This window comes from Boleophthalmus pectinirostris, unplaced genomic scaffold (genome assembly GCF_026225935.1).
Source record: "Boleophthalmus pectinirostris isolate CB_2022bp ecotype Guang Dong unplaced genomic scaffold, ASM2622593v1 HiC_scaffold_13, whole genome shotgun sequence".
In the NCBI taxonomy this organism is placed as follows: Eukaryota; Metazoa; Chordata; class Actinopteri; order Gobiiformes; family Gobiidae; genus Boleophthalmus; species Boleophthalmus pectinirostris.
In genome coordinates, this window is record NW_026571036.1 from 12,842,789 (window position 1) to 12,955,164 (window position 112,376).

Below are 112,376 nucleotides of genomic sequence, written 5' to 3' on the forward strand. Positions count from 1 at the left end.
GTGAAGATGCTGAACTTTTGTGGCGTATATGGACTAAACCAGGACTAAACCAGGAAGGATTAAACCAGGACTAAACCAGGAAGGATTAAACCAGGACTAAACCAGAACTGAACCAGGACTAAACCAGAACTAAACCAGAACTAAACCAGGACCAAACCAGGACTAAACCAGACTAAACCAGGACGAAACTAGGACTGAACCAGGTCTAAACCAGGACTAAACCAGGACTAATCTTGGACTAGAACTTTGAATCTAGGACCGCCCCTGAGAGAACCCTGCGCCTGTGGAACAGGGTGTCTGCAAGGCTTGATTGGGCATCAACTGAGATTAGCCCGGTGGAGAGTGGAGTTCTGCACCGGTCCTTTCGCTCGCAGTCACCTTGACGGTCTACGTGGGCGCATCTCCGGTGTTTCACCGCTGCTGATATCGTGTTGATTTTGTTGAATTTGTATGAAGAAAAACCCACCACTTCAGTCCAGGTTAAAAATGCATTGTAACGCACGATACTGATATTTGTACCGAGTAAAATATTAAAATTTTTCCCCCTGTAATGCCTTACATTACTGCGTTACAGTAATTTGTTACTTTTATAACATGTTACCCCCAACACTGCTTCCAATGAGATGGTTTATATCAGTGATGCATGTGAAAGAACTCAGTGGTCACGCGGTGTTTTTCAGTCCCCTGACTGGCTAATCCACCTGTGAATTATAGCCATCTGAACTAGGGGGGTGATGCTGACCAGAATCACATCTTTATAAAGTATTGAAGAAGTGTGTATTCCAGATCCCAGACAACCTAGAATATTATATTAATATAGAATATTAATAGAATATATAACCTAGAGATGTTGTCTTTTTTTTACTCTATGGAGACAAGCAATTGACTCCACCAAACCAAGTATTTTTTAGCCATGCAAAATCTTTTAACTGAGTAAATGAAAGATTGATTAGTTTGTACCAGGCTGTGGAATATTTCTGATTAACCAAGATTATTTTCATGGCACAAACAGGTGATGGAAGCTCAGAAAAGTTACATAGTGCCCCTTTAATGTACAGTCCCTGACAAAAGTCTTGTCGCTTATCCATTTTGTAGAAACAAAAGCTTATAACTTGACTTTAAATTAATCGATGGGTTTTAGAAATGTCTCATATGAAAGCTAAAACCCTCCCAAATTATGCTCAATAAACTAAAAAAAATTTGCTTCACTGAAAAAAGATTGATCATTTAATGAACACAGAAAGGTCAGATTTTGGCAAGAAAAAAGTCTTGTCGCCTTGTCATATGATGCGTCCAATCCTAGATTACAGCCTCACCTGTGGTCAGTTACTGATCAATCAGTTAGTGGGTGTGTATAAAAAGAACCCCAGCACACCAGACCTTCACATCAACTGCAACTTGACCTCTGACAACATGCCTAAGGTCCACCCTGAGACCAAAGCGTTAATTATCAAGAGGCTGAAGACCAGATCCACTGCTGAGGTGGTGACTCCTTCAAAGTGTCTCAGCGTCAAGTACAAAGAATAAGATAAAGATCTGAAATGACTGGAGATGTTTTTGACAAGCCCAGGTCCGGCAAACCCCGCAAGACAACTGCTCGGGAGGACCGTTTGTTGATTCGAAAATCCAAGACCAGCCCCTTTTCCACTGCAGCAGACTCCACCAGGCCTGGTCACCTCAAGTTCCTGTGTCAACCTGAACAGTTTGTAGAATTCTGTCTCCAAATGGCCTCCATGGTCGAATCAGTGCACAGAAACCAGCACTAAACAAAAGGCAATTAAAAAAACGTGTGGCATTTGCCAAGGCCCACAGCCTGCTAAAAGGATGGACACTGGAAAAGTGGCAGAAGGTGGATTTCTCAGATGAATCCTCAGTTGAATTACATCACAGCCGCCGCAAATATTGCAGGAGACCTACTGGAGCCCGCATGGATCCAAGATTCACCCAGAAAACAGTTAAGTTTGGTGGCGGAAAAATCATGGTCTGGGGTTACATCCAGTCTGGGAGTGTGCGAGACATTTGCAGGGTGGAAGGCAATATCAATAACCTAAAATATGAAGACGTATTAGCTACCTCTTACATTCCCAACCATAAAAGGGGTCAAATTTTGCAGCAGGATGGAGCTCCATCGCATACTTCTATCTCTACATCAAAGTTTCTCAAGGTGAAGAAGATCAAGGTGCTCCAGGACTGGCCGGTCCAGTCACCAGACATGAACATCATTGAGCATGTCTGGGGTAGAATGAAAGAGGAAGCATGGAAGGCAAAACCAAAGACTCTTGATGAACTCTGGGAGGCATGTAAGACGCTTTCTTTGCTATTCCTAATGACTTCATCAACAAATTGTATGAATCATTGTGGAACCACATGGATGCAGTCCTTCAAGCTCATGGAAGTCATACAAGATATTAAATATGGATCTCACAGCACCACGACTTAATTCACTGACGTTATGCAACATATTTTTGTATTTGAAGTAAATTATTCAATTTTCTGTAGGCGACAAAACTTTTGTCTTGCCAAAATCTGACCTTTCTGTGTTCATTAAATGATCAATCTTTCTTCAGTGAAGCAAATTTATTTTAGTTTATTGAGCATAATTTGGGAGGGTTTTAGCTTTCATATGAGACATTTCTAAAACCAATCGATTAATTTAAAGTCAGGTTATAAGCTTTTGTTTCTACAAAATGGATAAGCGACAAGACTTTTGTCAGGGACTGTAGGCCTGTATTTAGGTTTTATTTATTTACACCCAGCCCACCGCCTTTCTGTTTCACTCGAGTTCCCTGCTTTAAGGAGGCCTCAAAACTACCACTGGTTAACAGTTTAAGATCTTCACTGAATGACATTTCTGGCCTGTTTCTACTTTTTACTATTATTTTCTATTAGAAATGTACTCTTCCTACAATCTAGTGGCCCTGGTTCAGTCCTGATTCAGTCCTAGTTTAGTTCTGGTTCATTCTTAATTTTATTGTTTATTTTACTTGACCCTTATTTACCCAGGATAGTCCCACTGAGATTTAGAATATCTTTTTCTGGGGAGTCTTAACCCCACAGGGGACATGTTTTTAGTGGTTTTAGTGGAAACCGGAGAGAACATACACACGCAGAAAGGCCCCACTCCGCCCCAAAATCGAACCCAGGACCTTCTTGCTGTGAGGGAAGAGCGCTATACCCAATTTAGTCCTGATTCAGTCCTAGTTTAGCTCTTGTTTAGTCCTAGCTTAGTCCTGGTTCAGTTTTGGTCCAGTTTTGTTAAGTACTCTTCTTATGGCTATAATTATAGCCACAGCAGTATCCGTGGTTACTCTAGCTTCCTTTTATATCACATCCATTGTAACACTCGTGACGAGCCAAAGTGCAATGCAGTGCTCTAATAAATGCTCTTATTTGTGTTTTTGCACATATAAGACTAGACTCTTCAGAAGAGGCTGATCCACACAGCCAAACCCCGGGCACACCTGAGCGCTCACCTGCTTAAACCACTGGATTTTTAAGACCTTTGGGACATTTTGATGATGTGAGGTTTCTCTGTCTCTCTCTCTTTTTTTCCCCCTCAAACTACATCCAGAACGCTGCAGCTCGGGTCCTGACTCGAACTAGGAAGTACGAGCACATAAGACCTGTGCTCAGGTCTCTGCACTGCCCCCTGTGGCTCAAAGACTTTAAAGGAGCTCTGCTTGTGTACAAGTCTCTTCATGGCTGAGCACCAAAGTACATCTGTGACATGTTAGTGCCATATGAACCATCTCGCACTCTGAGGAGCTCAAGGAACCGGCCTCCTGATGGTGCCCAGAGTCAGGACTAAACACTGGGAGTCAGCGTTTCAGCTTCATGGAGCTAAAACCTGGAACAGTCTTCCTGAAGATGTGAGACAGGCCTCTTCTGTGACGCTGTTTAAATCCAGGCTCAAAACAGTTCTGTTTAGCCACATATACAACTGAAAGGTTTTCATTCCGCACTCTTCTCTCTAATTTATGTAATTAATGTCTCTCTCTCTCTTTTTTAATTTTAATCTTTAATTTTATAATGGTTATTTATATTTTGATTTGTTTTTATTGTGATTTTAATATATTTCTTATTCTGTAAAGCACTTTGAATTACTTTATGTACAAATTGTGCTATACAAATAAACTTGCCTTGCCTTGCCAAATGAATCATTATTTAAAGGTTAAAGTCATGTTAGAATGTTGTTACCTCCTCAAAAATATACCTGGAGTTGTGTTTTGTTGATAACTCTAATAACTCTAACACTAAATATGCAGGGTTTGTGTGTTAAACATGTGTGAATGAAACAAAACACAATTCCAAGTCGGTTTTTGAGGAGGAAATAACATACAGTATAACAAAGATCAAGAAGATAGTGTAACAAAGGCTCTTTAAATAAACAGAAACTCAACATATTTCATTCAAATAAAATATAGATTAGCTACAAGTTTCAGCAGTTTTCACTTTTTTGATAGGAATAAAATATAAAACACTAAAACTATATTGTAATATTAGATGGTAATTCCTAGCAAATGTAAATTTGTCCTCTAATCAACATCTTGTTTTCATGTGGTGCAGGCTTACAGAAATATATTTGCAAGACAAACTTTGGGCCCAGAGCAGCTATATGCAAAACAGATGAGCCGATACAAGAGAGTCTTTTTTATAATCCAGCTCTGTTCTCTGCTTAGTGAGTTTGTAAGGTTCTTTCACATGGTAACATTTGACTTATATTTAGGAACAAGGACATGCTTGAGGAAAACTGAGAAATGGCACTCAAAAGCTGTATGATTTGGATTATGTCCATATTTCTACTGTGGAGTTTGGGTAAGTGAATGTGTGCTTTTTTAAACTTTTGGTGAGTTGTATGAGCTGTGAAAATGACAGTATCAAGTTTTGTTTTTCGCTTTTTACTTGATTTTTACTACTGCATCAGACCTAAATCTTACATTCATGACCTTGTTTTATTACAAACTGGATAAGAGAGCAGTTTAGAGTTATGTTTTGTGTAGTGCCCCCTTTGCACTAAAGTGTTCAAATGAAGCTTTATACTTTCTTATAGACAGCTGGCTGACCTGAACAAAAATATTGGCCTCTGCTGGAGATTTAAGACCAATTTCCATTATGTTAAAAAGTGTAAATATTGACCCGATATACTGACCAAACAATATACTGGTCTGTCTCTAGGCTTAACCATAAATTATGGGCTAAACATGTGGTAACGTCCATTTCAATTTTATATTCTAGATATTTTCAAGTGAGATTTATTATTATTATTAACATTTATTAATAAACAAAACACAAAATCATGAGTTATAGTATAAATAACAGAAACACTTTTCAATCCTCTATTCTGTCTTGTTAGAGTTTCAGTAACATACAGCACAAACAGTCGAATGACATTTTCTGTTTTTAATCTACACTTCTGCATCATCTTCACTTTATGAAGAATGTTTGTGCTTTATTGTGACAGACTCAAAGAGCGATGAAGAGTTAATTAATTCATTTTCATGTAAAAAATAAAGCAGATGTTGAGATGTTGAGGAAGTAGCTTTTTAATAGAACAAGAAAACAACTCAGTCGTCCACAAACATGACTCACAAAGCTCACAGCTCTGGTATAAGTCATTTTATGTTTTTACTTTGATCAACTTTTAATGTTTTAACTATTATAGATTTTGATATAAGCTATAAGAGGTAGAAAAAGTTTCAAGTTTAAAGAGAATTCTGCTGTACTTGAAAAAAAAAAGCTACATTTTTTCATCTGTAAGGTGTGAAAGAGCAGAAAATGATGAACCATTTTGTTCACATCCACAGATCCACCCAGTGCCCATAGCGGTGGTACATAATTTTCTGTTTTTACTTTACCTGTTTTTACCAGTTTACATGTTTTTTTATGTATTGTATTTATTTTATATTTATTTTATTTATTTATTATTTATATATATTTTTTTAACGTTTAATTTATTTCAATGCCAATATCATGTTCAGGTATATCATAACAAAATACATTTCTTTTTTTATTCCAGGAAGTGGCAGCACTAATGGTATGTATCCAATTTTGCAAAACTTTTAACTGCAAGATTTTTGATATTTTAAACTAATTTTTGTTTTGTTGTTTGCCTAGTTTCTTTGCAATTAAAAAAATCAGCAAATGACCCTCCTCCATGCATTAATTTCATTAATTTCACATAATGCGCCATGCCAAATATTATCCCTCATAATTACTTCAGAAGTGACAAATACTGAACTTTACTTCAGCTCTGCTACTACAACTACTATTACTGCTAAAATTACTGCTACTATTGGGATGTCTGCAATGTGGATAATCTGCCAATCTGCCATTTAAAGTCTTTATTTTAGATATTTTCAAGTGAGATGATTTATTATTATTATTAACATTTATTAATAAACAAAAACACACAAAAATCTTAAGTTATAGCATAAATAACAGAAACACTTCACACATTTCAATCCTCTATTCTGTCTTGTTAGAGTTTCAGTAACATACAGCACAAACAGTCGAATGACATTTTCTGTTTTTAATCTACACTTCTGCATCATCTTCACTTTATGAAGAATGTTTGTGCTTTATTGTGACAGACTCAAAGAGCGATGAAGAGTTAATTAATTCATTTTCATGTAAAAATAAAGCAGATGTTGAGATGTTGAGGAAGTAGCTTTTTAATAGAACAAGAAACCAACTCAGTCGTCCACAAACATGACTCACAAAGCTCACAGCTCTGGTATAAGTCATTTTATGTTTTTACTTTGATCAACTTTTAATGTTTTAACTATTATAGATTTTGATATAAGCTATAAGAAGTAAAAAAAAGTTTCAAGTTTAAAGAGAATTTCTGCTGTATTTGAAAAAGAAATGCTACATTTTTTCATCTGTAAGGTGTGAAAGAGCAGAAAATGATGAACCATTTTGTTCACATCCACAGATCCACCCAGTGCCCATAGCGGTGGTACATAATTTTCTGTTTTTACTTTACCTGTTTTTACCAGTTTACATGTTTTTTTTTTGTGTTTTTATTTATTTTATTTTTATTTTATTTATTTATTTTATTTATATATTTTTTTAACGTTTAATTTATTTCAATGCCAATATCATGTTCAGGTATATCATAACAAAATACATTTCTTTTTTTATTCCAGAAAGTGGCAGCACTAATGGTATGTATCCAATTTTGAAAAACTTTTAACTGCAAGATTTTTGATATTTTAAACTAATTTTTGTTTTGTTGTTTGCCTAGTTTCTTTGCAATTAAAAAAATCAGCAAATGACCCTCCTCCATGCATTAATTTCATTAATTTCACATAATGCGCCATGCCAAATATTATCCCTCATAATTACTTCAGAAGTGACAAATACTGAACTTTACTTCAGCTCTGCTACTACAACTACTATTACTGCTAAAATTACTGCTACTATTGAGATGTCTGCAATGTGGATAATCTGCCAATCTGCCATTTAAAGTCTTTATTTTAGATATTTTCAAGTGAGATGATTCATTATTATTATTAAAATTTATTAATAAACAAAAACACACAAAAATCTTAAGTTATAGCATAAATAACAGAAACACTTCACACATTTCAATCCTCTATTCTGTCTTGTTAGAGTTTCAGTAACATACAGCACAAACAGTCGAATGACATTTTCTGTTTTTAATCTACACTTCTGCATCATCTTCACTTTATGAAGAATGTTTGTGCTTTATTGTGACAGACTCAAAGAGCGATGAAGAGTTAATTAATTCATTTTCATGTAAAAAATAAAGCAGATGTTGAGATGTTGAGGAAGTAGCTTTTTAATAGAACAAGAAACCAACTCAGTCGTCCACAAACATGACTCACAAAGCTCACAGCTCTGGTATAAGTCATTTTATGTTTTTACTTTGATCAACTTTTAATGTTTTAACTATTATAGATTTTGATATAAGCTATAAGAGGTAGAAAAGGTTTCAAGTTTAAAGAGAATTCTGCTGTATTTGAAAAAGAAATGCTACATTTTTTTTCATCTGTAATGTGTGAAAGAGCAGAAAATGATGAACCATTTTGTTCACATCCACAGATCCACCCAGTGCCCATAGCGGTGGTACGTAATTTTCTGTTTTTACTTTACCTGTTTTTACCAGTTTACATGTTTTAATTTTAATTTTAAATGTTTTTATTGTTTATATATATATATATATTTTTTATGTTTAATTTATTTCAATGCCAATATCATGTTTAGGAATATCATAACAAAATACATTATTCCAGAAAGTGGCAACATTGACAGTATGTATCTAATTTAGTGAAACTTTTAACCGCAAGATTTTTGGTATTTTAAACTAATTTTTGTTTTGTTGTTTGCCTAGTTTCTTTGCAATTAAAAAAATCAGCAAATGACCCTCCTCCATGCATTAATTTCATTAATTTCACATAATGCGCCATGCCAAATATTATCCCTCATAATTACTTCAGAAGTGACAAATACTGAACTTTACTTCAGCTCTGCTACTACAACTACTATTACTGCTAAAATTACTGCTACTATTGGGATGTCTGCAATGTGGATAATCTGCCAATCTGCCATTTAAAGTCTTTATTTTAGATATTTTCAAGTGAGATGATTCATTATTATTATTAAAATTTATTAATAAACAAAAACACACAAAAATCTTAAGTTATAGCATAAATAACAAAAAACACTTCACACATTTCAATCCTCTATTCTGTCTTGTTAGAGTTTCAGTAACATACAGCACAAACAGTCGAATGACATTTTCTGTTTTTAATCTACACTTCTGCATCATCTTCACTTTATGAAGAATGTTTGTGCTTTATTGTGACAGACTCAAAGAGCGATGAAGAGTTAATTAATTCATTTTCATGTAAAAAATAAAGCAGATGTTGAGATGTTGAGGAAGTAGCTTTTTAATAGAACAAGAAAACAACTCAGTCGTCCACAAACATGACTCACAAAGCTCACAACTCTGGTATAAGTCATTTCAAGTTTTTACTTTGATCAACTTTTAATGTTTTAACTATTATAGATTTTGGTATAAGCTATAAGAAGTAGAAAAAGTTTCAAGTTTAAAGAGAATTCTGCTGTATTTGAAAAAAAAAAAGCTACATTTTTTCATCTGTAACATGTGAAAGAGCAGAAAATGATGAACCATTTTGTTCACATCCACAGATCCACCCAGTGCCCATAGCGGTGGTACATTATTTTCTGTTTTTACTTTACCTGTTTTTACCAGTTTACATGTTTTTTTTGTTTTTTTTTTTTTATGTATTTATTTTATTTATTTTTATTTTATTTATATATTTTTTTAACGTTTAATTTATTTCAATGCCAATATCATGTTCAGGTATATCATAACAAAATACATTTCTTTTTTTATTCCAGGAAGTGGCAGCGCTGTGGGTATGTATCCAATTTTGCAAAACTTTTAACTGCAAGATTTTTGATATTTTAAACTAAAAATTTTTGTTTTGTTGTTTGCCTAGTTTCTTTGCAATTAAAAAAATCAGCAAATGACCCTCCTCCATGCATTAATTTCATTAATTTCACATAATGCGCCATGCCAAATATTATCCCTCATAATTACTTCAGAAGTGACAAATACTGAAATATACTTCAGCTCTACTACTGCTTCAAAAGTTACTTCTACTATTGAGATGTCTGCAATGTGGATACAAGAGTCGTTTTATTTACTTTATATAATCTGCCAATCCAAATTGTATTCTTTATAAGTATTTCTAAAGTAACAAAAAGTACAGCAAATACGTCAACACTACAATATTACCACTACAACTGTTATTTCTAAAACTACGACTACTGTTTCTACACGTATTCATTCCACAAAATGAGTCCATTATCCTCCAAACTACAAAAACATAATAATAAATACTTAATCTACTACTACTACTACTACCTACGAATACTATTACTTCTAAAGGGACAGTGGAGCTCCTTCTCAACAAAAAGTGAGAGATAGAGGACTACATTCATCTCACTTTTATGCACTGTTTCTCCTTATGATCTCTTGTATATATCTGAAATTTATTTGTATTACTATATTATTTTTACTTATACATGTACATTTATATAATTATGCTTATTTGACACCGGTCTCTTGCTATTTTTGCTACTTATTAGAATTTATTAATACTACCATTTATGTTTTTGCTCTTTGTAAGTGTAATATATTGTGATGTGTGAGCAGCTCTGTCCAAATAATTTCCTTATCTCTTATATTTGTATTTTAATGTTGCCGTTTTTCTCTCCAGGTAAAATTTTGGACGGAAACTGCACGAGCCTCAATGAAATGTATTTTGTCGTGGTGAATGTTACAAGCCTGTTCATCACAAACAACTCCACCTTAGCCTTTTGCAATGGCAGTGGTAAGTTCAGTTCATTTTTTATTTAGAATTTCTTGAACTTGGGCACTTTATTTCTCCCCGAGCTACAATTTTAGGCAGACACAAGACACAAGAAAATGAACAAAGACATAAAAATGAAAACAATATAGAAAAAAAAAAATAAAAAATAAAAAAATCACTGTAAAGCACTTCAGGTGTCATAAAAGATGCTATATAAATCCATTATTACCTGGTCCCTGAAGAATTGACCAGGTTTTGTATTCATCCTGTGTGTCTGTCTGTGTGTGTGTCTGTCCACCTGCGATAATTCCGCCATTTATGGACCGATTGTCACCAAATTTAGTACGTGGGTTAAGCTCCCATGTTCGATGCTGCAAAAAAAGTTTAGTGATGATCTGAGGTCATTTGAGGTCACACAGGTCAATTGAAAGGTCACGCCATTATAAAGGATAGGTAATTTCGACAAATTCGGCACCATCTGTGGGCTAAAATATTCACCCAATCATCACACAAGTTGGCACACACATAACCTGGGTACACTGGATGTTACAGGTTGAAACTGGTCAAGGTCACTTGAAGGTCAAGGTAACCAAGGTCAAATATGTGTTTTTGGTCATAACTCCGCAAAGGATCGAGCTAGAGCAACGGGAGTGGTCTCAAAATCTCAGAAAAAGTAAGCACGGACATTCTCATGTGTGACCAATATCACACAAATGTTCATGGGCACTGTACAGATACACACATTGCATTGTGGATATAACAATCATGTCATATGAGCTGGGCTCGTCATAAGATGCTTCTGTGGTGATGAACTGACCCCACGGATGCCTCATGGAGGACCAGGTTGCTCTCTTCGATTGTACTTGTTATTATTGTTTTGCATTTTTTGAGAACTCATTTGACAAGCCATGGCAGTAATTTGCACTTGTCTCTGTGGAAATGTCACTGCTCTGCCTTGAATGTTCCACATTATGACATTAAACACCTCTACCATCCAATTACAGCTCAAAAATACCTAAAAAACAGGCATACTGACAGTGAGCGGGGTCGCCTCTCCACAGGTCTGACCTGTAATTGTCAGGTAATTGTCAGGTTTAGCTCCAAGCTGTGAAAAATTCCAGACAAAGCAAAACATTTCCGTGGAGAAGAGCATTTGACAAACCCTCCATCAGAAAGTTTATGCAATGATTGAATATTTCTGTAATGTTTGTTGTAGTGAATAAGGTTATATAAATACATTTTAAATCATGTTATTAAAAATCACGTTATGTAAATCATGTATATAAAGTCCTAGCCACAGTGAATTCATGTTGAATTTGTTCATAAAAGTATTCTAAACTTTCAGGAGAAATTTCAACAATATCCGTCCGACATGAAACGTTCCCATGTAAACGTAAGTGCAGCAAAATAAAAATACACATACATAAACTGTACATAGTATATTGGTTCTGTGTCTTCATCTAATGTTAATCCGACAGTGAAATGGAGAATCCCTGAAGTTCATGCCAGTGGCTCTCTGCTTCTGTCAAAACAGCTCACCCGCAAACATTTGACTATCTACCATCTGAGAGGACAGAACTGCAGTAACCATGTCAATTTCTCTGGTAAGGTGTCAATATTTATGAACAATATGTATTCATTTATGTATGGGAAATATTTTGATGGAAAAAATGTGATACACCAAAACTACTGTCTTCACTGTAATCAATATTATTTTGTAGGGATGTAACAATAACCGAAATATCGTGACATCACATCGTCCAAAGTCTCACAATAATATCGTGGGCTGTCACAATATATCGGATTACAAGTTTCTTTGCTTAAGTGCATGGTTTTATAGTAGCAACAGCTTATAAACATAGGGAACTACATATCTCATGATTCATTTTAGTGCAGACAACATGAAGAAATATGTTTTTTACTTGAATTCTCAGGATTATGATGGTAATAATTCACACCAAAATCTTGTCAAGGTATTTTAAAATCAGAAAACTGTTCTATCTTTATATTAGCCTCTTCAAAATATCGCAATAAATAAACCGTGAGATGCATATTGTGATAATATCGTATTGTGAGATTTACATATTGTTACATCCCTATCATTTTGTCATCTATTTCTTCAGCCACTCAGTTAGTCAGTTCAAAAAATCCAAATCAATATATGAATTCTCGGATTTTTTGGTCAGGATCTGTATATAATAAATAATAAAAGGTATACGTATGCGCACATCACTGGTGCAAGGCTACTCCCTTGAACATAGAAAGTGAGACAAAGCCTGCATACTTACTTTCTAAATGGCAAAGCAGAAATTCAGATTGTCTCAGACACCATCTATCTCCTATTTACAACTCCACCCTCAAACCTAAATCAAAACAAACAAGAGAACAATAGCTGTAGCCAGGTCATGTCCAGAAGTGTGAAAGCTCCATTATGACCCTTAATGTTTCTGCTTATAAGACCCCACACTCAGTGCAGCTCAATAGGCCTAGATAACTAACAGAAACTGTAAACAAGTAGGTGTGTTAGTTTCAGAGTATTTTCACTGTAGTTAGCTCCTCTCTGCAGACAGATATAAGGCAGTGTCCACCAGCGCCTGACCAGAACTGAAGAAGCAGCTTGGATGAGCTGCGAAACGTATTCGACCAAACAAACTTTTGTCCAGGTGACAAACTGAATTTCTCCTTTGCCATGGATTTTACCTGGACGACTATAGGGATTTTTAACACTTACTCCCTAAATGCAGTTTGGGAGTAAATGCACAGGCTTTGTCTCACTTTCCAGGATGTAAACTGTGGTCTTACACTGTATTATAATTGCACGTGAACCTGGGTTGCCAGTGCCTAAACCTACATATAGAGGACACACACCTCAAAAGTGTGAAAGCTCAGAAACTCCAGAATTCACTCAATGAGCTGCAGAGGCTGCACTAGCACTGATGCATGATGGCTGCAGGTGCAAGGGTTTAGGTAGCGACCATTCAGATCAGAGAGAGGCATTTTAGGTTTAAATCAACTGGATTTGAGCATTGAAAACACCAAATTATAACATAAACAACCTGACCATCATATCCAGTGTCTTTCTAATTAAGATTAAACCAGCATTACAATTGTTATCAGAGCAAAGCTGTACTTGATTTGAACATTTTTACCTCTGCTTAAAATCTTATACGATTTTATTAGTTTAAAATCTAATACAATACGTGAGCAAATAAAAATCAAACGTATTATAACTTAACATTTACGTTCTTAAAATATGAATAGTAATTTCTGCAGTATGGATATTGTTGAGAACATTCCAGTCCTAATTCAACTGTATTTTTGTCATTCACTTTAACTGTATTGTGTTTTGTGTCTAGATACAAATTCCCTGTCCTCACTCCCAGAAGAATGTCATTTTCAAACAAATGGATTCAAATGTGACAAAGCCGCCTACAATTCCAGCCTATGCAAAAGTAACTGTATGTTTATCAATATCATATTCTCATTTCACACCATGTCTTGTTCAGTAGTTTGAAACAGAATACTTTGTGACAGTTGTTGTTTCATTCAGTGTAGTTTTAATTTGATTCAAAACTGTTATCTGTGCAGGCTTTAGAAATATGAAAATAGATACTGCAAATAGTATTAAATAGTATAAAAAGTTTTGAACTGTTCTGGTTTCTTTTTTTAGATCCAGACATTGACGACTCATTTATTGTGAACATAAGCACACGGGCTTGTTTTAACTGCAACAACCCAATAAAAAAACCTGAAGCAGTGTTGAATTTGCCTATGGCCCCACCAACTGAAACTGACAAACCACTGGACCCTGAATTAGCTAAGTAAGTCCACATTATATATATGTGTGTGTGTCTCTCTGTGTGTGTTATAATATGTTATTATTCATGGGTTAGAAATAAGTAATTATAGCTAGCCTGGCACTGTGCAGTGGTCACAGCAGGTAGTTTTTATTTACCATTATTCCATTGTTACCATTTTTCTTCTGGAGTTGGCAAATGGGAAGTTAAAATCATACTTCAGAACTTTCTCCATGGAGATTGACAAGTTTTATGTTATACAGTGGAAGATTATTAGCCTGATTCATCAGTCGGTTTCACTTCGTGGAAACTGTCTGACCTCTCAGCATTAGGATTCTTTCCCTGGATGGTAGCCGGGTACTTTTTAAAAATGTTACCAATCACTGCTATTTGGTCGTGACATATGTAATGCGCCGCTCATGGGGCTAACTGGTACATTAAGCTTTTCCCAAAACCTGTAGGAAGAAGGGCAATAACGTCTTTCCCCTGATAAAATTCCCCAAACATTCTTTTTGTTCCGGCTTTAAATTGTCGATCTCGGGAATCGTTACCAACACAGAATATATGGCTCTTTGCTGATTGACTGGTGCCCGAATTCGCACTTCCGGGGTTCTTGCAAACCATCTAGTGTTTTTCAATTCCTGACCTAGTCGCTGGAAAGAAATGAAATTGAGCCGAGGCATTAGGTGGCGCCTGTCTGGCTAGAACATTATTGCCAAAAGGACAACATTTCCATGGAGACAAGCAGGTGGAGGCCCCTCCTCCAGGCCAAGTAAGATCAGGTTTGTGAAGATGCAAGCCCGCAGTAAGGACACATGTATTATGTGTGTTTCAGTGTAATAAAAACAATCAAAAATTAAACCAAACGCATGCAGTTTCAAAAAGTGCTGCTTTGATCCCTGGGAGCCATTATAATTTCATCAGTACAACACAGGAAATAATTAGGATGCTTGGAAGGCATAAAATAAGCGTGTAACTTTGGACCAGTGCAACTCGTTTAAAGTAAATAAGTTCTGTTTTTCATGTTTTTAAGACTGTACCTATCTTATTAGAACATATCTGTGAAGGCTGGCAATATTAAAAGTGGGTGTAAAACTGGACATGTTTAGCTGTCCACAGACAGTATACTTGACTTATGAAACTAACTTCACTTTTGAAAATTTTCAACAGCGAGGTGATGAATTTATTCACCGCTGATTATGTGAATAACATCAGTGAGTCATCTGTTGCCTTGATGATGGGACCAAGCATCACTGGAGTTTTAATGAAGCAGGTGGACCCCGCGGACATGGAGGAGGTATCCTTCGGCTACACCAAAATCAACGAGACCTTCAATGTGAGTCCAAGTCTTTTTTAACCCATTTTAGAGACAAATTTGAATAGTAATTTTTGTCCCAGTAAATTACAAAAATATGTCCGATTGTTCAGCACACACAAAACCTGCACCAAATCTGTAATTACTCAGTATAGTTAACTGTTTTAAGTTTATAGTTGGGTTTGAATAACTGAAAGACTACAGCTTGTTGTTTCTTGTACAGGGGAACATATCAAAAAGATTCCATTAGTTCTATTAATGACCCACTGTGGTTGTAGAAAGTCTTGCAGCACTGTCCCGCAATGGACAGTATTTAAAATCCACATCCATCGCTTATATTAATTCAGTGTACTTGTTAAATCAGCATGTACAGTATGAAACTTTTACATCTAGTACAGAAATAATAAGTAAATGTAGTAAAGGTTATTAGAAGTTACCTTAAAATGCATATTTTCATGTTTTTCTAATTGTTACTTGGTTTGATGACATTTTTCTGACAGTTTAAACCCTTATTTAGCAGAACTAGGAAAGATGTTGAGTAAAATCATAAATATAATCATGCTATTTATGTTTTAATGTATTTCAGATTCTAGAAGAGAAAAACATTCTCTCTAATTTTTCTCGATCTGTAACTGTGTCTAAAGAAGCTTTTGAGCTGGCCAAGAGTTTGAATATAAGTGAACCATTTGCTGCAGTTTTCCGTTTTCTTAATATTGCCAAGGTAAGAAAATACTAAACAAACTCTAAAATATTATTATTAGACCAGCAGCGGTGGAACTACAAATGTAAAAGTACAATTTTTAGGTATCTGTACATTACTTAAGTATATTTTAGACACTCTCCATTGGGTGCTCGACGGTTCATGGGAGTTTGCCCAACCGGTCCACATGTGCTTTGTGGATCTGGAGAAGGCATTCGACCGTGTCCCTCGTGGTGTCCTGTGGGGGATGCTCTGGGAGCATGGGGTCCGGGGCCCTTTGCTAAGGGCTGTCCGGTCTCTGTACGACCAGAGCAGGAGCTGTGTTCGCATTGCCGGCAGTAAGTCAGTCCTGTTCCTGGTGCATGTTGGACTCCGCCAGGGCTGCCCTTTGTCACTGGTTCTGTTCATTGTATTTATGGACAGAATTTCTAGGCTCAGTCAGGGGCCGGAGGGGGTCCGGTTTGTGGACCACAGGATTTCATCTCTGCTGTTTGCAGACGATGTTGTCCTGATGGCTTCATCGAACCAGGAGCCAAGTGTGAAGTGGCTGGGATGAAGATCAGCTCTTCTAAGTCCAAGGCCATGGTTCTCAAACGGAAAAAGGTGGCTTGCCCTCTCCGGGTGGGTGGAGAGTCCTTGTCTCAAGTGGAGGAGTTCATGTATCTCAGGGTCTTGTTCACGAGTGAGGGGAGGATGGGACGTGAGATTGACAGGTGGATCTGTGCAGCGTCTGCAGTGTTGCGGTCGCTGTATTAGACCGTTTTGGTGAAGAGGGAGCTGAGCCAAAAGTCGAAGCTCTCGATTTACCGGTCAATCTTCATTCCTACTCTCACCTATGGTCATGAGCTCTGGATAATGACCAAAAGGACGAGATCGCTGATACAAGCAGTCGAAATGAGTTTCCTTCGCAGAATGGCTGGGCGCTCCCTTAGAGATAGGGTGAGGAGCTCAGTCACATGGGAGGAGCTCGGAGTAGAGCCGCTGCTCCTCCATGTCGAGAGGAGCCAGTTGGGATGGCTTGGGCATCTGTTCCGGATGCCTCCTGAGTACCTCCTTCAGGAGGTGTTCTGGGCATGTCCCAATGGGAGGATCATTCATTCATTTGTTTTTCAGTATAAAACCCAAAATATGAAAACGAAAAAAAAACAACAGTTTTCTTCATTATTTGTCTCCAAAACCAAAATGAAAAAACGGATAATGATTTGTTTTTCATTTTTCATTTTTAAGCAGGTACTTCAGTAGTTTCACTTAAGTAGATTTTTGACGTAATACTTTTACTTTTACTTGAGAATACTTTTGCACCTGTATCTGTACTTTCAGTTAATTAATCAATCAATTCATTCATTCATTGGTTGTAATGATGCTCTTTTTAGGATGAGTGTAACAGCACTGTCTTGGGCGACGAAGTTATAGCAATTGAGATGGGAGCTGTTATCAAAAACCTGACTGATACAATAAACATCAACTTTAAGAATTTTCACTACGTAGGTTTTGAAAAGCAAAATGGAATAAAATGTGCTGGATTCTGATAATATTATGATGTTTATCTTTTATTCTTACAGAACGGAACGCCAACATGTCACTCTTGGAACGGCAATGGTACTACAACATTCTTAAAGGGATTTTAATGTATTCTTTTCAAGATAAATGGTCTGTACTTCACACATCGCTGCTATAAAAAAAAAAATACAATTTGAGGTGTAGTCCTCACTTAGACCTGGTTTAATCCTGGTTCAGACCTGGTTTAGTCCTGGTTTATTTTTGGTTCGGTCCTAGTTTACTCCTGGTTCAGTCCTGGTGTAGTCCTGGTTTAGTCCTGGTTTAGACCTGGTTTAATCCTGGTTCAGTCCTGCTTTAGTCTTGGTTTAGAACTGGTTCAGTCCTGGTGTAGTCCTGGTATAAACCTGGTTAATCCTGGTTTAATCCTGGTTCAGTCCTGGTTTAGACCTTGTTTAATCCTGGTTCAATTCTGGTTTAGACCTGGTTTAATCCTGGTTCAGTCCTGGTTTGGTTCTGGTTTAGACCTGGTTTAATCCTGATTTAGTCCTGGTTTAGACCTGGTGTAGTCCTGGTTCAGTCCTGATATAGTCCTGGTTTAGACTTGATTTAGTCCTGGTTCAGTCCTGGTTTAGTTCTGGTTTAGACATGATTTAGTCCTGGTTCAGTCCTGGTTTAATCCTGGTTCAGTCCTGGTTCAGTCCTGGTTTAATCCTGGTTCAGTCCTGGTTTAGTCCTGGTTTAGTCCCCCTGATTCAGTCACGAATCACACACCCCCACTTAAAAAATCCCCACAACACCACTGCTCCTGATGATACTGATGATGAAAATAATATTATTAATAATGGACATGTGGTGCCATCATGCTGGGGGTGTTTTACATGTATCTCTGTGGGTGGAATGTTTAAGAGTTACAGCACCATGTTGACACAATGCACACATTAGCACTTACTGTCAAAAAAGGTTTAAGAAAAAAAAAAACACAAAATGGCCATCAATATATGTTTTGTTTTTGTAGGAAGTATGCCAAATTGGAGTAATGATGGCTGCGAGACAGTCATCGAGGGCATTAATATAACGTGCAGGTGTACTCACATGACCTTTTTCGCTATTTTAATGGTATGTATTTTAATGATATCATGATTTTAATGTTTTCTGCTTAATTCATTTCATTGGATAATTTTATTTTATCCATTTCATTATAAATGGTGCACTTGAATCTATAACTCATTCCTCCTCAATAATCAAACCTTTTTTTTTTTGGCTCTCTTAATTAGATTTAAAAATTTGTGTTTATTTGCTTATTTATTTATGTCTTTTTTATTCATTCTTCCCTAAATTTATGTCCAATGTATTTTTTATTGTCTGTTTAATACCAAAAAAATATATTAAAAAAAGAACTCAAACTTGCAAAACGTGACTTGGACTCGAGTCAAACTTGAGTCATTATTTTTACCTGACTTGAGACTTGACTTGATGAAATGGACTAAGCAGTGGGACCCAACATGGACTTCAAGGTCAATGATTTGGAACTTGACTTGGACTTGATGCTTCTCCTAAAATATATATATATATATATATATATATATATATATATATATATATATATATATATATATATATATATATATATATATATATATATATATATATATATATATATATATATGTTTTTAGAAAATACTTTTCTCTTTACAGTTGATACATGCTGCGCTTAATTTTACAAGATCAAACTGGAACATGTCGCTCCCACTTCTCTGTTTGTTACTTTGGATGTAACTGAAGTACTGTGATGTGGTATCTTTAAATGTACTACAGTAATATTCAGTAACATACAGTACAATACAGCAAAACAGAGGGAACTACACAGAACATGATCCTTCATGACAAAATAACTGTAGCACTTTTAAATCTTAATTCTTTCTGTTCTGACTGTAATGTTTCACACAAAAATCTTGATAAGACATTTAAAAAGGAAAAATTTGCATTCTACAACTCTTATATAAATACTCATATAAAATATACCATGACTTTTTAAGTACAATTTAGTTTAAAAGTGATATAAATGGCAAAAATCTACACTATATTTCCATTCCAATCGACTTTATTTCTGTAGCATATTTCACAAACAAACAGTTTTCAAAGTACTGCACAAATACATAATAATAACAACAATAATAAAATGATAAAATAAACTACTGAAATAATCATACTAGTCTTAAAATAAATAAAAAAAAACAGTAAAATAAAATAACAGCAAAATCATAGAATAGCAATAAATAAATAAAACCAAAGAAAATACATTAATAATAAATAAAATAAATAAAAAACACAGAGGACCACACAACTCACACTGTGTTAAAAGCCAGAGAGTAAAAGTGGGTCTCAAGACAAGACTTAAACCCCTCCACTGTGGGGGCTGTTCAAACATGGAGGGGCAGAGCTTTCCAGAGTTGAGGACCAACCACAACTGGTACTTCATATATATTTTTTTTTTTTCATATATATTTTATTTAATTTTTGATTTTTTTTTTAATATTGTGGTCTTACGGCCACACAAAAATGCCACAAAATATACAAGTGTACAAATGCCACATTTAAACCCCCTCCTCCCCATTCCCAAACCCCAATTCAACCTCCCCACACCCACCCCCACCCTTAACAGACGCTGAAAAGAAAAAGGAAAAAAAAAAATAATAAATAAATAATAATAATAATAATGATAATAATATTGACCAGAAAATAATAATAACAATTAAATAACATAATTACATGAATATATACAAATGACATACATTTACATACATACACATAAACGCACACAGTCAAACACTCACCCATAACAAATACATTAAAAAATATATAAATAAATTAAGAAAAAAAAATAAAAAAATAATAATAATAATAAATGTATAAATTACATATTTAAATATATGTGTACAGGTGTCCATATTTTCCAGAACATATCTTGTTTGCCATTTCGTTCATAAGTCAATTTTTCCAAGGGAATGGTTGATGATAACTGAGTTAACCATAAGTCCAGTGTAGGTAAATGCGGGGTTGCCCACTTCAAAAGAACACATTTTCTTGCCAATGACATCATAATCATTAACATAGACTGAGTAACATTATCAAAAAGTTTGTCAGGACAAAGATTTAACAAATACAATGATGGTGACATAACAAAAGTTTTTCCCGTAATCTGTTGGGTAACAGCATGGACATCTCTCCAAAATTGTTGAATATATTCACATTCCCAGAATAAATGTACTAGAGTGCCTTTATATTTTTGACATTTATAACAAAGATCAGAGCTGTCAGGGAACATTTTCTGAAGACGCACTGGGGTATAATAAAATCTATGAAATAATTTATCATTTTGTTCATGTATTGATATAGGTATACATTTAGGAAATATTTTTTTGCAAATTTCAGACCATTCTTCTTCATTATAGGTTATACGCAGATCATATTCCCACAACGGCTTCAGAAAGTCATATGCACTGGTGTTATGGTTTGAAAGAATTGTATAGTACTCTGAGATTTTTCCTTTTAGTGAGACAGCTGAGATCATTGTGCATTCCAACTTGGACAGACTGAGTCTAAATTTATTTTCTTTTAACAATGTACAAGTAAAATTTCGAATTTGAAGGTATTTGTAAAAATCCTTAACAGGAATATTAAATTCATCTCTGATTTGTTCAAAAAGATTTTATAGTGTTTAATGACCACAAGTCTGAAAAGTTGGTAATGCCAGCAGAAACCCAATTTGAAAAGCCAATACCCTTAATTTGTTCAGGAATATCAGGATTTAAAATTAAAGGAGATCGAATGGATAAAACTGATGGTATATTCAAATATTTTTTAATATCTTTCCACACCAACCATGTATTATATAGAATATAATTTTTACTCAACCTGTCTATATTTAATGCATTATTAACAAATAAAAAATCCTCCAGTCTGATAGGTCTGCATGTAAAGGATTCCAATTCAACCCAATTTGATTCTTCTCTTTTTAAAAACCAACTGGTCATCATTCTAAGTTGAGCCGACCAATAATATAGTCGGAAATTGGGAAGTGATACACCTCCCAAATGTTTTGGTTTGGTAAGAGTATCATATTTAATTCTCTGATGTTGCTTCTTCCAAATGTAATATGAGATAATAGTATTTATTTTTTTAAAGAAATTAATTGACAAGTAGCAAGGTAGATTCTGAAACAAATAATTTAATCTAGGAAGAACATGCATCCTAATAACATTAACTCTACCAAAAAAAGATGTTGGTAATGATGACCATTTGGCTAAATCTTCTTTTATTTTATCAATTACCGGTATATAATTACAATCAAATAGATTATTTGAGTCAGCCGTTAAATAAATTCCTAAATATTTAAGAGCCCTTTTTGTAACTTGAAATGGAAGCTTTGACAATTCTGCAGAGGGGATGTTAAAAGGTAAAACAACAGATTTACTGAGGTTAATTTTGTATCCTGATAATACACTGAACTCATTAATAGATTTTAAGACTGACTGAATGGATTTACTTGGATTTGACAGATACAAAAGAATGTCATCGGCAAACAAGGAAATGGTATGAGATTTTCCACCTATTGAAATTCCATTTATTTCAGTGTTGGACCTAATTTTTTGGGCTAGGGGCTCAATAAACAATAAAAATAATAAAGGCGAAAGGGGACATCCCTGTCTACATCCTCGTTGGACTGGAAATCTATTAGAAAGCAATCCATTAGTATTAACTTGAGCATAGGGCTGTGCATATAAGGTCTTAACTGCATTAACAAAATTTGATCCCAAACAAAATTTCTCCAACACAGAAAAAAGAAAAGGCCACTCTACACGATCGAATGCTTTATCTGCATCAAGCGACAAAATCAAGGCTGGTTCTTTGCTATTGTTTAATTGATGAATAATATTAAGGGCACACCTCACATTGTCAGAACCATATCGTGCCTTCACAAATCCTGCTTGGTCTTGGTGTATAAGTTTAGGAAGAATCTTCTCCAATCTATGTGCAAATGCTTTCGCTACAATTTTATAGTCTACATTAAGCAGACTTATAGGTCTATAGGAGGCACATTCTAGGGGATCTTTCCCTTTCTTCCTTAATAGAGAAATAGATGCACAATTCCAGGATTGTGGAATTGAACCAGTCCATATGTTGTTAACTGCTCCCATTAATATTGGTTTGATTTCAGACCAAAATTTCTTATAAAATTCGATGGAAAATCCATCCAGGCCAGGACTTTTTCCATTTGGTAATGCCTTAATAGCAGCCCAGACTTCTTCTGGAGTAAATTCTGAGTTAAGTGTTGATACATCCTCTTCTATAGCTTCAGGAAGAGTAAGATTTCTTAAGTAACTATTAATATCAGGATTTGTAATTTCTGAAGAATAGAGTGAACTATAAAACCTCTGAAATGTGTTATTTATTACTTCAAAATCATAAGAAATATTTGAATCATTTGTCTTAATCATATTAATAGATCGATCATTGATTTGATTTTTAAGTTGGTGGGAAAGAAGATAACCTGATTTATTGCCATATTCATAGTATTCCTGCTTTGTTAAAAGTAATTGTTTTTTAACTTCTCTGGTTTGATCAAGACTTAACAAGGATTTTGCTGCTAATAAGGGTTTTAGATTTGAAAGAGTAGGAGAAAGTTTATGTATTTGTTCCAAGTTACGGACATCTTTTTCAAGACCCTCCCTATATGACTGTAACATTCTTTTCTGATATGAAGAATATGAAATGATATATCCACGTATAGTGGCCTTGGCAGCATCCCAAACCACAGAGGGAGAAATAGAACTGTTTTTATTGTTATCCCAAAACTCTAAAATTTTTCCCTGCAAAAAAGAGTTAAATTCATCACTTTGCAGTAGTGAAGTATTAAATCTCCATATCGATGTCTTCGGAATATTTAGGTGCAAATTAATCTTTAAATCCACTATAGCATGGTCAGATAAAACAATTGGTTGAATATGACATGCCTGAACAGCATGAAATGATGTTTTTGGAATAAAAAAATAATCCAGTCTTGAATATGAACAATGTGGGTGAGAGTAAAATGTATAATCCTTTGTGGTTGGGTTAACATGCCGCCAGACATCGAACAACCCCGATTCTTTGGTCAAGTTATACAAAATTTTTGATGCACAAGGATTAGATATAGACGCAACGGACGATTTATCCATAGTAGCATCCATTATACAATTAAAGTCCCCAGCCAAAAAGCCGAAATCTTTACAATGCTGATTAAACAGTAATATTATATGAGATATAAATGAAGGAGTATCTATATTAGGAGCATAAACATTAAGGAAAGTTACATGTTTTTTTTAAAATGTGACCTGTAATTAAGATAAATCGTCCTTCGGGATCCTTTTCCTCATATTCTAAAATAAAAGGAATATTTTTATTAATTAAGATAGCAGTACCTCTTTTTTTTGCTTGACAATATGATGAAAAGAAAACATTGCTCACCCACTCCGTTTTTAATTTTTTGTGTTCTATGTCTGATAGTTTAGTCTCTTGAAGAAAGGCCACATCACACTTTTGTTTTTTTAACTGAGTCAAAATCTTTTTACGCTTTATTACATTACCAATTCCCTGAACATTCCATGTTGCTAATTTAAGAGACCTTATCATGTTTTATATATAGTGAAGAATAAAGAATAAAAAATAAAAAATAAAAACTACTTCATATTTTAAAGACTTGAAATAACTTGGACTTGACTTGGACTTATGGGCCCGTGACTCGAGACTCGGACTTGAGGTCGAAGATTTGAGTCTTACTTGAGACTTGCAAAACAACGACTTGGTCCCACCTCTGGTTTTTACTACTTTAAATTATATCTATATCTGCGCTTCCTTGTGCTCTGTCTCCACTTCTCAGCTGCCAGACCTACTGACCTTCCTTCTCTCACCACTATGTTACACACCTGTGCTTCTATTTCTTTTTTAACTCTTTTATCACCGGACATTTCCTCTAGCTTTGTAACATAAAGTTTTTGTTTTCAGACGCCCCTCAATGAAACCCTCAGCAGCTTCGACCTGAACACCCTGACCACCATCACTCGGGTCGGCTGCGGCGTCTCCATGTTCTTTCTGGGCATCATTCTCTTCATGCACTTTATCATGAGGTCAGTGCACAAATATGTTCACAAGTGGTTCTCTAGTAACAGTATGGTCACTTTAAAGCCACAGTACGTAACTTCTGGGCTAAAAATTGACTAAAATGAAAGCATGTTTAGTCCATTTTGGTTGTTTCTTGCACTGAAAACCTGAAAAAAACAAAAAATAAACCTGACTCTTATTTAACCTAAAGAGCTTCACCTGCTTGTTCTTCCAAAATGTTACATACTGTACCTTTTTAGTGTATTATAATTTCACAACTGCATGTTAAAGAAGACTAATTATGTTGTGATTTGGTGTTACAAAAAACACTCATGTCACTTTTTAATTGCAAGTTTGAATTAAAATCATGCATCTTTTGAATGCATTATGAAAGACTACAATAAACAAAAGAATGCAATAATTAAATAATTTCTTTATAGGCTATATAATATTTTCTTTGACATGTTAATGCACAAAAAGTGTACCATTTGTTTATTTGGTTTTCAAAATAAAACCAAAAATAAGAAAATTAAAAAACAACTATTTTCTTGATTGTTTGTCTCCAAAACTAAAATAGAAAAGTAGATAACGATTTGTTTTTTCAGTTTTCGATTTTGTGTTTAAATGAATAATGGAAAAAACAGATAACTTTTGCACCGCGTATGGACTGAACTAGGACTAAAACAGAACTAATCCAGGACTGAGTGTCGGGACAGCCTGGAGGTGTGTCCGCCTAGACTGTCAGTTGATCAGGACTGAGACCAGGACCAGACCGAGCCTGAACCAGGACTGATCCCAGGACTTAAACAGGACTAAACCAGGATTAAACCAGGTCTAAACCAGAAATGAATCAGGACTAATCCAGGACTAAACCAAAACTGAACCATGATTAAACCAGGAGTAAACCAGTCAGTCTTGGTCCCAGTTCCAGTTTCAGTCCTGGTCTGGTCCTGACACTCAGTCCTGTTTTAGCCTTGGTGTAGTCCTGGTTCAGGCCCGGTCTGGTCCTGGTCTCAGTCCTGATCAACTGACAGTCTAAGCGGACACACCTCCGGGCTGTCCTGACACTCAGTCCTGGATTAGTCCTGTTTTAGTCCTGTTTTAGTTAGTAGTTTAGTTTAGTCCTGATTTAGTCCTGATTTAGTCCTGGTTCAGTCCGACATCGCAGTTTAAGTCACAGAAATGAGAAACGGCCATTATCCATTTTTCCATTTTGGTTTTGTAGACAAATAATGAAGAAAAGTGTTTTTTGTTTTGTTTTGTTTTATTATTTTTTTACTTTATTTTGAAAAACGAATGAACGAATGATACACGGATTCCTAAGTATATTTGCCAGCAATCTGAATGAGAATATTGTTACTTTAAATTAATTTACAACTTCCTGTTACATGAAGCAGAGGTAAAACACGATTTTAAGTACAGAGTCACCAATATAGTGACGCTTATACAGTTTATATATTTACCTCTCAACTTGACTAGGATAAATATTTATCTTATCTATATTCTAGTCAGGCCACTGTAGGATAAGGACTTAAGACTAATTGAGCTCATTGATGAAAAAGCAGAACCTGTGCTTGTCAATGTAAATATGAACTCAAAAACAAACTGCTGGTTATAGCTTTCGGAAAATGAGAGATTTGAATAAAAGGTTTACTCTACCCTATGAGCAACGCACGGAACGTTTTTGTGGCCAATAAAATGTCAATGCAAATGTGCTCCAGCCAGCTTCCTCTTTTTGTACAACACGAGCCTATTCTGTGGTGTTCTGTTTTGCATTGTGGACTTTCATAACGTTACTGATCTTTGAACTCAAACTCCTGTTCATTAAATACTATGTTTTTCAGGTTTTACTTTTCAGCATTTGCTATTACTAGTGTTGAATAGTTAAAGTTCAAATGATATTATATTCTTTAAAGGTTTTATATTACGTAAAATGTATTCCTCTGAGCTTTAAGTCATGTTATAATGGTTTTACCTCCTCAAAAACAAACCTGAAGTTGTGTTTTGTTTCATTCACACATGTTTGCGTAATCCTTTCATCATTTCATCTTAAATATCCAGGGTTTGTGTTTTTAATATGTGTGAATGAAACCAAACACAACTCCATGTAAGGCTGTGCAATTAATTGAATTTTGATAGTGATTTTGATTTGTGTGTCAAACGATCTCCAAACTCATATAATCGAGCTGAAATGAAAGCTTAACATTGTTTATTTTGGGATTTTTTATATAGAGAGATTGTAGAACAGCTGGATATATAGTCTATTTTGGATACATTTATGTTTTTCAAAATATATTTTATTCATTTTATGTTTTATACATCGCAAAATTGCTCTAAGGTTCACATTTATAGCCTATATTTATTTTTAGTTTGAAAGTTTTGCATAAGTTATCAATAACAAAGTGATTTTTTTGAGAGAGAAATGCCAATTAAATGCATCGTGTAACTAAAAAAAAATAATCATGTTTTCAATATTGACCAAAATAATTGTGATAATGATTTTTTTTTTTCATAATCGAGCAGCCCTAACTCCAGGTATGTTTTTAATGAGGAAACATTGATCAGAAAATGGCATACTTATTGTGATGTGTGAGCTACTGTGTCCAAATAATTTCTCTTGTGGATCAGTAAAGATTTTCTAAGTCTAAGTCTATGTTTTGTTTTGTTTTTCACAGGAGGGGCAATTCTAGCAACTCCACCATTATCCTCATCCACCTGGTGATTGCCATGTTCCTGCTCGTCTTCTCTTTCCTCGTGAATGACTTTGTGGCAAAAACCAAAAATTCTGTTGGTTGTACGATTATGGCCGCTTCCATGCATTATTTCATGCTGACCACTTTTACCTGGTTCGCGGCACATGCCTTCCACCTCTGTCTGCAGCTCTACTCCGGCGGGAAAGTACAGATCCAACGCTACGTACTTAAAGTCGCCGTTTTCAGCTGGGGTGAGTTCAAATATAGATCAGTATGGAATCTGTGTGTTTATGATTCAAGTACGTTTTGGCCTCATAGTTGTAATGATTTCAGTTTGTTTGACAAGAGACAAAATTGAATTATATGCATCAATATTACATACATTTTGTTGCATTTCAAGAAACATATTACCTAGATCAGGGGTGTCAAATTCAAATTCAGAGAGGGACAAAATTTAAAACTTGGATTAAGTCGTGGGCCAAACTAAATATTTATTGAAAAATTTCAACAACATCTGCATGTTTTCTCTTCTTTCGAGATATGTAATGTTAAAAGTTTTCCTATTAAAATAAATGTTTCATAATAGTTTTGCTTAAACATTGACTCCAGAACAAGCATAGTATAAAATAATAACTAAATTTTAAATAAATATTGTCTGTATAGTCTATCTGTAGCCGGCGGGCAGCTCTAATACACATTTATATGATCCTGCGGGCCAAATTCGGACCCCGGGCCTGAGTTAGACATGTCTGACCTAGGTCATTATTACAGGTCAAGAACAAGATACAGGACCTTTATTACACAAAACTGACTCTTGTGAGCTTTAAGCCATGTTATAATGCTGTTACCTCCTCAAAAAACATACCTAGAGTTGTGTTTTGTTTCATTCATTTATTCATTGTTACATCTCCAAAGCTCAAAATGCTCTGTTCCACCTTGTGATGTCATGTAGTGGTAGTTTTCAAGTTAGCAGCTGCCTTTTATCTCTTTTATCTTTTATTCAGTAGAGATTGGCACTTCCAGGGCTAAAATCATCCAAATGATTCTAGTGAAGGAGTATCAAAAACATTTAAAAACACAGTGGCACACTTCCTGTATTACCACATGACATCACAAGGTGGAACAGAGTGTTGTCCGTTGGAGAGAAGAACTCTAAATATGCAGGGTTTACGTGTTAAACATGTTTGAATTAAACAAAACACAACTCCAGGTCTGTTTGTGATGAGGAAACAACATTATACCAGATTAGAAAACAGCCCTTTATTCATACATATAATATTAGAGAAGTAATCATGATTTTTGTCTTTTTTTCTTTTCAGTGATGCCCAGTATAATCATAATCACCCTGCTGGGTCTTGGAAAATACGGAGAAATGACAATCAGAACTGAAAATACTGCAACAAGTGCGTCCATGTAAGTCACTTTTCTGCATATCCTTATGTTATTAATTTTCCATGGGTCCACCGCAAGGATAAAGTAACTTGTTTTTACTTAACCCTTCAGTGCAAAATGAGTACTGCACAAAACTACTCTCTTAAAGGTGCACTGTGTAACTTTTCAGGTTGGAGATGCTATTACTTTGCCTGTAATGTTCCACAAAATGGTATTAAACTTATATAAGATGCATTTATTCAGTTATGGGTGTTTTTCTTGCTCAAAAATGCCACTAAAAACATGCATTCCTACTGTGAGTGGTTTCACCGCTTCACAGATCTCACCTGTAAATTGGCTTGGTGGCTTGTCTCTATGGAGATTGATGAGTTTAATGCCATACTTTGGAACACTGCAGGCAAAGAAATAACCTCTCCGTGGGCACAAGCAGGTACACAATGGTTTGTAGAGAAATAGGGCTGTTGATGTCTAGATTTAATTATTATCAAAAATATTACAAGTAAATCGGACATCAGATGCTTTTCTATTCAACTTTGATTTCATTTTTAAAGCATTAACAAGTAATAAGACTGCCATTTCATTCACATGTTTAACAAAAACAGAAAACTTTCTCTTCTACCTTAATCACTTTAGTCCCAAGATCTAGAATGAATCGTTTTGAAAGGAGCTTCGTTCCAGCTGCTATCGTACTTATCAATAAATTGTAATCTATTTATCTGTCAATTTTAGTACATTTATCTTGGAAAAATTAATATTGTGGTTTTAGCCAAGCGTAATGGATGAATTTAACTAATTGTTTATTGAACAAAACCATTCTGCACTGGTGCTCTGTAACACTTTATTTGTAATTGTGCTTTAATGCATGTTTGTTGCACATAATATGGATGAATGAAATGTGAAATATCATGGGACCTGCCTCTCAAAATCTGCAAAACAAATTTACCTACAGGTACAAATAAAGCAACCTAACCTAACCTAACCTAACCTTGGGATGTCATGTGATAATACCGGAAGCGCCCCACTATGTTTTTAAACTCCATACACCTTCATTAGAATATTTTGGATAATTTGAGCCCTGTAATTGCCAATCTCTACTGAACTAAAAGGTAAAAGGCAGCTGTTAACTTAAAAAAAAAAAAAAAAAAGACTACCGCTACATGACATCAACAGTGTAATATGGCTAAAGGCTCAGAAGAATACATTTTGTGTAATCTTAACGGAAAATTGCCCTTATTGAAAAATGTAAAAGTGGGCAAGGTACAAACCCCGAGACACTGAATATATTAAAAGTCCTTTATTACATGAAGAGATGCCAATGCGTTTTGACCCGTAAGACGGTCTTTGTCAGGGCATAATCACGAAGACTATCTAGAGTGTCTCGGGTTGGTACCTTGCCCACTTTTACATTTTTCAATAAGGGTAACTTTCTGTTCAGAAGTTTAACCCTTGTAGAGCACCTGTACTGCTATTTTTTAACTTTTTTTATGACCCAGTGATGAGCTCTACCTCTTTTCCTCATCTGATACATTTTGTGTAATACAAGACCTTTATACCGTGGACCAACTGCTGTATTTTAAATGTATTTTGTAAACTATTTCACTTCCTCCTTCCCTGTAGGTGTTGGATCCTTGACAATGACGTCCACTACATTGTCAACATCGGCTACTATGCTCTGGTGTTCCTCTTCACCTTCTCTACTTTGATCCTCATGCTGACCTGGCTGTATTGTATGAGGCAGACCCAGAAAGCTGCCCAGGTGAAGAGCGGCTCCACTTGCCAGAAGATCACCATCATCATGGGCCTGTGCTGTATTCTGGGCGTGACTTGGAGCTGTGCCTTCTTTGCCTATGGAGTCTTCCGTGTTCCTGCTTACTACTGTTTCTCAATCTTCAATTCATTCCAAGGTATTTGCATTCAAGCTGGGTCATTATTTTTTCCTAGTAATGCACAATCATAATTTAGTTTTTTGTCATTTTTTTACACTTTTAATTATGACCATTTCTGCTCCAAAAGTACACATGCTTTTACTGACAGAGGATGGACTATGGAGTAAGAAAGCTTTCAGAAAGATTCGTGAGCACAGGATAGAAATCTGTGCATATTTGTCTGTAGTTGAGCATAAAGTAAATATTCATAAACTCTTGAATGAGGCCATAAAATGTATATAAAATGTACTGTGTATATTTTATCCATCAGAATACAAATTGAAAAATTACGACATCAAGAATTACAACCACGAAATGAAAATTTACGATTTCACTTTCTTCAGTACAAATATGAATTCACAGACATGACTTTACTCTCAAAAAAATGTCATTACTTCACAGGCAGAGCAGAAAAAACATCGATCGAGATGCCGGACTTTTACACCACACACAGATTAAACCAGGACTGAACCAGGACTAAAACTGGACTAAACCAGAACTGAATCAGTTCATATGCGCCGCAAAAGTCTGGCATCTCAGTCTCATGTTTCTTCTGCTCAATAAATAATTCCTGTGAAGTGATGATATATTTTTGACAGTAAAGTCGCATCTGTGGTTTCATGTTTGTAGTGAAGCAAGGGTAATTGTATATTTTCATTTTGTGATAATTCTTGATGTTGTAACTTTTCAATTTATATTCTGATGGATAAAACACACACAACTCATTTTATGTACGACTGGAATCAGTCAAGAGTTACGAATCTTTATTTTATGCTCAATTGGACCAACGGAACCAGCTATTGTTTGTTTTTTATAAACAAATGCTTAACTCACTACCGAACAGCTGCCCCTGAAGATTCAAATAAGAAAATCATATTTAAAAACACATCACCATAAGGTTAAATCAGAGTTACAATATAAATGGTTTATAATATGACATAGCATTTAAGAATTTTACATTTAAAGGGCCCATATTACACTACTTTCTAACATTTGCAGACATGATTTAGTATAAATGTCTTTCTTGCAGGTTTTTGTCTGTTCATCTACTACTACAAGATGAGCCGCATTGTGGAGAGTAATGACCCCAGCAGCGCCAGCACCAACAGCAGCAGCACTCTCAAGACAAACCTGGATGAAATCTTCAACCCTTACGACAACTACGGCACTAAACCCAAGCCAGAGTGACCTTAGTGACCTACAATCACAAATTATTTTAGTAAACTTATAAACCTGCTTTTTTTTTTTCTTTCTGGCAAACAATTATTTCTATTATGCATTTTCTTTAATCTAATACACACTGAAATATGGTGACTGAAGGCTAGTTAAAGAATATTTGCAGATAAATATTTTTGGATATGATTTACAAATAGTTCATTTCATTTTTATTTAATAATTAGGGATGCCCCGATAAGATCTGGTACCAGAGATCCCTGCCAACATTGAAAATTTGCATACTGGTGTAATAAGACAATTTACTGGCCCAAAACACCTTGTATTATTGAACTTGGGTTTTTTCCAAAGCTGTTCTGTGGTTACTATAAAAGTTTCATAACACATTTAGGTAATAGTTAACCATGCACCATTTGTGCTCAAAGAAAATAAACAATATTTTTAGTCTTTGCCCTAGGATAGGTTGATATCGAGTATCAGAACAGAAAAAAACTAGATCAGTGCATCCATTTAAGTAATGCCACAGTCTTTGTTATGAAAGGTATGTGTTTTGGAGTCTATATAGTCCAGATAACGATAATCAAAATATTATTCATTATTAATACATATTATTAATTGCTGTATATGTACTATTTAGTGTGTGTATGCAACTTGTACTATATTATATGAGGGTTTATTATTATTTTTAAATCCAAGTTAAGCTTACACCCTTAAATTCACCATCCCTTCCTTTACAAATTCTGGCATCAAACATAAACAGTCTACTCCTTCATAATTATATTAATTTCAAGTTCTCAATAGAAGGTGTACAAAATGTTTATTACAATAATTTTAAAAACATACACAAGTGACATTTTTTTTTTTTCTCTACAAAAGGAGTGCCTCTGCCTCATTAAGAGCCTTTTCCAGATCAGCAGCCTCCACAGCAAAGCTCTCCCTCTCCTGCCTCATCTGCTCTTGTGCTTTTGTCAGCTCACACAATGTTGACTGAATTTCCTAAAGAACAACAGACACACATATATTTAATTATATAATGCTGATGAGGGGTAAATTTTTGTTGTAATTTGAATTTTACCTGTAATCTGCTACATTGCTCTGTCGCAATATCAGCAAACGTCTTCAGTTCGTTAAGGAGTTCTGTTGAGACGGTCTAAATTAACAGAGAAATGTGGTCAAAAATATACTTCAGTTTTTAGCATAGACTGTAGGTTTATAGATTATATTGTAGATGTGTTTATGAGTAATCTGTTATTATCAGTTCAATGCTAATTCCATTCTCTAATATATAAATGTTAATACTTTTGATTTGGTTCATGATTGATGTTAATAATGATTTAATGTTAATATATTGTTATATATATGTAAGACTTTAGGCACTGTGCAAACTGAGTGAAGTGCTCTTTTAAAGGTTTGTAATGAAACATGGCAGTGGATGTTTAAAAATCATTTCTATTTATTTTTTAAACTTTTATTATACTATTTTTTTTGTTAGAGCTGTGCAGTGTGTAGTAGACTGTAAATGTGTTAAAATTATAATTTTATATAAAAAAAATAGAGCTTATCAGCCATCGACTGCTAACATATGTTACAGTGGGAAATCAGGCATTCTGCAGAATCTCTACCAAAGTTAACTGTCTACAAACATACAAAATTGTGCACACTTAATTGGACTGGACACAAAAGGGGTTAAGGCTACGTTTATACGATGACGGTCTGAACAGAAGACGCAAAAGTGGTGCAGCGTTCTCATTTTTTTTTTTTTCACATTTAGATGAGTGTTTTGGGGAGGAAATCTGCATGCATACGGTGACGCAAAAGTGTGTGGAATTCGAATGGACATGCATGCCATTCGACATGTTCATTTCTGTGTACTGTATGTATGTGACGTAAACGCGCACGCGACCTGAGCAGATCTGACCAGAGTTTTGCGTCTTGGGCAGTGTAGACAGAAATGCTATGGCGGAGCGTATTCAACTTTTCCACTCTGGAGGGTGGTTTTAGATTTTTGCATTTTTAAGCCCCAAAATCACCATCACCATCTAAACAAAAGGCTCTTCCGATAAAATATTTTGTTGTTTTTACTGGTAAGCTTTCCCATGTAAACAGGCCCTAAGTAGTGTTACGTTTCTTGGGAAGCTTTAGATCCTAAAAGCAGTGCTACCATGACAGAAAAATACTAAAGTAAATCAAAATTGGTGAAGTCAAAATTTAACTGTATAATTTATGTACTCTAAATGTCAAAAAAATTTCTTCTTGTAATCGCAATGTCATGTCTTGTCTCATTTTGTGGAAATTATCTCTCATCCCATCCCTGTAGTACAGGTTAAATTTAGTCTTGGTCAGAGGTTCTTGCCATTAGGAGTATGTTAACAAATATGAATATGTTGATGTTCCAATCTAACAAAAATCTTGCCTTTTATGAAATAAACAGTCAAACTGAACTTTACCTAGAGGACAATTGGCATCCCATACAATGCCTAGGCAAAGTAGATAAAACATCTATTTCCTATTTTGCCGAAAAACATTCTAAAAATGCCTGGATTATCAACTTTGTCAGTAACATATGAATATCGGTATTTGCAATGAAAAAACCTGTATCAGTCGATCTCTAATTAAAAAAAAGACATTGTGGGTGAAAACTGAAAATTACTTGCAGAATCTACAAATTAACTGATTAAATTAACAGGACGTGCTATATTAATGTAGACAGAATGAACTGAATGAAAAGGTTTGTTTTGATTTTCAAGTACACAGTTTGATATTTAGTAGTATTTATAGATATTACCAGAAGATTTTATGTATACAACTTAAATAAAAATAAATATGTACCATTACTTCCTTTCTTTGCTCTTCATTTTCTTGTGCGGCTTCTCCAACTCTTTCTCCCAACACTAGACACAAAACAGAAATTTGGTCAACAAAGAAATCCATAGAAAGGGAAAATAAAAACATTATATTATTTGATATAACATTAAATATTATTACCTGGATCAATTTTCGCTGAAACTAAAAGTGCATGACAGTCCTTCAGATGTTTCTCAGTCTCCAGTTTTTCCTTTTCAAGATCGCTGTATTGCTGCTGTAGTTCTGTGACTTTTTGCTGCAAGAATAATACATATATTGGTCAATTTCAAACATTAGTCATATAATACTAATAGATTAACGCATGCAGTAGAGATTTTGTACTTGTGTCTGAGTTAGGTTTTTCTGCAGATCATCATTTGCAACACGTAGATTCTGGTTCTGTTCCCTCAGCTCAGCTTCCTGTCCATACCTTGTGGATACGCTACAAGTGACAAGACAAAAATTTTATTATTGATGTGAACTTTTTACTGTGAAACTGATAATATTATATACAATTGCGGCTTACCCTTTAACCGTTTTAGAGACACCATTCTTTCTGCTAGGTAGATTGGCAAAACAGTGAAATAAATTGTCACTATGTTGTCAAAAATACATGTACATTTTATTTTCCTACCTTGGTATGTTTTCCTTGTGGTGTTCATCATCTGGTTTATGTCCAGTTTTCTTCTCAGGAGGGAAACCTACAGAAAATACCGATTTCTCATTTCATAACATTCTGTATTACTACTAACCCAGGGTAACCAGACGTCCCCATTTCCCCGGGACAGTCCCAGTTTTGAGCCCTGTGTTCCCTGTCCCAGCAGATTTATCCGAAACCACTGATTTGTCCCAGTTTTATACAAGAAATGTTCCGGGTGTCCCTATTTTGGACCAATTTGATCCCTGCCAACAGTAAACAGAGGCACATATTGTGGTTTGTTTAACTAAAATACCGAAAACAGCTTGAAAATGACCATAAGGCAGAAAAATGCACCAACAGAAGTCCCTCAGATTATGACTGACACACAAGTAGGCCTGTAACGATAACAGATTTTGCTGGTCGATTAATTGACCAAGAAATTATTGCAATACGATAATAATGACAATTTGAGACCATTTTCAACTAATCTAATGACAATGGAATAAAAAAATGCAAACACGCCCTTTTGAAGATAAATAAACATAACTTTATAAAGAACATTTAACACAGGAACAGAAACTGCAAGACAACCAAAAACAAAGAAAAAGACGTGAAAAGTTATCAAGCTTGTTAAAAGTTATCATGCAATTAATTGATTTATCGGTTATCGATACAGGCCTACCCACAAGTGAGTCGAGAAAGGACAATGTAACGCACTCTTTTCACAGTTTTATTTATCCAAAACCATCCCAACCCGGGTGTGTCCCAGTTTTGAAATGGGAAACTCTGGTCACCCTATACTAACCTTGTAAAATGTTCAAATTATTATAGGAATTGATTACCTCTTGGAATTTTTGACATCTTTGACAGCACGCAGCACGATCTCTATGGGCTTCTGTAAATAAATGTAACTTTTAAAACGGATAATGAAGTGGGTTTATTTGGCAAGAGGTAAGGTCAATAATTTATGAATTGACACACTAGGTCTACTTCTTAAGGCTAGCACAAAAACTAGCAGAGATCAAATCGAAAAAGCTTTGTAACTTTTTCCTAATTAAAAATGGCTTCTGAATACATTGCAAAACACATATAGTTATATGTTGTAAAATCTTACCTTGATGAAATAATTTTGAGTTTGAGATGTTTGTTCAAAACCGAAAAGGGCCACACCGATTTTGAAACTACCCGCCCTCCCTGACGTCACTTCCGCGTTGACGTTAACTACTTCCGCTGTAAACAAATCCTTCTAAATGCTTTTAAACGCTGTTGCTGCAGATATATGTTATAATATTGTAATAAATCAAGCGTTTATATATATTTGTATTTGGCTTTGCTCTACCATATGCTCAACAGTGACTATTTAGCGATAAAATAAGAAATACTTGACGAAATTACACTGCGCATGCGTGAGGGCGGCCAAATTCAAACTCAGGACGTTAGCATCTAGCGTCGTCTGATAGCTTCTCTTTCACTCCGTTTACAGCTAAAACAGGAATGAAAATCACACAATCGATACTTTTGGCAATAACAGGATCATAACAGTAGATTTGCACGAACTTGGACGGAGTTACGCGCACCAGGTCTGCATGGAAAGTCACTTGTGTGGCATTTGTTTCGTTCCTTATGTTGTCGAGACAGGGCCAACGTTAGCACCATAGACTTTATACTAATACTTTACTGCAAATCCTTTTTACATTGCAAGTTTTAGCATTTTGGAGACTGAATGCAAAGAACATAAAAGGTAAATATTTAATAGTATGCAGAATTTGATAATATGATAGCGTCTTAATTAAAAATAGGGCTATGTAGTTCAGTTTATGGGAGACTCGCAGTTTTTTGAATGAAATATCCAAACTTCTGATCTAAAAATGGTGAATTTTATCATTATTTGCTAGAGATTGGCTCCACAAACTTGCCATATTAATCTTATGGCTGAAATTGCAATAATCACTTCTTTAGGGTGGAATGTCGCATCACTTTTAAAGCTTTTTTGCATATATTTAACTTTTGCTTATCTGTGTTGACAGTGAAGACATTGAGCTTTGTGTCATTTTTGTTACATGTGGATAGGCTTAGTAATAACAGATATTAACCATAAAACAGTAAATTCAAATTGTTGCAATCTGACATTTCCACCACAGAATACTCAAAGATTATTGTGACAGCTCAAATGGCGTTTAAATTTTGTAATTCATCACTATTCAAAGTGTTGCCAAGCCTGGGTACATCAGGCATTTAAAAATAAAAACACAACATGCACAACAAAAACAAAGTTAAATGTTGTTTTGATAAATTTTGTCATTAACTCAGCTGGATCTTTTCAAATTTCAGACAAAGATGGACCCTTTTGATCCTGTCAGAAATGAGTAAGTAAAAGTGTTTTGTTGCAGATGTCATCTGATCCTCAGAACAAGATAATTTCATTTTTGTGTTTCTGCAGGGAGAGCAGTGGCTATTCCAAGCGACGCACTTCGGTCAGTATTGTTCTATTTTATCATTATATTAAGTCTTTATTTATAAAGCACTTTTAAAAATCAGGTTTACAAAGTGCTGAACAAGCTGAAAGAACAATACAAAAAAATATTGAATACAAACACATATAAAATCAGACAATGATGCAAACAAATCATTTCATTATAATAAAAAAAATATATACTATTGATTCAAAGTTATATCTGATTGTGTATTTAGCAACTTATATATTTCTGTGTGTTATTCCCAGATTTTAAAGATGCCACGGAAATCCATAATATCTGCGGAAGTGGAGCAACAAGAACATGTGGTTGGTCTTTACTAATTTATAGTACATTTTTATCATTTGTATCTGATTAATAGGGGAAATTCTTAACATGTCTTTGTTTCTTTTACAGGTGGAATGTGCAAAGCTTTCAGATAAGAGGATTTCAAGAAGAGTCAGTTTTGCTCCAGCCAATGATGTGCTTTTATTCTCCAAGTAAAACACACATTTTACCATAGAATTTTAAGTGTTCAATTAAGAACCTTTAACAGCCAATTTAACATTACAAATTAATTTTTACAGAGAGGCCAAAAATCCCTCACCTTTAAAAAGTCCTCTGCAGTTGTCTGGTAAGATTTTTATAGATTTATTTTTATTTTAAACTGTATTTCTTTAATTTAATCGTTTGTTTGTTTTTTCTACAGCAGGCAGTGCCACACAAAATAGGTGAGATCATTTGTAGGGTACACCAGAGATCTCAAAATTGTTAATTGTTAATGTTAATTTCTTTGTGTCATTTTCTTAATATAAAATTGTTTTCTACTGAACAAGGGTCCAGATGAAAGTCACTCAAGACCAACAGTTTACTGGTAAATAACAAACTTTATTGCAAAAATACATCCTTTTCTGTTTAAACATTTTATTTCTTGTAGGAATCTGTGGAGAGAAAACAATGATCTTTCCTTCTGACGATCTGGACATGACCCAGTGTCATACCGTCAGAATCACAAATGACGAAAACTTTCTGGACACGTCCCACGGCCTCTTGCACGGAGACAAAACTGTGATGTTTGACCGATCCATGGACATGACTCTGAGCCAAACTTTAAACATGATCTGTGACCAAGACATGTCATTCTCAAGTAAACCAACAACCCCAAGGGCATTTCCTTTTACTTCTCAGATGACTCCCGGTTCACAGTTCTTTTCTTATGATAACACTGATAAAGAAAATTATGTACCAAAGTTGAACAAATCCACAATTAAAAAGATGGGAGAGCCTAATGTTAGTTTCAAAGATGAAATGGTCATGCCTGAAGACAATCCGCTTCAGTGTTTATTCCCACAAGAGATCTTCGCTGAACCTGAAAAACGGAAATCTCAACCCACCTCTACAGGTATCAAATTATTCCTCCTGTTTCATTATTTTTGTTTAGTTTTGTTGATAATGATGTTTTTTTTTTTTCCATTTGCAGACAAAAAATTCACTAGTGATTCTATTGAAAATGATTCCAAGCAAAGATTAACCGTGAGTTAAATGCACCAATTTTGTAATATTCTGCAAAATGAAAACCCAAGTTTATTTTAGCTATTTATTGTTTTAGGTCAACTCTAACTCAAAAGACAATGTCAGGAGTGAGAAAACGATTGTTTTCTCTGATGGAGGGTTCATGGACATCACTCAGAATTACACCAGTAACATTGTAGTGGCTCCATCGGCCTCCTCTGGTCTGGAAATTAATGATTTAAAAGAAAAAAAAAGCATCACCACTGGCCTCTCTACATTGGCTTCAGAAAGACACGATGATCCTCTTCAGTGTCTGTTTCCTTTACAAGAGAGAGCTCTACACAAGGACAGCAAACTTCACCAAGAATCGAGCCATAAAGGTAAATAAATCAAGCAATACAGCAACAAATACAACAATTAGTAAAAGTACTCGTCGTTGAATCTGGCATACAGTAGAGTATATTTTGTACAGCCTAGTCTTTTGATTTTGTATTTTATGTTCTTTCTTCATCAGGTGTAAAAAAAATTTTTTTGATTTTGGTTTGATTAAAAAAATCACTGCTTTGTATTTTTGAAAACTGAGGTTGCAGTTGTGGCAAAACACAATGAATTTGGGGTCTTCTAAAATCATATCTTTATTTGTCTTTTTAAGGCTTGGAGACAACTTTGAAAACTTTGAACACGCCAAGACACCAGGTAAATGATACTACACTATCCTTTTTATGTTAGCTGAATTTATGTTTAATTTCACGTTAATACTAATACTGACAGATTCTCAATTTTTTTTCTTCAGATAATGGTTGGCTCAGAAGAAGAGAGTCAAGAGAAAACTCTGCGGTTCTCCTCAGATGAAGCGTGTATGGATGTGACCAGGAGCCACACAGTCAAGATCTCCTCTGACCTCCACCTGCAAGGGGAACTGGAGAGTCTACCTCTGGGTGGAGAGAAGACCGTACGATTCTCCACACATGATGCAAGGATGGACATGACTCAGTGTCTGACTGTTAATATCACCAGAGATCTGCTTCCCAATTCAACTACAGGGCCACAACAAGAGGCAGTCACGTCTCTGCCTGGCCAAAGTGTTGATTTAGAATTTGAAAACTTTTTTGCATCCCTTTCTGGGCAAAATCCGAAAGTGAAAACGCAAAATAATGCATCAGTGAATAACTCTAAAATAACTGGAGCACCATTTGAAATAGTTTGTACAGGTGCAGGCGACACTGTAAACATGGACATTACCAAAGCTCATACAGGACGCATATCTGGGGATGAAAACCTTTATCATAATGTGGTTCAAACAGGAAAAAAACATCAACAGCAAAGGAGCGTACTTGGAACACTTCCAATAAAAGGTTAGCTACACTGTTGTACTAGATTAATAGAATACTTTTAATTGTAATATTGTGACATCTCTCATTTGTATTCCTTGTTTAGGAACTGAAAGCTCTCAAAAGTCTCAAATACAAAAGCATCCGGTGAGCACCATTTTATATCTCTTTATCCTACTGTCAGCTGCTTACAACTTTTGAACCAGTGACAAAACTTTCTAAATATAGTAATATACTGATAAAGATACATGAAATTATGAGTTTGTTTTTTGTGCACCTCTGGTAGTCACAGATAGCTCCTCAAATGTAAACTTGAGTTTTTGAATGTTGTCATTATCACACTGAGTCTTAACCTTTAATCGTGACTTGATTGCAGGTGGCTTTTGAAGCTGAAGAGCCCTGTAGAGAGAGAACAGTGCGCTTTGCAGCAGATGAGGCTCTTATGGATGTGACCAGCTGTCACACAGTTCACATTTCTACAGACTTCAAACCAGATCTCCCATGTTCAGAGAAGACCATTCGCTTTGATGTGAATGATGCAGCAATGGACGTTACCCAGTGCCACACAGTCAACATTGCAAAAGATTTTGACCCATGTCTTCATGATGACAATTTGGGTCTTTTACCTAAATATGGAGAGAAAACTGTTCGCTTCAACGCTGACGATGCCACTATGGACATGACAAGAAGCCAGACTGTGAATATTGGCTATGAGCCAAATGAAAATTTTAACAGTTTACCTAAATATGGAGAGAAAACCGAGAGAATTAACACTGCTATGGATGAAACCCAGTGTCTCACAGTAAACATCGCCACAGAAATTAGACCAAAACCCTGTTTGAGTCTTACACAGATGTGTGCGGCTGACCCCGAGCCCCGGACGGATCAGAACAGTTACCCCACATCAGGAGAAAAGACTCTGAGGTTCAGTGTTGATGATGCAAACATGGATGTGACCAAATCTCACACCATGGTGATAGATGTGGCACCACAGGTGATTCGGGGCTGGGACACACTCACTCCGCATGAGGACAAGACTGTAAAGTTCAGCTCAGATGAGGGCGGGATGGAGGTCACACAATGTCTTACTTCTAATATTGGAGTTGAAACTGAGGCATCCTGTTCAGATCTAAGCCCTGTACCCTCCAGCATCACCACGGACATGCCGCCTGCTCTGAAGAAGAGGGAGCCCAGTATTTACCCAGTATTTACAGTAATCGGAGGTGCAAATCTTTGGGCAGACAAGGTTTAAACGCAGCCCTCAATGTAAGGAAAAGTGTCCCCCGGAGCAATCCTCTTACTCAAGCAGCTCCAACTCCTGGAACTGATGATGAGGACTTTGTTAAACCCACAAAAACTGGTACTCAGAATGGAAACATGGGCATTCTGTCAGTGATTGAGGAGAAGTCTATAGCTGAAGTTTCACTAAAGGAAAAATGTCTAGATAACAGTATGGAAATGAACATAACAGAAGCGCTACCTGTTCAAATACAGAAAAATAGCAGCTTAGAATCACCTCTAAAAGATCTGGCCCCAAGTGCAGAGCAGCAGACCACTGAAGATCCTGTTTCCAAGTGTGAATTGAAAATAAAAATCCTCCCGGGTTCCCCTCAAAGTAATACAAAAAATGATTATGAGCAAGAAGTTGTAGGTAAATCAGAGTGCTTCCCCAGATCTATGGAAAAAGATAACGAAGAAATCAGTTCACGCAAAAGCTGTAGAATGAGTTTAGCTGACATCCAGTCCAAAATAAGACGCATCAGTCAAAAGTTAAATGCACCTACTGATGACGATGTTGTATACAATGTCAACATTCCCATGCCATTCCCAGATCTGGAACCCAAACTGGAAGCAGATAAACCCAAATTACTTCAAGCAGATGAGCAAGTTGATTTGGAGAAGAACGAAAATAAGTCAGATGCCCTGGAAGAACCATTTTGTGCTCCAACCACTCCATTCAAACTGGAGACCAAACAGCTCATGTCCAGATTGTCCGTGGTGGGCTTCAAACCAAAACTCACCAAGAGAAGCAAAAGTGAGGAGATTAAAACAGTAGATGTCAGTCAGGCTGCAGGCGAACCTACCAAGACGCAAAATATTCAAGGGCAAAACCAAACAGGCAACATTGATCTAAACGTTAGCGATATTAACGATGAAGAGCTCGGGAGTTACGAAGATGTGTCAGAAACCCTGGACACAAAAAGTCTGGACAATGAGCCGGAAATGGTTACTTCATATCATGAGTTTGATCTGGACCAGGAACTGCAAGATGAAGTGTTCGAAGAGGAGCGTGAGCTCGTCAATGAAAAGAAGCGCCCACTTGATGAAGAGTATATCACAGAGAATGAGAAGAGACTGAAGAGATCCAATGACACGATAATATTGGTAGGCAAAATTGACTATTGTGGGTTTTAATCCATGTAAGAATGTTGTTACCTTCTCAAAAACACATAGTCAGAGTTGTATTTAGTTGCATTCTTTCATGTTTGAGTAAACCTTTATTATTAGTTTGTCTACATCTCTGAAGCTCAAAAGGCTCTGTTCCACCTTGTGATGTCATGAAATTGTAGTTTTTAAGTTAACAGCTCCCTTTTTACCATCCAATCATCCAAATGATTCTGGTGAAGGTGTATGGAGTTTAAAAAGTGGATCACTTCCTGTATTTCCACATGACATCACAAGGTCCGGCTATGTTTTTGAGGAGGAAACATCAGAAAATTACGTAATACAGGCTCTTTAATGCCCAATTATTAGTTGAATTTGTGTTTTTATAGTTTTTTATCCCTCTTTTTTCTCCAGGATTCCCAGGCTTGTACTTTGGAGTGTGACGATAACATTACTACTGCTGCAAACACACAAACGACAAATTCTTCTAATTGCAGCCACACAGCCAGCCTTAAATATGATTCCACATTTGAGTCCACAAGTGAGTTTTGTCAGTCTGACATGTTTATTGCTAAAGTGTTCTTATAATTTTTCATAATTTTCTTCTTTGTTTTTCAGCTTTCAAACAAAGCCTATATGAATCTCAGCTTGAAGACTATGCCAATGACATTCAGAGGGTACTTGTATACGCTAACTAATCCTTATACCTTTATACTAAAATTTAAAACTTGATTTCTATATTGAGGAATAGACTCGATTCTCATTACCGATTCACTTTCTTTTTACAATAAAATGTCAATGTTAAATCATAGTACTTTTTTATATTACCATGCAACCTTATATCTGTTTAGTACTTCAGGGGTTGAGGTTCCCTAGTGGTCCATTAATGCAGTGTTTACCAAACTTTTTCTGGGGACCCATATTTTAAAAGTCACAATCTTTGCAACCCAAGTCAATAGACATTATTTGTTAATTACAAAATAAAGGAGGATTTGACCATTATTGAACATTAATGAGGATATTTTATTGTTGACTGACCGATCATGTCTCTCTGAACAATTAGTATTACACAAGTTTTAATCCATGAAAAACTGTAATTGAACCAGCAATGAAAGAATCCATAAGTCGCCTGTTTGGACATTAAATGTAGCCCATTTCTTTTTCTTTTCAACATTCAATTGAGCCAGCAATATCGGAAACAAAATAGCCAGCAAAATAATTACAAAAACATTAGAAATGATACAAAACATGTCTTAACATTTCTAATGAGATGGGTGGGCCTGTCTCTGTTTTTGTAGCGCGTTTCAGTCTGGGGTGCAGGAGGAGAGCGTAGCAGCAGATCAGGCGCAGCATTGAGTCTGTTTCTGTGCTTTGTCTGCATTTTTGTGAGCACAATTCACACATATATGTAGTAGTGAAAGGAATAAGAACAGAAATACTGGCCCTACTGAGGATATTTTGACGAAATGCTTATCCAGAATGACGATAATGTATTCGCTGACTCACTAGCTCTCTCATGTGTCAGAACTGTATATTGCAGACCTACATGCAGATTGTGACAAGGCGACCCAAAAAAATCTCTTGTGATCCACCTGAGGGCCACGACCCAGTTTTTGAGAAACAATGCATTAGTCCATATTAGTCTGTGTATGTGCTCTTATACGTGTTTGGATGCAGCTCATTCTAAATCTATTCAGGAAAGCTTCACTTCTGTCTTATGAATGTGATTTAGTATCAATACCTGTTCAAATAAGTATGTAGTTTTAATAAGTTTTCATATCGATTAGTATCTGACTTTTGTTTTCAACATAAAAAATTTTTTGTTTTGCAGAAATATGACGAGGGCACTCTCACCATGATGGAGTTCTTAAAACTGTTTCACATAGACTTTGTCATTCATAATCCCCGACAGAGTGTGGCTCCTCGGAGAGTAAGTGCATCTTCAGTTTTAACTTCAAATGCGATTATAATATCTACAAAATAAAGTCATGTCTTGATTCCCAGGTTTCGTCAGATGCAGAGAGCACCCTGATGGATTTGTCCCATGATAGACACATTAGCTTACCCAAACAGCTGGTTTATGAGGCTGATGTGCGCAGCTTGACAGAGCAGGTCGAAGGGTATGTTATAATCAATATGGAGTCATTTTAAAGTGTTTGTATGAACCTTTCTTAACATTTAGGCATCATATTAATTGGTGTTTTCCTTTCACACAGGCTCAAAGTTCGAATGCGTGACCTGGAAAAACCGTTGACACTGGTTAATAGGACTGTATGGGAAGAGATTGAAGACTTTTCAGAGCAAGAGGTAAATAAAGAAAACTCATTACATACCTCTTATCTAACATTGTTTTTGAGGTTATTTTCCTTAGAGGCTGCGCAAAAATATTGATATTAAATTTGTGGGCTGCTGTATCAATACAACAAAGAGTATTTATTTAGTATACTTTTGTTATTTTCTTGTGAGAGGACACTTTTCTATGCAATACATTTCACATATTCACTGCTTTGATGCTTTTAAGATTATTGTATTTCATATATTTGTGTAAATAGTGGCTTAACAAAGAAATACTATTGTTCTAATGTATTAAGTTAATAAAAAATGGTGATATATTGCAGAGTATAATGGATTCTCACGTTATTACAGTATTGCAAAGTTATGATATTGTATTGTGAGCAATGTTTTGTGTATCTAGTTGAGAGGAACCATGTGATTCCCAGTCCTAATATCCCTCCATACCTACTAATTTCAAGACTTCTACCACATCAGTAAATCTCTTCTCACCTATTCTCCACAGTTCAAATCTTTTGGCACCAAACTCAAAGAAAGACACAACTTCTACAGAAAAATGAGCAAGGCAAAGTCACATGAAATGAAGGAGGCCCTGTATGCAAATCTAATTCAGGCCAATGTGGTAGGTTTAATGCACAAAATATTTTACGTTTAATATTTTGGGGGGGGACTGTTTTAAAAATTTTACCTTTTTCCAGGAGGAGCAAAAGAAGCTGAGTGGATCAATTGAGAAAGCGGATGCTATGCTCAAAAGCCTTGATGACTGTATTGCAGATTTAGAAACAGGTACTGTATACTGCTAATGCATTTCCAATTTATTATGAATTATGTGTTTCAAGTTTTTTTTTTTACAGAGCTGGCAACCATTGAAAGCGACGTCAAATCTCATCAAGAAGGTAAGTCCGTTTTTTGTTCACAATCTACCCTTCTAAAACATTAAAACGGCAGTCGAAGTGACCACATTGTTTTCACAGAACTGAATAACGTCAAAGAGGCCACGAGTAACAATGAAAAGTAAGTACATTTAAACAGCAGATATCTTTGTTTTGTTTTTTATTTTTTAATTTTATCTAATTGTACCGCGTTGTACCTCCTTAGATCTGTATCAGAGTTGGAAATCCAGAAAAAACAGAGCCTAAACAAGTTGAGAAGAGTGAAAGACGAGACCAAGAACCTGGACAGACACCTCACCATGCTGCACACGTACGGTTAAATCTTTGGTTTAGCTTCATGTGATGTCTGCTCATAGTGTAGTTTTATTACTAATGATTCTGGGTTTTTGATTTATGTTTTTGTTGTCACAGCATAAATGAATGGAAGCTGGTGGAAATCACAACCAGCAATGCGATCTACACTTTTCTCTATGAAACTTTGCACTTGGAGTTGATCTTTGAAGAGTCAGAAGGTAAATTTTCCTCCTTTTTCTTACACAGAAAGATTTACCGGTGGTCACATTTTTATAGTGATACCATTATTGCTTCAGTCAGAATTACAATAAAGCTGCTCTCAAAGCCACTTGCCTATCTACAGTCACTTTTAAACAGTAAATTGATAAAATATATACACATATAATTTAAAAGTACATGCATATTTTTAATTATAATGATTTAAATTATTACCTAAATAAATGCTCCAATCAATTACAAATAAAACAAAGAAATTCTTGAATATGGAGTGCTTGTTCTGTCAAAGCCACTTCTCTGTTTACAGTCACTTTTAGCTGAATTACTAATAAAAAATAACAGTAATAGTTGTAGAAGCAGCATTAAAAGTACATACATCTTTCTACTTATACAGATTATATAATTATATACAGATGTAGGCTGAATTTGTTTTTGCTTTTGGTAGGAAACGATGAAGACAGAAAAATAGTTGACATCTCCTTTAAACATTTGCTTGGTAAAACAAATTAAAGTATTTCTTAAGTTCTATATGGATGGAATTGATATGTTTTTGTTTACTCATTTACTGATTTTGTTCTGTAGATGAGAACTCAGAGTGTCACGCCCACCTCGTTCACACTCTGGTCTCTCAGTTCACACAAGATAAGAGTTTGACAAGGAAATACTCCACCAGCAAACACGTCCCTGAGGCAAGTACACTGTGGATGACTGGAGATTGTAACACAAACTTCTTCACAATGCAAATAGCTTCTTTGATGGTAATGTTAGAGCATATGTGTGTCATCAGCTGCTCCATGACGTTAGCCTGGTGGTGACTCGCTGTCGGCAGCTGGGAGAGGAGCTGCGGAGACTCAAATCCTGGGGCAGTCTGCGCTTAGACATCCTGGACATCCATTGTTTGCACTCTGAGTAAGAAGTCAACCCTGGGCTATACCCAGGGGCTAATTTAGTTCACTTTAAAGGGTATTTAAAGGGTTTGGTACTGATGTTGACTGCTTACTCTAAATTACAATGAACCAAAAATGCTCCAAGAAATGTCAATGTTGATGTATTTAGGGTTGTTAAAAGTATCAAAAATCAGATACAAATCAATACTAGAACTAGTACTGAAACTAGACAGTCATTTGAGCTGGTATCAATACTAAAAAAGTCGCATTCACTGGAAAGAAATGAACCTTTTTTGAATAGCTTTAGAATTAAATTGAGCTCACAAGTATAAGAGCACATAGACTAGTATATGCCCATGGACCTCTTTGGAGACTACTTGGAACACTGAGGGATTACACAGATATATGGCCACATGATAATGTAGAAGAAAATACTGATGTTTAATGTTTAAAACACATTCTCTTGTCTAAATAAATTGTGGTATTGTGGTATCGAAATCATTATTGAGAGAGAGATACTTTATTGATCCGGAGGAAATTCATGTTTTGCTGCAGCAAACTGTTGCAGTATTACAGCAACATTTCCACTGTGAGTCTCAGCGGCTTTTGTGCCTTAGTCAAAGGTCAGGGAGGGTCAGCAGGGTTGTGTCAGTTTGAGGAGAGGAAGAGCCAAAAGTGTTCCTCCTCTGGGTATCGAGCCTATTGCTTAGTATTGAAAACAAGTTTGAAATTTTAGTATCATGACAACACTGCTGTGTTGCATTTAAAGTTATTCAAACAAGATCTATTTTGAGTATATTGAACACTTCCTTTTCTCAAGAATAAACATTTGAGCAAGGGCTGCAATAATTAACTGGAACAACTGTGAATGTTCACTACTAAATTAATCATAATAAAGTTTTGATAATCTTGATATGGACTCAAAACAAACTCAAAACACATGTCTAAAAATGTTTTGTAAGAAAGACATTAATAAATTATAATAGAAATTTTCAGTTACCATATGTGAACTTTTATTTGGTTAACAAATTGTTTTGCAAATCTCAATATACAAATGTAGAAATAGTTGTAGCAGCAGCTCTAATTAGAACTGCAATGTAAAAAATGGTCACAGCATTACTGAAGTAAATACCCCCTAAGAAAATAATTGGTTTGTAGTTATTGCTTTGATACCTTTTGGAACTGTTTTGTAGGTTGTGTTACTTGGTGTTGTTTACATAAAGCCCCATGTATTAATTTATTTACCTGCATCTTTTCAGAATCCACATTACCTTCAGCAGTCTCAGGACATTCCGAAAGTTTGAGGTGGTCTTCTCTGTCAGCTTGAACAACCAACATTGTGCACTTGAGCTGAAAAGTTTCAAAAACATAATCGGAGACACAACGTGAGTGCTATCCATCATACAACATGTCTGATCATCCTCTTCTCTTAAAAGAAGCACACAACTTGACATATTTTTATTTTATTTTATAGGTCACAGAACATTGAAGAAATTGTTGCTTCTTTCACTCCAGGACAGAAATACCTGACAGGGATCATCAAAACCATCCACAGTAGTTTACTTTGTTAATGAAAACACGTAAATGTCAACCTGTCAATGTTGCAGCTATACTTGCAGTTCTGTATGCGTCCTCTAGGCGGTGCTCTTGAACTGACTTTTCTATTGTATATCAGCTCTGCCCATTATCCCAAGTCTTCAAGTCTTACCTTGAGGCTGTGCTTTTTAAACACAGCTCTGTACATATATGTATTTAAGTGTTTATTCTGTCTGTTTTGTAAATCTACTTTTAGTAAAAATATAATAAAATAAAATAAAAAATAAAATATAATAGACTGATAAAATAAATCAGTGTTTCTAAACGGTTTGCCAGTTATTAATTTTAAAGTTATAATGTTCTCTATTTTCTGATTTGTGTTATTATGTTGTTTTCTCATCACAAATATACCTGGAGTTGTATTTTTTTTCATTCACACATGTTTAACACACAAATACTGCATATTCAGGCTGTTTTCTACACGTTGTGATGGCATGTAGTATTACAGGAAGTGCTCCACTGTGTTTTTAAACGCAATACATCTTCATTAGATTAATTTTGATGCTCTTTACTTGCCTATCTCTACTCACTTTAACTCTTTACTTGCCTGTCCCTACTGAACTAGATGTATAAAGGTAGCTGTCACAAGATTGGAGACTCCAGGTATGTTTTTGAGGAGATAACAACTTTATAACATGATTTAAAGCTCACAAGAATCCCTTTTGTGTAATATAGGAGCTATAAGTCGCTAATTGAATAATATTGACTTGACAGTTTACCCTCTGTTGTTACATGACCCCACAAATGACAGCCTTGTTGTTTCTTGGGGTCATTTGTCACATCAACTGGCCGGAGACAAACCAACGGGGTCAGCGCGTCCTCTGTCTAGTTTGGAAGACCTTGACGTAAAAAGGTCAAAGGTCATGTTCCAACTGTCCGCTCTGGAGTGAGTGAGCCATCAGGAGAGACGAGCCCCCCCCTCCAACTCCACTGGACACACAGGCAGCGTATGGCTTTCCCAGGCAGGCAAGGGTTAAGTTTGGCTAGAGTGGCCGTTGGATCATACGACCCCAGGGTTCACTCAAATTAAGCTTGATTTATGTCATATATTGCTCTGTACTATACTATACAATACTACACTACTATATTATGTATGTTTTCAAATTCAAAACAGACAAAAATTATCAATATATAAAACTTAAAAGAGTGCTTTGATGTCAGTCAGTTAAATTTCACATTTTGTAAGATTAATCCCAGTTGTACTATAAGATACAATACTATACTATATTACTTAGGCTTTCAAATTCAACAAACAAACAAACCTATCAATGTGTAGAACTAAAAAAAAATACTACCCTGCTTTAGTCAATTAAATTTCACATTTTGTTAGATTAATTCAAATAATTTTATCCCCAGTGTCACAAAAACTGCAGTCAGTACATCCACTCTTCTATCCTATTTTTACTTTTGTCAAAATTACTACTATTATTGACCTTTTTAGTGAGCTGTGTTGTAGCATAATTACTCTGGTAGTACTAGTAGTACCCTCTTTTTACAGACTAAAATTTGAATTGTTGTTTTTTTTTCCCTTTATTTCACTAAACCACAAATCCAATCCAGTCTAATTCTTTTTATGAACATACAACAGTACTGCACAATATTTAACACAAAAATGAAATATTCTCTGTTCATCTCCACTAGTTATTATTAAGAAAAACAAAATGTAAACCCCCTCCAGGCCAAGTTACAGGTTAGATCTGTGGAGAGGCAAGCCCATGCACAGTAAGAATGCAATTTTCAAGGTGTTTCTGAGCAATAAAATACTGGTAATGGCATAAATGCAAGATAGAATAGTTTAATTCCATGCTATTATTCCAGGTAAAGGAATAATAAACATCTTCAAGCGAGTGGCAGACCCTCCACAAAGGAATAACTTAGTGCACCTTTAACCTACATATTAGTCTTATTATATTTGCTACATTCTTCCCAAAATGGCGGCTGGTCCAGTTAAACACTTAAATCTTTATTTCAGGCCAAAGTGGATTGTGGGAGTTTGAATGTGTGCTGGCCATGTCCTCCTGCTGTCATCCCCAGGACAATGATGAGGTTAGTGAGGTGAGATACAGCTGCTATAATGTTCACATAACCAGGTTTAAACAGGCTACTCTGGTCCCATGGAGACACATTATGCAATTTAACCAATAATCTGACACAATTTTGTCAATTTGAAATCGCACACTTATCACTTAGTATCGTCCCCACATTACATTGCTTTTAAGAGCATCTTTTATGTAATTGCCATCCAGATAATTAGCTTTGATTTTCTAAATACAATACAATTTTATCATTTTTATTTAAGATGTCCTAAAAATATAGTAGTCATGATAGCAGTAGCACTTGGGAAGAACTTTACTGGACCATTAAATTACCACTTCTCTAAAAAGAATGAAGGTTGAAAGTGCCCTTTTGTTGTGTCTTTGGGCTTGGTTGTTTAAAGATGCACTATGTAACTTTTTCTAGCAAAAGGTCCTTTGCCAACTTGTCTCCATGGAGTTGTTATTTCTGTCTGACTGTCTTGGTTCATAGTGTAGCACCTGGCCAAGTCTTGAGCAATAGAACATATAAAATTTAGTAAGTGCCTGAGAGACTGGTTTAATGTCGTAGTGTGGAACATTCCTGACAAAACTGTAACACATCAGTGGAGATAAAAAGGTGGTGAATCTTCCGTTAGAAAAATTACAGAGTGTACCTTTAAATTAAGTTAATTGTAAAAATATCAGTCTGAGCCATGACCATCATTAACAACTATACAATAGTAATCTAACTATCCATCCATTTTCCTCTGCTTATCCAGGGCTGGGTCATGGGGACAGCAGTCTAAGCAGGGAATCCCAGACTTCCTTCACCCCGGACACTTCCTCCAGCTCCACTGGGAGGACTTTGAGGTGTTCCCAGGCCAGACGTGAGACATAGTGTGTCCTGAGTCTTCTTCAGGGGCTCCTTCTGGTGAGACATGCCCAGAACACCTCCTGAGGAAGGCGCTCAGGAGGCACTCGGAACAGACACCTGAGCCACCTCAGCTGCTCCTCTCGACGTGGAGGAGCAGCGGCTCTACTCCAAGCTCCTCCTGTGTGGCCGAGCTCCTCACCCTATCTCTAAGGGAGCACCCAGCCACTCTGTGGAGGAAACTCATTTCAAGCGCTTGTATCAGCAATCTTGTCCTTTCGGTCATTATCAAAAGCTTATGATCATAGGTGAGGGTAAGTAGGTAGACTGAGAGGTAACTTGAGAGCTTTGCCTTTCGCCTCGGCTCCCTCTTCACCACAACAGTCCGATACAGTGCCTGCATCAGTGCAGACGCTGCACTGATCCACCTGTCAATCTCATGCTCCATCCTCCCCTCATTCGTGAACAAGACCCAGATATACTTAAACTCCTTCACTTGAGGCAGAGGTAATCCAATTACCAACCTTGTGATCGGATGTAGACCCACAATATTGTCTAGGGGTGTGATGCTAACTGTAAGCACTGCTCTATCTGAGGCTTGTGAGTCTTTTTCAGTTTGCCACTTTCACACCTAAACAGGACCATAAACGCTCGTATTGATCAATGAAAATGTGCTGTTTAAATCCATTTTGTATGTGTTCTTGAGTTTTCAGGCTTTCACCTTAACCACATACAGACCCCTAGCGCAATGTCACTGCAGAGTATCAATAGTAACACAAAGCAGCATACAAAACAGGCTAGCCCCTGTTGCTACCTCATGCTTTGGACAAAAATATTGTGCCCTTTGTGTTCATGTTACCCGGGCATCGCTGGTGCACTGGCCTCCCACTGGATGACTTCACTTTAAACAGTCTGACCCCACAGCCTCTCTGTTATATGAATGTAACTGTGTTCCAGCTCATGTATGCCCCAGAGAGGAGTTAGTGCAGAAAAGACAATACACTCATTCTTAGCTCCTTTTCAGTATCAGGATTCTGACAAAAGGTGGAGGAAGATGTGGTGACAGAATATGGCTCTGATGGGAACACTTAGGAAGGTTTGAATAAATGTGTTGAATGACATCAGTATAAACTATTTGTAATTCTTTCTTTTTTTTTTTTTTTTTTTTTTTTTTGTGGTGGCACAGTTTTATGGTATTATTCATTCTGTCCTTCCTTTTTGTTCACAAAGTCCTCTCAAAATCCACTCTTGAAATTAATTTGAATAATCCATCTCTAATTATACAGTTAAAATCAAAGTATAATAAGTTAAATATGAATTAGTCTAATCATAATTACATTTCTTAGTCCTTGCCTGAGAGACTGCTAATGAAAAAGTTGAGGAGAATATTGTTACTTCTACTCTAATCAATTTGATTAATTTGAAGTTTTCATAATCTAGATTTTGAAAAATTGCTAAATCGTGAAATTGAGAGTTATTATGAAACAAGTTTATGTCTGACTTTCTTACTTGCAAAGCAGGGTTATTATAGACTGATTCATCAACCGGTTTCAATTCGTGGAAACTGTCTGACCTCCCAGCATTAGAATTTGTTTGGTCGACGGTGGGCAGGTACTTTTTTTATTTAACAAATCGCTCTATTTGGTCATGATGTATGTAATGTGCCACTAACAGGACTAACTGGTATATTAACCTTTTCCCAAAACCCATAGGAAGAAGGGCAATAATGTCTTTCCCTTGATAAAATTCACCAAACATTCTCTGTTCCGGCTTTACATCCTCTATCTCGGGAATCGTTGACAACACAGAATGTATGGCTCTTCGCTGATTGGCTGGTGCCCGGACTCACACTTCGGGGGTTCTTGCAAACCGTCTAGTGTATTCCGATTCCTGACCTAGTCACTGGAGAGAAATTAAATTGAGTGGAGGCACTAAGTGGCGCCAGCCTGACTAGGGTTATTATACACTTACAGAGCGTGTAAAAGGTTCATCTTTTGTCAGTTTTCCCCACATAAATTCACCATATCTTCTACTGAGGCATTATAAGAGATGTGTGAATGACCAAGCCTGATGCCCTCCCAGTAGCCTTTACTTTACTACAATAGCCTGAAGTCTGTGCTTGTTTTGGGAGAAGACAATGGTACTGTCCTGTTAAAATAGTCCTGTCCCAGCAGGAGAGAGAGGGGACAGAGGACACAGCTGTCCCTCCCTGTCACTGGTCCTCAAGACTTCATGCCTTTACCTCCACAACAAAGAAAAGACAACTGTCCTCACTGTCTTTCCATGTTATATTCACTTTTTTAACTCCAAAAACTGATTTATTGATTTTTTACACTGTGCCTACATAGAAGAAAATATACCCACCCCCAACAACCCACTGTGCAATGTCTACCACAAACTCAAATACAAATACTTTAATACACTTTTTAGCATTCAGTATAGGCTAAATAGTGCTAATATTGTAATTAGTACTACTTCAGTTACTCCTGCACTTGGTCCTGGTCACACATGGCATTGTATACTACTACTACTACTTGAACTACTACTATTACTACTATTAGACCTACTACAACTATTTCTACTACTACTACAAATTATCACATTGCTTTCTATTCTCTCTAACATTTGTACAAGTAAATACAATAGTCCCCCAGACACTGAGAGCCACTGAGTTGAACATGTCTTTTCCTCCATCATTGTGCCTGCTCTAACAGACTGAACTTTTGACCTTTTGGGAAAACACGTCCTGGGACACGTCACCAACTTTGAACAACAACAATAGCTTAACTAAAAATATTGGAGAGACGTGTTGGCTGTCTTGGAGAGAAGGAAAGATAACAGATCCAGAATCCAGTTATTCAAGGACTGGAGATACTAATTTAGCTGTCTCACCCAAGATGACATTTTTAGCATAGTATTGAAGCCAAGGTTTAAAAAAAAAAAAAAAAAAAAAAAAAAAAAGCTTCTAAAAGTGGTTTCTTTGTTAGAGAAACATTTCATTCAATGTTGTAAATTCAAATTTTTATGTTTTAGAGTTGCACAGACGCAAAGTATAGCTGAGACCAGATGTTGAGACTTGCAAATCGTGACTTGGACTTGAGTCAGAGTCACTATTTTTAGGACTTGAGACTTGAATTGATAAAATGGATGAGTACATGGGACTAGACTTGCACTTGAAGGTTACTGACTTGGGACTTAACTAGGACTTGAGACCTGTGACTTGAGAAGACTTGAGAAGCACTTTTAAATCTGAATTTTTTCTATTCTGACCATAATGATTCACTCTAAGATCTTGTCAAACCATTTAAAAAGGAAACATTTGCATTTCTACAACTCTTATACACTCTATAAATACTCATATACAAATATACAATGATTTTTAAAGTATAATTTATCTTAAAATTCATATAAATAGCAAAAATCTTTGCTATATTTGGTATTTTGGTTTAAAGACTTGAAATGACTTGAAGCTCAAAGCAGACGACTTGGACTTGACTTGGAATATGCGTCAGTGACTCGAGACTCCACCTGGACTTGCCTGCATTTGGGACTTGAGACTTGCAAAACGACGACTTGGTCCCACCTCTGGCTAAAACCTAATATGATATTATTATTAAAGCCACAGTATGTAACTTTTCAGCCATAAAATGGACTGAAATAAAAGCAGAATTTACTTTTTTATTTGAGTTGTGTTTATTGCACTAAAAACATGCACCTTTACTCTGAACGGGCTCACATTTCCACAAATCTGACTCTTATTTTTGCTGTAATATTCCATAGAAAGCATGGCATAAAACGTATCTATGCTCATGGAGAATGTTCCAAAGTATGTAGTTACTGAAACAATTGTCATTAACAGATCAAATCCCGTCAAAAATCTATATGCCTTCATTTAACCTGATAAATAGCTGGACACTTTGGCTTCACGTGGAAGAATAGAACTTCTAATCTGTACACGTGCGCAGTTTATCTTTTAAAACTTCTCATATACTTTCGTATCCATGGTGACCTGTCAGTGTCTCCCTCACCACCTCCGTCCTGTCACCCTCCTGTCACTCACTGTCCACACTTAGATCCAACACAAGACCCCTCTGACGCCCCCTTGGTCTTATCACATGACCCTGTGACACCCGGAGCTATTTTAAAAAGCTTTGCCTGTGTGTGGGGATTTGGGTGCATCTCCCGAACAAGGTGAGGGCGACTTCATGTCCAGCGCGGCCATTTTGTCCCTCACCCATCGATCACTAACAGAGGTGAGAGGTATAGCCACCGCCTGAGCTAAGTGCATTCCCCAGATCAAGGTCCAAATCCCTTCTTGACCCGCACTGATAAACTGTGAGCTAAATAGGCCGCAGAAGACGCCTCAGCTCTATGTAGTTTACAGCTCTCATAAGATAAATTACTTTACACATTTTGAGCTTGGGGAAAGTCCAGTACACCTATAAAAAAGGTAGTATAAAAAAGACTACAATAAAATCTAAAATAGCCTATAGCATAAATGTTACAGGAATATACAAATTTGTATATATACAAATACAATAGTAAAAAGTGGATCCAATAAAACGTAAAACTTTGTTCCATCTTGCTTTTTCCTAATCAAAGATGGTGACTGACCCAAACCCAAAGCTCCACAGTCTCTTGAACTAAAAACAGCAGTGGTTCCCAATGATTCACCCTGAATATCCCCTATGCGGCATTAATGTTTCTTAACTAATTATAAATCCAATAATAACTAGTTATTATAGCTATTATATTTTCTTATTTAATGATAGCCAAGCCAAAATTATCCCACAGAAACATCAAAATGTACTTCAAAGGAAACTGCAAATTCAAATTCTATTCAGTTCCCCTTTAAAACTGAAAAATATGTTCCCAAATAAATGGCAACTGCTGACATACCCCAGTCATCCCCATACCTCTGGCTGGGAAACACTGCTTTACAACCATAAGTATATTGCACGAAAACATTTGCAAAGTCTGTCCACATTACCAATAAACAGTGATATATGATGCCTTAAAGACAGCACATAAAGCGAGCTCTCCTGTCAGTTTGACCTGTGGCCTCAGAGCTTCATGACTTTAGATGGGTCTTTAGCAGTGTCTTTGGCAGGCTCCAGCCCAGTGTGGAGCTGAGAGTGAGGAGCCTGTTCTCCATCAGCCCCGTGCGCACAGTAATGGGTGCTGACTGGGAGAGCGCAGCACCCGCATGTTCGTGGAAGAAGAGGATTAACACGAGGTGGGTGCCCCCCGGAGCAGGCCACAGCTGATAAGAGGGTTTAGCAGGCACTTTATGGGCAAGCTTCCAATGAGGCCCAGGAGAGGAGACAATGGGGCAGGAGTTAAAGAAGACACATGCTTGATCATCTTTTAAAAAAGTTTTCTATGGCATTTTCTGGGCATATTTGACTGTAGTTGAGCAAAAAATAAATATTTAGTTCAATCCGTATGCGACCCAAAAGTTCGCCATCTCGATCGATTCTGCTCACTAAATAATGCCTGTGAAGTAATGACGTATTTTTGACAGAGTTGCATCTGTGAATTCGTATTCGTACTGAAGAAGCATAATTGTTTCATTTTCATTTCGTGACTGTAATTCTTGACATCGTAACTTTTCAAATCATATTTTGATGGATAAAATACACACAGCACATTTTTTGAATGACTGGACTCATTCAAGAGTTTACGAATATTTATTTTGTGCTCAACTGCAGCCAAATATGCAGGGATTTCACAAATATGCTCGGATTTCTATCTTATGCACACAGATATTTTTGAAAGGTTTCTTACTCCATAGTTTTCAACCCTGTAATGTGTGCATATACAAATTTCAGAGGAAAAGCATTTACAGTGAAGTTGTATTTTCCATAATGTGAACTATTGCAGATGCATGGTTTCAGTTTTCTAAGCTCAAAATCAGGCAGGCTTTCTATGTTCATTCAGTGACCTAAATTGTTTTATAATACAAACCATTGTGCCAAATGGAGTCATGTTGACATTAGCCATGCTGCTAATTTGGCACTTCAAAATTACTTACTCCCTATGGTTTCCAGCAGAGGGCATCAGACATCCAACCCGATATACAAAACGCAATTCTTTCAGAGCTTGTTTTACATATTAAAGACATATTTTTGAATGAGCTTTGTCAGAGCCAACATGAAAACAATATTATCTTTACTTGTTTGAACTGTGTTTGAGTATATACAGTATATCTGAATGCTATAGTTTAACATTGTGCTCTGAGACTGACTCTGCATGACAAACCAATACCATTTTTAAACTTCTCGTAATCCCCCTTTTATACAACTTGCGCTCTATATTCCCTTCCATCATTCTTCTCCCTTGTTCCTTTGTGTCCACTCCCTTGCTTCTTATCGGGCAGCGCAGCTTGGCCGGACCTGCTCCCATATGCCTTGGACTTGCCTGTTCCTCTTGTGGGTCCATGCATTGTTTGGTCTATGCCTGTATTTATTTAGATGTAAATCAGCTCACAGAAGTCCTTGGGCTGGTTTGCGGGAGGAAGTTAGCTCCGTCGAGATTGTAGCCGCTCAGATTGTTCCCCATTATGGAGCTGTTATTGATGTGATGGCTGGGTGACATCATGTAGCCTCACCCATTCAAGGCAGCGCGGGTGAGAAAAGCACCCACACCCTGATTTTATTCATTAGTCAGCACGATGAAGACTAAGAGGGGAAAAAAAGACTTCCTTATCGTGGTACATCTAATAGGTGTTCAGGGCACGTTAAGGTGACATCCATTACATCGATTGAACAAGCTACGGATATAGTCAGGAAAACCATTGTGCTGTTTTAAGTAAAGGCAGGAAGCACATTTGTTGACTTTGTAGCAGTCACAAAATCCATTTTAGTGAAGGCAAGTATTAGTAATGGCTTTAGGTCTTCAAATTATATAAAAATCATTCGTACTTACTAAATATAACTTTGCAACATGTCTTAATCTCTTTCAACCATTATAAGTAGTTCTCAGTGAAAAACAAAAATGTACATTGTTGTAAAATAAACAGTAGTAGCCCGAGAGATGAAGAGAAAAGGCATGATGCTGAAGTTCTGATGCAGAAGAAGAAAAACTTTGATAGTGTTTGTTACTCCCCTCGACTTTAAACAAAGCTAAAAATCTATCTTTGGTTTTAACAAACATTTATTCAGATATGAGTCTTTCACATTTAAATTAACCTCAGTGCCGATGGATGCCATCAGAACTATAGAAAAGAAACAAACTAAACCTAAAATTAACCCTCGGATACAGAACACGGACAGAAAAGTAATCACACAATAAAACAACACAAAATGTACCTCATTGGACACATTCACTCAAAGGGAATAAAGTCTTGTCTTCGTGAAAACTTTCAACTTAAAACAAAAATGTCTGTTTGGTTCAGATGTCAGAGCTCCTCATGTGTCTCCCAGTTAAGACAGTGCATCTGTTAAAAACTTACCCTCAAAACAATATGTAATTGGAAGTGGAACAAATCAAACCAAAAAATCAAACCAAAAAGGGGAACAAATCAAACCAAAATAAAATGAAATGAATTAACATTAACTTATGGAAAAAATAACTTATTTATTCTATATATTGCTTTTTAAATATATCATATGTCAATATGAATATTATAAAACATGAACTTAAATGTTGCCACTGATGGCAGCTACAGTGTTGTCCATTTCAGTTTTAGGGAGTATTATACCTCTGATGACACAGGCCAAGATAATCAGGACTCAGGACTGAGTTGACAGTAAGTGCCCTAGATACAGCACCGAAAAGGAATTTCTCTAACATGGGCTATTTAAGATGCAGCCATGTTGTTGGATGTGGTTAAAGTGTTTTGCCCAAGGACACAACAAATTCATAGTATTGCTGTTATTTCTTATAGCATTGTTAGACAGGTACATTAAATAATAATCCTATACACAAGCTGCACCTATTGTACCAATATTAATGGGCAAAAAATAGTAAATGAATAATCTAGCAGGCCTACATTATTATTTAGTAATGGTTGTAGTAGTTGTTGTAGTAGTTGTTGTAGTAGTTGCTGTAGTAGTAAGTAGTAGTAGTAGTAGTAGTAGTAGTAGTAGTTGTAGTAGTCTGGAAACAAAGTGCAGACAACTGTTATAGTGGAGCACAAAGCAGTTTTAGGATTCTCTATCAAAGGTCGTACACACATACCCCAGTTCATGGATATATTTTCATCTCATTCAATACCCCAAATTGACTTTCACTTTCACCCTTTACAAGCTGGTCATGTGGTTGACTGTGAGCTGGAAACATACAATATATCGTTAGCCTAACAGCATAGATGCCTAAGTCATATTTGAACATTTTCAGAAAACAAGAAAAAACACATTTTTTAGCAAGCACATGGTGTTTTTTATATATAATGTATAGAGATGACTAAGGCAGACAGTGATTTTAGACTCTAATAAGCGTTCTGATATCCTGAGGACATAGGCAATAAGGCAGGGTGTTGCAGCAGTGGTAGGAGAGTAAAGTTATATCACAATTTGGCCAAAAAAAAAAAAAAAAGGACTTAGGCAATTATGCTATTAGGCTAATGATATTTATTAACTGAATCACAAACAAAACATGCACAGTTACTCCCTTTTGCCATTGCACAACTCCTTTTTTATGGCACATGATACAAAGGCAGAGTACAGGAACTACCAAATAAGGGTCAAAGGTCAATTTTGAGCTCAGTATTTTTCACATACAAATATTTCCTCATTTAAGCAACTAGTTGTAAAATTTTGGACAAAATTGAAACTCTGAAGTCATTTTTCTCAGTTTCACACTATGGCAAGCTAAAGTATTATTTTGCCTTTGTAATGCAGTATTTTAGTCTCATTCAATGCCCCAAATTGACTTTCACTTTCATCCTTTACAAGCTGGTCACATGATCGACTGAGCTGGAGACATATAATATTTTTATTAACTAAAGCACAAACAAAATAAGCACAGTTACTGTCTTTTGCCTTTGCATGACTCCTCATTTTAGTACAGGAAATGACACATAAGGGTCAATATTTTTCACATACAATTAAAGCAACTAGTTGTCAAATTTTGGGAGCCCTGTCTATTATACTTTTGTCTGGACAAAACAGAAACTTTTAAGTCATTTTTCACAGTTTCACACTCTGGTTAGCTAAGGTTATTTTGGCTTTGTAGTGCAGTATTTTAGTCTCATCCAATACCCCAAATTGACTTTCACTTTCAGCCTTTACAAGCTGGTCACATTATCGACTGTGAGCTGGAGACATATAATATATTTATTAACTAAATCACAAACAAAACATGCACAGTTACTGCCTTTTGCCTTTGCACGACTCCTCATTTTAGTACAGGAAATGACACATAAGGGTCAATATTTTTCACATACAAATATTTCTTCATTAAATAAACTAATTGTCAAATTTTGGGAGCCCCGTCTATTATACTTTTGTCTGGACAAAACAGAAACTTTTAAGTCATTTTTCACAGTTTCACACTCTGGTTAGCTAAGGTTATTTTGGCTTTGTAGTGCAGTATTTTAGTCTCATCCAATACCCCAAATTGACTTTCACTTTCAGCCTTTACAAGCTGGTCACATTATCGACTGTGAGCTGGAGACATATAATATATTTATTAACTAAATCACAAACAAAACATGCACAGTTACTGCCTTTTGCCTTTGCACGACTCCTCATTTTAGTACAGGAAATGACACATAAGGGTCAATATTTTTCACATACAAATATTTCTTCATTAAATCAACTAGTTGTCAAATTTTGGGAGCCCTGTCTATTATACTTTTGTCTGGACAAAACAGAAACTTTTAAGTCATTTTTCACAGTTTCACACTCTGGTTAGCTAAGGTTATTTTGGCTTTGTAGTGCAGTATTTTAGTCTCATCCAATACCCCAAATTGACTTTTACTTTCAGCCTTTACATTATGATTGAACGTGCTGCTCTGTTTTGTCCTCGGCAGGCTTCCGTACGCATTCCTTCACTGTCAGTGCGGTGACAGCAGCAGAGCAGCAGCATCATCCGTGCGCCACCGATCCTTCAGCACCCGCACCCAGCTCCGAACCATGGAGGAGATCAACAACATCCAAGTGGTCCCGTGCACAGACTCCGACTACCTGAAGCCTCTCACGGTGCACTACAACCAGGTTTGTCCATATTTTATTTCACCCGCGCCACGCAAACACCAGACAAGAGATGCTGCTGGCTGGAGGATGCTAGCCCAACCCCCATTCATTTAGCGCCTTGGCTGCTAACACAACGTGAAGGCAGAGCTGACCTTACGCGCACACTTCAACCCATGGCATTGTCACGCTTTCCACTCCGCAGTGCTGTGTTCAGATGCTAATTGTTGATGATTTCCAAAGCGGTGCGAGTGATTTGGAGGTAACCTGTTAGCGGTAGCATGCTAAGGTTAGCTAATGCAGAGATGACAGGAGAATGAGCATCTCCAATCAGCACATGCTTCACGTTTAGGAGGACCAGAATTTCTAAATCAAAAACTGGGACACCCTCGGTTTGTGATGGTTGGTAATAATACAATTGTGAAACGTAATTAAAGAAAATTGTTCTGCACTCAGCCCATTCATGACTAACATGTGAGCAAGTATAGTCATATTTTCTTTGTGTTTTGGTCATTTGTAAGCAGATTTTCTATATTTTACCTCAACAGATGTCAATGTATGCCTCTTTTCACTATTTACAGTTATCAAATTGGTCCAAAATATGGACACCTGGGACATTTCTTGTGTGATCAGTGGTTTTGGATAAATCTGCTGGGACAGGGGACACAGGGCTCAAACCTGGGACTGTCCCAGGTAAAAAGAGAAGCCTGGTCACTTTATTCACGTTAGAGGCAGGAGGAGAGAGGGACACCGAGGATAGCGTGAGAGCGGACTAATTTTTAACATTAACTACATAATCATTTGACTCCAGTAATGCGCAAAGACAAGTGCCATGGCTCAACTGCGGGTCTAAATGTATAAAACACATGTACTTTGTTATTATCCTTCTTTCCTTCTCCTTATTCCTGTTATAATCCAGCTATTGTGACTGCTAGACGCTGACTTGCGACACTTCTAAGATCGGATAAATGCAGTAATATTGCAGTAAGAACCGTGCGCACAGTTGCCAGTTTGGATATTGTTAATGGGTTTCAACATTTTATAATATAAGACAATAATCTTTGGAGCAGCTAAAAGGAATATTGTTAATGCTGATATTGTTGTGATATTGTTGTAACATGCATGTCAATATAACCAGTGGTTGGAGCTTAGTATGTGTGTTAGTATCTAACTAATGTCACTAATGTCACTCAAAAGATAATTAAGGGATGTTTTGTTAATATGACTTAATGGGCAGATTGTGAGTATATTGTATGACAGGAGACAGGTCATGTGAAGACTTCAGTAAATTGTTAGAAAAGCCTCAGTTGCTCAGAACATTGAATTGTGTTCTTTTATCAACAAAAATAGATCTGAGCTGCTCACGCCTGCCTCTATTCTGAAGGAGTCAAGCCTTTGAGGAGTATAAATACTTCAAACAATATTATGTAACTTTTTATCCTAAAATATCCCCTGATCCCTGGTTGGTGGTTCGAATCACGCTCCTGACAAGTTGGTTGAGTGGTCAGACTGACTGACCCAAAGCTCATTGTTATTGTGTCCTTGTGCAAGACACTTGAGCTGTTCACCTCCAGTGTAAGTGTGTGTGAATGGGTGCGTAGTTCATTGATGTAAACTGATTTGTGTGCCCATGGTGGACAAAAAGTACTATATAAAAATGAGCATTTAACAACAAATTTCTTAGTTGTTTATAGTTTTCCAGCATTTAAGAGTCTCTTCTAATTATATAGCACTTGCAAGTTTTCTAAATCACTTTTACAGACTTAAAGTGGCTTTTCCTCCAACTGCGTGTCCTGATGGTCACTGCAGAAGTGTGATATCCTTCTCTCACCAAACAGCGGCTTGTGTCCAGAATGCTCTTATTTTTAGCTGTTTAATTATTTGTCCAGCTCACTGTAATTTAGTGCGTTACATCTGCCCCTGGACCGATAAGGCCTGGGCACTGGGTACACTTTTCCAAATACTTTTTCTATTTTGTGAGTGTTTCTTTTTCTGTAAGCAGATAAAGAAAGGGATTGGTCAATACTTAACAGATGGACAACATGAGGCATTTGATTTCTTGTCTATTTTCCACACTGCCAACTGCCTTCTAGAGTGCACTGATTTGCATTTTGTTTTTTTTTGCCTTTCCTTGAGTTTATTGAATATAGTGCTCTAATAAAAGAAGATATGTTATATGTTTAAAATATTATAAAAGGGCTCATATTATGTTATTTTATGATCTCTGTTATAGTCTTGTTTCCTCATCAGTATCTTACCTGGATTTTTTTTTTGCATTCACATTTTTAACTGTGTTGATATCGCAAGGTTGAACAGAGCATTTGGAGATTTGGAGGTGGACAGACTAATTACAAAAGGTTATTCAAACCTGTGAATAAAACAAAACACAACTCCAGGTATGTTTTTAATGAAGTAACTCCATTATAATATTGTGTAATATAGGACCTTAAACACAAATGCGTTACAATATGAAGTATTATTCCAGCAGTTCAAAACAGTTTGTTCTCAAAGTTGTTTTAATATGCTAAATGTAGTACCACACATACTACACAGTTGGAACCACTGTAATTAAATGAGTAAGCCTATTCAATCAAAGACAATCATGACTATTATGACATCAAAATATAGTTAAAAGGATTTTATTAAATGAATTGACATGTTAAAATGGAGCACTTCTTTTGTTAATCATTTTACAAAACTCTTCACTTGTCATCGCAACTCTCCCCATTTTATTTTGCACATTGAAATCAATATTTTCCTGTTCCCATTTGTTCCAGAATTGACAATTTTTTGTTTTTTTTACACCTGTGCCCAGAGAAAGAAGCCGGGGTTAAGCCTAAGTCCGCTCGATACAGCAGCAGATGGGTGACAATAGAGGCTGAGTTTTTCCCGTGCAGCTCAGGAGGGCGTTTCACTTTCACTCTGGAGCATCTTACCCTAAACCCTTTTATTCTCCAGGGCACATCTGGTCCCTCACTACCAGCCCTGTGTCCTGAGTGGATAATGTGAGTGTGGAGAGTTTGGTTCGGCAGCTGACCACTTCTCATTGACTCCCTGGATGCCCTCTTCCAATTTTGTTACCAGACTAGTTGCAGCGCTTCATGTTTTTCTAAAGTGGGCTAATTGAGCTGCTTTAATACATGAAAAATATTGATCTTGTCTGGTGATGGCTAATTGGCACTTCAGGTTAAAGGGAATACATAAAAGTTGTTAGCTGTAGTTCACAACCATTCCTACCATCCTAAAATAATTAGAGATCATATTTTAATCTTGTTTAACAACTTTCAACACCCAGTTTCAGTGTTACAGTAATCCTAACAACAACTATCAGCAGCGCACCATTTGCTACTTCCGGGTTTGAGATCAACTATAAGGCAAAACAAAAAAATTCTATTATTCTTTAACCACACATTGACATTATTTAGCCAAAAGTTATCTGTTAATGCAAATTTCTCCATATAAAATGTACTGTAGCCTGCAGCTGATACTTACAGTCAAACTAACACCACATTTTATAAAGTGCTCAACTTTAACTTTAACAAAATCATATTTCGCATCTCATATATGATGTGTTTTTTATACTAACTGGCATTTTACACTAGCATGCCCTAAAATTCAACCTGCATTTGACAATATGCACTTCATTAACCACTTTTTTCAAGCTATATTTGGCCCACAAAGTTAGAATAACACCTACTTTCTCTTCCCTATCAAATCTAAGTCCGCAGGAGTCCATGTTAAATGTTGAAGCTGTATTTCTTGGCAGTGACCGTTAAAACCAAGGGAGGAAACCAGTAAGTCCTCTGATATCACAGACACAGTATACAGGATCTGATTTGCCTGAGAAGAACAGACCCAGGGCATTAGTATTTTATCAGGCCTGTTTCTGAATGGCCCTCTGTAGCTCGCATAGAGTTTAAAAATTAAAAGCAGCAGGGATTTAAGTCTCCAGTTCATAAATATGGCACAGAGAGAATCAGGCATCCTGGTAGAACATGCAGTCATGTCTCATCTCACATAGAAAACATGGCTGCTGTGATTTTAGTGAAGATTTGTGCTTTATCATTCCCTTTTAACATTTAGAGCACGTCATGCAAACAGCCTCTGGTTACAGACGCAGTTAAGCACCTTCACAAGGATCAATCATATGATATTGATTAGTAACCAGGGCTTCATAATATATCACCGTCTTGTTATCACAGTATTGGGTAACGCGTTCAACCCTCAACTAAAATAAACATAATAAATAATCTGACAGATATATATAACTTCTTCAAGGACTAAAATAAAAACACAACTGGACTTAACATAATCAAATAGTTAAAAATTTCAGGCTACACTTTTACTTTGCTACTAACGTGTTTGAATTTAATTAACTGTGTCCAAATTGCATATTCAACTATCCTAAAAGTATAGGTATAGTAATTTCCAATATAGTTATCACAGTTATTTGTTTTTCCTAGTACTTACTCTAAATATAGCCATACTGCATAGTGCCTACTTTTTCTAGTTATTTTCTTTTCGCTCAATGTGATACTCCAATACCGTGGGTTGAAATATGGAGGACATTGCATCGGGAAGCAGCCTGATTCATCAGCCAGTTTCACTTTGTGGAAACCATCTGACCTCACAGCATTATGATTCGTTGGCTCGATGGTAGGCGGGTACTTTTTCATTTAACCAATCACTGCTATTTGTATGTAATGCTCCAAATCCTGTAGGAAGAAGGGCAATAACATCTTTCCCCTTGATAAAATTCAACAAACATTCTCTTTGTTCCGGTTTTAAATCCGCGATCTCCTGAATTGTTGCCAACACAGAATGTATGGCTTTGCTTACATCCAACTCGACCGCTTTGTTTTGTGTTGTGCTGTACCACAAAAGGGACTCAGTCATGGCTTCACAGCTCTTCGCTGATTGGTCGGTGCGCGGTCTACAACTTTTGGGGTTCTTGTAAACCGTCTAGTGTATTCTGATTCCTGACCTAGTCGCTAGAGAGAAATGAAATTGCGCAGAGGCAGTAGGTGGCACCAGCCTGGCTAATCGGGGAGGGCATCAGGCGTAAAACTTATGCTAAACTAATATTTGCAAATGACTGTCAATAAGTTGCCTTTCATTTTATTTTTATTAAAATTGATGCAGTGCAGTAAATAACATCATATATTGTTGTGTCTTGTTACCTGCAGTGGTTTGTGGTTGAATTCCATTTGAGTAATTTTGTTTGCTTGTCTCATTTTGTATTTAGACCGCAACCACACTCATAATTTTCTAATTTAATAAAGTGTTTGCAATTGTCTAGTTAGTATAGTCTCAATGATAAACAAAGACTAAAGGATTAAAACAGCATATTGTGGATTCAAAGAGCTCTTTTGTACTTGTTCTCCCCTTCTCTCCTCTCTTCTGCAGCTGCTGCTCCAGCTCAGGAGGAGTGTGAACGCGATGTGATGGTTATTAGACTTTAAGCACCGAAAAAGATCAATGCAGGACATGGCTCTCACAATGGCCATTCACACTGGGGATGGTCCCAAAGCTAGAGGGACCGAATTAAACTGAAGGTCCTCTGCTCTTGTCCCCCTCTTCCTCTTTCCTCCCTTTGGGCTAATCACTCGCTGGTAATCCATGTCGACTATGATTGTTCCCCCCTCCTCCTCCCTCCCTCCCGCCTCCTCCTCCTCCCCCCTCACAGCAAGTGTCCTGAGTAATGAGAGGGACCCCCACCACCATCTGCAGCCCCGATCAATGTTCCACTCTGGACATCACCTCATGGGTTCTGAGCTGAAAAGCATATGTTGTTTCGGCAATTGTGTGATTTGTTTTATGATTTAATACCATATGTGAATGTAACTAAATCTCTATAGGCCTTTATAGCATGTGGGACAGTTTTATCATGTAAATCCCCCTGTATTAAAACTATTATTGTCCCAACAGTGTCATTTGTTCTAAGACACTGGGACCAGAATTTTATCTAAAGCCTCCTGTGCATGTTCATCGTTACAAGCAAACTCAGTGCTTTCCGGGAATCAAACCTGTGACTTCCTGGAAATGTTTACAAACTGTTCTAATCTTTTGTAACTTTTCTAGTTTAGTTTAGTTTAGTTTTCTAGTCAAGGTACGATATTTATTGCAATATTTTGAAGAGGCTAATATAATTGCAGATGGGACACTTTTTTGCTTTTAAAATACCTTGACAAGGTTTTGGTGTGAATTATTTCCATCATAATCCCAAGAATTCAAGAAAAAAAACACATTTCTTCATGTTTATTGTTACATCCCTAGTATTAAAATATCTAGCTCCATGGAGACAAGCATGTGATGATACTAGGCCAAGTCAAACGTCAGATCTGTAGAAACGTGACCTTGCTCACAATAAGAAGACGTGTTTTTCAAGCTTTTTTTTTTTTCAGCAGTAAAACCTGTAACTTAAATGAAATATATAAGTTAGTGCAATACAGAAAAATATTTTAGGGGAAGCATAAGATCTCCATGGGGACAAGCAGGAGGCGGGAACCTCACTAGAAACGTTACGTAGTACACCTTTAATTCTTTTATTTTGATAGAGTTGGTAAATGTGCTTGTGTCATTCATGAGCTTATGGTGAAGGACATTGTTGGCCAGTTTGACGCATTCTGACAGTCATCCCTTTATCCATCATGTTAAATAAGTAAACCAGTTTATCAATCAATCAGAAAATAACAAATACTAATAACAGTAAATATTCAAAGTGTAATCCCCTCCCCAAACAAAACCTGTTTCACCAGCCTATAGGGATCACATGATGTAATTGTTTTACACTGCATACAGCGAAACAAGTCAAGCATACACATCTACCACGGCCACACTTGTATTTGTCTTTTGAAAGGCTTAGCGACAGGAAAAATACTTAAGCTCACGATCCAAAGAGGTGCATCCCCAGTTTAGTCACGAGAGATGATTTATCATAACATTCTACTTACAATGTTGTTTGCTTTGAGGAGAAGAGAGGGGCGTGGCTGGCCCTCAGGGGGAATAAAATGTACAAGACAAACTCACTTTTCATAATAATTACAGCCATAGACATCTGAGGTGGCTACATGACCGAACAGATTTTCCTATTGGCAAAATGAAATGAATAGGTAGGTTTGGTGACGTTCAGGGGGATCACGGTACAATTTACTGTGGAAATCCCAATAAATCCTTCTATTTACTTTTTCGGACAGTTTACAAAAGAGACATGTTGTGTAAATGAAAATAATGGATCCTAAAGTATGTTTACAGGAACCAACCACTGACGTTTGAACATCATCCCGTGCTGTTATCCGCCCTGTACTTGGGTGGAATAGGTAATTTACAGTCAGACGTCAAATTGTGGGTTAAATTTGTGGGTATTGCTGTTGCACAATACGCTGCACGAGATGGAGAAATATGCATGCCATGGTTGGGCTATCACGCATGGCTGTTGGAAAAGCATACGAGTAGCCATTTGTTATTGTTATTATATAGGGACAGAAGTGGCTCAGTTGTTAGAGCCTTCACCCACCAACCTGATGGTCAGTGGTTTGATGCTACTTCTGATCAATGCACTAGGGGCGTGTGTCGAAATATCAATATATTGTGATGCTAAATTTGGTGAGACAGTTTTGTTATCATAGGCTGCTGTTTCGATATATTGTCAAGAGTATTTTTTTGGGATATGTTATGGAATTATTTTGTGACAATGCTACAATTTTGTAGCCTGATTCATCAACTGGTTTTACTTCGTGGAAACCGTCTGACCTTGCAGCATTAGGATTTGTTCGCTCGACTGTAGGCGGGTACTTTCTTAATTTAACCAATCACTGCTATTTGATCGTGATGTATGTAATGCACCAAATTCCGTAGGAAGAAGGACAATAATGTCTTTTCCCTTTATAAAATTCAACAAACATTCACTTTGTTCCGGCTTTAAATCCTCGATCTCGGGAGTTGTTGTCAACACAGAATGTATGGCTTCGTCTACATCTATCTCGGCCGCTTTGTTTACTCTTGTGCTGTACCACAAAAGGGACCCAGACAGGCGCTTGAGTTTGACGTCATGGCTTCACAGCTCTTCGCTGATTGGCCGGTGCACAGTTTACAACTTCCGGGGTTCTTGCAAACCGTCTAGTGTGTTCCGAACTAGTGGCTGGAGAGAAATTAAATTGAGTGGAGGCACTAGGTGGCACCAGCCTGGCTAACAATTTTGATGTTTGTTCAGAGAAAAGAAACCTGTTTATTCAATACACTTGATATATGGATACCTGGAGTTGTGTTTTGATCCATTCACACACAAACTCCATACACGTTCACTAGAATCATTTGTATAATTTCAGACTTTGGAATTGTAAGGCTCTACAAAACTAAAGGTAAAAGGTGGCAGTTATCTTGAAAACTACCACTACATGACATCACATGGTAGAACAGAGCATTTTAAGCGTTGGAAATGTAGACTAAAGGATTACTCAAACATGTGTGAAGGACAACAAAACACAACTCCAGGTATGTTTTTAAGGAGGTACCAATATTCTGAGAGATCCTGTGATTCCCAATGCTACAATTCACTCAGTTGCCTTAAGGAATGGAATGTGGTGCGTGATTGGTGATGGTTGAAGGGGAGCTAGTCTAGCCCTTTAAGAAGTTTGCCAATTTTGTTTAATTATAAGTGCCAAAGGTTATTAAATCACTCTGCTGGTTGGTTATTTAATACCAAAATTGCTTTATTTGAAGAGAATTTTTCTTGACACAAAGCATGGCACAGACAATCGGGTGGGCCAGTCACTTCCCCTACCATGCTTGTGTGAATATGATGTGATTGGTGGTGGTTGGATGGGCGTAAAATTACATCCCCTTATCTGCCAGACAGCCCCGGGGCAGCTGTGGCTATAGACATGATTTAGGAATAAGCAAGTATAGACAAATCTGGTATTGAGAAACTTAAATTGTTTTAACATATTTCAGAATTACACTACCAGTCTAAAGTTTGGGCACGCTTTTTCATTTTTCTTCTTTATTTCCATGATTATTTGCATTGTAGATTCTCACTGAAGGCATCCAAACTGACTATGAATGGACACGTATGGAATGTAGCAAACAATAACTCAAAATAACTCAAAACACTTTGCTTGCTTTGCACCTTGGTTTCCTTTTTTGGCATTGCTTAACCCTGACATGGCACACCTGTGAAGTAAAAACCATTTTCACGGTGACTTCATCTTAAAGCTCATTGAGAGAAGGCACATTTTTTGCAGCATTGTTGACAAAGTAAAGGGTTGTTTCTTTACTACATAATTCTATATCTAGAGTATGTATCGAAAAAGTACAAAGTAGTGAACATAAAGAAGATAAACATTGAATGAATAGGTGTGTCCAAACCCTAGACTACATAAATAGCGGTCCAAATGCAAAGTGACCATGGGGTTACTTCCGGCTCCATTGACTTTGGCTCACATTTACATCGAAAAATTGTCACCCCTCTCTCTGTAACTGCTGCAGTGAGCCTCGTCATTTTGGTCTTAAAATGTTCATATTAACCTGCTCTACATACAGGATCCTGTTGTTTTTATATATCTGTTTGATCCACAAATAAATGTCTATTCCTTATATACAACAAATTAGCTTCTTTATCTCTAAATCTTTATAACCGCAAGCCTTGGTGAGCTTCATTTGACTGGAGACGAACACTACGGGTAACATCGCACTCCCTTTGTTCACTTCTTTATACAGTCTATGATCCGAACTGTTAGAAGCATATTTACATTTCCTGATCTTACACACATGAGCCAACACAACAAATAACTAAGTTGAGGGAGGTAATATTGTTGCGATTACTTCAGATGTCATTCCTGAGTTTTATTTGCCCCCCTTACGTCATACACATTCCTGCATAAAAGCGCATTAAAGGTGTTAAAATCGTATTGGCGCTGGAACATGACTAACTCCTTGTCTAAACCCACATCAAAATGGGCTTTGGATTCAGTCGCGTAAAACAAACATAAATTTAAGTACTCAAACCACTGCCAACATCCATCACTGTTGCCATTACACTGTCACTTTTTCCAGCTTTACAAATTGCTCCCGTGTTGAGTTGACTTGTTCTTGATACAGATCTGAAAGTTATAGTTTTGAGTACGTCTCTGGCACCGCGACACAGGCCCCGCTCACATCGGTGTTGCCATAACAGGAGCGTTAATATGCTTGATGTTATCGTAGCAATTAGCCCAATGTGTCACCCCCTCCCCTCGCCTCCTCTGTTTCTGGGTGGTACTGGAGGCATGGAGAGCAGTAGAAAAGAAAGAATACAGCTAAAGATGTCTGGAGCTATGGTGGGAGGAGAGGGAGGAGGTGTAGCCGAAATGGGAATCAAGGCCACAAGTCCTCAGGCGTGAGATATGTAGGCCGACTTTATCCCATAATAAGACATATGAGAGGGGAATGGTTAAATATGGATTTGTTTAATGCATAGGGTAACTACTGCTTATTGGCTAGGCTACTGAGTGTCATTATTTTTCTCATTTGTGTAACCATAGCGATGTTTTATTGCTCTCCATCTCGCTAGTTGGGTTTAATGAGCTAAAATCTGGCTACTTTGTGCCAGTGACAAGCAAATCATCTAACCCATTTTATTTACAATTTTTGTCAGAAATGCTTGTTTAGTAGGGCTGTAACGAAATCCAAATCTCCCGGTACGAATATTATCACGATATGCATCTCACGGTACGATATTTATTGCAATATTTTGGAGAGGCTGATATAATTGTAGATGGGTAACTTTTTTGCTTTTAAAATACCCTGACAAGATTTTGGTGTGAATTATTGTCATAATCTCAAGAATTCAAGTAAAAAACATCTAACTTTATGTTGTTTGTGCTGAAATGAATCATGGGATATGTAGTTCCATGTGTTTATAACCATGCATTTAAGCAAAGGAACTTACATACAATACAATATGATATTTCTATTATTGTTACATCCCTATTGTTTAGTGCTCACAAAGATTTAAAGGCACAATATGTAACTTTCTGGATTTGGTACATCACCTGCCTGATTCTGTGGAAATACAAAGTCAAGACCATACTTCAGAATATTTTCTTCATGTAGCTAGTGAAAATGTATGTCAAACTGTGGAGGATTATCGCCAAAAGAACAACATTTCCGTGGAAACAAGCACAAGGATGCTTTCCTCCAGGCCAAATAAGAGTCATGTTTGTGGAGATGCAAGTCTGCAAGGACACGTGCTTTCCAGAGCAATATAAACTTTTAAAATGAATAAATCATGTTTTTTATTTTAGTAAATTTTTTGGCTAAAATCTTACATACTGTGGCTTTAAGTATAAGATTTATGAAGTCTGGTGGATAATGCAGGTTATGCATAGCTGCCTAAGATTAACTACTTTTGCTACTGTATTTTCGGCAGTGTTGTATGGCTTATTGTATATGGAATATCATCTGAATTTTTTGTCAGTATCACACTTCATAGAGGTTTAATGTGGTCTGGAGCATACTTGTCAAAGATCACAGTGCAGGGGGTTGGGGTGGAGGTAATTCTGGGACACAGCATATCCAACTTTGGCAACATTATACATTATATATATACAGCGTGGCCTCGGTATCAGATCACAGTTTTACTTGTATTGTAAAATACGGAAGTGAGTACCACCCATGACTTGTGTCTGACTGGTTTACTTCGCACTTGTTATTCTATGCCATCGCTATAAAACAACACAGCAGTAACTGAATTTCTTTTGTCCAATTCGAGAGGGACAAGTTCAGCCTATAGCTGATATGATATGGGTTCACTTTGAAAGCATTTTAGATTTAGATTAGCACATTTTCAGGTGGTCGTCGTGACAACCTGCAATAACACCCAGAGACAATGCGATCTTATGTTATGCTGAATGCCCATATCTGCATTTGTGCATCAGGCCATGAATGGTTATAGAAACTGGGTTGGTTTAGTGTTGCACCAAACTCAATGCCTGTCATATTTACTTGCTCGGAGGCCTTTGTTTTGCAGATGTTTTCTCTGGGTGGGGCGGAGATATCCATTCAAACACGTTCAAACATGAGCAGCTTGTGAAGGAGCTAATTGGATCCTCCGTCTCTCCATTATAGAAATCAAATGTGATTTCACACCTACGTGTGGCTGATGGATGTTAGAGGCAATGCTATGCAACCTTCTTTATTTTGTCTAAAAGCCTTGTATAGCAACTGTTTATGCATGTTTTTAAATGTTAATGCTGCATCTAAAATCACAGTTTTGACACCATAAAACCCACTGTATGACTTCCAATTATCTGGTGTTAAACAACTGTATACTTGATTAAGCATTTTAGATTACCTAAAAATAATTTTTTGACTTAGAAAAAAATTCAAAAACAGAATATTATTAAATTAAGAACAAATTCCACAACTTTGAATGTGATATTATCTAGGACAGCGCATATTAATGAACATTATGCATGTAATGATGTAAGTTCCTTCCCTCATTAAGTTGGTGTCAAAATATTTCTTTGACAGGGGAAAGAGCAGCAACAATCACTCAAAGGCAAATGCACCTGCCAACAAATTTATTATATATAAAAATATTCATTTATTTGAAGTTAGACCAACAGCACCGCAATATAAAAACATAATTTAGTTACACTTGGTGACATATTTTAAACATTTCTTAGAGCTCTAGTGAATGCTGCTTGTGTTGACAGTCCTCTCCTATGAGCAGGCACTGTATTCTGCTATATTTATCCTCTGCTCTAAAAAGTGGCATATTTCAAAAGGACATTTTATCTTCTTTTGTCTTAGTTGAACACTATAAACCTTTAGAACATTGTGATGACATCTTTAGCCAGTCAAAACATGTCTGAAGAGGTTTTATATTTCATCCATGCATGTTTGAGTAATTTAGCGAATCCTCTTTACGGTTAGCAGTACAATTCTGTCCAGTGCTCAGCCCACAAGCCTACGTCATCCATGCTCCCACACGACAATTTTCCATAAATATACAAAAGTAGAATACAGAACAATACACTTTCACTTCAGAAACCTGATGCAGTGTGCTGAAGGGGAGGGTGACTTAGCACAGGGAGCAAGGGGAGAAAAAGAAACTGAAACTTTAAACATTAGCAAATATAGCCTTTTCAAAACAGTAAAGTGTAACATGGTGATATAAGCAGTTAATACCCCTTAGAAATAAAATATCCCCTTTAACATTAGGCTAAGATGTTGTGTTGCCATTATTATGAGCCAGTAACTTTGAAATTCTCGCAGCTTTTATACTTAAAGTTTTTTCTTATCTTTTCCAGAATGGCACAAAGAAATCCTGGGACTACATGCGGACCCACGACAGGTAAACTCACACACTTTAAACTACTACTACTACAACTATTACTACTACTACTATACACTTTTTTTTTCTTGTAAGCACTTTAGCCTCCAGTGTGGGTGCTCTAGGACATATCTCACACTTGAGTGTCAAAAACTACCTCTCCCCTCGTTTACCCAGGAGTCTGCAGTCATTCAGGCCCTCTTTCCTCTTGCTCTGACCCAGACCGGGCACCCAGTGAAAAATAGTCCCACCGAGACAAAAGCAGTAAACCCCATGCATGGGTCTTTAACACAGAGATCCTCACGGGAACGTCCTCAAGGCAACCTGTGTTATGCCACATCTGCCTGCATTGAACAGAGCCCCAGCTTTGTTTTGCATTTCTGTTCAAGTGCCCATAACATTTTCTTCTCAGCGGGTTTTATTTGGACGCCCCGGGCTTGTCACGTTCGGAAGCAAAGGGGTAAAAATGCAAAAGACAGATGAGGTGAGAGGAAATAACAATTTTGGATGTAATAATGGATTCTGTAAATACCGGGATAAGTATTGGGCTGCTTTGTTGTACCAGACAAAGACCATGTTTTGTTAGTGTATAGACAAATTAGTATTATCATTTTAACTTCCGTCCTTCCCATGCAGGCTTGTGACAAAAAAACACATTAAAGGCTCTGTACCTGATTTTTACTGTTGTCAAAATGTGAAAAACAGAACTACTGTAATTTCCGGACTATAAACCGCTGCTTTTTTCTCACACTCGGAACCCTGCGGCTTATACAATGATGTGGCGAATATATGGATGGATTCTTTGTTTGGCACATTGTCTATACATATATATACGGTCTATGGTTTGGCAACACAGCAGATGCACACAGCCTAAGTGCAGAAAGCACCACTGTCTGTGCGGTTAACATGAAGCTGCAGTGTTAGCACTGTTTTTACCACAGTAAAACAGTTTATCGCCATGTGATAAAGTAAGTTGCTAAACTAACATTGGTGAGTGTGATACATCTTTATGACCCATATTTGTTAAATGCAGGGGAGTGCGTAAACAAGAAAAAATGGCTCAGATTTCAGTAGCTGGACATTCACCCATACCTGATCGATACAACTAGCCTTGTCTCCGGGAACGCTGGAAATCTGCTGAACTTTTATGAAACACTGACATGATACAGACAGGACAACAGCTCTTTCTGCAGGAGTCATGCCCCGTAGAGCGCTGGGAGAGACGGGGATGCAACTAAATAAACTAACTAAATGCAAAAAGACGACAAAAGCTTTCAAAGGCAATAAAAGCAGATGGCCTGAACTTGAAAATGTTCTTGAAGGTGTGGACACCTGCGGCTTATAGACAGGTTCCACCTATATTTTCTTTTACAATTTAGTTGATGCGGCTTATATTCATTTGCACTCAGTAGTCCAGAAATTACAGTAGTTCATTTTAAACAGTTTGTAGTGGTCCAGACTTATTTCTCATTTACCTAATGCATTTCTAGCATCCTAATTATTCACTGTGATGAGTTTATAAGTGCTTTTCACAATTTTCAGAAGTTGTGCTAGTGCTAGTCAACTAGCATGCTAACAGCACCCTTCTGGATTCTTGAAGGACAGGACACAGCAGCCACATTTCTACCTTAAAGATTCATTGGGTAACTTTTCTGGTGGATGGTCCATCAAATGCTTTTCTTCATGGACATGGTTTTGCTTTGTCTGTAATGTTTCACAGTATGGCATTAAACCTATTATCTGTCATCATGGAGACAAAACCAGGCCAAGTTACTAGTCACATCTGTGGAGAGGCGACCCAGCCTGTTTTTCTAGGTACATTCCAGGCAAAAGAGTGATATATCAAATCAGTCAAAAAGTTACATAGTCAAAGTGTAATTGACACATTGGTATACAAAAATATGTATTCATTAAGAGGATTGTACAACTATTGTACTCTGATTAAGTTAGAATGAGCGTTATGATCAAATAAAAAATGTTATAGAAAGATCATCTGTAAACATTGATTTATTTTGTATAATATTTAGAAAAGACCAGATATCAATTATATTATGCATTTAATTAAAACTAGTGTCTCATTTTTCTAATAAACAGGGTTTGTATGTGCCTTTTCAGATGAAGAAACTATAATCTCACTTGCTAATTTAGTATCTTTAAATTAACCCTGAACTGAATGACATTTGTAACCCAGATTTCCCTGTATTGGTGTAGGACCCCACTGGTAGAGGAGCAGGCTAAACGGCGCATGAAGGGTCCGTGAAGGGTCCCGGAGGGTCCTGGATGTGCGCTTAGCTTCTTGGTTTAAGCATTAGAGGCGTTTACAGCAGGAGGCAGTAATGGTGCGGAACAGACAGGCTAGAGGCAGAGACAGCCTCAGGGGAGCACAATAACCCCAGGCCAGTTTCTGTCCCATTTCACTGTTCCACTGCTCTGTATTAGAGTGTGGATCGGGACGAATTTTTCTGTCCGATCCCAACCTACGTCCGACAGAGCAGTGATCGATTCCTACCCGATCCCGACAGGAATTAAGACATTTATGTTTCGACCCCGACACACTTTTTTCATAAGCCTACTAATGACACATGTAGGATATTGTTTGTGTGGCCTCTAACAGACACAGCGATGCAAAATACAGACAAAAATAATGAGAAGACTTCATTACTCACCTCTCGTAAAGTGGTAAATTTAGTGCAGCATCTCATCCACATTATCCATAGAAATTGTCCTCCACAAATAATGACATCCAGTCCACAAAACTGCGCTGTTAATCCACTTTGAAGCTGTAGTGGCAGTTTTAACTCCACAGTTTGCCACTAAAGCTGTGAGGGCATGGCTTTAGCTCGACTCATGTGTCTAAGGTGAAAACGGATAGATTCAGTGTCCAAACTAATATTGTTTATGGGGTTTAATTAAAAATGCAGATTCCACAAATGAAGATTGTACAAAATATCCCATTTACAAGGTTAAAAAAAAACTGTATGGCCTCCCCTACAGCTTCCACACAAAGAATAATCAGGCCACATAGGCCACTTGACTATAAGGCAAGGCGAGTTTATTTGTATAGCACAATTCGTACATTAATTCAAAGTGCTTTACAGAATAAGAAAAACATTAAAATCACAATAAAAACAAATCAAAACGTAAATAATCATCATACAATTAAAGATTAAAATTTAAAAAAGAGAGAGAGACATTAATTACATTAATTAGAGAGAAGAGTGCGGAATGAAAAGTCACATGCAAAGGTAAACAGAACCGTTTTGAGCCTGGATTTAAACAGAGTCAAAGTAGAGGCCTGTCTCACATGTTCAGGAAGACTGGTTTTAGCTGCGTGAACCTGAAACACTGACTCCCCATGCTTAGTCCTGACTCTGGGCACCAGCAGGAGGCCCGTCCCTGAGGTCCTCAGAGTGCGAGTATAAGCCACCAGGCTCCACACCCAAGGCTACCCCGAACACCTTTAACCAAATGTAGGACAAAAATGGCTGCAACAGAAGTATAAAGGTGTGTGTCTGTTTACATCCACACAGCGGGCGGATCAAGGTGAACCTGCAGTTTTGTGATAGTGACTCTACTTCCTGTGAACTTTATCACCAATCTTTTATGCTTTAAAAGTTGCATATCTGAAGTATTGCACCACATTTCACAAATAATAACACAATTTTGAAGGTGTTCTGTGTCTAACTTTTCTGATGTAAACTCTGAAAGCACTATTGCTTTGTTTGGAATGTTTTACAGGATGGTATTAAACCTTTTTTATCTTCATGGAAGCCAAATCAGACCCAGGTTATAGGTCAGATCTGTGGAGAGGAAACCCTGCTCACAGTCACCATGCCTGTTTTCTTAGGTATTCGTGCTATAAAATCATCTTTAACTGAATAAATGGTATAAATGGTAAGGTAAAACTGTTCAATGTCATACTGTGGAACATCCAGGCAGAGCAATGAGGTATCCAAACAAGCAGGTGACAGACCCTCCACCAGAAAAGTTACACAATGCACCTTTAACTGCTAACACATATTTAAATCACCATGTTACCTTTAATTGTTTTGAAAATGCTATATTCGCAGAAGACAGCATATTAACATGTTCAGTTTCATTTCTGATGTTCTGATTCCCCCCTCTGCCCTCGCTCGTCACACTGTCACACCCCCTTCAGAGCGCTTCCACATTACAATCGTCGTGCTTTCCTCTAATGAAACAACAGTACCTCGCATTAGGTTTGTGACGTTGTAGTGTGCTGTTTTGTATCCTTCTTTTTGTACATTTATGGAAAATTGCCTTGTCATGGGTGATGTAACTTGTGGGCTGAGCATAAGATAGGATCGTACTTCTAACCGCAAAGAGGGTTCGAATAGTGCCTGGGGAGAGATTTCTAGATCTAACATGGTTGAAAGCTCTAAACAGTCCACTTTGCTTAATACCCCCTCTTTAACCATTTAGTTTTTGTTCCAGTTGCTACTGAATCACGCCAATTTAGTGTCATTTCTGAAGTACATTGAGCCCCACACAATGTATCAACAAATAATATTGTATTATGAGTTAAATACTGTGGCTATAGTAAACCACAATATTTTTACATACTTTCCCCATGAATCACCACCACTGACGCTACAACTACAACATGCTCAATAATAGGCTTAAATACTCCAGCTAGGTGGTCCTAACCAAGCCTTGCTCCAAATATGGATACGGATCCGATGGAAATGGGTCCACGCACTGCATTTTGGTCACCCAAATGCACTGAAGAATGGGTCAAATGCAGTCTCTTAAATATACTTTACCTTTACAGCAGCCAAAGTCAGGGTGGGCATGTGCTAAATAAATCACATCAGGATATTTTTGAGCCTATAAATCACAATTTTTGCATTTTTAAGCTCCCACATTAGGCTATTTTTTGATCTATGTTATAATGTTGTTTCCTCCTCACAAACAAACTTAGAGTTGTGTTTAATGCTCGAACACTGCGTATTTAGACTTCTCTCAAACATAAAACACTCTGTTCCACCTTGTGATGTCATGTGATAATAGAGGAAGTGCTCCACTGTGTTTTTAAACTCCACACACCTTCACTAGAATAATCTGGATAATTTCAGCCTCTGGTATTGTCTCTATTAAACAGAATGTAAAAGGTACAGAGGATTTGGAGATTTGGAGATGAAGACAGGCTAATAAAGTGTTACTCAAACATGTGTGAATGAAACGAAATACAACTTTGAGTATGTTTTTGATGAGGTAACAACAACATAACATGGCTAAAAGCTCACGAGTCAGGTTTGCATAATACAGGAACTTTAATATGATATATGCCAGGGGTGTCCAAACCTTTTTCATCAAGGACTACATATATAATCACAGACGAAGCAGAGGGCTGATCAAGCGCTGTAGACTGGTGCTGAATACAGTGAAGAATTGAAATATATGCATGATTAACACGTTAGAATGACCCATCAGTCTTTATTCATGCTAAGATCCTTGTCTGAGGGCCGCATTTGGCTCATGGGCCATAGTTTGGACAAGCCTGATTTATGCGTTTAGTATCTTGCCATTAAGCCATCTGCTGCTTATGAGAATTCAAAACACCTGTCACTCACTCGGAGCCTTGCACAGACTGAGTGAGGAAAAATAGGTGGTTCAAAGTGTTATAAAGCAGCACTCACGTAAATGACAGATTCAGGATCAGATCACAATACGCTTTATTTACCGCCAAGGCTAAAGGTAATATTCATTTGTCAGCTAATTTTGTACTTAAAAATCTGTCTCATTCAGCTACTACCAGACACGTCCCACAACAATAAGAACACAGTGTACACGCATAGCAATTGATTATAATGAGTTTACATGCAGAAGAGGTTGATTAGCCATGGACTCCTGATAAAATAAACAATCGAAATGATAAAACCGCCGCTGTCACTTGAGAATACCTATTGTACTGTAAATATCTAAAGTGGCAGTAGTTATCAGCGCGTAGGCCCCGCATTGGTAATGTGCACTTCCTGGTTCCCTGTGAGCATGGGAAAGCCGGGCTGGGCTTCCTGCCGCCTCAGACGCTTCCTCTTTCCCAACAAGTCCCCACGAGCATACAGCCACACAGCACAGAGACTACCTGTGGGCCAGGCTTAGGGGCAATACTTTTCACTGTTTTTATATTAGCATTTAATAATTATAGGAATGGTAAGGATTTTACAAATATTGATCCTATTGCTACCTCTTTATAATAACCAAGAATAATGAAGAAATAATTAATTAAGAATGACTGGTTACTACCCAATTAATGTGTTAGGGGTGGGGTTGTTGTAGTTGTAGAATTGTAGTAGTCCGAGAGTTGAAAGAAAAGACGCTGGAGTTTTAATGCACAAAATGTTTGCCATCGGTATAGGACCCAGCACCCTTGGACATGAGCCCTTAAGACATTGTCATAGTATTGTTGTAGGGAGTATTATACCTCTGATAACATATGCCAATATAGCAAGGACAGAGCTAGAAGTGAGTGCCCTCATTACAGCACAGCAGTGTAATTTCTTTAACGGGTATTGGGGCCTGTTCACACGAGAATGCTTGCGGGTAAAAACAATAAAATATTTTATCGGAAGTGCTTTTCGTTTAGACGGTGACGGCGTTTTTGGAGCTTAAAAACACAAAAAACTGAAACCACCCTCCACAGTGGAAAAGTTGAATACACTCCACCGTAGCATTTCTGTCTACACTGTCCAAGACGCAAAACTCTGGTTAGATCTGCTCAGGTCGCGTACCTGTTTACGTCCCATACATCAGCACCTAGCGTCACCACCTAAGCGCTTGGCTTGCATACTCAATCAAATTCCACACACTTTTGCGTCCCCATATGCACACAGATTTCCTCACAAAAATGCTTGTTTAAACGAGGAATAAAAAGTGAAGATGCAATGCCACTTTTGCATCTTCTGTTCAGAACTGCATCTTATAAATGTAGCCTTAAAGGAGTAGTTGCTAAGTCATTCTTGATAAACTATTTGTTCATAATGATTTGAGTCTTTGTTCATGGTTTCAGTCATATTGGTTTAGTCATTATGAAGTGTTACCCACATGTTTAGAATGTTAAGAAGCAACAATGTCCAATTTATATGTAAAATTTACAGAAAAGTAATTTATGAAATGCCATAAATATATTGTATCTATGTTGCATTCACTTTTTACACCAGATACTCCAACTCTTCCCATTCATGTGTGTTTTTATTCTTCTCTTTTCAGTGTATCAGTGCTGATCTTCAACACCACCTCACACTGTTTTGTCCTTGTCAAACAATTTCGCCCAGGTAGGTTTCCCTATATATCTCTCTATATATGTAAATATGTAGTATTTAACTTAAATCTAAATTTAAACTTAAAATGTTAGGGCATTTTTTATCACAGTCTTTTCTACTCTGCACAAAAACATCTTTCTACTTTTCCAAGAAACTAAACCTTGCATAACATCTTGAATTTATTATTTTGATGGATCAGGTAGGACTGAGTTGAAGTTGCTTGATTTGCATCGTAAACATTTCAAGTTTCAATCATGTGTTATATTTCTACTCCATGAAACTCCCTGTTTTATGGCTGTCTAATGTTCAGTGTCACCAATGGCTTTCACAGGAAGGGCTATGCATTCTTTCACACATCCTATAAATGCCATTGTTTTTCATGTCTATTTTTTAACTTAAAGAAATTTTCATTATCAACAGCAAAGAGAAAAGAGCTGGGAAAATGTGTATCAATAGCCAGACTTCCTTGTATTTAGCTGAGAGTGACGTGGTGCAGTCCCTGGCGTCTCCTAACAAAAGAGGTTAGCCTGTTATGTGAAGTTCATCCATTTCTCTGGTGCTCTATTTCTGAGGCTGCATTGTTACATTGGAATAAACAGCATTGTAATGTTGTAAGGACGTTTGTAGTCTACATGCTCTCAAGCTTTCGATTTAGATCCAGATTGTCACGATAACAGAAAATTAATTATTAGTCTCTACTTTTAGTGAATGGAAATCAAGGCTTGAATTTTAAGGGCCAATATTACAATATTTTCTGATCTATGTTATGTTTTTTCATCATCACAAACATACTTGGACTTGTGTTTTGTTTCATTCACACATGTTTAACACCCAAATCCTGCATATTTAGGCTGAAGTCTTAATCAGAAAAACATTCTCTTCCACCTTGTGATGTAATACAGGAAGTGCTCCACTGTGTTTTCAAACCCCATGCATCTTCACTAGAATAATGTGGATCATTTCAGCCCTGGAATTGCACATTTCTCCTAAACAAAAGGTAAAAGGTAGATGTTAACTTGAAAATGATGACGTCACAACATCACAAAGTGGAACAGAGCATTTTGAGCTTTTGAAACTAATAATTAAGAGTTATTAAGAGTTACTTTTGTTACCTGAGTTAACAAAAGATAATTCGGGGTTATTTTTTGAGGAGGTAATAGCATTGTAACATGGCTTAAAATCTGTTTTGTATAATATAGGTCCTTTTAAGAATGTGGGCTTGTACAGTAAATGTAGCAGCTTTTTAAACAACCGTAACAAAAAACACAGTAGACTGTTGGCTAAATTTTTGTAAATATGATTGACATCACACCCAGACAAGTTATACCTCTTCTGACAGCTTGGACTCTTCACAATGTTAATGTGTTATTTTTACAGGTACATTAACGCAATGACACAGCGAGCAACATCTAGCAATTACATTTGCCAGTATAAAAAAAAAAATGGGACAGTTGCCATAGCAATTAATAATTATAATCATGCTGATATTATTACATTTGAATGTGCAAAAGTTCTTAAGATGGCCTTCAAGACAGAAAGGCCATGAAATTTATAACCCCAAAACTACATGCACTATGGTCCTGGTTCCTGGTGTAATGCTGCTCTCCCAGTCTTGTTATCAGTCAAAGTTATTAATACTCATTCAGCATTAAAAATCCCTCTTTTCCCCCTGCAGCTGTGTACATGTGCGAGTGGGAAAGAGGCAAGTCCCAGTCGGCCAAAGCAGCAGCAGCCGCAGCAGCAGAGAAGAAAGAGGAGGGGGAAGCTGAGGCGTCTGAAGCCCAGGAGGGGGCTTCCAGTGCTGGGGAGGGCAGCTCTGAGTGGCCTCCTGCCTGTGCGGGGGTCACCTACGAGCTGTGTGCAGGCCTGGTGGACAAACCCGACCTGTCCCTGGAGGAAATCGCTCGGCAGGAGGTCCTGGAGGAGTGTGGCTACGATGTTCCTGCATCCAAACTCAAGAAGATCACTTCTTACAGGTGGGGCTGCCAAAATGGTGGACTTTTATGGTCACTCAAAGTCATTGTTTAATTTGACAAGTAGTACCTATTAGACTAGTCACACATAGGCCTGTCATGATAATTACTATATTGACTTATCATTCAGTATATGAAAGTTAGACCAATCATTTTTGGAGGGTCTGTATATATGTATCATGTGTACACTTTATTTAGCCTGATTCATCAACCGGTTTCACTTCATGAAAACCGTCTGAACTCACAGCATTAGGATTTGTTCACTCGACAGTAGGCGGATACTTTTTTTATTCAACCAATCGCTGCTATTTGGTCATGACTAGGGGTGGACGATATATCGATATTTTAAATATATCGAGATAGTTTTTAAACTCGATATGAATTCTGACATATCGTATATATCGATATAATGCTTATATTCAATTTAGATTTCGCCGCTTCGCTTGTTTGTCTTCTCTCTCGTCGCCCGCGCACCCCCGCCTCCCTGATTTTGTTCGCTCGTATCTCCTTCACTCCTCACTACCGCCCTGAACGCCGAAAGTTGGTGCCAGTGAAAAGCTTCAAGCACCACGAACCTTTTCCACCATTTACAGACAAGAACATCAGCAGCACATCCTCATATTCCACCGAGTTGCGTCCTTTATCCCGAAAGAAGCTAAACGAGCTGAGCTGCATGAGAAGGGCGCTGTTTATGCAAATGAGCCATGCGCTTAAATTTTGTTTCTGTAAAATGTAAACACACGTGCGCAAAACTGCATTAAACACATTATTATCGCAAACGGTCTGATGTGGCTCTATAGTCATTATGCTTTATATATTGTAAAGTTTATTTATGCAGAAGATTTTAATTAATAATCTGCTGCAGTGTCACTTGTACAATGGTGTTTGGAATCGTTGGGTTTGATCTGCAGTGGATTGTGGGATTAAACCTCAGAGCTCCTTACTGCTGGATAATAACATGGATCTATTAAAATAAGACCTTGTGGAACTGGCACATTTGTTTTTGCAGTTTTCAGTTTTAGGGGGTTATTTTTTCTTGTACATATATGGAGATATATATCGTATATCGAGATATAGCAAAATATATCGAGATATATTTTTTGATCCATATCGCCCAGCCCTAGTCATGACATATGTAATGCGCTGGAACGCTCAGTGGTGTCCAAGTAATTGCCGACTTCAGAGCTCTTCGCTGATTGGCTGGTCTGCGGTCTACAACTTCTAGGCTTCTTGCAAACCGTGTAGTGTATTCCGATTCCTGACCTTGTCACTGGAGAGAAATGAAATTGAGCGGAGGTACTAGGTGGCGCCGGCCTGGCTACGCTTTATTTGCACTACTGGGAAATTCCTGATTATTCATATATTGACTATATGATAAGATTTCAGCCATAAACGTTTGAATAAATCACTTCTATGAGCATCAGCATATTGTACTTTAGAATTTATCGTGACAGGCCTAGTCACACTGGCACATTTATAAATGCAACCTAAGTGAACTGTATTGCCCACTGGTACAAGTAATGCAGTATCAATAATGACGATTAAACAATGTTTAGTTTCATCTCTACCAAGAGATTAGGATACAATTAGGATACTTTTTTAGTATCCATGACTTTGAAAGTGACCAAAATTAGTAGTACTGGCATGGCAGATAGCAATTCAAAACTAAAAAAGTTATATCTTTGAGTGGTGAAAAGTGCTATTTAAACAGGAAACAAGGAGACAAAAGACATATGGACATTTCTTGCATGTTGTGATAGAAATACTGAACAGGGATTATGAATTATACTTATTTCCAAATTGGTAATAAACCAGTCTACCCAAACAAATGGCATTCATTGAGTAGTGCATTTGGAATAAAACCCTTGTCTTGAACTTGTCTGTGAACAATAAGAACAAAGGGACCATTTTAGAAAAATTCAAAAACTACTAATAATTATCCCATTTTAGTCTTACCTGTTTTTACAATTTGACAAGTCTTCTCTTACTAACTCCACAAAACAGAAGTACATGTCACCTTAAGGCATCCTCCTGCTCAGACCAGAGAGGAGAGGTTATATAAAGGCACTCTTGGGGACCATCCATCTTTGTCAGCATATTATTATTACCTGCCATAGACACAGCACTGGGTTACATAGTGTCTGCCCCCATTGAACCCAAATCCCACCTGGACAGATGCAAGAGTGATGGACTTCCGTGGGCTGCTTTGATTTGACTCCGTCGCCTCCTCCGCTTGTGTTGGTGTTGTCTTGGATGGCTGCTATGTGCGGGAACATTCCGTTTAATAGCAGTATCATTTTAACCCATATGCCCCCTATGAGCTGTGAGGCAAGACAGGAGCAGAGGAGCAGGCAGGTCGTGACAGTTTCTATTGGAGAACTGTAACAACGTGTGGGTGTGTGTGTGGAGATGTACATTTACTGCCTCATTTGTAGTATTTATCAGTATCATTTTCTAGTGTATTCAAGGTAAGTTTTGTTTTCTCTTTTACGTCATATTAGCAGGTACATACAATGATGCTTATCTTTTTTTTTAATGGTGTTTCAGGACTTATTACTAATGCATATAGGATACAGGGCTGTGCAGTTTATTTCAAAAATAAACTGCTAAACTGTTAATCTGGCCTCCAATCTTTCACTCACATACCACATTCATACGTAGGCAAAGTGGGTGAAGTGTCTTGCTCACTGACATAACAAAACTTTGCGACTTAGCTACTACGATCTCCATTATCTTTAAACTTTGTATCTGATTTAATATATAATTCACTAGGGATGTACCGATATCCAAATCTCACGGTACGATATCACGATATGCCTCTCACGGTACGATAATTATTATGATATTTTGGAGAGGTTAACAGAACTGTAGATAGGCGATTTTTTCCTTTTTAAATACATTGACCAGTCTTAGTAAAGTAAGTAATGGATCATGGTCTGTGCAGTTCCCTCTTTTTTAATACTTTTAAGTGAAACACCTTGACAATTTGATATATTGTGACGGACCACGATATATAGTGAGAGTTCTGACAATACGATATCACGATATTTCGATATTTCGGTTATGGTTACATCCCTCTAATTGACTAATATTATATTTTTGGTATAGGTATGTACTGCATTCCCTCTCACACAATGCATCTCATTCATACACTAGCACACAACAACACTGGAGACATGGTGAGTGAAGTGTCTTGCCCAAGGACACAACAATAGTATGTACTATAGCCCCTGCTCTTCCACTATAGCACCTTGTATTCTCAGTGGTCTCCCATCCAAGTACTAACCAGGCCCAACCCTGCTTAGCCCCTGAGAGCTTGCTAGTTTGGGCATTCTATAAAGTGGTATTAAGGTGTTGCCCTGTCGAAATGAGCTACCCGCAGCCTAAATTGACAGTGACATCTATCGATACACACTACCTCATTGAAACAAGCAACCTTACATTTTTCCATGTACAGTTGTATAGATCCAATAAAGCTAACCTCCCCAGTTTTACAACATATTTCTTTAGAATAGAGACAGCGGGTTTGATGCTGTTTGCACACAGTGATCACACTTTATATCTTGGTTATGTACAATTTAAACTAAATTATATGAGAATGCGTAGGTAGTTCATTTCAACAGTCATATTATGCTCAAGTAAGGCCCCAACTAAAGGTAGCACATATCGACAGGCCAATCAAGTAATGCTCCCGCTGTAGAATCACCATTATTCACTCATTTGTATGATTTGGGGTAGTGGTAGCTCGTTTCGACAGGCCTGTATCTTCTATCAAATAAGGCTTCCACTATATAAGAGAAAGAAATTACTGGAAACACAAAAATCTTTATTTTAAATAAATATCATCGACTACAGTGTGAATTTCCTATTGTAAAATCAGGAGCTCAAATTGATGGCATTTAAACTGTAACAGCGTTTGGGGGTTGTGCGCATGTGCAGTAGCGTTAGGTAGCTCAAATCAATGGGTAGCTCAAATCGACAGGACAGTGGCATTTCAGTGAATATGCACAAAGTTTGAAAGCCAGACTGAAGCGCTAACCACTCTGCCATTATAACCCCCTCCCCCCTCCATCCCTCATCCACTAATGATGACTTTTCAGGGGTTGACAGTTGAGTGTTTGTCCACTGATCCAAAGGTTGGCGGTTCAAATCCTGCTTTTAGTAGAGCAGTCTGATCCATTGACCCACAGGTTGGCAATGCGATCCCAGCTCCCACAGACAAATACTAAATACTGTTGTTGTGTCCTTGGGTAAGACATTTAACTTACCTCATCCCCAGTATATCTGCAAATGTGTGTGGGAATGGGTGCATGATTCCTTGCAATAAAGCACTTTGAATGCCTCTTACATGCCTTTAACATACCGTAAGATGCAGATAATAAAGAATAACAGCGCTAACCTTGAGTTGTCTTCCTTTAGGTCGGGCGTGGGTGTAACCGGCTCCAAGCAGACCATGTTTTATGCCGAAGTGTCCGATGATAACCGTGTGAGCGCTGGAGGAGGGGAGCCTAAAGAGGGAGAGCTGATCGAGGTGGTCAAAATCCCCCTACACGAAGCCATGACATTCGCCTACAATGAGCGTATACCCAAGACCATGGGCGTCATCTTTAGTTTTATGTGGTTCCACAATAACATGGCCCCCAGGTATAAGATCTCCACTAACGTCTAACAGTATTTATTCTGTCCATCTTTATACCGTTTTATGAATCAATGAATCGATGAAGAGCCAATCACTGGTCTAGCACATATATGTCCCCTTCACCACACTTTGTACTGTAAGGCTTTTGAATACAGTTTGCATCAGGAGACTACAACAAATGTAACGTTTTTGATTTTTATTTTTATTTTGGTAATTATGGCTTAAAGGTAGAAACTCAAATTCAGTCTTATAGAAGCACGAAAGGCACTGGTTAGTACCATAATTATTTGAAATTGATCATTCTGGGTTTTACTATATAATGGAATCTAGAGAAGCCGATGACCAATTCATTCTGATAATAATAATAGTGTTTATAGTGCACTAGGGTTGTTAAAAGTATCGAAAAACTAAACGCATATCGAAACTACAGAGACTTATTTGAGCAAGTATTAATGCTGTAAAAAAATTAGGAAAATTTGAGCTTTCTTGAACAGTTTTAGTATGATTTTAAGCTTTATCAGAGCAAATACCAGAGCAAAACCTCATGCTAAAATAAAGAAAGTACTATTCATTTATATTTGAAAATTACATTTTATTACTAAAAATGGAGCATTTTTAAATCTTCATTGTAGTATCGGTAATTGATATTGAGTATTGAGTGAATTCCTTGATATCAAAATTAAGTTTGTAATAATGAAAAATAATAATATCAAAATTAATGTTCAGAAAAAGCTTTATATATTTAATTTATTTATTCACCTTGGCTGGAGATTTAAGGCTAATAGCTGTCTACCGATGTATTAAGAAGTGTAATTCACTATTCAGAATTCAGAAACGTTCATAAAGTACATACAAAGTTGAATAAAATTGAACAACTGACCTGATTTTCCAGTTGTAACTTATTGATGTACAATTATCTCTAAAGTCTACAATATGAAGTGTGGTGCAGGGGCCTATTTCCTATCACACATCTTTGTTCTGTCTTTTCTGTCATATGAATATTGCCATAGCTTGTTTTAATTTTATTTGCTTAACTGAATAAGCCATTTGTATTTATTTGTAACTTGAAGGAAATTGGATTGGTTAGCTGTTTTTCCCTTATCTGGGTTTGGGGCTAGCTCAAAGAGTATCCTGGCTCTTGTGGCTAGATTTTTAGGTTATACAAAGCAACTAGCTGAAGTGATTCTTTTTAAAATGTAAAACCAGCAATGCAAAAACCACAAACAAAAAAAAGTTTAATTTTAAGTCCATATTGCACAAAACTCCCATAGTATTATTATTATTATCAACATCCTACGATTCAAGTACGGTTCTCTCCCACGATCATCTATTTGAAACAGTCATCTATCTACTTTATAATGGCCTTTACTTTGAGATTACTAACTAAACTAAGATTTTTCTCAGGTCCAAACACATAGTCCACGTTCAGGCTGCATTTCTGAATGTGATGTGAACCAGCTGTAGGCAATCCTGTGCTGTCATTGTATCTACTAAGGGCTTGTAGTTTCTATAATCATAACATAAACATACATTAAGTTCCTTAGTGTAGATGGCATTGGAAATATGCAACCGAGAAACAGCTAAAGCATCGAAATTCATTTTGGCTACTACAGTATTTATCAAAAGAACTACATTTAGTATTCACTCTAGAGTAGTAGTCATTCTGTGTGGGCATTCTTGTGAAAATTCTAGTAAAAATATTTGACCATTAGCCTGTATTTAGTCGAAGGTGCACTGCGTAACTTTTCTGTTTGTCTCTATGGAGATGTTATTGCTTTGCCTGGAATGTTTCATGATATGACTTTAAACATTTCCACCTAGCATTTATTCATTACAGGTGTTTCTATTGCTCAAAAACACTATAGTTCCTTTTAGGGATGTAACGATATCCAAATCTCTCTGTACGATATTATCATCTCACGGTACGATATTTATTGCAATATTTTGGACAGGCTGTTATAACTGTAGATTGACCACTTTTTTGCTTTTAAAATACCTTGACAAGATTTTGGTGTGAATTATTTCCATCATAATCCCAAGAATTCAAGTAAAAAACATATTTCTTCATGATGTTTGCACTGAAATGAATCACGGAATATGTAGTTTCCAATGTTTATAAGATGTTGCTACTATAAAACAACGCGTTTAAGCAAAGGAACTTGTAATTTGATATATTGTGACAGCCCACGATATTATTTTGAGACGATACGATATCATAATATTTCGGTTATTTTTACATCCCTAGTTCCTTCTGTGAATGGAGCGACTCTCCACAGATCTGAACTGTAATGTAGAGTAGTGCTGTAACCAATGATAGAGGTTTAACTTATCCTGTAGAACATTCTAGACAAAGCAATAATATTTCCATGGAGACAAGCAGGTGGCGAACTCTTCATTAGAAATGTTACGTGGTGCACCTTTATGTTTGCAATCAGTTTGACAATCAAAACCGCAAAAATATGTTGGACTCTTGCCCAAAGTAGAAAAAAAAAAAGAAAATTCAAAAACTTAGAATTTCCATTTTCATTCGTTCAGCATTTATAGATTTGTTTTTATTTGACTAATGTTGTATGATGTTGTACTTTTTTTTAGCACTTTGGCCTAAATCTGAAATGAAATCACGTTAGCATCCCGCATCGCTAAAGCTAGTTGCAGACATATTTGTTTTAGATAACGTTGCTTGAATCAAACTCAACTTATCCATTTATATAGAATAGTACTTTTAGATTTTAAATATGACACCAGCTACTGTTCAACATCAGCTGTGAATTATAGAAAACGCACAAAATTTATTCTTCTAAACCTACAGCGCCAATGCTAACTGTGTTTTTAGGGCCTTGGACGAAGTACATAATATGAAATAGTGCAATAATTATGCATGGAATTAACTACTATGCGCCCGCTTAAACCTATTATTAAAATCCTGTATAAAATAAAACTCAAAATAAGCATTTGTAGCTTGTAATCTATAGTGCCAATATTTTAAAATTGTGTAATCAAACCTATACATTGATATATGGTCTGGAACTGGTGCTCAAATTAAGGTATTAGGAATTAACATTAAAATACTTGATTATGTCTTGCTTTTTGTGCCACATTTTTCTATGAATGAAGCTATAGTCTTATCTATTTTTTCCAGTTATATGTTTAGGAACTTATAAAATAAAAGGGTTGTCAAAAACTATCGGAACTTGGATACTAATCGATAGTAAAACTAGTATAGAAACTATATATTTGAGCAGGTATTGATACTAAAAAGTCACATTCATTGGACCGAAATTAACCTTTTTTGAATAGTTTAAGAATGATCTTGAGCTGTATCAGGACACATAGACTCGTATACGCCCATGGACGACTGAGGGATTACACAGATACAAGGCCACATGATATTATAAAAGAAAGTACAATTTAATGTAAAAAATCACATTCTGTTATCTAAATAAAGTGTTTTTTGTTATCATTGTGGTATTGGAATCAGTTTTGAGTATCAAGTCTATTCCCTAGTTTCGAAATTATGTTAAAAATCAAGACATTTTAGTATCGTGACAACACTATCAGTCTTAAACTTTATGCGCCAACTAGAGAGAGATGCCACGTTCTGATTTGCTGAAAGTGATATGGAGTCTCCAGTAGTTAGTCAGTTTTCAGTTGCGTAATTTTCTTTCGTTGAATTGTCAGTAGGCATAATAGCCTAAAATGACAGTTTGCAGTGGCTGTTCGCGTGGCTCAGAGGAGTAACGCATTTCTCGCTCTTGTAAAACAGGCTGGATCTGGGCCAGACGATCACAGATTGTCAAATGAAATCAACACCATTGTAGTCGTTCAGGTTAGGCTAGTTTTAACTTTTACTTATTGTTCAATGGCACTAAATGAATGAACAAGAGGAGGTTTGGTTGTGTACGTGCAACATGTCATTAGAATCTGCTGTTGTTGCAGTTTACACACACGCAAGATTTAACTACAATGCCATTTCCGCAGCCCTATCTGTGAGTGATCAAAATCTGCATCAATGCCACAGCGATTAACAAATCAAGATAAAATATTTGAACTTTTGAATGGTAAACGTACTCAAAACTGTGCCTCTAAACTAAACAGGAAGCTGAACTCAATGAGCAGCATCCATAGACTGTATATATAAATGGACATATTAACCCGTTTTCCAAATAGGAAGTGAGCATGGGCATGCTTCCGGCTCCATCGACTGTTTCCAACTTACTTACATTGAAAAATTGCCACCACTTTCTTTATAACTGCTGCAGTGAGCTTCATCATTTTGGTCTTAAAATGTTCGTATTAACCCGCTCTACATGATCCTGGTGTTTTTATTTTGCTATTTTCTCAGTAAATAAATTCCTATTCCTAATATGGACCTGGATCCGAATTCGCTCCAATAACGGCAAACCTCAGTGAGCTTCATTTGACTGGAGTCGAACGCTGTTTGACGTAACACTCCCTCAGTCCACTTCTTTATACAGTCTATGGTAGCATTACTAGCTAGCAACATTATAAGACATTGCCACAACCTTGTATGTAATTAAAACAGGTTATCATTTCTGTCTTCATTAAATATGCACCATAAATTCTCTTTTAAATGGTGAAAGGTACTCAAAATGGTGCCTATAAACAGGAAGCTGAACCTGTGGATAGCGACATGATTGCATAGCTAAACGTTTGCTATGTAATCGAAACAGATGATCATTATTATTCATATTTTCTACATAAACCTTTAAATTTTTTACACTTTTCGAACCACAAGTTAAATTTCTGAATAGTGAAAAGTCCTCAAAATGGTGCCTATAAACAGGAAGCTGATCCTTTGAATAGCTACATGAGTACATAGCTAAACATATGCTATGTAATCAAAACAGGTTATCATCATTATTATTATTATTACTTCCTACATAAACCTTTAAATTTTTTACACAATTAGAGCCACAAGTTAAGTTTTTGAAAAGTGAAAAGTCATCAAAATTGCACCTATAAACAAGAAGCTAAACCTGTGAATAGCGACACTAGCTAGCTACATGTGTACATAGCTAAACGTATGCTGTGTAATCAAAACAGGTTATCATTATTATTAATATTTTCTACATAAACATTTTAACTTTTTACACAATTGAATCACAAGTTAACTTTTATATAGTGAAAAGTCCTCAAAATGGCGCCTATAAACAGGAAGCTAAATCCATATACAGTATAGCATCACTAGCTAGCAACATGAGTGCATTGCTATGGCTGAATATGTAATCCAAATATTATATTTTCTATCTCATAGTTGAGCAAGAGCTATCATGGTTGAATACATATCTTAGCTAAAATGTATTGGTAAAACTACTGTCTTTTGATATTGATTTGTAGTTTGGTTGTGCCACTATAAAAAGCCATACCCCCCTTATGTTAATACAGGAGAAATGTCCATGTTAAAGCCTATGTCATTGTTGTCCTTGCTGATTTAATGCTGAGCCCAGTTTGGACACTGCTACCTCCATCTCTCAGGCACATAAATACATACAATTGTCCATTTTTCACATTTTAAAATTTTGAAAATGAACCGTCGTGGCCATGCTGTAGAGACTTCTTTTGTGCCCAATTTATGACATATCTCTATTCAAGGTGTAGTTATGTGTAGAATTCTAAAAATGTACTATTTCAAATTGCACTGCGTACTTTAAGAAGAAAAGAAATTGCTTTTATATCTCCAAGGTTGAAATTCTTTTCGTTATAGCATGCAGCCAACCAGCAGATGAATTAAAGCTTTCAAAATAAAGTTCAAATTAAATATCAGTATCAGTAAAAATATAATATAATAAGTATTTTTTTAATCAATTTTGAACTAACTTAAATTATAATTTATGCTACAAATGATAAATTTTACCACAAATCTAGTCTTTGGCTTAAAAAAAATAAGTAAAACTATGGAAAATATATTTGAAAAATAAATAAATCAGAACAGAAAAAATGGTCTGTTTTGGCTGTGATAATCCATAGCAGTTCAACAGAATAGTCTAATAGGATTTCTACACATAATACCTGGAAAAAAAAAAAATACTGTAAAAGCATTAATATGTTTGTGATTTAATTTATCTGTGTCTTATGATGATTTTATTTTTTATATTTTTGAAAACGTTTTGAAATCTTTTGCGAATCTTTGTTTTAAATTTGTGTAAACCGATTGTGGGCAGTGTTTTAGTATCGTCTATATTTATTTATTACATGTCAACATTCGACTTTCATGACAAACATTTACACATTTGCAGTAGTTCCATATGATAATTTGCATGTGCACTGTCTGTGTTGGATTAAACTACATTACGTTTCAATAAAAAGGGGTCAAAAGCCCAAAATGAAAAATCGATTTCTATTTTGATTCTTGTGTAACAGGATACTACTTCAGTTTACATAACAGTTGATAGATAACAGATGACCTAGATAACTGGTCATTGGTATGCATGCTGGTGGTTATTCAGCTCTTTAGTATATATGCTTATGAACAGTGACTAAGTGTATTGCTAAATAAATATACCTGATTTTTATACTTTAAAAAATGTGAATAAAACAGAAAACCTAGTTCATTTTAAACAGTTTGCAGCAGTCCAAAGTTATTCCTCACTTTCTTTATGCATTCCTAAAATCCTAATTATTCACTACGAAGAGTTTATAATTGCTTTTCACAACTTTCAGAGTAGAGTTTTGCCATCACACTAATAACAACTAGCATTCTAACCACGCACTTCCTCATCATCAGACAATAACACGCTTTATAATTAGCTGCAGACAGTACACGGTGAACTTACTTTGACCTCGAGAGCTGCTTACACATTACACACACATACACAAAGACAATATTTAACAATACAAACAAAGAAGTAATTATTATGTGTTTTTCTCATAGTCATAGACAATAATACTGTATTTTCTCCCTATTTTTATTTTTTTTTTTACATCAGATGCCCTTCCTTCTCTCCACAATGGTTCACAACAGCAGTATATATCTAGAGTAGGTGGGCTTGAACCCGTAACCTCCTGATTACCAGGCGACTGCTAAAGCCTTAGACTAACGCAAACTCAAAAGGACTTAATTCAACCTGGATATACCGATGACAAAGGGAGCTTTTGGGTGTTACCTATTGTGAAATATGCTCACTGTTGTTGTTGGCACGGTACTGTATAAATGTATTTTTTCCTTGTTTTCAGCTAGGTACTCTTCTGATCAGGTACATGTACAAGATCTGGGTCCCTCGGGGTTGCATTGTCCCTTTTTTTTCCCTGACAGATCTTCCCGGCAACACTGAAGGATGGGTCAAATGCAGAGGACAGATTTCCCTATGAGTACGCTATATTTTCTGCCACCTGCTTATGCCCTCGGAGATGTTATTGTTGACTTTAAATGTTCCACTGTAAGCCATTAAACTTAAGGTCAAGTAGGCCATGCCACCATCACAATCTGTGGAGAAGCAAGCATGTTTTTCCAGGCACTTGTGTCAATAAAAACAATTGAATAAAAGCTTGATAGATAAGTTTAATGCTGTACCGTTGGACATTCTAGACAAAGCAATGTCACTGTAGAGACTTGCATGTATGAGATAAGTTATATAATGAGCCTTTAACTGTATTCAATTGAGTTTAATGACAAAGTGCTTCATGCTTTGGTACTTCTTCGCCCTCCCACACCAACTTTGTGAATGGCTTCTTTTGTTTTGATTCTGCAGGATTATCCTCATTCCACTATTGTACCGTACAAACACTCGCCTTTACTTATTATCAGACCAGTTCTTCAAACCTGTGCATAAAAGATGACTCACTCACTACTTTTATTTTTATGTCTTTAAGATCACTACCATTACTACTATACTATATGAAGTCCAGTGTTTTCTTCCTTTGCTGCATGACTGGGGTTTGTTTTTGTCAATGTTCACGGTAGCCGTGGGGTCTTAAAAGTCTTAAATTTCATGTTCCTAAATTAAGTACTTCAAAAGTCTTAAAGTATGTCGTCCAAGTCTTATTTTTTTCACAAAGGTCTTTCATTTCATTAGCCTATTCTTTTGTAAACTCTAGTTTGCGCAAACAATACTTCGGTTTCTGGCGTCGGCGACAATGAGTAAACATCAGTAGAGTGGAGGAAGACGTTGGATGGATCGTGGGGAAGTGTAGATTTAATCCACAGTGACTCTTATGTAGTAGTTGGTTGGTCATTATTAGAATTTGATCTGGTGTTTTTTGCCCGCATTATAGGTGCGATGTTGGTCTTAATTTTAATTTAAGTGGTCTTAAAAAAGTCTTAAATTTGGGGTGGTCAAACCTGGGGATTCCCTGATGTTACTTCCACTCACTCCTTACTTTTGTTTGAAGGTCCTACACAAAATGGCATCTCATGAACTTTAAACTGTGTTACAATGGTGTTACCTCCTCAAAAACCATACCTGTAGTTGTGTTTTGTTTCATTCACATATGTTTGAGTAAACCGGTTTATTAGTTTGGATCTTCAAAGCTCAAAATGCTTTGTTCCACCTTGTCATGTTATCTAGTGGTGGTTTTCAGGTTAAAAACTACCATTTTACCTTTTGTTCAGTAGATCTGGAATACTCCAAATTATTCTAGTGAAGATGTATGTAGTTTAAAAACACAGTGGAGCACTTCCTGTATTACCACATGACATTGCAACAACTGTTTGAGAGAAAAGCTCAACCTAAATGTACAGGGTTTGGGTGTTAAACGTGTGAATGAAACAAAATACTGAAGTCTGGTTATGCTTTTTTTGCTGAGGAATTGACCTTATAATATAGATCAGAAAATAGTGTAATGGTGTAAGGCACATTAAATAAATCTACCAGTGGTATGAAGTTACCTGCCCCTCTGTTGGAAAAACAAAAGTTGAGACACATAAAGATAAGGCTGCAGATCAGGAAATGTTGACACGCTCCAACAGTGAATCCTCAAAAAGATAAGAGGCATGAATGTAAACTCTGCTTATCCCGATCAGTATCTTCTTCTCAGAAACAGAGCTGGTTTTCACTGCTGGCCAAAGGAGAGGAGGAAGCTGATCTGGCTCAATGAAAAGTGGAATCTACTGAATTTATCTAAAGTAATTCAAAGGTATGTGTGAATGAGGAAACTCACATGGTTTTCTTAAAGTGAGACTTTTTTTCTTTTTTTGGAACATTGTAAATTTGAAGGCCATTTTTAAAGGTGTTTTTCTCATTTTCTTCTGTCTTTTATTAACAATATTTTGGAGGTTTATATAGAAGGACTTGTTGAAATTGATTGAATTCCAAGATAAACTTAACTAAATTGAAATTGTAACTCCAGAACTGTGGTGATTTTTTCCCCCTTTTTTTTTCTTTTCCCATTTCTATTCACCTACAATGTCTCACCTTATGTTCCATTATTAGTTTTGGCTATTTTACTCACTATTTTTGGTCAATTTAAGCATTCTTTTGACTATCTGAGTAATCTGTGGCAGTATAACCAGACTATAGAAACCATGGACCTTGGTCAGGAGCACCAAACTGGAGGATTAGCCTACTGTGTTTTAAGTGGATGAAAGAAACTGGAGCCCATGGAGGAAACCTGCCTAGGTAGAACATAAACTCCTTGAGCTGTCTGGTCAGGAGCACCTCACTGGAGAATTAACCTATTGTGCATATTTTAGATCAATGGAGAAACCAGAGTCCCCCAACGGTATCCTACCCACACACGGGGAGAACATGCAAACTTCATGGTCACCAGACCTGGGAATCAAACCTGTAGGATCTTCTTGGTGTTAGGAAAGAGAGCAAACCCTTTTTTTTTTTTTTTTTTTTTGACTATTTTAATTTAATATTGCCCATATTATGCAATTTTATTTCTTCATCACAAACAGACCTAGAGTTGTGTTTTATTTTTTTTCACGCATGTTTAACACACAAACCCTGCAGATTTAGGTTGAGTTCTTTTCTCAGACTGTAAACACTCTATTCCACCTTGTGATGTCATGTGGTAATACAGGAAGTGTTTCACTGTGTTTTTAAACCCCATACACCTTCACTACGATGATTTGGATGATTTCAGCTCTGGAATTGTAGCCTGATTCACTTCGTGGAAACCGTCTGACCTCGCAGCATTAGAATTCGTTCACTCATCAATAGGCAATTTTTATTTAACCAATCGCTGCTATTTGGTCGTGACATATGTAATGCGCCGCTAACGGGGCTAACTGGTATATTAAGCTTTTCCCAAATCCCGCTGGAAGAAGGCCAATAACGTCTTTCCCCTTGATAAAATTCACCAAACATTCTCTTTGTTCTGACTTTAAATCCTCGATCTCGGGAATCGTTGCCAACACAGAATATATGGCTCTTCGCTGATTGGCTGGTGCCCAGACTCGCACTTCCAGGGTTCCTGCAAACCGTATTGTGTATTCCGATTCCTGACCTAGAAAGGGAAATGAAATTGAGCACGAGGTGGCACCTGCCTGGATACTGGAATTTTCCATCTCTACTGAACTAAAGGTAAAAAGTAGCTGTCAATTTGAAAACAAGGTGAAACAGATCATTTAATTGAGCTTTGGAGATGTAGACAGGCTAATAATAAAAGACTACTCAAACATGCATGAACAAAACAAAACACAACTCCAGGTCTGTTTTTGTGAAGGTAACAACAGTATAACATGGCTAGAAGCTCCTAAGAGTCCATTTTGCGTGATACAAAACTTTCAAAACATTTATGTCACGTCAATTTGGTCTAATTCTGTATGTTTTCGCTGCGTTTACATAAAAATAAAATTTCATGACATAAAAAATTAATGGCTCTCATCTTGCATTATAGCTACAAATCTTTCAAAAGGTTTAATTTCACTTCTCATCTAATTAAAGAGTCAGTTTGTCAGTTATGTAAAACTGTCTGTGCTGAAATGACAGAAAACCCTGTGTTGTCAGTGAGTCCTTTCTTCAGCAGATGGAAGCTCTGTGCAGCCCACAGCTGTTGGGAGCTTATCTGGCCACATGCTAAAATATGCTAATCAGCCTATTGTCTTCATCCATTAAAGTCATAATATCCTCCTTTCTTTTGTTTTTTCTTCTTCTTCAGTGAATCATCTGTCTCTCATCTGTCTTCTAGAGTATGGTAATGTGCAGATTAATTCATCAAATGTGTTTTCCTTCCTGTTGCAATACGAACCACCTGCTAAAGACATTGTACCACTTGGAGAAGTTTTCAGGCTACTATTACTGCTACTTTGGTCACATTTTGTTTGTGCCAACTGTAACTTACTTGAGTAAAAGTTTTGATTGGTTTTCCCACAGTGAGTAAGTCTAGTAACAATAGCTCTATGTTGACTATATTAAATCATAATCATAATGTTTGTGTTTATAAATGGGATGTTATGTCCAGACAGTTACTCTTACAACTACTATTACTTGAATATTAGTTTCTCCAAACACTTTTTTACTCTTACTCGAGTAATTTCTTGGACAACTACTTTGCTCTTATATTTAATAGGGATGTAACAATAACCAAAATATCGTGATATTGTATCGTTAAAAGTTTCACAATTATATCGTGGGCTCTCACAATATATCAAATCACAAGTTCCTTTGCTTTAATATATGATTTTAGCTTATAAACATAGGGAACTACATATCCCATGATTCATTTCAGTGCAGACAACATGAAAAAATATGTTTTTTTACTTGAATTCTTGGGATTATGACAGAAATAATTGATTCATGATCAATGAATCATGAATAAAATACCTTGACAAATATCTTGTCAAGATATTTTAAAAGCAAAAAAGTGTCCCATCTATTATATTAGCATCTTCAAAATATCGCAATAAATATTGTACCGTGAGATGTATATTATGATAGTATCGTACCATGAGATTTGGATACTTACTATACTAATGCTTAATATTAGTAATGTTACTTTTTACTTGAGTAAAATTTTTACTCTTATTCTACTCTACTCATGTCTGCCAATTGACAAACATTGTTCTACATGCATTTTATCTTCCAGTTATATACAACATTTTGAAGATTTTGTCCCACTTCAAAGATATTACATCAATATTACACCAAATGGATTTTTGTGATGTTTTAGCCTTGTTATAATGTTGTTACCTCATCAAAAACATGCCTGGAGTTGTGTTTTGTTTTATTCACACATGTTTGAGTATCCCGTAATTATTAGTCTGTCTACATTTCCCACGCTTAAAATGCTCTGGTGCACCAGTTCTCAAGTTACATCTAACTTTTTGTAAGAACTTTAGTTCAGTAGAGATTGGCAGTTCCAGGGGTGAAATTATCCAAATAATTCTAGTGAAGGTGTGAGGAGTTTAAAAAACATTGGAGCACTTCCTGTATTACCACATGACATCACAAGGTTGAACAGACTGTTTTCTGTTTGAGAGAAGAACTCAAATCAAATATGCAGGATTTGTGTGTTAAACATGTGAATGAAACAAAAAAAAACACAACTCCAGGTTTGTTTGTGATGAGGAAACAACATTATAACATACCAGAAAATACCAGTAATGTTGGGCCTTTAAATTATGAACCACTATGGCAACGGTCCAATTTTCATTCATCAGTCTGAAATGCACGGAAAGTTATTGACTATTGGAAACTCTTTTACTCAGAAGAGAGACATCCTAGTGAACCAGCGCTCTTCCTGGTGAGGTAACGTAACCGTGTAGCATTAACACTATGCCCATAAATGCCTAATATTAGTGACATAAATAAAACATGTATAATCTCGGGTTGCCTGGTGAGGGGTCCCGTTGCTTTCATGTTGTAACTGGACACATGGGTCTCCAGTGCACATATGGGAGCCGAGCAGCAGATGGATTACCGCTGGCCCATTCATTCACAGGTGGAGGGGGGCGGGAGACACACACAGGTGGGGGAGGGTGGGGGTAGATTCCAGCACAGGGCACCCCCCACCTGTATGGAAATGAGACCAGTCAAGAGGTGCCTGCATGTTGGGGTTTAGCAAAGTCTGCGCTAAGGACGATAAGATGTGGATATGGGTGATAAGATTTAAAAAGCAATATTGTAAAGCAACATTGAACTCTTTATTTAAAACATTAAGATCACAAAACAGATAATGATGAAGACTGTGGTAAATACATTTCTTTTCCTTTATTTTTTTTTCAAACTAATCTCAACCAACATCTTCACTGAGACTTGATATGATAAATAGGAGTTTGCAAAAATATCGATATATTTTGTCATTTAATGTGATGCTACAATATCAATATCGTGGGCTGCTGTATCAATATTTTGCCAAGAATATTTTTTGTATATTTCAGTAAATCAGGCATCTCCAACCTGTAACTCGGGAGATACCAGTAGCTCTCCACCCCCTTTCAAGTAGCTCGCCAAGGGATTTCTGAATTACACGTATCATCCTGAATAACTCAAATTTGATTCATTAAATGTCTATTGCCCATTATTATTGTAAAACTATCATTTTGATACAAGATTTTGTGCACTCATAAATAAATAATGGTTTATGTTTGATGTTTTATCTAACTGTACCCCATCTAAGTCTTGCCGTGGCTCTTATGTACACTTTATTTTCTGTTACTGCTAAAACTAGTAGCTCTCTGGTATTTTCATTTTGTAGCTTATGGAGAAAAAGGTTGAAGACCCCTGTACTAAATTATTTTGTTACAAAGCTACAGTTTTGTTGCTTGTTTAAAGGAAGGAAACTCGTTTATGCGACACATTTGACATTTTCACTGTTTTAATGATTAAAACGGTGTGTTTCATATGAACTTTGCACAAGAAGTGGTTTAACAAAGACTTATCATATCACAGCCATGAGTTAGCCTTTATTTTTTATTGAACCGTAGCAAATCGATTTGAAATGTATCATATAGAATCGAAAGTGTACTGTATTGAAATATGTATCTTATCGCTGCCAATGTATCGAGGTATGTGTCATATCGGCAACTTCTTAATGATACACAGCCCTAATGATAAAGTATTTTGCACCACTTTATGACAACTACACATTAATTAGCCTTAATAAAGCATGAACTAAGACCTACATCATACTGTACAAATAGTTTATTAAAAATGATTCATACCTAGTAGCTACATAATTATGCTTAGTAATATTTAGAAATTAGGGTATTAATTAAAGGTGCAGTATGCAACTTTTCTGGTACAAGTTGTGTCCATGGAGATATGCTAAGGAGATTGTTTGCCTGGAATGTGTCACAGTATGGCATTAAACTTCCTTATTGTTTAATTATAGGTGTGTTGGTGTTGTTGGTGTTGTTTGTTGTTGTTTTTTACAATAAAGCAATACCTTAAAAAATATACTTTCTACAGTAACCCACCTCAAAAATTGGACCTGTAAATTGATAAATAGAAATAGATAAGAAATAGATAAGTTTAATATCATACTGTGAAACGTTCCAGGCAAATTAACATCTCCATGGTGACGGACACTCCACCTGGAAAGTTACACAGTGCATGTTTAAGTATCTATAATGTAATCTTTATAATCTATTTATATTTAATCAATGTATATTTCATTACAGTTCTGAAGATAGCTTAGGGCTAGCATCTGAAACATGGCAACAAGGGAAATACACTTTATTGTATTGTCTTTAAAAAGAAACCAAGAAGTTAAAGTTACTAACAGAGATAGACTGATCTGAGTTTGCCAGTATATCAGGTCAATATTTGCACTTTTGCACACTTATCAGCTGTAGTCCTTAAATCTCCTGCATATTTGGTTTGTGTTACCCAAAGCCCCATTATTGGTTAGCAGTTAAATGAATTATATTTTAATCAAGCAGAGCAATTAGAAGTATAGACAATATTTAAGTTAATAGTAAATTAAATTGTATATGCTTGGCAAAAATGATGAAAATCAGACCTACAAACAACAATAATGAAAAAGCAATATTATAAAGCAACATACTCATTATCAATAAGAAGAAAAAAAAGAAAAGAAATACTATGATAACTAGTAAAAATAAGAAGATCATAGAAAAAGTTAATTGGTATACATAAGAAAGCAATATTTTTTGTTGTTTATTTTGTAGTATAGCCCATTTTCAAACAAATATTGACCAACATCTTGACCTACTTTCACATAATGAAATAATTTGTATATTTTAAACAGTATTGATAAACAATTTGGGTTTTAGTTTTATTCGGTTGATGTTCAGCTTATGGTTTCAGTGTTGCTAATGCCTTTCCTCAGTGTATTCACTCACTATTATCCCCCTTCTACTGTATTTCTACTGTTAATACCATAACTCCCACAACACCCTGTTATAAATCGCCTTCGTCATTTTAAGGATATCATGAGGTAATGCTAAGTCTATAGAAATCTAACTTAAACCCTTGTCATACCCCTTCACTTCTTTGCACATACAATACTACATCTTCTATAATGACTTCAACATGTGGTGCTGGGGCTCTGGTCTTAACCTTCTGGAGATACTCGGCTTTGAGGAAGAGCAGGGGCCATCTTTACTGATAAACCAAGGGCCCGGATAAGAACCAGGCTAGATCTGTGTTTGAGAATAAACCACAAGAAGATATTACGCATTATATTGTGTCCTTCTTAAAGTGATTGTGCGTGCTACAATGTATCCTCCTATTGATGTCAAAGCCAACTTCTTACGTCATTGCTTTAATAGCGAAAGAATGACTAAGTTGTAGTGAAAGTTAAGTAACAAGATCGATTTAAAGATGCATTGTGTAACTTTTCTGATTGTCTTGCTTGTCTCTATGATTATGTTTTTGCTTGGCCTATAACAGGGATCTCCAACCTGTAGCTCAGGAGCTACCACAAGCTCTCTACCCCCTTCCAAGTAGCTCGCCAAAGGATTTTTGAATTTTATGTATTGTGCTCAATAAGTAAAATTTGATTGATTAAATGTAGGGTGACCAGAGGTCCCTGTTTACCCGGAACAGTCCCAGTTTTGAACCCTGTGTCCCCTGTCCCAGCAGATTTATCCAAAATCATTGATTTGTTCCAGTTTTATACAAGAAATGTCCCAGATGTCCATATTTTTGACCAATTTGATACCTGCCAACAGTAAAGAGAAGCATACTTTGTCACTTGTTTAGGTAAAACACAGAAAAGCTGCTTAAAATGACCAAAACCAAAGAAAATGTGACTGTACTATCGCATGTTAGTTGGGCCGGGTGCAGAACAATTCTCCTTAATAACACACTTTATTCACAATTCACGAGGATGTCCTAGTTTTTGATTTCGAAAATCTGATCATACAAATTAAATGCCCATTACCATTGTAAATGTATAATATTGATGCTTAACTTCATACACTAATGAATGTTGAATGAATGAATCAAATTGTAAACTTCTAAGGCTCATAATGACTCTTATATGTACTCAATTTCTTGTGACCCCTAAAACTAGTAGTTCTCTGGTATTTTCGTTTTGTAAAAGTAGCTCACCAGAGGAAAAAGGTTGGAGACCCTTGGTCTATAATGTTCCACAGTTTTAACTAATCTTTTATCTATTTTTTATTTTTATTTTTTTCCAGTTGTTAGAGTTTTTATTGCTTTTGAAATAACATGTATTCTTTCTTTGAGTGAACTTGCCTCTCCACAGATCTGGCTTGTAATGTGGCCTGATGGCATCACCAGCATGTCTCCAGCTTGTCTCTGTAGATAGATAAGATGAATGCCATATTGTGGTATATTTTGCCATGTGTTTGACCCATCCATCTGTGCCTTGGCAAGTTGGGTGAAGTGAAATGTCTTGCCCGTGGACACAACAGCAGTCTGGCTAGGATTGAACTGCTAACCTTCTGATTGGTGGGTAAATGCTCAACCTATGAACCACTCCACTGGCCTATTAAGCATAACTAGGAAACCCATCCAAATACAAGCTTAACATTGTAATTCCACTTTGCACCATGTTGTCTGGGGATTAAACCGTGGACCTTATAGCTATACATTCTGCCATTATGTTTTTTTTCCTCATTTAAGAACCAAAGCCTGTACGAAATCCATTGTGGAAACAGATTGGGCAGGTAGATTAGCCAACAATCCATCTTCTATTAAAAGGTCAAACTGGGACACGCGCTAAAAACTGTTCCAAATCCAGAGCAGGAAGATCTGGAAGTGTAAGCCATGTGAACTTGTTCGTCCTGTTACCTACAGTTGGGTCCGTTGTAAACCAGAACTGTGATGTTGTTGTAAATATGTGCTAGCTCTAAAAGGCTTATGCAGACTGTGTAATTATATTCTGAGTGACATTGGTGCATAGTACTCGTTAAACTGTAGCTTACATGGAGCCTCACGTGTGCTAACGCTGATGATGGTGTTGTCCTTGAGTATGTTTTTTATTAAGTTAGTTGCTTAGAAAATTAAATTGTATTATGTGAAATTATTTCATTTGTAAGCTGACAATATAGTAACTATGAGCAAGCATCCATTCGGTTTCAGAATGATGGAAAATGATGGAACATTGTTGCCATAGTGATTGACAATTTAAACTAAAGATTGCATGTTTTTAAAAAATATATGAAATTAATACTTGTTGCTGAATTTGTAAACTGGCAATGCAGTGTGTATGGGAAAGCATCCATGGGTTTCAGAATGATAATCACATTATGTATTTTACTTTTATGTATTTTACTTTTATGAAAATATGACTTTTAAGTTGTAAGTTTGCAATGCAGTAACTGGGCAAGCATCTATTGGTTTAAAGTTGTTGGAGAATGAGGACCGTTGCCATAGTAATTGACAATTTAAAATGAAATACTGTAATTTTTGAAGAAAATTAAGTTGTAATACTTATTTATTATATGAATACTTTGAAGTTGTACGCTGGCAATACAGTATCTATGGTCAATGAGCAAGTATCTGTGGGTTTCAGAATGATGGAAAATTAAGATCATGGCCATAGTGATTGACAATTTAAACCAACTATTGTATCTTTATATATGAAATTTGTAATTCGAAGTTATAAATTGACAATGCAGTAACTGGGCAAGCATCCATCAGTTTCAAATTGATGGAGCATTAGGACCGTTGCCATAGTGATTGATAGTTTAAAATGAAATATTGTATTTTTTTGAAGAAAATGTAATTGTAATACTTATTATATGAAATTATTACTTTGAAGTTGTACGCTGGCAATACAGTACTTGCGATCAATAAGCAAGTATCCATGAGTTTCAGAATGATAAAATAGGACCGTTGCCATAGCAACTGACAATTAAAAACAAAATATTGTATCTTCTGAAGAAAATTTTACTGTATTACCTATTATATGAAATTATTAATTAAGTTGTAACCTGGCAATGCATCAAAATTGGCAAGTATCTAAAAGTTTTAGCATGATGACAAGTTTGAACTGTTGCCATAGTGATTAACAATTGAATGGGAAAAAGTCCTTTAAAACATCACCAATAACAGAAGCTGAAATCCTTGCATGTCTTTAGATAGTAGAACATATAGATACACACACACTTTTACTGAACTGGAACTACCTTAGAACTAAACTTGGCTAGATCAGGACTAAACCCATGGGAATCAAACCTGCAACCTCTCTGCAATATAACCTTTTTCTTGCTTATAATTGCATATTCATTTTGTGTTTTTGTCCAGGCTGTGTTGCATGTAAACCATTTGTGCTGACTTTACACTTTGCACACACTAACGTTTCGACCAATCAGATGGAAGCGTCTGCGGAAGCTGTAGTACGGTTCACTACAAGAGCCAAAGAGCCGGAAGAGCTGCATTCCATCCGACCTGTCTTAGTGCAAAACAGGACTTGGATTGTGCCCATGTTTCCTTTATTAAACCCTGGCTTACGTTTTTACTGGCAGCCTGTTAAAATTCATACGCAGGTAGCTCTGTTGTCGAGTTGTTCCTTAAAACCGCACCTTGTAACTTTTCTGATAACCAGCTAGGATGCTCGTCTCCGTGGAGATGTTATTGCTTGGCCTGGCATGTTCCACAGTGTGCTATTAAACTTATCTATCTCCATGGAGACAAGCATCAGCCCAAAGTGTGTGTAATGTAGGTCAGAGTAGTGGAACTGTAAACACTCACAGTAAGAATAGGGCTGGGGGCTAGGGATGTAACAATAACCGAAATATCGTGATATCGTATCGTCAAAGTTCTCACAATAATATCGTGGACCATCACAATATATCAAATTACAAGTCTCTTTGCTGAAATTAAAAGTTATGGTGCAGCAATAGCTAAAAAAAAAGACAGCGGGAACTACATAGACCATGATTCTTTGTTCCATTTCAGTGTAGACTACAAGAAGAAATAACACTTCTAAGCACTTTTAAATCTTAGTTCTTTGGATTAAGTCTTAAGAGGAAAAAGCAGCATATTTTTTCAGCATCCACAAAATAAATACACTGTGAGATGTATATCCTGAAAATATCGTACAGAGAGATTTGGATATTGTTACCTCCTTAATCGTGAGCCTCCCCACCATATCATGAGCTCCCCCACGATATCACAATAAATATTGTACAATGAGGTTCATACCGTGATGATATCATATTGTCAGACTTGCATATCATTACACTACTGAGTATCATTAAAAAGTTGTTGGTACGATACATACCTCAATACACTGGCTACGATACGATACATTTTTCAATACAATATATTTCAAATCAATTTGATACGGTTCTGTGAAAAAGGAACGCTAAAAAATCATGGCTGTGGTACTAAAATTCCACTAAGTCCTCTAAGTTTGTGCAAAGTTAATATGAAAAACACCCATTTTATTCATCAAAACTGCAAAAATGTGAACACAAAGCTATTACACAAAATAATTTACTAAAATACACCTAAAAATAATTTATCAATACAGTAGCCTACGATGTCAATATTGTATCATCAAATTAAACAATACAATATTTTTTGCACACCCCAAGTAAGAATGCATTTTTGAGCACTGTTTTTAATAGTTTGAACAAATGTAATATGCCACTGTTAAAGTTGCAGTATGTAACCTTTACTGTGCTTTTCTTGCTTGTCTCCATGGAGATACTATTGCTTCCACAGTATGACATTATTATTATAGAGTGCATTTTAAAGGTCCTGTGTCACGTTAATTTGACTCTTGTGAGCTTTAAGCCATGTTATAATGCTCTTATGGTCTTCTTTCACACATGTTTGAGTAACTTTGTTATTAGTCTGTGAACATTTCCAAAGCTCAAAATGCTCTGTTCCACCTTGTGATGTCATGAAGCTGTAGTTTTCAAGTTAACAGCAACCTTTTACCTTTAGTTCATTAGAGATTGGCAATTCCAGGGCTGAAATCATCCAAAAAATAACAAATAGTGAAGGTGATGGAGTTAAAAACACAGTGGAGCACTTCCTGTATTACCACATGACATCACAAGGTGGAACAGAGTCTAACTCAGTCTATGTATGAATGAACAAAACACAACTCCTGGTACGTTTGTGATGAAGAAACAACATTATAACAGATCAGAAAATAGTGAAATATGGACCTTTAAAGAACTTAAACCTTGCACTGTGGCATAGTTTGGGGATATTCGGTTTTCTAAATAAACTACACTCTCTAACATTTCTAAAAAATACCAGTAGAAGAAAAGCCTTGACACATCCTCATCCACATTTGCCAAGAGTACCACTATAAGTTAACCTCACTGTTTTCATTAGGGTCTTTGAAGTAAGCCATGCTACAAAGAACACTGTACTTGTTGGTTCAGCATCTAGAGTACACTCACATCACATAATGCTGGATTCTCCTCTTGATCGGACGGGGTTAGCCTTGGCTCCCGATCAAGGCTTTTTAAACCTGTAACTAAAACACATGAAAACAAATGGTAACTTATAAAAACACAGAACACAAAGCTGCTGGTCTGCTGCTGAGTAAGGACTGAGGAATGAAAGGAGTGAAATTACTCCAAGTGCTTACACAATTAGAACTCATTTGAACATGAATTTTGATATTATGCATAATTACACTTTATTATGCTTTATTACAGGGAGCGAGGGGATTACCACACTGCTGGGAGTCCTCAGGTTATAGCAACTCCTAACTTTGAACACAATATGAGAAAAATTACTATATTTATTAAGTATGTTTAGTTTTGCAATAACAATAATTCTGCGTTTTTAAAAAGAAATAAAAAAATAAAAAAAAGTTCATTTGAGGGTGCACTATGTAACTGTTCTGGAATGTCTTCTACTTGCTTGCCTTCATGGAGATATGATTGCTTTGCCTGGAATGTTCCACAGTATGACATTAAAGATATGTCTTCATTTATGTATAAGCGCTGTTACCTCTCCACAGATATGACCTGGAACTTGGCCTGATGTCTCTCCTCTTCCGTGGAGCAGAGGCGGTGCTACTATTAGGTAAAAGTAGGCGACTTCCTACAATAATCATAAGAAACATTATAATAATCATATGTGATGGCTGTAAACAAAAATGTAATTGTACTAAACTACTTTCAACTATGGTTATCTAGCTTTGGTTATCTAGACAAGTTTCCAATGTACCATAATTCAAATAAGTAGAGATGTGCATGTCTCAAGAACAATGGGGAAAAACAGACAATAATAAATATATATTTAAAAAAACAAACAAATGGTGCGTTATAGTAAGGGTCCCAAACTCAAGTTCACCTAGGGCTTCCAAATTTCTAACTCCGCCACTGCCATGGAGATAGAAAAATTTAATATTATGAAACAATCCAGGCAAAGAAATAGCATCTCATCAGAGACAAGCAGGTGACAGACCCTTCTCCAAAAAGGGTACATAGTGCACCTTTAAATGAAAACAAAATGTAGAAAGAGTAAAAGAGAGTAATTTGCAAATAAAATAAGGTTTTACCAAAGATTTTACACAAGTATACATGACCGCTCAAACGTTTCAGAGGACCCTCATTTATCAAGTAATTTATTGCAGTTCAAGTCATGCAAGTCCAATGAAGAGCTTGAAATGGTATAAAAGTAAGAACTGAACAGACAGAGGTTTAAAAAAAAAAAAAAAGATAAAAGATAACAAAACACAAGTCCAAGCTCTGCCAAAACTACCTCAGGAAAAAAGAACAAGATGGTAAAGCTTGAAAACATGAAGTGTCCAGCACAGTGTCCAGACTTAAACCCCATCGAGCTGGTTTGGGATGAACTGGACAGAAAAGTAAAAGCCAAACAACCTACAAGTGCAACACATTTATGGGAACTTCTACAACAGACTTGGGAAGAACTTTCTGAAGAATATTTGATTTCTATTGTAAAAAGAATGAGCCATGAGTGTGTTCAGCTGTTATATCTGCCAAAGGTGGACACTTTCATGAATCAAAAGTTTAGAATACATTTTGATCAACAGTAAACAGTAAAAAACAAAATGAAAAAAAAAGTGTGGTGTTCTAAAACTTTTGACCGGTTGCATATATCTAACTGTGGCCTTATTATGTATTTAATTACTGTATCATCAGCAATACATTGACCATTATTATGCGATTGATAATTTTGAGATAATTTGCAGCTTTACCACCAAGAAATGTGCTCAGAATCTGTAAAACTATAAATAAATAAAAACTATATGCCCCTTAATGGTCCTATTTTTACACAAAATGGACTCTTGTGATCTTTTAGTCATGTTAGAATGAAAACAAAATTCCAGGCACGTTTTTGAAGAGGAAACAACATTATAATATAGATCAGAAAAAAGCATAACCATTTAACAGTCAGATAATATGCCCATCGTCTCTATGGTACCAGTAGGTTCTTACGCAGAGACGGTTACTTAAATTGTCCCCTGTGTATCAGAAGAAAGTGCTGGTTCAGCCATAAAGGGTGAGTGATGGTCAA

The 112,376-nt window shown here is 36.5% G+C and overlaps 4 protein-coding genes across 6 annotated transcripts; 3 read left to right on the forward strand and 1 right to left on the reverse strand.

Annotated features, from left to right (window-relative positions):
* The first annotated feature begins 4,680 nt into the window (after positions 1–4,680).
* Positions 4,681–34,836, forward strand: LOC110156717 (adhesion G-protein coupled receptor G2-like). Of its 2 annotated transcripts, XM_055149260.1 has the most exons (19): positions 4,681–4,815; positions 6,017–6,034; positions 8,068–8,091; positions 9,391–9,408; positions 10,275–10,388; positions 11,713–11,760; positions 11,846–11,971; positions 13,724–13,825; positions 14,038–14,188; positions 15,335–15,500; positions 16,066–16,200; positions 17,553–17,663; positions 17,742–17,778; positions 18,695–18,795; positions 24,724–24,845; positions 27,495–27,763; positions 28,832–28,925; positions 30,522–30,808; positions 31,860–34,836. In XM_055149260.1, exons 1-19 carry the CDS (start codon positions 4,758–4,760, stop codon positions 32,015–32,017), a joined length of 2,139 nt encoding a protein of 712 aa, XP_055005235.1. In that variant the 5' UTR covers positions 4,681–4,757; the 3' UTR covers positions 32,018–34,836. The 2 variants fall into 2 exon arrangements, with proteins under 2 accessions (XP_055005235.1, XP_055005236.1); XM_055149261.1 differs by lacking the exons at positions 4,681–4,815; positions 6,017–6,034; positions 8,068–8,091 and adding exons at positions 7,101–7,166; positions 9,178–9,201.
* Positions 32,803–36,706, reverse strand: knstrn (kinetochore localized astrin (SPAG5) binding protein). Of its 2 annotated transcripts, none has more exons than XM_055149263.1 (9): positions 36,601–36,706; positions 36,329–36,381; positions 35,481–35,547; positions 35,373–35,402; positions 35,189–35,288; positions 34,988–35,102; positions 34,832–34,893; positions 33,078–33,152; positions 32,803–32,998 (listed from the first exon to the last, which is right to left on the reverse strand). In XM_055149263.1, the coding sequence occupies exons 2-9, from the start codon at positions 36,345–36,347 to the stop codon at positions 32,870–32,872; spliced, it is 597 nt and encodes a 198-aa protein (XP_055005238.1). In that variant the 5' UTR covers positions 36,348–36,381; positions 36,601–36,706; the 3' UTR covers positions 32,803–32,869. The 2 variants fall into 2 exon arrangements, with proteins under 2 accessions (XP_055005238.1, XP_055005237.1); XM_055149262.1 differs by having other exon boundaries at positions 35,373–35,405; positions 36,601–36,705.
* Positions 36,707–37,823: 1,117 nt separating this feature from the next.
* knl1 (kinetochore scaffold 1) lies at positions 37,824–49,615 on the forward strand. Its single transcript, XM_055149774.1, has 30 exons — positions 37,824–37,852; positions 37,927–37,960; positions 38,209–38,268; positions 38,357–38,439; positions 38,527–38,573; positions 38,649–38,670; positions 38,776–38,813; positions 38,877–39,341; positions 39,420–39,472; positions 39,549–39,831; positions 40,104–40,147; positions 40,245–40,589; positions 41,159–41,854; positions 41,932–43,167; positions 43,582–43,708; positions 43,786–43,844; positions 44,999–45,097; positions 45,172–45,287; positions 45,384–45,474; positions 45,965–46,081; positions 46,158–46,245; positions 46,314–46,355; positions 46,434–46,473; positions 46,558–46,662; positions 46,764–46,864; positions 47,308–47,358; positions 47,445–47,551; positions 47,650–47,771; positions 49,009–49,134; positions 49,224–49,615. Exons 1-30 carry the CDS (start codon positions 37,824–37,826, stop codon positions 49,318–49,320), a joined length of 4,923 nt encoding a protein of 1,640 aa, XP_055005749.1. The 3' UTR covers positions 49,321–49,615.
* Positions 49,616–62,236: 12,621 nt separating this feature from the next.
* Positions 62,237–95,932, forward strand: nudt14 (nudix (nucleoside diphosphate linked moiety X)-type motif 14). Its single transcript, XM_020920874.2, has 5 exons — positions 62,237–62,391; positions 75,660–75,703; positions 82,913–82,977; positions 84,641–84,941; positions 89,358–95,932. Exons 1-5 carry the CDS (start codon positions 62,311–62,313, stop codon positions 89,605–89,607), a joined length of 741 nt encoding a protein of 246 aa, XP_020776533.2. The 5' UTR covers positions 62,237–62,310; the 3' UTR covers positions 89,608–95,932.
* The last annotated feature ends 16,444 nt before the right edge of the window (positions 95,933–112,376 follow it).

What these genes read in the sequence shown, in the direction of transcription:
- nudt14 (XM_020920874.2), top strand. Translation starts at nt 62,311, where the DNA reads ATGGAGGAGATCAACAACATCCAAGTGGTCCCGTGCACAGACTCCGAC. An exon ending in TACATGCGGACCCACGACAG is followed by an intron (nt 75,704 to 82,912) that starts GTAAACTCACAC and finishes TTCTCTTTTCAG; the next exon opens with TGTATCAGTGCTGATCTTCA. An exon ending in TGTCAAACAATTTCGCCCAG is followed by an intron (nt 82,978 to 84,640) that starts GTAGGTTTCCCT and finishes TTCCCCCTGCAG; the next exon opens with CTGTGTACATGTGCGAGTGG.
- knstrn (XM_055149262.1), bottom strand. An exon ending in TTCAGCGAAAATTGATCCAG is followed by an intron (nt 34,894 to 34,987) that starts GTAATAATATTT and finishes TTTTGTGTCTAG; the next exon opens with TGTTGGGAGAAAGAGTTGGA. An exon ending in AGCAATGTAGCAGATTACAG is followed by an intron (nt 32,999 to 33,077) that starts GTAAAATTCAAA and finishes GTTGTTCTTTAG; the next exon opens with GAAATTCAGTCAACATTGTG.
- LOC110156717 (XM_055149260.1), top strand. Translation starts at nt 4,758, where the DNA reads ATGGCACTCAAAAGCTGTATGATTTGGATTATGTCCATATTTCTACTG. An exon ending in TCACTCTTGGAACGGCAATG is followed by an intron (nt 17,779 to 18,694) that starts GTACTACAACAT and finishes TTGTTTTTGTAG; the next exon opens with GAAGTATGCCAAATTGGAGT. An exon ending in AATCTTCAATTCATTCCAAG is followed by an intron (nt 30,809 to 31,859) that starts GTATTTGCATTC and finishes TCTTTCTTGCAG; the next exon opens with GTTTTTGTCTGTTCATCTAC.
- knl1 (XM_055149774.1), top strand. Translation starts at nt 37,824, where the DNA reads ATGGACCCTTTTGATCCTGTCAGAAATGA. An exon ending in CCAAGAATCGAGCCATAAAG is followed by an intron (nt 39,832 to 40,103) that starts GTAAATAAATCA and finishes TGTCTTTTTAAG; the next exon opens with GCTTGGAGACAACTTTGAAA. An exon ending in CAGATGAGGGCGGGATGGAG is followed by an intron (nt 41,855 to 41,931) that starts GTCACACAATGT and finishes TGTACCCTCCAG; the next exon opens with CATCACCACGGACATGCCGC.